Source organism: Chionomys nivalis, chromosome 3 (assembly GCF_950005125.1).
Source record: "Chionomys nivalis chromosome 3, mChiNiv1.1, whole genome shotgun sequence".
In the NCBI taxonomy this organism is placed as follows: Eukaryota; Metazoa; Chordata; class Mammalia; order Rodentia; family Cricetidae; genus Chionomys; species Chionomys nivalis.
The window spans coordinates 110,657,241-110,778,814 of NC_080088.1; the positions used below are offsets into that span (position 1 = coordinate 110,657,241).

A 121,574-nucleotide genomic window follows, 5' to 3' on the forward strand; every position below is an offset into this window, starting at 1 on the left:
AGCTCCAGGAGAACGGACGCCTTCTTCTGGCTTCCTCGGGCACTGGCAACACACACACACACACCACACACACACACACAATCTTAACAAAAAGAATAAATGATTCCAATAATATTTTTTTAAACACTGGGTATTGAATTAGGGCTTTGGGAATGTGAGGGGCGTCTCCACCATTGATGGATAAACCCGGCCTAACAAAGAACTTCTTTGATTTACAGTCTCATTCTGCCCTGCCTGGGCTACAGCTCACTGTGTAGACAAGGTCAGTCCCAAATTTTTATCAGTCCTTCCTCTTCTGCCTCCTGAATGCTGGGATTACACGTATGAGCTACCATGCCTGACTGAATAACTGTTTTTATTTAAAAGTATTTTATGTATATGGGTAGGTTTGTTGTTGTTTTTGCTGTTTTTCCAGACAGGGTTTCTCTGTGTAACAGTTCTGGCTGTCCTGGAATTCACCAGTAGACCAGGCTGGCCTTGAACTCACTGATAGCCGCCTGTCTCTGACTCTCAAATGTTGGGATTAAAGATGAGCTCCACCACCACCCAACATGAAAGGCTGTTTTACCTGCAAGTATATTTGTGTACCGTGTGCATGCCTGGTGCCCACGGAGGCCAGAAGAAGGCACTGGATTCCCCTGGAACTGGAGTCAAAGATGGTTATGAGCTGCCATGTGGGAGTTGGGAATCAAACCCAGGTCCTCTGAAAGAGCAGCCAGTGCTCTTAACCACTGAGCCATTTCTCTAACCCATGAATAACTCTTTTTCATTTTAAAAAAATAGTTAAAGATATGTTGATTCTAAAGGTGACAGAGAATGTCTTACCTACTTTGCATGTGTGATTTGAAATTCAGTAGTAAACGTTTCTTCAAGGCTCAAAAAAAAATAGTTTCTTTTTCAGACAGTGATTTTCTATAAGGTCAAAACTGGCTTTGAATTTGTGACTCTCTCATCTCAGCCTCCTAAGCGCTAAGTGACAAGTGTGTGCCATCTCGCTGTGTTCCAACAATTAGCCACCCTCCTTACTCCCATTACTTGAGAAATGGAAGACGCCATCACTAAATAACTCTTGAGCTGGCTTTGGTTCTAGAGCTAGAAGTCATGAAGACACAGGTGAGAATCCAGGGACAGGAGCAAGCATCGTAGCACGGAATCTTTGCCCGCACACCTACACAGCGCTGATCGGAGCCATCCCCCGTTCACTGGCGTGGATGTGCGTCAGGAATGCCCACAGATGGATCGCGCTGCGGATTTCACAGTGACTCTGTGCCTACACATGGCCTCCCAGAAATTCCCTGCAGGGCAATGACCCTCAGCCCCCGCTAAGCCACTTCTTCCTCGGTGGTTGTACTCTTCAACTCTGGGCTTCGAAATTTCCTCTCATTAAGCCAACAAGCACTTTCCAAGAAGAAAGAGATGCCCAAGATGCATGTGCCTTCCTGTGTGGTATGTGTGTGTATCTCTGTGTGTGTAAGCACGTGTATGGCTGTGACTCAAGCCTCTGCCTGCCTTGAGGGTAACCTCAGCACTTCCTCCCAGCCCCGCTTTCCCCGAGCGTGGCTGGCAGCACTTTGAAAGTGTTTTCTGGAGAAAAGCTGAGCAATGGTTTCGCCATGGGCGGGCCTGTGATCTCCCTCATGCTGGCCCTTTATATACTGCCTGGTGGCCATGGCGAACACATCAAGCTCCAGAGGCCACAAGCGAAGCAGGCTTTACTCACTCTCTGGCCGTCACCATGACCTTCCGCACAGGTACCAGCCGTTCTGGCTCTCAGGGGAATGAGACAGGAACAGCTACACCAGGCAGAGCTGACCCATGACCCTCACGGCATCCCTCTCTTTCTCCAGGACCGACGAAGCCTGCCTGGGTGCTGCTCTGCTGTATGGGAACCTGGCTGGCCACCTGCGGTCCATCCTTTGGTGCACCTACAACAAACACTGCACCTACAGCAGACATGATAAAAACTATACTTAAATACTTGGAACTTGAATCTAAGGAACTGTATGAAGACTATGTAAGTACCCTTGAGATGTCTCTTCCAGACCACTTCTTTAAATGCCTTATTTTGCTATCCAGAATGGCTATTCTTTCCCGATGTGAAACCTCCTACGGCAGCCAGGGTGGGATGGGAAAGAACCAGACAGGCTGCTGTGGGGATGCTTCTGAGGGGGTCAATGCACTAACAGAGAAGGCAGAGGCAGACTAGTCCAGGGACCCAGACACCAGCCACTTCCCCCAGACGACAGGATGTGTGCCCTGCTCACAGCCTTCCTTCCTTATCTCACATCTACCTGGCTCACCGTCCCACCGACAGCATTCTTGCTGGAAGCACAGCTTCAGAGATGGGCCAGCTCGAGTCAGGAATCCCCTGCCCAGCAGCAAAAGACGTCCTGGGGGAGTAAATTGAGAAAATCCTCCCTTGGGTGGCTGGTGCCTCTGGCTAGTTCATAGCAGTTAACTAACTAGGTAACTATCTGTGCGTGCTGTTGGAACTTGCTGGAAGGCAGATGCTGGCAGGAGAATGGCACAAGGCCCAGTAGGTGTGAATACCACACTTACTCCAAACCTCTCGATAGCTTCAGGTAAACAATGCCCAGTCAGGAAATGGCATTGATATTAGCACTGACCTTGTCGTCCACCCTGGCAATGAAGCTTTGTCCTTGGCTTAAATAGACTCAAAGGTAGAGGTGCTGAGCCAGGTGAGGCTGCTGTGGTCTTAGCAATTTGGTTTTACCCAAAAGCTCTCAGTTTTGAGGAAGAGGGAGGGTAAGGACGGACTTTGAGTCCCTCATTTGTTTGAGAAACTCCCTAGCTTCTCAGAGGCTTGTGCAGGCCACATAAACCGTCCTCCACGGCACCGGTGGCCTTCATACAGAGGCATGAAGAGGAGGGAGCTGCGTGGAAACTCAGATAAGCCCCCTTTGTCCTTTGCCTCGGCCTCTGAGCATCTAAGCGCAGGTTGCAGAAGGCTGGGTGGCTTCAGCTAGGTAGGTAGGAGCATTAACATGGCCGACCTGGGTGGGTGTGCCATGTCTTCCAGCTCATAAACCAGCCGTGCCTTAGACTCCTGCAGACCCGAGCCTCACAGGGATGCTGTGCCAATGAGCTGATGTCTGAGTCAGGCTCGACACAGAGGAAGCCTGCAAACAGGCTGCTCAGATCTCTGGGCCATCACAAACCTGATTCTCACACTATTTCAAACCTTTCCCTCTCTCTACAGAAGAAAAACAGCTCGGGCGAGGTGCCAATCGACGAGTCCCTCCAGCTGCCCTGCTTCACCCTGGGCTGCGAAGCGTCCACCAACATCTCCACCATCGAGGCCTACCTGGAGGAGGTCAGAAGGCTGAGCGAGAACAGAATAGACACCTCCAGAGTCACAAAACGACTCAGCGATATCACATGCTCCGACGTCAGGTGTTCCAATTCATCGAAACCGAGCGTCTCTGGGCCTGAAAAATTCTATGAGCGTAAAAGCTTCAAACTGACTGTTTTGAAACAGTTCTCAGACTGCATGGAAAAACTGGAGGCTAAGGACAGGATATGCTGAGTGAGGGGGCAGAGCTCTAGGGGAGCCGTTCCTATCCTCAGAGGGCTGGACTTGCGCCACAAGAATTAACTTGAAAGAGGTAGTGCCATTGTGACAAGCCTTGTTATTTATGATATTTTTATTCTGTCCACTGAAACCTTATTCTTCCACCCTTGCAGGGGCTGGAAGCGGCAGCTATAACAGCTATATTTATTTATTGGTATTTATGTACTGAGTTGCTCCCGCTCCTAGGAGGAGCCCTCAGGGTCTATTTAATAAATTATATCGACATGATCTCATCATCTGGTTTGGAGTTTGTGATGGCCTTGGAATCAGAGGGTGGGAATCCAGACTGGACGGTGTTGCTGAATGGGAATGTTCTGGAAATAGCTAGTGTTCTGTCATTTCCCTGCACTAGACAGACAGACATTCATCCCAGCAGCAGCAGGCATCCGCTAAACATTTTCTTCAGTCCAGGTCATAAGCATGACCAACATCCTTTTGGTATATAAGATGGGAAACTGAGTCAGGGAGTCATTTAGTCACTTGCTCAGGGCTGCACAGCTGCTTATAGTACAACCCAGATTCCAGGCTGTACTTCACTGTCCTTCTGGGTAGTGGCTGGGTCTCAAGGGCACTCAACGTCATGCCCGGTACAGGGCGGTAACTCGGTGTCCCCTGCAGAATTCCCTCTGCATTCCCGGTACAGGGCGGTAACTCGGTGTCCCCTGCAGAATTCCCTCAGCATTCCCGGTACAGAGCGGTAACTCGGTGTCCCCTGCAGAATTCCCTCAGCATTCCCGGTACAGAGCGGTAACTCGGTGTCCCCTGCAGAATTCCCTCTGCATTCCCAGGTCTTCACCTGTCCACCACTTCAGTAGGGACAGCCAACATGAAGCTTTGCTGCTTGAGTAGAAGCTGATAAGGTCCTAAGTGGGCATCTGGATCGGGGGTGGGGGTGTCTCAAAATGTCTAGGAACCTTCAGCAGCAACAGCATCGAGCATCAGGTTGGAAACACAAAGCCTTGATCCCATCTGCTTGCTTGCACGGTCTAAGCCATCTAGTTTTGCTTGTTGCAAAGCCAGGTATGGAGTCCAGGGCCTGAGTATGTTAGTGCTTGAGCACACGATAAACTATCAGCCCTGCAGTCCTCCCGAGCATTCATTTTCATAGGTGCTCAACCAAAACCCACTAATCTTGAGTCAGCCAGGACTTTTATTGTCTGCTTGGGAAATCGGAGGCCCAAAGGAAGAGATGTGATGTATCCAAGGACACACAGAGGGAACTTGTGGTCAGGATTCTGAGCTGTGTAGCTAGGAGTTAGACTCCCCATCCTTTTTCTCTTTCTGGTTTTTCAAGACAGGGTTGCTCCATGTAGCCCTGGCTGTCCTAGAACTTGCTCTGTAGACCAGGTCTGTAGACCAGGCTGGCCTTGAACTCATAGAGATCTGACTGCCTCTGCCTCTCAGGGCTGGAACTAAAGGAGTGTGCCACCACCTCCCGGTTAGATTTCCCATTCTTGCTCTAATGGGTATCTCTACTCTGATCTCATACTACGCTTACGCATGGTCAAGCACACTGACCACAGTCCAAATGGCTCAATGGCCACACCCTCCCCCACTGGACAACACAGATGCAGAACGTTCCCATCAGCTTAGCGACTTTGATGGAACAGCCCCGCTCTCGGAGGGCTGCATTTGATTGACACATTTGATTGACAGATGATAAGTCCCAGAGACAAGAACCAAAGGGATTTCTCTGGAGTAGAGAAGCTGGTTCCAAAGGTTGGGGTCAAATGGCCAGGGAGGTGGTGCACCTGAGCCTCCTTTACTGGCATGTGTGATGGAGCTGGGGATCGGCTGTGTGCGGCCGATGCCCTCATGAGAAAGCCCCCACTCTGCTTGAGGACTGCTTTGATAATCTGAGATATGTTTTGGGGGGCAAGGAGAGCATACTACCTGGAAATGTGAAGCCTTCTCAGTAATCATGACTGAAGGGCCAGACTTTGTTCAAGGAGGCCATGACGCAGATGCAGAGCGGTCGAGGTAGTGGGAAACCAATCCTCACAGGAAGAGATGGGAACCGCAGGGGGCCAGTACCTAGGAGCAGGAAGGCTAAGGTCTCAGTGGCTGCATTGCCCCAGATTTAGGTGATGACAAGCAATGAGCTCATAGAGATTCTGAGGGCCACTGCCTGTCCCTGCCTAGTGTCTTTAACTTCTTGCTCCACGGGAGTCAGCCAGAAGAGGGACTGAGCTAGGGTCTCTCAGCCTGTCTCTTGTCACTGAGAGCCCACAGTTCCAGAGATGACTCAGCCCCAGGCTGGGGGACTCCACAGCAGTTTTCTGATTAAAGCTATGGTGTTGGGCTGGGGAGATGACTCAGGGGATAAAGAGCTCACTGTGGAAGCACGAGGACCTGAGTTCAAATCCCCAGAACTCAGGGAAAGCCAAAGTGGTAGTACATGCTTGTAATTCCAGCACACCTATGATGGCTGTACGGTCACGGGCCAGCTAGTCTAGCATACAACAGTTCTGAATGAGAGACCTTGTCTCAAATGAGGTAGAAGGCTAGTATTAACATCCGGGGTCATTACACACATGCATACACGTTCACATACAATGTATACATCACACATAGAAACATTAAAAAAAAAAAACACACTTAGTGGTCCTCGTAGGGAGAAGATACCTTATGACATGTCTGCTTCTCCTCTCTAGTTCCCGGTCTGACTAGACATGAGATGACTCAGCAGGTAAAGCACTTGTTACACAGGTCTTAGGACCCGAGTTTGATCCCAGGAGTTTGGGTAAAAGCCTGATGTGGTGGCACACATCTGTGATCCCAGCACTCCTATAGCAAATGAAAGTTGGAGACAGGAGAGCCGCACCAACGATCATGGGTCAGCCAGCACAACATGCCAAAGAGAGGAAACAGGAGAGGATCATGGGTCAGCACAGAGCAGAAACAGGAGGACTTGCCTCAAACCCAGGTGGAAGGCAAGTCTGACCTGTGAACATTGTCCTCTGACTTCTATACAATCGCTGCAGCAAGCAAGCGTCTGCATTGGCACACATATACCACACACACACACACACACACACCCCTACTCCTCTGCCTAACAATAGACTTGATACGTCCACTTTATGGCCTGCTCCATGAGGTGGAGCATCCCAAACTTCAGGGAGCACAGCCTGTGTGCAGTTGTAAGGACCCAGAGGTGTCCTTGTGTACCCCAATGCTCTACCCTGAGGGTCATGCTGAAAAGCTCAACTTGCCCAGAAGCTGCAATCTTCCTGACAGACTCCTGAGTGCTGGGATTACAGGCACATGGCAGGCATGGCTAAGTCTCTGTTCTTGCCACTGTCCCAAAATCCTTCATGTGTTTTGATCTAAGTACGTAGCTGGTGCTATTTGGTGTGTTTAAACAAAAACCTAATTCCTGGATTTGATACCTGGAGATCCTGCTTTGATGGGTCTAGGTAGGTCTCTGTAATACATACGAACATATTTATTGATCTATAATCGACATAGTTAAATTGTTAAGTGTGCATGAGTCTTCAGAACTGGGCACTCATCAATACGTGCACTGGTGCTCCTCCTGACTACTGTCATCAGGTGGTACAACACACAATTCGTGTGTGCAGGGGCTGACACAGATGTCAACAAGCCTACTGTGTTACCACATAAAAGTACCGCACCGGGCCTGAGACCGAGCTCAGTGGCGGAGCACTCACCTGTGTATGTACAAGAACCTTGGCTCCGTCTTCAACACCCAAACCAAAAGCAGGTACAGCACCTAAAATCAGGCACAGTGAATGGTACTTAAGTCATCTTTGTTTGCAGTTACTATGCGTGTTCACTTCCCATTGCTGTGGCAAAACACCGGAGCCAATCAACTTAAAAGGGAGAAAGGCCCCTGGGGACCTGCTGGTGGTCAGCGGCTGCGGCGGGAGGGGTCATTGCTCATCAGCGCTGTAGCCGTTTGTGGTTGTCGGTGCTTCAGTCCTAGCTTCACACCCATGCTTGTGCAAGCAACACTAGCTAAACTCAGTCTTTCCCTGTCTTTCTGTACACACACAGAGACACGGACACAGACACACAGACACAGACATTCACAGACACACACACACAGACACACAGATGTGCAGATACACACAGACTCACACAGACATGCATGACACACACAGACACACACAGACATGCAGACACACACAGACACACACAGACACACACACACAGACACACACAGACATGCAGATACACACAGACATGCAGACACACAAGACACACACACAGACATGCAGACACACACAGACTCACACAGACATGCACAACACACACAGACATGCACAACACACACAGAGACATGCAGACACACACAGACACACACAGACATGCAGACACACACAGACATGCAGACACACACAGACACACACAGACATGCAGACACACACAGACACACACAGACATGCAGACACACACAGACACACACAGACACACAAGACATACACACACAGTATGAAAGTAGGAGGGGATTTGTTGAGAAGACATTCAGAGGACATTAGAGGGGGACACGAGAAGGTAATGGGCAGGAGCAAGCTATATTATAAACATGTACTTAAAAATATTATCATCAGGACCTGGGAAGATGGAAAGATGGCTGAGTAGTTCAGGGCACTTGCTGCCTTTGCAGAGGTCCTGGGTTCAATTCCCAGAACCTGTGACTCCAGTTCTAGGGATTTCTAACCTTTGTAAGCAGTAGGTTCACATGTGGCATACATACATACAAACCAGCAAAACACTCATATGCATAAAATAAAATCAATAAATCTCAGAATAAAAGAATGTCATCAGATAGCATCTGAAGCCCATACCTGGGTTTTTCCCACTTCACTGTGGAGAACTGTGGTGGTTTGAGCGGGAATGGCCCCCATAGGCTCACATGAATGAAGCCCACCCAGGCTCACATGTATGAATGCCCCCCAGGCTCACATGTATGAAGCCCCCCCAGGCTCACATGTATGAAGCTCCCATAGGCTCACATGTATGAAGCCCCCCCAGGCTCACATGTATGAAGCCCCCCAGGCTCACATGTAGGAAGCCCCCCAGGCTCACATGTATGAAGCCCCCAGGCTCACATGTATGAAGGTCCCCACGGGCTCACATGTATGAATGGCCCCCACAGGCTCACATGTATGAAGGCCCCCACAGGCTCACATGTATGAAGGCCCCCACAGGCTCACATGTATGAAGGCTTGTTTCCCAGTCGGTGGGACATGTGGTCTTGTTGGCAGAGGTGTGTCCCTGGGGGTGGGCTTTGAGGTTTCAAAAGTCCACAGGTCCCTCTCCCTTCGCCTGCACCTGTCGGGTCAGAAGAGCTCTCGGTTCTAGCACACGCCTGCCTGCCACCATGCTGCCCACTAAAATGGTCGTAGACTATGCTCTGAAACTGTAAGCAATCCCCCATTCACCAGTTAAATGCTTGCCTTGGTCATGGCGCCTTTTCACATAAATAGAACAGAAACCAAGGAACCCACCTCCCCAAAGTCCCCGCCCATGTAGGTGGCAAATGACCCGGTTATTAGTTTCTTTTAAAAGCTTTCGTCACATTTATTCATTTACTTATGTGTGTGTGTGGTATTTAAGTACGCATGTAGAAGCGAGAGAAATTTTCCCAAGTCAGTTCTCTCCTTCCAACATAAGGGCCCCAGACACGGAACTCAGGTGAGGAGGCTTGGTAGCAAAGGTTATACCCAGAGTCATCTCAGCGGCTCCGGGACCTTCTTCATTGTGTAACAATAGAAGTTCCAGTAGCTGCTTCCATATGGAGATTGGACTCAGGATAACCTGAATCTATGCTCCCAGGCAGGGGCCACGTCTGTTGGCTCTCGGAAGAAAGGAGAAGGGAAAAGGGAACAGTATCGGAGATTGTGTGCAGAGTCACTTGGTCCCATTGCCTTTGTCTGATCATCATAGCAGAACCATGGGGTGGAGGAAACCTGTTCACCCATGGTGAGTCTAGAAGGCAAGGAGAAGAGGGGCTGGACTCCCAGGGATCGAGGGATGACCCCAGTGACCTAGCTTTCTTCTTCTAGGCCCTGCTTATTAAACATTCCACCACTTCCATGTTGTCCCATAGGCTGGTGACCAGATCCCAATGATAGTACTATACTATAGTATACAATGCTACACAATACTATACCACATTATACAGTACAATACTGTGCCATACAATACCATATTGTACTATATAATAATGTACTTACTGTACTGTATTACACTATATTATATTATACTGTGCAGTACTATCCTATGCTATATAATACTGTGCTATATCATATAATACTATACTATACAATATTATATTGTACTATACAATAATATACTATACTATATGGTACTCTACTATGCTATATTATTCTATACTGTACAGTACTATACTCTGCTATAAAATACTATACTACATTATACAATACAATACTATACCATACAATATCACATTGTATTATACAATAGTATACTCTACTCTAGTACACTATATTATACTGTACTGTACAGTACTATATTCTGCTATATATATAAAATACTCTACTATATACTGTGCTATCTATAGTGGTTTGAATGAGAATGGCTACCACAGGCTCATGTATTTAAATGCTTCTTTCCTAGCTTGTGGAACTATTTGGGAAGGATCAGAAGGTGTGGCCTTGTTGAGGAGGTTCACTGAGGGTGGACTTTGAAGCTTGAATAGCCCATACCATTCTGAATTACTTTTCTCTTTCTCTCTGCCTGTGCTTGTGGAACAGATGTGAGGTCTCAGCTACTACTCCAGCGTTGTGCCTGTCTGCCTACTGCCATCTTCCTGCCATGATGGACACAGACTCTAATTCTCTAAAACTGCGAGTTCCCAAATTAAATGCTTTCTTTCCTAAGTTGGCTTGGTCACGGTGTTTGATTACAGCAATAGAAAAGTAGCTAAGACATTATACTACGCAAGTATACCACACAATACAATACTATCCTGCCCTATACACATTGTTGTTGGGGGGTGGGGTTAGTAAGCGTCGAAGCAACCCTGGCTCTGGCCTAGAATTGCCTATGTAGACCAGGCTGGCCTGGAACTTGCAAGTGATCCTCCTGCCTCTGCCTTGAGAGTGCTGGGAGGAGAGACAGGATCAGCACATCTAGGTGTTTGGTTTTTCAGTGATGGACTTTGGTGGGGAACCTCTACCACTGAGCTACACTCCCAACCCTACATATCTTTCAGCGTTATCTTAGCGTGTACCACTCCTGCTAGTGCAAAACCCAACAGAATGGTGTGCTGTGTCGTGGTGGCAGTGCATCCTGTACCCCACGTTTCCCATCTGTTGAGCTAAGCCTAGAGATTGGGCCGTTCCTCCAGGTTTGTCCAAGTGTACCCTGTGGTGTCCACACATGAACAGAGACCCTCGGAAAGTAGCCGTGTCCTGAACCGGTGAAACCCTGCGTGCTCGCCAAGTCAGGCAACCACACCACCATCGAGTCCCAAAGGAAACTCCCTGGCTGCCACATTAGCAGTCCCTCCCAAGACCCCTCTGCTCTTGATCCCTCATAAGCACTGTTCGCTCTGCCTACCCGGATTTGCCCTTCTAGACTGTCCTCCTAGATGACATCATACGCTGTGTGCCCGTGAGCCTGGCTCCTGTCACACAACGTCATTTTTCGGGGTTCGTTGATCATGGAACAGGCATCAGTACATCTACTGCCACTTGCTTGAGTCCTGACTGACCTGTGTCAGCAGACAGCTTGGCAGCTGCTGTTCCTCTGTGGTCTAGAAGCTTTCAGACTGGGATTGGGACTTTTGATACAAGCCCTGAGGCCTGATGCAGTTGGCCCACTACTGTGGTGGCATTTGTCTTGAACGCCTAATTTCCCCCTACAGATTCCAAGAAACAAGAAAAGTGTAGAAAAAGATAGGAGAGATTAGATAGCAATTCACTCTAAATAAAGACCACCTGCCACAACCCTATGCAAGAGGGAAAGCTCAGTCATATTCGCCTTCTCTAGAGGCAGTGACATTGGATAGAACCAACCGCAGATGCTGAGCATGAGAAACCCTAAGCTAACTGGAACCCAACTAGAAAAAAACCTCTCAAGCACCTAGAATGTCTTTGGGTCATGATCAACCAAAACCTAGAAAGAGGCTGAAGAATTAACAAGCAGACTTTGGCATTTTGTGGGAAACTAAATATCCCAAACATCTTTCATAGTGTGGCTTTGTACTCAAAACCATATCCAATCATGACTAAAGAGTCAAGTGCTGCTAGGTGCCAGCAACCCCAAGGCAGAGGCAGGCACAACTCCAGGCGTTCCAGGCCAGCCTGGTCTACAAATTGAGTTCCAGGCCAGCCAGAACTATCAGTGAAACCATTTCTCAAAAATAAACAAACAAAAAACAAAAAAGAAATTCATGCACCACAGACGACGACGAAGAAGAAGAAGAAGAAGAGGAGGAGGAGGAGGAGGAGGAAGAAGAGGAAGAGCAACTAAACAATCAGAGTTACAGAGAAGCAACAGATAATAAAGCTTTGATTGCTGTATTCTGGGGGAGTCTCTGGGGGCAAAGCACGAGCTTGTCCACTTTATAAAGGAAGTTGGGGAGACACAGAGCTGTGAGGGAAAGATAAAAGCAAAAGAAATGAACACTAGGCCAGATCTGCCCAATTTGGCCTTGAATTTATAGGCTTACGTGATTTCCCTGCCTCAGACTCCTAAGCAGTTGGAGAATAGGTGCCTACCACAGCGGTAGGAAGAAAGATTTGATTTTATCCAGGTGCATGCCGTGTGTATGTGTGTGTCTGTGTGAGCTTATGCCATATACAAGCTGGTGCCCATGGAGGCCAGAAGAGGACACTGGGTCCCTTGGAGCTGGAATTACAGGTGTTTACAGTTGTGGGATATGGGTGCTAGGAGCCAAATCCAGGCCCTGTGGAAGAGTAACAAGGGCTCTTGCCCTGCTGAGCCATCTCCAACACCAAGACAAGGAGTTTTGAATGAGTCGGGCGGTGGTGGCGCACACCTTTAATCCCAGCACTTGGGAGGCAGAGGCAGGCGGATCTCTGTGAGTTTGAGACCAGCCTGGTCTACAAGAGCTAGTTCCAGGACAGGCTCCAAAACCACAGAGAAACCCTGTCTCGAAAAACCAAAAAAAAAAAAGGAGTTTTGAATGATGTAACTTCCTTATTCTAGAGGATAAAGAAAAGTGAGGAAAAGCAAAAAGGAATTAGAAGATTCAGTAGGCAAGAGAGAGGAAGGAGAGGGTCAGGGGGGGAGAAAAGGACAGAGGAGAGAAAAGAGAAAAGCTCAGACGCCCTCAGAACCACAAGCGCGCAGAAAACCAAATGTCAAACAATAAATCAAACAGCCAGTAAATGCGAAACTGCGCCCAGGCTTACCCGAGACTGGAAGGCGAACAGGAGGCGTGCCTTTCTGTCACTCAAGGTGCTTCTAAAGTGACGTGGAGACAAAAGTCCCAAGAGCCATCTCCAGAAGCGACACCAGTCTCCAGGAAGGACTCTGACCCTGACACCCTATCCTAACCTGGTCACAAAACAGACAAGGCGCGCACACTAGCATTCACACCCGCGTGAGGGATCACACTGACACCAGCCCTGGCCACAGGAGGGAAGGGGCCGAAAGTGGGGCGGGGCTGGGAGCCCTGGAGAGTTATGTGACCCCAGGGGCGGTTCAGATCGTAGCTAAAGGAGAAGGAAGGAGCACAGGGGAGTTGGAGGCAGCTCTTGGCCACTGGAGCTGGTTTAAGAAGGTTTTTTTCTTTTTTTCTTAAAGACAGGTCACATAGGTTGTCTCAGATTTCCTGTGCTAAAGCTGACCTTGAACTCCTGATCCTCTTGCCTCCACTGTACTGGGACTATAGATATGGGTGCCTCCCTCCCATGCATGGCTTCTACTGATACAGTTTAACTAAGCTGCTGCAGAAAAAAACCAAGGGCTTTTTGTTGGTTATCAGAGGGGTCCCTGTCTCCAGAGGATGAGCCAGTTCAGTCCCTGCTACACTGCCACTGTCTGGGTGGGGCTATGTGTTCCAGAGGTTCTCAGCCATCAGAGGCGCTCAGCTGATCACACTTCCCAGGAAGGGTTGGGAGAGCACATTTTCACAGCCACCATGCAACCCAAACAGGAAAAAAAATAGGCTCTTCTTCATGTGATGGAAGGATGAGCCTTCATAGCCCTTCTCACACGATATCTGCCACAGGTAAAATACCAGGCTAATGGGTAAAAGCAGCTTCTAAAGCCCCAAGACAAAGTCTCTAGCTCAGGCTGCCCTGGAAACCACTATGTAGCCCAGGCTGGCCTTAAACAGGAAGTACTCTTCCTGCCTCCATGTCCAAAGGGCTGGAATATAGGCGTGACACACCATGCCCAGGTCAAAACATGGTGGCACACACCTGTAATCCTAGCACTGGGGTGGTGGAGGCAGACGGATCGTAAGTTTAATGGCCAGCCTGTGCTACATGGAGTTGGAGAACAGCCTCGGCAACAAGAGACCCTAACTGAAAATAACTAAACACTAAATAATGCTCTCTCTCTGAGCTGGAGCCACTCGTGTCTGTGTGGATCCGTCTCACAGGAGAGCAGAAAGCAACAAAGAAGGACATCTTTGGGGCGGAGAGTCGTTTCCTTTGCCTGATTATCCAGCTTGCAGATTTTTAAAAATATTTATTTATTTATTTATTTATTTATTTATTATGTATACAATATTCTGTCTGTGTATGCCTGCAGGCCATAAGAGGGCACCAGACCTCATTACAGATGGTTGTGAACCACCATGTGGTTGCCGGGAATTGAACTCAGGACCTTTGGAAGAGCAGGCAATGCTCTTAACCGCTGAGCCATCTCTCCAGCCCCCAACTTGCAGATTTTTAAAAAGTATCTGTATCATTATTATTATTATTATTATTATTATTATTATTATTATTATGTGTGACTGATGCGTACACATGTACCACAGTGTGCATGTGGAGGCCAGGGGACAACTTTGTGAAGTCATTTGTCTCCTCTTCTCTATGGTTCTGGGGATTGGATTTGGATTGGATTTGGATCATCAGAATTACCTCTGTCTGTTGAACCTCCTCTCCAGTCCTGTCGGCAACCATTTTGAGGCAGTGTCTTACTATGGAGGCTGACCTTGGATTCAGGGCAACCCTCCTGAAAACCCGTATCACAGGCGTGAGCCACCACACCTTAGAAAGATTAATAAATATGATTTCAAATTTTAAAGTGAAATAGTTAAAAGGAGATGAAAGCGGACCTGGGGAACATTACCAGCGAAGGTGAAGAATAACGTTCCTGACCCCACTGCCTCTCGCCCCAGCAGTGGGTTAGGAGCATGCGAGATCTCCGCGATGAGCCGGTCTGAGCCAGTCGGCTGTCCACAGTCCTCTTCTGCTCCCTGGGTCTCGCAGCTGCTGCTTGTTAGGGGGTGACTCCTTGTGCAACCGATGTAGAGCCTGACCAGTGTCTGTTGCTTCTCTCAGCCCTTTAATGGATTATCCAAACGACAGGCCTTTATAATGAGAACTCAGTCTCGACTTCATCAAGTGGTTTATGCAGGGCCCCGAGTTGTTCGCAGCAGATACTCGGGCTTGCTCTGGCTTAACATTTATTATGCAATCTTAGAGAGAGTACTCTTATTTTTCTGCTTTTTAAATAATTTTATTTTTATTTTATGTGCACTGGTGTTTCATCTGCATGTATGTCTGTGTGAAGGTGTCGGATCCCCTGGAACTGGAGTCACAGACAGTTGTGAGCTGCCATGTGGCTGCTGGGAATTGAACCCGGGTCCCCTGGAAGAACAGCCAGTGTTCTTAACTGCCAAGCCATCTCTCCAGCCCCTTACTCTTATTTTTCTAAAAACGGCATTTAGGGCCGGACGGTGGTGGCGCACGCCTTTAATTCCAGCACTTGGGAGGCCTGGTCTACAAGAGCTAGTTCTAGGACAGGCTCCAAAACCACAGAGAAACCCTGTCTCAGAAAAAGAAAAACAAAAACAAAAACAAAAAAACAGCATTTAGGGCCGAGTGGTATCACATGTTTGTAATTCTATGTAATTCTAGTACTTAGGCCCTAAGGCAGGAAGGCAGTGAGTTCAAGGCCATCCTGGACTATATAGTAAGCCAGGGATATAGAGTGAGACCTAGTCTCTAAATTGAAAACAGAAAAGCAACTTAGCTGTGAGGTCTATTTGAGCACAATTCCTGGGTCTAGCATTCTAGAGAGGCCACAGTGGGGGCTTGAGGTCCTGGTCACCCCACACCCATAGTCGAGAGCACAGAGAGGATGAAGGTCTACACGCATGCACTGGTGCACGCATGCACTGGTGGTGCAGCTTTCTGCTCTCTACCGTCCAGGGCTCAGAACCGGGGACGTGAGCTGCATACTTCCCAAGGGCCTGCCGCTAGTGATTAAGCCAATCCGTAATATAATCCCCTTCCCAGACGCACCTGCAGGCCAGCCTGACCTAGACAGTCTCTCAGAAGTCTCTTCCCCGGAGACTACAGGACCTGTCAAGTCAGCAGTTAAACACCGCCGCAGCCGTACGCACAGCTGTCGTGTACGCACCACTGCAGCCGTGCACATAGCTGTCGTGTGCACACCACTGCAGCCGTGCACACAGCTGTCGTGTGCACACCACTGCAGCCGTGCACGCAGCTGTCGTGTACACACCACTGCAGCCACATCCACAGCCGACGTGATCTAATTCCAGAACGCCGTTCACCAAGGTGGCAGTTCTCTCTGTGCCGTCTCTCTCCAGTCCCTGGCAGTCACCCATCTGTGTCCATCTGTGGATCTGTCTACTCTGGTCATTTCACTGACACGCAGTGTGTGGGGACTTGTGCCTGGCCTCCTCTGTTTGGCCGATGCTTTCAAGTTCCATGTTGAATCACGTGTCAGTGTTCATCCCTCTTGACAGAGTGACATTCCCTGATGTGAACAGATCACATTCAGCTTGATATATTCAACAGTTCCACATTTGACCGTGATGTAGATACAAACATCTCATAAAAGTATGATAGGATCCCTGTTGTGTGTGTGTGCGTACGCGTGCGTGCCCGAGCAGGAGCCACGGCACACCTGTGGAGGTCAGAGGACAACTTTGGGTGTCAGTCAGACCCTTTACTTTGACAGGGTCTCTCTGTGTTGGTCGCGTTTGCCAGACTAGCTTGAGCGCACAGGAATTCCACTGTCTCCGCTCCCGCTCCCTGGAGGAATGCTAGCACTACAGGGAGGTACTACTGAAGGCGATGTCATCTTTGTTTAAATTTTTTTCTGTGTATGGGTGTTTTGTCTGTTTATCTGCGCACCACTGTGTATCTGGTGTCCACAGAAATCAGAAGAGGGCATTGGATTCCTCAGAACTGTAGTTTTTGATGGTTGTAAACCACCATGTGGTTGCTGGGAACTGAACCCAGAAGCCTGTGCTCTTAACTGCTGAGCCATCTCTCCCTGCATCTGGTCTTTTCCTTGGATTCCGGGGATTTGAACTCATGTCTTTATTCTTGCATAGCATTTTGCTGTGGAAGCACTGCTTATTTCCCACAATGCACTGTTTCACATTCCTGTTGTCTACTCACTGAGTCATATTCTCTGTTCTTGTTTTATTTTCCTCCCAGTACTGTGGACCTTACACATGCTAGACAACTGCTCTGCCACTGAAATTACACACACACACATACACGCACATGAATGCACACACATACACACATGCACACACGCACACACACGCATGCATGCATGCACACACATATACATACACATGCATACATGTACACAGACATACACGCATGCACGTGCACACACATACACACATGCACACACACACACACACAGCTCCCCAGCTCTTTTATTTCTTTATCATGTTTTTAGTTTTATTTGTGACAGGGTCTCAGGTGGCCCAGGCAGGCTTGGAACTTGGATTCTTACTCAAGTTCTAGGCAAAGTGTAGTTTTATAAATAATGTATTGTTTTGTTTTGTTTTTTGAGACAGGGCCTTATGTAGCCTTGGCTGGCCTTGAACTTGCTGTGATTACAAGTTCTCTTCTGTAATCCTTCTGCTTCTGCCCTCAAGTACTGGGCTAACAAGTAGGAGCCATGACACCTAGCTTAAACTGTTTTAAAATTGGGTTTAAACCCTGTTCTTTTTCAAGATGGTTTCGGTTATTCTTGGTTCCCTGCCTTACAGATGGCTGTTAGGACTGACTTGTCTGTTTCTGTAGAAAGATGGAGTCTGATGAGGACTGCACTGAGTCTACAGCTCAGCTTACAGCAGGGGCAAGTCTTCCAAACCACGAGCACAGAATGCCTTGAGGCAGGGTCGTTGGGTAGAAACGTAGCTCAGGCTAGCCCCAAACTCATGATTCCCCTGCTTCACTCAACCATTCATGTTCTGAGATAATTTCTTAAACATTTTTTAATTGAAAAATTCATAGCCAGACATAGTCACACACCCCTTTAATTCTAGTACTCAGGAAACAGAGGCAGGTGGATCTCTGAGTTCGAGGCCAGTCTGACCTACAGAGTGAGTTCCAGGACAGAAAGAGTTACCCAGATAAGCCCTGCCTCAAAAGGAAAACAAACAAAACAAAGAGAAATTCATACAAAATAAAGTTAGCGATAGTAAAGCCCATGATCTGGTGGCGTTTGGCACACAAAGTTGTGTAATAACCACTACCAACAGATTCTGAAACATGTCACCTCCCGCTGCCCCCGGAGACGTGCACTGTCTCTTTGGATGTATGTATGCCACCCCGGACCCTCATCTGTATGTAACCGTACCATACGTGACCTTCCATGTCAGGTTTGTATGGGGTATTATGGTACACACCTATATTGTACTGCATAGAAACGGCTAATTTCTTTTTATTATTAGTCATACTTCCCAACAGTATTGTAAAAATTGTTTGAGACAGAGTCTCACTGTGTAGCCCAGGCTGACCTCAAAATCACAGAGATCCACCCGTGTCTGGCTCCTCAGTGTAGGGACTAAAGGCATGTGCCAAGTCTGTTGTAAAATTTTCAGTGTAGCCAGGCAGTGGTGGTGCACACCTTTAATCCCAGCACTTGGGAGGCAGAGACAGGCAGACATCTGTGAGTTCAAGGCCAGCCTGGTCTACAGAGCGAGTTTCAAGACAAACTCCAAAGCTACAGAGAAACCCTGTCTTGAAAAAAAATATATTGAAAAGAAAAAAATTTCAGTTTAATTATCTTAGTTATTTAATATCAGTCTTGAATTATCTTAGTTAAATTTATTTCTTAGGAGTTTTTTTCTTTTGGCTTTTTTGAGATAGGGTTTCTCTGTCCTGGAACTAACTCTCTCTGTAGACCAGGTTGGCCTCAAACTCACAGAGATCCACCTACCTCTGCTTCCCGGGAGCTGGGATTAAAGTGTATGCCCCCACTGCTTGGCAGAATTTTGTTCTTGATGGTGTATTACATAAGATTGTTTTATTAATGTGTGTTCATGGCATGCGTGTGCACATGCCAGTACCACGGTGTGTGTGTGGAGGTCAGAGGGCACCTTTGCAGGCTGTGTACTCTCCTCGCACCTTTATGTGGGTTCTGGGAATTGAATTCCGGTCATTAGGTTTACATGGCAAGTGCCTTTACGCACTAAACCATCTCTCTAGCCCCAGGATATTAATTTCATCTGCAGGCTATTTATTGGTACACATGAATGCTGCTTTGTGCGCTAATCTTGCTCTCTGCACCCATCTTGAACTCATGTATTGGCTCCAATACACTTTTTGGATTTCTCTATGTATAACATCATGCCATCTACACAGCTTTGTTGCTTACAGGCATACCGTGCTCAACACACCCGGTTTCATGTTTCGCAGAAGCTAAACAGGATTCTCATTAGCACTTAGAACAAGAAATGGTTTTATGTCTTCCTTTCTGAACTCGAATACCTTGTATTCTGCTTTCTTGCCTAACTGCCCCAGAGAGAAGCTCCAGGACAATACTGAATAGAGGTGGCACAAAGTGGCATCCCAATCTTGTTCCTGCTCCTAGAGGAGACTTTGTCTGCCACTACTCGATACACTAGCTGTAGACATTTCACAGATAAACTTTGTCAAACTGAAGTTGTTCTCTGTGTTCTTCATTTGCCAGACGTTCTTACAAGGGAAGCCTCGGCTTTCATGTTCCAAATGAGACAGCATCTCTGTTCCGTAGACCCTGAAGACAAAGTGGACTGTTGGAACGTCCAGCAGAGGAACCAGCACACACCTGCTGCAGTTCAGGGGAATCCCTGACTGGGCACTACAGCCAGACACACCCCGGACCACAGTTCAGATCAGCATTTGGTGCTGGGTGTTACATAAGCATCTCTAAGCCTCAATTTCCTTATCTCTACAGAGGGAGTAATAATAGTACCTATTTCACAGGCTGCTGCGTTGTGCTAACAGGTAGTGGTAGATGCGATTTAAATCACGACCTTACCAAGGACTCTGGGTGTAGAAGCTGTATGCATGACAGATGTCAGATAACACGAGATGTGGTCTTTGTCCTCAAGCCACAGCAGTGACGTGAAAGTGGCACCGAGGGCTACATTACCAAGTGAGGGTAGCATGTGACGCGAACGCCGGTGGGAGTTCAAAGGCCAAGGAGGCCCGAGTCAGGCCAGGGCCGACCATGGAGGAAGAGAGCAGGCGACGCTGGCAAGGGTGAGGACCCATCGGGATGCATGGGCACTCCTCTGCCTGGGCCGTGGAACCGGAAGGCGGTGGGAGACAGAGCTTGTTATGGTGAATGACAAAGTAGGGCTTTGGGCTTTGTTCTGGAAGAATGGTGGAAGGATCTGTGCTTATTTTGGAGAACTTACTGATGTTGAGAATGTGAGACATAAAGAAAGAATCAAGGTAGAGCCTCAAGCTTGGCTCAAGGCGGAAGGAGGTGGTGGCGCCAAGGCGCCCTGCACTGGGGAGGCTGGAAGTTACAGAAAGGTTGATGAGAAAGAGAGAGCTGAGAAACTCATGAAAGGAATGAGTCAGGGACAAAGGAGATAAATGCCAAAGTCGGAGGAGGTAAGGGACAAGAAAAACCCTGGGGTGGGCAAACCCCCAAAATCTAAGATGTTAAGTTATTACGATTTGGCAACCATTGCTTCCTTTGCCATTCACTCCATCCCCGCAGGCTTTGCCTGAGAGATCCCTCCGCAGCCTGACTTTGCTTGGCTCCTGGCCCAGATGCTAAAACACTCCTGGTCTTACATCCTCTCAGCTCCTGCAGGATCTCAGAGACCCGTATCACTTGGGATTGAAGTCGATTTTGTTTGATCTCCAGTAAAGTGGATCTCCCCACATGCAGCTCAAATCTAGGCTTCGGGGTATAGCTATTGACCGAAGGGGACCAGACTAGAGGAGCAGATGTTGCTATACTACGCAGGGACAGAAGGGAAGATGCTGGCGGCTTCTAAGTGTCCCAGTGAAAGCCAGGCACACCCTCACTAATGGGTGACTTGGGGCTGCTCGGTTGAGTGCGTGGCAGGGTGCCAGTCTCTGCTGGCTCAGACCCTGCCCCCGCTACAACTGTAATGGAACCAAACAGCCCAGGAGCTGTACCCAATCAGACTCGATAAAGAGATTAGGCAGCCTGCAGTACCATACCCATTCAGGCAGGAAAGTAAACTCTTATCTTAGAAAGCTCTTCCCTTTTCTAAATAAGGGTTGTCTAGCTAATGATTCGGTGAAGGAGAAATCTGATTAATTACAACACTCCATTCTCCAGGGTTTTTATTTACTGTAACCTCTCAGGAGCTTCTAAATGACTTAACGGGTATTAATGCACTTATGGAAATGTGGGGGATTTGAGGGAATTTTTGTTAGTTTGCCTGTTTAAGACAAGGTCTTACATAGAGCCCTGGCTGGCCTGAACTCAGAGATCTGCTTGCCTTGGCCTCCCAAGTGCTGAGAGTAAAGTAAGCCACCACGCTTCACTAATTAAAAATGCTATCAACAGTTGAAATCCATATGTTATCTGGGTTTGCTTCAAAATAATGAGAATTAGGGCAAGGAAGGTAGAAAGGAAACTGGCCCTGGGCTGACCACTGCAGACGGTGACGGCCATTAGGACCCCTAATGACATTAGGTGTTTATCACACTATTATCAACTACTGTGTGTGTTTGGGAAGCCTTATCTAAAACGACTTGTTCATGGCCTGGGTGGTGGTGGCACACGTCTTTAATCCCAGCAATTGGGAGGCAGAGGCAGGTGGATCTCTGTGAGTTCAAGACTGTCCTAATCTACATAGTAAATTACAGGATAGCCGGAGCTACATAGTGAGATCCTGTCTTGGGAGACAGAGAGAGAAAAAAAAAGGTATGTTCACTAAATGCTAGGTCCTCCACAAAACTATGTTCTGACTTGACCTAAACAACAACAACAAAAGCTACCAACACCCAAGAAGCTCAACTGCAGTCTGCAGAATCAAAAGTCCAAAGAAGCCAAGCACAGGGCCTCAGGTTTGGCTCCGCACTTGGGAGGCCACGGCATGAGGATATGTGCTGGATGGAGTACAGCCTGAGCTGGATAGGGAAGCCCTTTCCCAAAGTGTCAAGGGTTGTGAATGCAGCTCAGTGGCAGAGCATTTGTCTACCATGCTCAAGGCTGTTTGATCACCAGTGCTGTGGGGAAGAGTTTGTATCAAAATGATATTTAATTTTATTTTTATGCAAATAACCTAAATTGCTCAAGTTAAAAAATTTTTAAAATCCTGGGATTGAAGAGAAGTTTCCGAGATTAACAGCATTGGGTACTCTTCTGGAGGACCTGGGTTCGATTCCCAGCAACCACATGGTGACTCACAAGCATCTGTAACTCCAGATCCAGGGCTCCTTGGCCACCAGGCATGTAGGCAGTACATACAAATACACCTATACACATAAAATAGAAACTTTTTAAGCATTGATTTATTATTCAGTGTGTACGGGTGGTTTTCCTACGTTCATGCACATGCTTGGTGCCCTCAGAGGTTGTGAAGTCACGTGAGTGCTGGGCACCAAACCCAGGTCCTCTGCAAGAGCAAACATTCTTTACCACTGTGCCAACTCTCCAGCTCAAATAATCAATTTTTAAAACTGTCTTAAAATTTCCTATGTAATCATAGTTGATATCCTCTTCAGCCTGGCACTTGTTCTTGCTAACTGCAGACCCCTCCTGGAATTCTTACTCGTAAGTCTTTCTTCTTTCGCCGTTTCTGGGAATGGCAGTTGGGGTGGCCAGTGAGTAAGCCTGGACTGAGTTCATCCACAGGTTACCTAGCTCCCTGTATGCTCACTGTGTGCTTGGTGCCACAGGAAACAAGAGTCTCGGTCCTTAGGGGCCATGAAGCTCACAGGGAAGAAAAACTGAATGATCTTGACCCTTCAGTATTCTGAGGAAAACAGGGCCAGCTGAACTGGAGGGAGAACTGTCGCTGGTCTCCTGATTAAACTACTTTCAAGGAAAGACCTGGAGGGAAAAAAAATGGAGGTAGCTGGAAAAGGGAATTAAAATGGAGAAAGGGTTTGGGTGTGGGCAACTTGCCTGGGGGAACCTTGAAGACTAAACGTTACCAACTGACACACTGTGTGTGTGCAGGGAAGGACAAAAAACAAAGGCGGGGCTGCAGAGGCAAGCCGGCGTCAGGCGGGTGAGATAGGGAGGGCTTGCATTGGGTGAGCAGCCTCACTTGGAAAGCTGCACAGTGACGTGACCAGACCTGGGTCTCTGAAAGTCCCTCTGCAAGGTGGAGACAGACAAAGAATGGAGTATACATTGTGTCAGCTAGGAAATGACATCACCAGGCACAGTGCTGACAGGAGGCTGGAACAAAGCAGATGGACTTGGAATTAAGAAGGTGACCTGACAAGTCTGGTGTTGAAGGATGAAGGGGAGAAGACAAGGATATCAAGGGTGATGTTTCAGATTTGGGCTCGGCAACTGGCAGAGAAGGAAGCCATTTGTAAGACAGATGACCTTTTAGCTGTGGCCTCCTAAGAGTCCCATGAATTTGTGAACTGTTCAGAGGTATATATGACTTGAAGTCTGACCACAGCAGGAGCTCAATACACACTGGGCACTGGGCTCTGACCAAACTCCTCAGTCTGCTCCAGTCCCGAGCGCTTTAACTGCTGCTATCGGCTCTCCGGTTCACCCAAACTTGACCTTCTCCAAATTCTGCCTCTTGTAGCATTTTCCAAAACCCCAGAGATGCATAGAGATGGATTCAAAACTTTGAGAAGATCAGAGCAGATAGCTCTCAGTTAGCGTAGTGGAAGCCAAGGTCCTTTAAGCTATCAAGCTGTGAACCACTTACCTTTCTCTGAAGGAACTCCAGTTCCCTTGGTTTGTGCCCTGAATTTGTTTTCTTGGAGGCGTGGCGTTTTGAGAAGATAAGAGTGCATATTAGCTCAGAGAGTTTCAGGTAAAGAGATTTAGATCTAGGCCGTTACCTCATGAAAAAAGCCAGTAGTTCCCATAGAGGCTGGCTCTTGTTAGCCACTCTGTACATGTGCGGAGTCAGGGTGAGGTGAGCAACTAGGGAAGATGGTGTGAAGAAAAGAAAGCTTCCAATTTAGAGATGATCAGAACCTTCTCAGCCCTGGTCAATATTTCAGTATTCTGTCTAGGGTGCTGGGTCAACACTTAGCAAAGGAAGCTACTGGGACCCTTCCTAAAGTGCAGGCCATGTTAACAGTAATGTACATTATGGGCATAGAGCTCCATGAGTTACCAGACCATTGGGTGCGAGAGCTTGTAGGTAGCACCCAGCATGTCCAGTGTCCGTCAGCAGTTCTCTCTGCATGCGGGCTTCTAGGACTACCATCTTCACGGACGCACCTCCAGAATCCTCCTGCCCACCCACTCCATATACCTCCACTCCTGGTTGCAGAGAGCCAGTCAGCCAGGACATCACACGGCTCCGACCTCCTTATTTCATCCCTCCCACTGCTCGATGGGCAGCACTGAAAGTCACACAGAACAAGCTTTCCAAAAAAAATAAGTTTATTTATTGTCTTAGATGCAAATATAGTTTTAAAACTGCATTGTAGTGTTGGGTACAGCTGGTGGAAACGTGCCTGTCAACAGCAGGGCATCAAGAGGACCAGCTCAGGAGAGCAGTCCCAAGGATCTCTGGTTTAAGTGAAGCCCACCCTAACCCAGGAGTAGCTGCCTCCTCAAAGGAGCCCTACACCACCACCAAACCACACGACAGACACTCAGCCTGTGCACAGAAGCTGAAACCTCAAGGACTTGAAGGAGAACATGCTGCTTCAGCTGGGGCATTACAGAGCAGGCAAACAAGCCTGCTCTCCCTCTACAGGATGAAGATCCAGGTGACCAGGTACCTGGGGTGGGATACTGGATTCTCCTAGGAGAGACACAGACTAGTTGAGGCCACGAGACCTTTTAACCTGCAGGATGTAAACTAGGAAATGTCAGTGTCTCCCTCCCTTCCGCAATCTCAGTTCTTGAGAATGCCAGATCAGAAATCCCAAAGGAATTCCAAATTCACTATGCCCAGGGTTATAATTGTGGAACCAAAATTGGCAGAAAGATATAGGTGAATTTTGCTAAATAACTGGAAAGGAATCTCACAAAAATAAAATTCCACAAAGTAAGCACACATGCACACACACACAGGCTTGAGCAAGTGCGCGTGCATACACACGTTATCATTCATTATGGAAAGTTCCCTTTTCTTCCCAGAAGGTTGAGTCTGGCAAGCTCTGACAGCAGTCAGTCCTATCTAGTAAACAGGGAGGCCCGTTCCTCAGAAAGCTGGTAGCTGACCTGTTCTCGCCCACATCTGAAGAGGCACAGGGTGGGGCTGTTTTCTAAGGCTGCTCTCACACTACTGCTGTCTCCCACCAGCTGCCCATGGGTCTTAAGATCACAACACCTAGCCGGACAGTGGGGGCACGTGCCTTTTAAACCCAGCACTTTCGAGGCAAAGGCACGTGGATCTCTGTGAATTCAAGGCCAGTCTGGTCTATAGAGTAAGTTTCAGGACAGGCTCCAAAGCTACACAGAGAAACCCTCCCTGGAAAACCAAAAAACAAACAACAAAAATCTCAAAACCTGTTAAGTAGATCCTAGGCAAGGTGTGTGCTAGAGGAACATACTTCACATATGCCTGAGCTTCATGCTCTTCCACTGCAACCTAACTTTCCCTTTCCTTCCAGACATGCGCAGACCCAGAAACAGGTCCTCTGAAACACTACAAAGCATCAAGGAACTGAGCTCAAAATTGCACTTCTTGGCAACACTGGCACTCTAGGTGACTATTCCTGTATCACTGACCACACACCTTGCCAGCACACACCCAGGATCTCTCAGAACGCCTCAGGTAGTAGGGCTGAGAGCCTTGAGGAGCCAGGTTAGAAGGAACAGAAAGGGAGCAGAGCAGTGGTGGTGCATGCCTTTAATTCCAGCACTCGGGAGGCAGAGGCAGGTGGATCTCCGTGAGTTTGAGGCCAGCCTGGTCTACAAGAGCTAGTTCCAGAACAGGCTCCAAAGCTACAGAGAAACCCTGTCTCAGAAAAAAAAAAAAAAAAAGGAACAGAAAGGGATCTCTGACAGTGTAGAAGGAAGACAAGAGTAAGTGAACGGAGGCGAGGCTGAGCCGAGGCCAGGTGATCCAGCAGGCAGTCACAGTGCCATCTGCCACTGGACTATACCAGCAAACAGATGCCATGTCCTCTAGGAATCTACAGGGATGTCACTCTTCACCAGGGCATAGATCTGAGGACAGATCTCTAAAGTATGTATGTTGGGCGGGGGGACTATTGGGAGGTAACAGGTCCTGAGCACACGAGCACACTGACAACATCCAGGGTTCATGGTTGGGTCACATGAGAATCCGTGCTAGCTGATCACTTCCAGCATCCTTTACAAGACCCAGTATATCAACACCAAGTTCTGAAGCTGCAGTGTTTCCTTTGTGCTGTGCGAAGCCACTACAGCATGGCTAGCCTCTCCCGAGGGTGACAACTGGTGCATAACCTTCTGCTAACTTTGAGGAAGCCCTTTAGCCAGAGCTACCCTGCCTCTGCAGGACCCACTCATAGTGAAAGAACAGACAGAACATGCGCTGATGGCTTGTGAAGATTTCACAGAAACCCTTGCAGAGATTTCCCAGGTGGCTTTGTGGGTTATCCTTTTAGGCTGATATTCTTAGTCTCCAAAGCGGCAACATTCTGAAGTTTCTACCACGTGAGCGGGGACAGGAATGGGAGTGAAAGAACTGTAAACAAGCCCTGGTCCAACAGTGTGGCCAGCACCCAGGGAGACCCCGAGCACAGGGGCCTTGGTGTCCAGGACAGCAGTCAAAGCTAGGACCCTCTGATTGGCCAGGTTCATCAGGCAAGATTTCAAAACAAGAAAATCTCTAAGGTAGAATCATTCCTGGAGACTTTAAAGCATTGTGACCTCACAGCCACGGCCTAAGTGAGCACCAAGAAAAGGAAAATGGAGTCACTAAAAAAAAAAAATGCACCTAATAAAGTCTACCAGGACACACACACACACGCACACGCACGTATGCATGTATGTGCACGCGCGCGCGCGCACACACACACTCTCATTCTCCTCTCTCACCCCAGTTTTACACAATCTAACAGCCTTAAACGTCTGATGAAACAGGATGAGATTAACTCAGCAAAATGGTGGAGAGGTAGGCAAGAGAAGCAAAAGGCCAATCTTATACCCACAGAGTTTTAAACACAAGGTTACTCCCCAGCAAGGGCAGAGAGAACCTGGAGTCCATGGTGTGGCCCATGTCACGTGGCATGGGAGGAGGAAGGGCTGGGCTTCTCAAGGCCCTCACAGCAGCGGTTTAGTTTTTCCTTCTACCACAGTGGCCTGCATCTTCTGAAGAATGATTTCACCTTATTTTTGGGAAAGGAAGGGGTACTCGGTGGAAACTCCAAGGCTCAGCCCATGTGCCTTGTGCTCATCCTCCAACCTGTAAACATGCTTTTTGGGGTCGGCTGAGGAGGGCCACCATGCTATTCCCAAACAGGACAGAAATTGGACAATGAAGCAAGCATGTGGTCAGGGGCTCATAGCATCAACAGTGGCACAGCCAGCAGCCCCTACCCTTTCTTTGTTCTCCACCTATTTAGTCCAGGGCAGGCCTCGGGCATCAGCAGGAGCTTTCGATGAATCAGAACTTCAGGGGACATGCTGGGCTCCCCTCTTCACAGGCAGCATGGTGAGGAGGGGCGAGGACAGAGTTCAAAAGAAAGCCTGCTGCCTGCTCTAGGTGTCACAGCAGGGGAAAAAAGCACATTCTTCCCGGAGGTGCCCTTGACTGGGCTCCCTGAGAGCTGGAGAGAGTACCTCACCGCCTGCGGCATCTCAGAGACAGCAAGGAGAAGGATGAGGGTCAAGTGCCCTCTCCCCCAACCTTTCCCTGTCTCTACCAACTGTAACACGCACACTAGGGCACTTGAACCTTCAGACACACATCACCCTCCAAGCTTCACTGGTTCAAATCTGAGCACAGCTCTTTACCATCTAGCCTGGAGACAGCTTCACTGGCTGACTCCTTGGCATCCTGCCTGTCCGCTGTTTCTTCCTCCTCACACAAGGTTGGTCAGACTTCTTTAGTAGGATGACATCTTTGGTCTGAGAACTGTCCTGGTTTGGAGTTCCCAGCTAAATGTCAGATAAAATGACCAGGATGACAGCAGCATCATGGAGTGTGACCTTTCGAATGCTAGAACCAAAGGGGATAGTCCCTGGAGTGTACTTGCCTCCTCCATAATTGCAGAGTACAAGTGGGCAGAAACAGGCACGGAAGGGCCTCAGCTGGGAGGCAAGGCCAAGGCTCTAGGCCTGGCAATGTTGGAAATGTCATGGTGACCATGATGCCAGGTAGGACTGAGACATAATAGATATGACACTTCTTGGAGGGTCTCTGAGTGCACTGCCTGCACCGCTGTCCTGTCCAGTTGGTCTCTATTCCCATTACTCTCCATGTGTGCTCAGGGGCTGGTGGAGATTTCCCCTTCAATAGGATACACCAGGGAGGAGGCACATTCCTTTTTGCAGAGGTCAGAGTGGTAGCCCAGAGGGTCAGGTGCTGCCCCGCAGGAGATGAAGAGGAAGAGTCACGGCTGCTACAGAGGTCCAAAGTGTGCAGGGTTGCCAGAGGAGCACAAGTGGATAATGTGGCGGGGCCAAGTCTCTAAGTCTCAAGAAAGGAATCCTGAGGACCCTGGGTGATCCCACCTGCAGGACTAGGCTTTGTCTCTTGTCTTGCACTTGCTAGCCCTGGACCCCAGTAGGCCACCAGGAGGGCAGGAGCAGAACAGCTGATGTTTCCCTTTGTCTGGGCCTCCCAAACGCAGGGGAGACTGTGATTGAGTCACTGAGTGAGAGGGCACAGCTAGGTTCCCAAGATGGGATACTGCTGTGGGCAGGCCCCAGCCTGCTTCAGACCTGAGCACAGCATCGTCCTGATAGATGCAGTGAGCCCCAGGAGTCAAGGGCAGCCCTGAGGCCGTGCATCAGGAAGGGTACAGGGGGGTCTTCAGGCATCTCATGCAGCCACATGCCAACTAACCTTAGGATTCCCCCAATCTCTTGCCAATCCTGGAAACAGCCTCTGATGCCTGCTCTGGCAGCTGGGATGGGTCTGTCAGGATGGAGGTGGTGGTGCTCAGCTGCCGGAGGGTACTCAGCACCACTGCAAGAGAGAGGAGGCACAAGACTCAGAATGACAGGATGCAAACTTCACACACGCAACCCTATTTAGTGATTCCCAAGCATTAAGGATGATGGCCAGAGTTCAACTATGGGGAGAACGACGGGGGCCCCATTCTGAGACCCAATCTCACATCCTGCCTATGGAGCAGGAGCAGCTGCTCCTGCTGCCAGAGTGTTGTTCTTGTTCTAATACTGAACTTCTGTAACTTTAATATATGGTTGTAGTTTTAAAACTAAATAAGAAATTAAGTAAGAAAGCACAAAATTTACCTAAAACAGAGTCTGGCAAATAACAAATATTCAATAAATGTAAGTTGGATGTGATTGACTGCAGGCCTGCTGAGAGGAGCTCAGGGACCCAGGCTGGCTCCTAGAGCTTTTCTGGTTCTAGGATCCCTTCAATGTTGTCCTCATGCCTCTGGCCTGGCTGGCCTGGCTTTGTGCAGTAGAGTTTAAACTCTTCTAGCATTGCCCACATAAGGGTTCTTCTCCCTTCTGAACCAGCACGAAGTACCAAACTCTGGTATTCCAGACTCACTTGGCCTGAGGACAGGCAAAGAACAGTGCTGGTCCAGCCAGGAGAGTGCTGTCCGGTGAAACTCGTCCAAGCTGCTGGTAGACACCATTCCCTTGAAAGACTCGAACAGTGGCTGGATGATCATGCTGAACTACAGGACTGAGTTAAGGAAAAGGTGAGCACTGGGGAGGGCTAAGGAGACACAGATAAAGAAGGCTTACCTGCTGACCTCCCTCAGAAATGGCAAATAATTACCTACAGAAAACTGATCAGAGAGAGGAAGGGCCAGGTCAGTTATTGCCAGGCAAGGTGTGCCCACCATGAGATTCAATGGTTTGCTCTTACTATGACTGACCTTTGAGGAGACAGAAGACAGTTTCTTTGGCCTGGTACAGGGGTAAACAATGCGGTGAACATGAGACCATAGGTTAGCCAGTTACAGGAGACAGTTGTGTGGAAAGAGAGGAGACACGACAGGAACATGAGAGGCACACAACACAACACTCAAAAGCAAAGTGTCTGTCTGAAGCTGGAGCCTGACATTTGTGTTGTGCACAGCCTGCAAGTTCCCCACTTCCTGCAGAGCTCCCAAAGGATTACAGGATGGGCCCAGTAGAGATAGAAATGTTTTTCTTGAATTCTGATGTCTACAGTACCCACCTTAGCCTAAAAATGAGGAATGTAGCATTTCACTGAAGCACTTCTGACACATTTCATATGTGACCAGGCTCTGCTAATGGCAGAATAAGACAGCAAAGCAAGTTGGGAAGAGGCGTGCTGTCAGCCATCTCAAGTCAGGCTCTTAGGCTCCCTGATGCAGTCCTGACCTACACAGTGCATGTGAAGCCTTGGGTCTCACTCTCAATACGAATAAAAGTAGTGCAAATACACAGGCATGGTGGCACACTTAAGAGGAAGAGGATACTGTACAACAAAGCAAGTCCTAGACCAGCCTACACTATAAGTGAAACAGTCTCAAAAACAAACAAACAAACAAAATATAAACAAACTTAGCTTCTGAAGTGCAGGACACACACACACACGCACACACACACACAACCTTCGCCACGCTTTCCTTCTTTCCATACAGCTGTGTTTGCAGGGACTGTCCTATGTCGCATAAGTGGACCATGTTCAAAGCAGGGCTGTTGGGAAACAGATGGGCAGCAACCATCCTGTAAAGCAATGCTGCCACCTCGAAGGCTGAGATCAGAGCAGCCTTGGCCAGAAGACAGGTCCTGGCACCTGGGTGGACATGCTTTATTGTGGTACTCAAGACCAGGGGACACAAAGGCAGAGGAAAATCTGAGGGAACAGGCTTCAAACCCTACCTATAGCTACTTGGAGAGCTGGGGCAGGAGGATTGTTTGAGCTCAAGAGTTCAAGACTACCCTGGGCACCAAAGACTCTTCTCTCAAAAAACAAAACAAAGAACTATACGGTTTAGCAGGTAAGAGCGTGTACTGCTCTTGCAAAGGACTCTAGTTCAGCTCCCAGGGATTGTGTCAAGAGGCTCACAACAGCCTATGACTCCAGCTCCAATGGATCCAATACCCTCTTTGGACTCTGCAGGTACTTGCACTCAACACACACACTCGCACATGCACACACATACACACTCACACATAATTAAAAAAATAATAATTAAAAACCCCCACAAATAAGAAGAGAAGAAGAAACAAACCACACCACCGCATGAGGGTCTGGTCTCTCAGTAACTCAGTAAGCCCTGGTTTCTTTCCAATGTCACAGCAGGTAGGGCTCACCCTCTCTGTCACTGGCTGTCAGAAGGGTCCTCTCCTTCTCACCTTGCTGTCTCTTCAGTTATCAAGCTGCTTTTGTTTGCCAAAGTTTGGAGAGTAAAGCAGGCCAACTACCTCCCTGCCCCTTCCTGCAAAGCCTCTTGGATGTGGTCTCTCCAGCCCTGAGGGCCGGTCCAGAGTCTCTCTCCCTGAGATAGAAAATAGCATTGCTAGTCCTGAACTCTGACAACTGTGAGATTCTTTCTCCAAGGAGTGCCTGAGAGCACTGCCCACTGTTTCACTGTGCTGTCTGGGGAAGGGAAGAGCAAGGAAAACCCAAGGATACAATCCAGAATTTCCAATTCTGCAGGATCCTACTTTTCACATATTCATCAAACATGTCTTTCATGTGGTCAGACTGGCGGCAGTTGACAGGGACTCCTGTGGCAGGTAGCAGCTGTTGGCAGGAGCTGAAACAACAGTAGTCAGGGGATGCTTTGGGGTAGGTGACTGTAGAGGAGGACCCTGGGGGACCAGACAGGCAGGACACAGCCAGATACAGGCAGAGGCCTGTGGGAGGAGGACAAGAAGCTAAACTGCTGCAATACAGGCAGCAAAGGCCATAAAGGGTCCCCTCTGTTTTTGAGACATGGAAATGCATGGGGTGGAGCACTCGAATGGAACCTCACATGATGGTGGTGTTGAGCTCCTCAATTTCTTCCCGAAGCCTCCGGGCCTCCTCTTGCATCTGCATCCGCTCCTGCTGCAGCTTGGTGATGTACTCCATGGTCTTCTGCAGTGTGATGGCATGGCTAGTCTGTAGAGGACAGGTGGCTCAGGGGAGCAGTACTTAGCTGGCCAGTGGCACACAGGAAAGATGCCCTATCATGCCACCAGGACACTCTCAAGCAACTTACCTGCTTGGAATTATTGGAGATCAAACTGTTCAGGGTGTTAAAGCCCATCCTGATATTGAAACGCCTTTTCTGTTCAGCTGAGATGTGCTTCTGCCGGTTCTATTGGAGAATCAACTGGTCACTGAGACATAGGCCAGGCCTTGTTCCTCCTTACTGCACAACATAATGCTGAGAGGCTAGAGAGAGACTAGTGTCTCGGGGCACATGACGAGCCAGGCCAGAAAACTATGCAGAAGGAGAGGCAAATGGCTAAGAAGCTCTAAGAGGAGTCATCACGGAGCAGGCAGGACTCATGGGCTAGAAAGCAGTATGTGCTCTGGCCCCTGGCAGCCAGACTGACTGCTTTTCTACAACCTAGTGCCTACAATCCTGCTTCCTCCCTGCAACTGGTGTGGCCAAGGTTGCATGCACCCTTACCATGCCATAAGAACTTGCTGTTGGTTTTTGGGCCCAGAGTGCCCACCCAGAGCTCTGAATAGGCCCTAATCGCCATGGGCTTGTGGTGGGATGGGAAATGGTCGGAATTAATTTAATCTTAGTGGTTCTGGGTTTGCAACACCAGCTAGATCTGTGGCTCTCCTTTCCTGATGCTTTCTTCCGCCCCATCCTACCAAGGCAATCAAGGCTCAAGAGAAATAAGCAGTACCTTTAATGCAGCCACATTTTTGGGGTCTGTAGATTTCCCTGAGCAGTTGTTCTGGGGAGACTGAGGACTGGGACTTTGTTCTGATGGGCATGGAGAGGCTTGTCCTGAGTTGGGGCAGTCACGGCCTGAGGGGGGAAAAAATCTCTTAACAGGAAAACACTTGAGAAGGGAACTGGAAAAATAAGAAGTGAGGGTTCCCTGTCCTGTCCTCATGGCAGTCCTCACCAACCAGAGGGATTCCCTGCAAGCCCTTAGGCTTGGAAGTCCTTCTATGGCTACCCCAGAGAAAATATTGAAGAAACCCTTGCCCATATCCCAAAGGGGATTTCTTGGTTCCAAAGCAACCCATGAGGTAGGCAAGTTAGATGTGGGATATGGCATGAATGCTACCCCATCCTAGGTGTCCGCAATTGCTCAAAGGAGGAACTGAACTGCTAACCCAATCCTTAAAATGCCACCTCAAGGTAGCCGAGGGCCCATATAGGTTTGTAAGGCTCTTAACCCATGTGCTCAGTGCACTGGAGTCTGCTTTATTTCTGTTCTTTAAATTCTACATAGATATTTCCTTACTCTTTCTCTCACCCACTCTGAAAATGTTAAATGAAAAGTACCACCACTTTTTGACCCTCGCGGAATATAGCAGAGTACTACTGTGACCCACTTGGGCTCACGTCCCTGGAAGCCATTTCCTAGGTCCCTTCACTTTATTCTAACAAACGCTGTCAGTTAATTTATTTTCTCCTAGATGACCAGGTTTCGCTTCAGTGCACAGTTCTAAATGTTGCATTCTGCGGTTCCCTTTCCTGGATAATCTGAGACACTTGACTCCTGTCTCTTGAGTCTGTATCTTTCCAGACTGAAGAGTCCCATTCTTCAAAACGTGCCCTTGGACAAGTCCACCCCTCTCAGCTGGAAACCCCTCTGTATCATGTCTTCCCAGGTAAGATGCTCAGATGCAACCATGGTTTCAGCAAAAAGGAGGCATTAAGGTGCAGCACAGAGACGGACTGCTTGCCTGGGATGTGCACAGATATTCTCGTTCCTTTCCCAGGTATGGCACCAGAAGGAACCCAATACTGATGTCACAGGACCTCTAGTCCCTACTTCTGACTCTCCAAGTCACCAGGCAAAACCAGTCCTGTTCTGACTGCCCCGAGCTGTATGATATGAAAATGACCGCAGATCTGCAGTGGTTTAGAAACTAGGAGAGGTGGTGTGGTGACGAGCCTGCTGCTGGTTCACAGCTACAGCAGTCCCAGGCTCAAGTTTTCCAGATTGCTGACAAGAATCTTCAGTCCCTTTCTGGATGGGACTGGCAGCTCTGAGCCAGGCCTTCTGAGCGCGGTTTCCTGAATGTGCTAGCTGTCCCTGCTGGGACACAACTGCCGCCCCTTGTGCCTGCTCTGCTGGTATGGCTACACTACTCTGATGCCCAGTAAGCATTTCCCCAGCCTGTGCAGACTGAAGGTTCTGTAGGCCAGGCTTGATTATGGAGCCTGTGAATGGCCTCCCCATCAGGAGCAAGCTGCTTATTTCCTCCATGAAGCCCAAAGCACCCCACTCAGGAAAATACTTACTAGAGCCTGTGGCAGGGACCTGGGGACTACCCCCATGCAGTGGGACCTGCTCGCCCTTCACCAGAGAGTCTTGCACTGTACTTGGAGAGAAGAGCCGAGAGACAGGGGTAGGCTGGCTACTTGTACTGTGGCTGAGGAACTCTGTGACTCCAGAAGCCTGTAGAGACCCATGAGGGAGGTCATGTACCACTGCTGCAGAGCAGTTACATTGGCTGAAAGCCACTCTAGGTGAGGACGCTAGAGGCCTGCCTAGGCCAGATTTCCTTACCCTGGTGATAGCAGCAGAAGCAATGACCACATTGGATGGGGACACAGTAGATGCCAGAATCCCTTCTCTCTTCAGAGGGGCTGATGTCATGATCACTTTTTGTGGTTGGCCTGAGAAGGCAGCTGTAGGGAGGAAGAGAGCTGAAAGTGAGGGTCTGATCCTATAGAGACTGAGCTACTACGAACAAAACTGCTGAGCTGCAGACGGCCAGGGAAACCAGGGCATCAAGGCATCTGAGTTATTTTTTACCTTCTACTTGAGTCCTACTATATTCCCTAAAAAGAGATAGATGCCCATGACTATGTATTCTCAAACCACGTTTTCAAGTCTAATTCTTATTTTTATTTCCTTTAGATTTTAAATTATATTTTATTCATTTGGTGTGATGTGTATATGTGTGCAGGTATGAAAGTGTCATGGTACCTGTGTGGAACTCAGAGGACACTTATGGAAACTGATTCTCACCTTCCACCATGTGGATCCTGGAGATCAGACTCAGGTTGTCAGGCTTAGCAGCAAATGTCTTTTCTTACTGAGCCATCTTACCAGCCCAATTTTAGTTTCTTTAAATAAGGTCTCATTATATAGCCTTGGCTGGCCTGGGACTTACTATGTAACTCAGACTGGCCTCAAGTCCAAAATCTTCTTGCCTCAACCTCTCAAATGTTGGGTTTACAGGCACTTGTCACGACACCCAGATAACACTACACTAATGTTTAAACATATAGAATAAAGAGAGAGCGCACATATGAACTACCATATTGCTCTGTTCCATTTAAATGTGGAGGGAGGTGTCACAAACGTAAAGTCTTTGAGGAAGGAAAACATGACTCCTTGGCAGGCTATAACCCTAATCCAACTCACCTGGAGCAATGCAGGCATTCTTCAATACCAAGGACACAGGCTCAGGTTTGGGAGCAGGCACTATTTTGGGGGGTTGCTTGGGTCTCACTCCAGTCAAGGACACAGGCTTGGGGTGTATAAAAGTTAAATGAGGCTGGGGAGCGCCCACAACTGGTGGCTGGGGTACAGGTGATAATGCCAGACCACAAGGGGATGATGAAGGGGCTGGGTGGTGTGCTGTGATAACAAGACCCTGGCTCTGGCTGAAGGTGGTAGCAGAAGCATCATGGGTAAGAGTAGTAGAGGCTGTGTGGGTAATTACAGGGGTTGATTTGCTGACTCCAGCAAACTTCTGAGGCTGCAGGAAAGCTGGTGGAGTTGAAGGGCTCAGAGTAGAGGCAGGAGGGGAGACTAAGGGCAATGCAGCTGGGACAGGTGCTGGGGCAGGGCCAGGGCCAGGGGAAAGTAAGGTCATAGTTAAGACAGGGAGGAAGGGCTGTGGGACACTCAGTGGTGGCTCAGAGGGACCAAAGTCTGCGGGTTGAATAAATGGATCCACAGTCTGGGAGGTGTGTTCACAACCCTGCCCATCTGAGGGATTCGGGGAGGGGGCTGCAGAAGATTCAAGGAGGCTACTGGGCAGGCTCACAGTAGGAAGAGCTGTATTTGGCAAGATGTTCCCCTGAGGAAGAAAGAAACACGAAGAAACAAAGATACGATTGGATAATTAACTTTCACCGTTTAGCACTACATAACACAGAGACTAACTGTGGACATGGAGATGAAGGGACCAAGGGACAAAAGTGCTATCTCTCATGCCCAACACATCGATCTGCTGGAGAAACAGATCTGTGTTCCCTGGGTGTCAGCAGGGGTCTTGTTTCCATTAGGATCTAATGATAACACAGAGCTCAGACAAAGCTGGACGGAAGCCTAGGGATATCTGGTTTCCAGAGTCTGGTCCAGGTCTGCCCTCAGTCTCTGCCATCTTTTGTTACACAGTAGAAGCAGCCTAGACCACAGCTGCTCAGGGGCTCCCCCCAGGACAGCTTCAAGTATCAACTTCCAGTCAGGCTAGCTCTTCCTGAGTAGAAAAGCCACGAGGAATCACCTGTGCAGATCTCAAGTCTCTACAGAAGAAACGATTATCTGAGCTGGGTGGGGAAGGTGCCAGATTACCGGATGACTAACTGAATACATCACCAACTTGAGAGCTCCCCAGGGCAGAGAACTATGCCTTGCTTAGCTCTGTAGCCCTAACACCTGTAATTATCTTTAATTAATTGCTACATAAAAATAAAAACCATATACTTTTTTATTGTTGTTGTTGTTGTTTTCGAGAAAGGGTTTCTCTGTGTGTTGCTTTGGGTGTCCTGTAACTCTGTAAACTAGGCTGGCTTCGAACTCACAGAGATCCACCTGCCTCTGCCTCCCAAGTGCTGGGATTAACGGTGTGCACCACCACCCTCCAGTTTACACAATATATTTGTATTAGTCATCCATGCTTTTTCTTCTATAACTAATCTTGTTGTGGAAAAGAGCTGGCTGGGGACTGGAGAGATGGTTCAAGGGTTAAAAAACACTAGTTAGTCTTCAAGAGGACCCAGGTTCAATTCCCAGAACCCACATGACAGCTCACAACTGTAACTCTAGTTCCAGGGACCTGATATCTTCACACAGGCATACATGCAAGCAAAACACCAATGAAAATGAGAGAGAGAGAGAGAGAGAGAGAGAGAGAGAGAGAGAGAGAGAGAGAGAGAATAAAGAAAAGAGCTAGCTGGACAAAGATTACGTGGGGCCTTAGGAAAATGACTTTGTTGGTACAGTCTCCCACCTTGTGGGGAGCTAAGGATATTTTCAAAGAGGGTTCCATAATTTCTTTGCATATTCACATGCATTCAGTACTGGATCCAGCAATGGTCCCAGCGTGTTGTCAATTTATGGTCACAGCATTACCCAGCTCTGGCTGTAAAGTCTGATGATAGCCCTATATCTGCCACGCCTGCTCCCCCAGCTTCTCTACCTGAGAAGGTGGGCTGCTGGGATCTGGGGCAGGTATAGACGGAGGTGTAGGCAGCATGGAGCCAAAAATGGATCGGCTGGAAGAGAAGAGATCTGAAAAAGAACATGGGAGTCTTTAAGTCCATGAGCTTACCATTTTCTGGAATTATGACACATAAACAGGGGCCTGACTCCCACCCTACCCCTCCTAAAGATAATTTTTCCTATAGACAGACGATTCTGGTTGAACCATTTGGAATACCAAGTGTTTCGGGCCTGGAGAACGGCAGAGCTCAAGGAGCTGACCGAACCGCAGGAACTTTACTGGGAAGTGGCTGTGTCACAGCGCTCTCTGCTGTCTACATAAGGAACTGCCCACAGTCAAGGCCCAGGCGATGCTCCCAGCAGGAATAAAACACTAACACCCTCTCTGAGAATACCAACTCCCTTCAAATGTCCAGAAAGCTTTTCCAGGCTTTGCAGTTACTATCAGAAAAAAATTCAGTTTTGAAAAATTCCAAGCCTTTCCTTTACACCTGTTTTCAACTGTCCTCTCTACAAAAGGGGCACCAGTCTGATATGGGAGGGACAAGAGCTACTCTCACCCTGGAAAGGCTCAAAGGTGTCCATGAAGTCCAGGTTGGGTTGCAAAGGGATCAGGCCTGGCTGGATCATGTCTGCATTTCCCAAATGTGCTGCAAGAATTACAAGTTAGAGAAGGGAATGATTTTTACCTCAAATAAGGTCAAAGGAAAATAAACAATTAGTTCTAGAACCTTCTAAGAACTGTAGGAAGTTGACTGAGATTTCTACATTCTTAGGGGTTTGTGGCCATTCTTAGATAGCTATGTCCTCTTTACCCTCAGGAGACAGAAAAGACAGGCAGTACTGGGATCACCATGAAGCTAGGCGCACCCACTCTACATCCCCACAGCCCTCTGGCCCTGCTCTCACTGTCCATCTGTGGCTCTGCCCTGAGGACCTACAAGACTGATGGTCTCCAGGTGGGATGTCATGAGTGTAGTACTCTCCAGACACTTCCTGCATTACAAGAACAGTATCAGAAACACAGATGGGGTCAGATCAGAGCCTGCTGATTTCTCACCGTGGGACTAAAAGAACAGTGGTCATCCCTGTAAGGCTCCATTTCTAGTCTCTTCCCATGCAACTGCACAGGACCCCAGACAAGACGCTTGGGCAATCCTTCTCTTTTCCCTTGCGTTGCCTAAATAAGGGCCAAGCAACAGCTCAGAGGTGCCCTGATTAAAGCCTGGCCTAGAGGAATCTTCACAGAGAAGGAATCCAGTTGTCCAAGGACAGAGACTAGTTACCTATTTCCCGTGGGTTGGGCCAGGCCACCGGTTGGTGTGAAGAAAGTGTGGAGAAGAGGGTGTCACTGAATTCTGACATGAGCATATCTGTGTCCAGCAGTGAGTCCTCCTCCATGGGGACTGGGGTTTTCCAGCCATCTCCATGTTTATGCCAATAGAGCATGTCATCATCCTAGCCAACAGGGGAAAAAGACTCAAAGCAGTTGGATTTATTATCCTCAGTCCTGGCATGCTGCATGCTTCCTAAGAGGCAAAGGCTATTCCCTTAGCCTACCCAGCAGAGAGTGTGCCTGTTTTCTTGGCCACCTGCAGGACCTCCACGTGAGAAGGAGCTGTTCCCTAGTCTGGCCTTCTACTACAGGACTCTCTTGGGGCACAGAAGTCATTGCTGCATCTTGACAAGATGCAGGGCTCTCAAGCTCACTTACCTGGGCCAGACTAGAGAGGTCCTCATCCTTGTGTTGTTGTAGCTGTGGGCAAAGGGAGCAAGATGAGGCAGCCACCAAGAACCCTGTAACATCCCAACTTGCCCTCCTTACATGTGAGTGAACTATATGGGAAGCGAGTTGGGAATGGGATTCTATTGGCCATCATTCCCTGAATATGGGCCCAAAGAAGAAAATAACCCTATTCATGACTGAGGAAACCATAGTCACTGTTTGGTGTTGAGTACAATATTCCCACATCATGCTCCGTGACTGTGGGGTAGCTGTAGAGTCTAGGGCCTCAGACTACATTCTGAATACAGTTCCACCTCTTGCCTACCCAGCCCCAACCCTGCCCCCAGAGCTTCCAGAGCATGTTCTTTTGAGAGCCCTTGCCAATATCTACCCTTTTCTTGAAGTAGGTTCTCCACTTGTGATATTCCCGGATCACAATCTCAATGCGACTTTTCCAGTATTTGCCCTCTGTGGTGATGGCCTATAACCGAGAGGCCAAAATGAAAATCAGGTCTTGTATGATGATCAGATCTCAGCCCATGACCACCCAGTACCCATTACTGAAGTGGCCTCAGAAGGTTCTCCTGGTCAGAAGGCTTTACTCACTGGCACACCTCTTCTCTTCTGAGCTACAACTTGAACTCAGGCTAAAAATGTATCTTTGCTTCAACACCCATGACTCTGCACCGGGTACAGGGTAATCACACAGCACTCAGAGGAGGCAGAGAGCATTCCTCCTTGCCTGAGGATGCTAAGGAAACTCACACATGGCCCACCAATACCCTCGGAGAGTGAAAATCAGGGCTGGTGAGATGGTTCAGTGGGTAAAGGCACCTGCTGTCAAGGCTGATGACCTGAATTCAATCCTTGGGATCCACATGATGAAAAGTAAGTTGTCCTCGGACCTCTACACAAATGCTGTGACACACACACACACACACACACACACACACAAATAAATAAATCTAATTTAAAGTTTTTAAATTAGTTTTTGCTGCAGGAGGTATATCTCAATGGTTAAACACTTGCCTGTCATGTAAGAGGCCCTGGATTCTATCCTTAGTACCAAAATAATAAAACAAAATATATATAAAAAGCCACTTTTTCTTCAACCTCTTTTCATCCCCTATCTTAAGGTTTTCTTTGTTTGTTTGTTTGTCATCCCCCCAAAGATAGGGTCTCATGTAGCTCAGGCTGGCCTCAAACTCCTTGTATATCAAGAATGACCTTAAAATTCTGATTTCCCTGCCTCTACCTCTCACATGCTGGAATTGCAGGCTTCTGACACCACGTTCAGTCTATGTGGTACTGGAGATGGCAGTCAGGGCTCGGTGCATGCTAGGAGAGTACTGCCCCAGCTGGGCTGCACCTGCAGTGGGAGCTGAAGGACACTGAGTTCTCTCTGACATTTCTGGAGAGGTGGTTTTGCTTGTGGTACTAGGGATGACCCAGAGCATGAGTATGTGCCTTCATGAGTCAGCTTTCCCTGAGTAACCCTCAGAAGAAAGCAGAGAATGAAGCCCTATAAGGTCAGTCTGTCTAAGGATAGAATCTTCTGGAGGCCACTGCTCCTTCTCAAGGTCATGTCAACTACTAGCACAGCACAGGCTCCTCTATTCCCTGTGGTTTCTCCTGTAGAATTTGGTCCTTTGGTGGGTTGTTTCTCGAGAAATGAAGGCAGGCTTCCTTTCCCACACCCTCTGCTCAGCCACTTGCTGGGTGAGTACCTCTGGCCGGCGGTGCTCGTCAACATCAACAGAGCCGTCTAGCGGAGTGACAAAGTGGCACACAGGATTCTTGCGTTTCTCCAAGTCTGGTTGGGGAGAAGAGAGACGTTGTAACTACACCAAGACTGCTGAAGGAGCTCTACCCAAACTACTACACACTGGAGAAATGCAGAGCTCTGAGAACTGAAAGTATGCAGGCCCAAGGCAAAGGATGTCAGTAATATCTAAGAAATGAAGCTGCTCGTCCATACAAGGCAGCTAGTGAGTAGGAAAGTCCAGCCTGCTCCTCAAACCCACATCCTCCCATCCTCAAGCTAGGCCAGGAATAAGGGCTATACAGTGGCATTCATATCTTCTTAACCTGCTAGAAACAGAAACTGCTTTTTGGCTCTTCAGGTGTCACCTTTTGGCTACATTCTCCCAACTCTCCTGAAAAGAACCCCGCATACACTACACACTATGGTCAGGGTCTCATATGTCTGTTCCTCCAGACTCTGGGCTCTGTTGGCTGACTCTGCCTGATGGCTGGTGAATGTCCTGGTTCCTGGGATCTATTATCACTTAGTTTCCTATCACAGACTGCTAAGGAAATATTTTACTGCAAACGTCTTTTAAGAGCAGGCTCTAGATCCGAGGTACTCAGGCCTCCAAGATGCAGAGTTCTGATCCCACAGAATTAAGGCCCTTGTGGCATAGCACATCCACTGCCAGGCTGGCAACACACTTACACTGCATGTACCATGCCCGCCAGATGGCGTTGTTGAGACGGATCTTGTCCCGCCACTGGAGCTTCAGGCCCTTGAAGTTTTTCCACTTTGGAGACACTAATTTCCCACTGGAAAGCAAGACAAAGAGGGGAGAGTCAGTAGGTCTTCAGAAGTAAAAGTGAGACCCAATCATTCCAGACTCAAGAACCCTTGGTTGATCCATTACAGGAGAAGCCTGACCGAACACAGTCACTCCAGGATTTCTTTAGAGTATACGGGGAGAGTGGGGCATGACAATATTCAGGCTTAGAGGACATGCTGCAATGGTGATCAGACGTGGATATTTTGGGCTCTTGCTTACCCTTAAAGTTTCTCATAATTAAACATTTAAAAGGCACATTACTAGGTGTGTTGGCATACGTCTTTAATCCCAATACTCAGGAAATGGAGGCAGAGGACTGTAAATTCAAAGACAGCCTAGACTAACATCGATTGACTACGGAAACCAGGTAGTCTTCACCAGGTCTTGGCCCACTTCCTTTGTTCTCAGTCACCACTGGCCCATCTCAAGCCATCTGAGGTGATTCTTCTCAGCTGCTCGGAGGTGGCTACTGGTACAGCACCTGGGAAACTGAACTACTATGATGGCTGTGCCACCAGAGAGCTCATGTTGCCGGTTATTAGCCTGTTCTGTGAGTGCTTTCAACTTACCGTACAGAACTTTTTTAAATTTATTTTTAAATTTGTGTGTGTGAGAAACAGAGAGATTTATATGTGGGTACCCACGGAGGCCAGAAGAGGGCTTTAGATCTTCTGGAACTGTAGTTATAGGTTGCTGTGAGTTTCCTGATATGGGTGCTGGGAACGGAACTTGGGTCTTCTGAAAGAGCATCATGTGCTCTTAACCACTGAGTCATCTCCCCAGTAACTAATTCTAGAAGAATTTCGAGGCATACTCTTACAATTAAAGATAGCACTAGGGGCTGGAGAGATGGCTCAGTGGTTAAGAGCATTGCCTGCTCTTCCAAAGGTCCTGAGTTCAATTCCCAGCAACCACATGGTGGCTCACAACCATCTGTAATGAGGTCTGGTGTCCTCTTCTGGCTTGCAGACATACACACAGACAGAATATTGTATAAATAAAAAAATAAAGTAAAGATAGCACTAATAGGGGCTTTGAGACCAGTCTTGAGATGTCCACCCCTCTTTGCTCTGTGTTTGACACACGAGCCTTCCTCTTTAAAGAACTCTTCCTATGGCCCGGCTCCACCTTCAGATACTGCTTTAACACCATCTGCTTTGGGCCAGGGTTGGCCTCTCCAAGGCAGCTCCTTCTGAGGGCTTGAGACAGTAAGGCACTATTTTTACTTCATATGGGTGTTGAGGAGCATCTCTCTGATGGCAGGTTACAGCCCTGTTCCTTCTTCAAACTTACTCAGAAAGAACACATGAGTAGCAGAGATGTGCCCAGTTATGGAAGCTCACGTATTTAAAGAGGGGTCTGAGCAAGACATTAAGTAAACCTGGAAGCTTGATATACAAGGAAAGCTTCCTGCTGAATGCCTGGCAGAACTTTTCATTGCCTTCTACCACACCTTCAGGGCTCAGGCTTTGGATAATGTCAGATGAAAGTTGTGGCCCTGGAGCTCAAAGATAGCTCAGCCATGAAAGAGTAATAGCTGCTGTTCCTGCAGAGGACCAGTGTTAAGTTTACAGGACCCACATGGTGGCTTACAACAGCCTATTACTCCAGTTTCAGGGGATTGGATGGCCTCTCTTTGGCTTCCATGAACACCAGACATACAATGCATTTATAAATATACACATAATATACATTAGAAATAAATATTTTTGATAAAAAGAAAAGAGAACTGTGACCCACCCCTAGAAAATGTCACAGCGGGGCTGGAGAGATGGCTCAGAGGTTAAGAGCATTGCCTGCTCTTCCAAAGATCCTGAGTTCAATTCCCAGCAACCACATGGTGGCTCACAACCATCTGGTGCCCTCTTCTGGCCAGCAGGCATACACACAGACAGAATATTGTATACATAATAAATAAATAAATATTTTTTTTTAAAAAAAAGAAATTTTTAAAAAAAAAAAGAAAAGAAAATGTCACAGCACATCCTCTTTCTCCTTTTCCTTCTTTTCTTCTTCTTTTTTTTTTTTTTTTTTTTTTGGTTTTTCGAGACAGGGTTTCTCTGTGTAGCCCGGCTGTTCTGAAACTCACTCTGTAGACCAGGTTGGCCTCAGAGGTCCACCTGCCTCTGCCTCCTAAGTGCTGGGATTAAGGGTGTGCACCACCACTATCCAGGGAGCACATTTTCTTAGTATCTGGGAGACACAATGACAGCAGTCCCTCCCAAAGGGTCAGGAGCTTCTGAAGAGTCTCTCTGCTTCCTCTTCTTCCAGCTGCCACTCCAAAGGCATGTCTAAGCCACCCCTGGGACTGATCAGTTCCATCTGTGACGTGAAGGCCATAGCTGAGCCTTACAGGTCTGGAGGCTTCACTGCCTCTGGCCCATTGCTGCACATCTATGTTGGCAAAGAGGTGTTCTAGTGCTTCTGTTTGCTGGGTAAAAATCACAAAAACACACTTCCTCCACAGTATTTTTAAGAATATTTGGATGAGGGTGTGTCTGCACATGTAAACATGGGGATGCATGTAAAAGAGGGAGACTCTTTGTGCTTACTTCAGTCTTAGGAACACAGGACACCCGAGGAAGGCGGCCCTACTACACATGGAAGCAGCTACAGAGCCATGGGCTTTCCATTTACTCAGCCAACAAGTGTTAAACACCTACTCTGTGAGTAAAGACCTACGGACTGAGGAAGGATGCAGGTGAGGAACAGGCCCATGCCATCTCAGTCCTGTGTGAAAGAAGAGCAATGCAAGGGCTAAAACCTAAGCTAAGGCCAAGAAAAAGAAGTGCATCGCTGTTCCCGCTGGCTCGTGACTTTGCTGATGTAACACAAATGGACCTAGGCAGAGATGGAAGATCCTTGTGGGGCCAGTGCAGACAAGACTGCAGGCAGAGGACACGAGTTATTAGCTCAACAAAGTAATCCTCCTTCCCAGCCTGTGCGAGGTCTTCCAGCGATTCCAGGCCTGGCTGGCATGCAGTTCTATTATGCAAATAAATTAAGGAGCTAAACGAAAAGCTCCTTTGCTATATGTGAAACTCCTTCCTGGTGAAGCCTAGGATCCCAGGCTTGTGCCATGTGCTCAGCTGTACCAGAATCTGACTGAGTACTAACTACTTCAGAGTCGTTTGCAAAAGAGCTGGGATGGAACCATGGACCCAGGAAGAAACAGATGCTAGGGCCTTGTCAATATCCGTGCGGAGTTAACCACAGAGCTGACCTATGCCAACCACCGAGCTGACCTATGCCAATCTTACCTCTGCTGTATACCTAAGAAAAAGAGGGCCAGTGTGCTATGACAGCCTCTTCTCCACCAGACTACACAGCACCTTCAAGGAGGTATCATGATGGGAGTAGAAGATATATAGAGAAAGATATTGAACTATAGACAGTGTGAGGGTTTCTTGGTTCTTCCCCACTGCTTGCTGAGACACTTCTCTTGTTCAGGATACTTATGGCAAACACAGTAAAACTTCAGCAGGAACACTACCTTCACTGAAAATTTCTGTAATATCTCTACACCCAGCAGATGGCGGTATAGACACATAAAGAAACTAGTCAAAAACCTGCCTGGTCCACACAGCTACATAATATTGAAGGTTACAAAAAGTGAAGAAAGTAGGGGAATATAGCCCAGTGGTAGAAGTACTATAAATTTCTGTCAGTTTCTTTCCTACTGGGCTCTTTGGCACCTCACAGAAGGAAGAGGAGCTTTTATACAAGAGTCCTTTTCATAACACAAGTCTTGTTTTCCACAAAACTAGGAAAAGCTGCTTTAAAAGACTCCACAAGGCAGCTGCAGGTCAGTCACCCTCTGAGAGAACACCAAAAGCAGGGCACCCAGAACTCTCTCTGATTAGACTTCTGTTTCCCACGCTCACCTATATCTTTCAGATAGTCCAAGCATAAGCCTTCCTTAAAAACATAATCAGAAATACTAAAGAAAATAAATAAGATCCTCTCCCTAGTATCTGGAAGCTTCTTCCAGCCCATACTTCTGAACTTTGTCCTTGTGTCACAGTCATGATTCCAAGGAACTCGCACCAGGTACTTAGCCCCGCCCCCCCAACCTATGAAAGGGCCCGGTCTAGCTCTGATTCTTCTTGGGACTGCGGGCCCAGTGCAGGCATGGAGGTGCTTTCTTCATACACTCTGCCGTGCCCCGTTCCTAGATGGAGGGTTCCTGACACAAAAGAAGTTCATATGACAACAAAGGCCCGTCTTAAACTTCTGTTGTACAGAACTAGCAAACCATGAATTCTTCAAAGGTCTGGCAAGAGACTGCTTTAGAATGAAAATTAAAGTGCACGCCTCAAAAAGAAGGCACTAAATAATCAAGAAAACAGGGAGGGTGAGAGTGGGTCATGGATTCTGCTTGCCGAGGTAGAATTAGACACTGACTCTTGCTCAAGCCTTCTCTCCAAAAGGAAGCAAGCAGAGGGAGTACAGGCTACCAATTATAGTTCTGGGTCCATTCATCTGTTCAACCAAATTCCATTACTTTACTCTTCCTGATGTTTCCAGGAGCACTACCCACTGGTAAAACACCCCAACCCTGCCTCACTCACTGGAGTGGGCATCACTAGCATAAAAGGAACCAGGCAGAGATGGTCAGGTTTGACCTCTCCTTTCCTGCCCATACTCACCCTGCTTGGTTACTGGACAAAAAACAAAACACATAACCAACTAACCAACTAACCAACCAACCAACCAACCAACCAACCAACAAACCAGCTGGTAACTGGCTTACAATCCACTCCCAGTGTGACTAGCAATGAAGGGAATACTTTAACCATCATCTGGTAGCTCATTTTATTTATTCACTAGTTTTTTTCTTTGAAGCCTGCAGGATTAAGTACAAGTCTGAATACTCAATATGAGATTTCCAGTTCCTGTCTTTTCCTATTTTCCTGAAAATCAATGGGCAGGCTTCACTAATACACATGCTGCTCTGGAGAAGCTGGGCACTTCCAGAGGAAAAGTCCTGCAGAATTTGATACTTGACTCAGCCCCAGGAATGAGTTATTTGCCTATTCTGCCTGTTACCCTAAGAGGGTGCACCACCACCACCCGGCTTAGTTAGGGTTTCTAATGCTGTGAGACACTATGGCCACAGCAACTCTTACAAAGGAAAACATTTAACTGGACTGAACCTCTGAACTGTAAGCTTAGGTGGGTCTCTGTGTATCCCCAGTTAAATTCATAGGCTTCACAACACGCATGTGAGTGGAATCACACTTTCTGCTCTGTCATGAGTATCCTATCTAGGATGACAAATGTTTGTTTACATCTCCCAGGAAAAGCCACACAACATATGCCAGACTGCATTCTGTTTATCCATTCACCTGCTAATAAATGGCTATCTCAATAGCTTTGAGATGCTGTAACAGTGCTGCCAGAAACAGACAAAGCTACGAGGTGTCTCCCCAGAAGATTCAAGTGTTGAAGTTCTGCTGCCCAATGTAGCATGGTCAGAGCTGGGGCTTTGGGGCAAGTGACTGGATCTTGAGAACTCTCTCAATAACTGGATTAATCCATTGATAAATAGTTAGAATCTGATGGCATTGTTTGGAGTTGATGAAAATTAAGAGGGAGAGCTGGGCGGTGGTGGCGCACGCCTTTAATACCAGCACTCAGGAGGCAGAGGCAGCAGATCTCTGTGAGTACAAGGCCTGCCTGGTCTACAGAGCGAGTTCCAGGTCTACAGAGCGAGCTCCAAAGCAACACAGAGCGAGCTCCAAAGCAACACAGGGGAATCCTGCCTTGAAAAACCAAAAAAATAAAAATAAAAATAAAATTAAGAGGTAATGTCTAGGTGTCTAGGAGGCTGGAGAGATGGTTCAGAGGTTAAGAGCTCTTGTTGTGGTTCCCAACACGCACATGATGGCTCACAATCATTTGTAACTCCAGTTCCAAGGGGTCTGATGCCTTTTCTGGACTTCAAGGGCACCAGGCACACATGTACATAGACGTACACGCACACAAAACATCCATACACATAAAATTTTAAAATGAGGAATTCCCAGACCAGTGTTCTCAGCCTTCCTAATGCTGTGGTCCTCTAATACAGCTCCTCATGCTGTAGTGACCCCACACATAAAATTATTTCATTGCTACTTCATAACTGTAATTGTGCTACTGATATGAATCATAATGTAAGTAGCTATGTTTCCTAATGGTCTTAGGGGACCCCCTAGGGTAAAAGGGTGGTTCGATCTCCGAAGGGGTCAGGACACACAGGTTGATAGTCACTGGCCTAGATGAAGGAAAGTGGTCTGGAGAAACATCCCAGAAATACCCTGCCCCTAGTCTCTTTCTGTCTCTCTGTACCCTGGCCACCATGAGATGAATTTTCTCCCACCATGTCCTTCCAAATCCTTGGAAAACCTGTACCAAGATAAATCCTAGCTAACAGCCTTTCCAAACCAGTCCAGGACAGGGAAGAGGGGTCTAATCATTGAGCTGCCATTGAGGGTAATTATGGGCAAAAACAACTGAGTCTTTTTAAAGCTGACAACTGTCTATTTATATTTTATATGTACACTCCTTTAAGCCAAAATCTCCCCTGCAGGAATTAATTCTGCAAATCCATTTAACCATGGGCACAAAGCCATAAATAAAGGGATATTAAATTGTAGGAAGAGGATGAGAATGAAGTATATGTTCAATAAAAGAGATTAATTAAAATACAAGTATATGTACATAGTTGAACATTCTAAGGTAATCTAAAAAACATAAGTATGTTGACATATAATGCTGATAGGCAAAAATCTATAGGGGACATTGTTAAATGAAAACAAAACCAGCAATGAATTGTAGTATAGCTTCCTTTTTTTTTTTTTTTTAAAAAAAAAACATGCTGGGTATTGACTTAGGACCTTATGCAGGTGCAATTTCAGTGAACTACACTGTGGCTTCATTTGTTTTTGTTTTTAAGATTTATTTATGTGTATGCCTGTGAATGTGTGTGTGCGTGTGCAAGCATGGGCACACACACATGCACGCGCGCGCGCACACACCCACACACACACACAGTGCCTGCAAAGGCTAGAAGAATAGATAGAAGAGGGAGTCAGATTCCTTGGTGATGCCTCTAGTGAGTGTTGAGAACTGAACTCAGGTCTGCTAGAAGAGATCAGGTCCTCTGTAAGAGCAGCAAACACTCTTAACCACTGAGCCATCTCTCTAGGTCTCCATATACATACAAAGAGAGAGGGTAAAAATTAATTATAGGAATGAGCAAGAAACCTTGCACTAAGGAAATTCTCAGGAATTTGTAGCGAGCTGCATGAAGCCACACCTGATGGCAATGTAGAGAGCTGCGTGGAGTCGCACCTGATGGTGCTGGCTCCCGCCCTCCGCGATCCCAAAAGCGAGTGCTCTCTGTGATAATCAACTCCTATGGCTAAAGCCTGACTTATGCTATTATCACGCAATGGCTGTCAGCTGCTTGCGTATGCGTGGACCTATGGGCAGTGCCCACCTGGCAATCTGAGGTTGGCGGCCCAGGCCTACTTAAGGGCTGGGAGAGAGAGAAGGAGAGAAAGGGAAAAGATTGCTGTGAATAAAGTCCTGGAATAAACTGCAGTAAGAAGAGCTCTGGTGGTCGCGTCATCCTTGCTGGACAAGGGGGGCCGCGACAGTTGGTGGCCCGTACGGGGACAAGACAAGTGGTGCCGCGTACGGGGATCCTCCAAACCTCTCTCCGTGGAGCCCAGAACTTGCTGCAGTCAGGGGGTGCACCAGATAATCCTCAGGTAAAGACTGGGGATCCGCGAAAAAAGCGGGTTTTCCGCTCTCGCCGGTAGAAGGGAGAGTGGGGGTAATAGGGCTGCGACTATAGCAGACGGATCAAAGTGAGAGCCACAACCAAAGTGGACGATTTAAAGTAAAAATAAAAGAATGGGATTTTAGAATGGGCGCTTCGACATCACACCTGATTTTTCTGGCTCTTAACGAGCTGTTAAGGAGCCAGATTTTTGACTGAATGTGACATAATTGCTCCTTGGTTTGCCGTCTCTGGCAATCTTAATGTGTCATCCTGGGACAAGCTTGGTAGAGATCTGAATTTTGCTGTGGAACAAGGTACACTAAGGAAGGGAGTTAGATTCATGTGGTTTGAATTACCGAGACCTCCTGAGTTTGCAGTGGAGTGTGAGCAGCTGCGGCTCCAAAGCCAAGGAGCTCCAGGCGGCTCCAAGACCAAGCGGAGCTGAGGGTCTGCAAACCTGCAAACACCCAGGACCTGCCTTGAGGACCAACAAGGCCAGAACGCTAGGCCACTCCCACATAGAAGTGCAGCACAACCAGGGCTGTTCTGTGCTGCCCCACCTCCACCTTCCAGCTCGGTGGGGAGGTAGAGTCTCCGCCTCTCTCAGTCGCTGCCGTGACCTGCGTCCAAGCGAGGCTGAAAATGGCAGTAAAAATGCAACGTCCCCGCTCAGCAGGAAGTAGCCAGACAGATTGACAACGCCCAAATTCCCTAAAATGTGTAAGTGGGGACCTTTCAATGGTTGCAGAGCAGCAAGCCTGCTTTCCTGAGTTCCGCTCCACTCCATGCACCAGTCTGGACCCAGAACAAAAGCAACTGGGGCAGAAAGGTAGCTGGAGCAGAGTTTTGCTAGGTGGCTGTGGTGGAAGGCACATTGCCTCAGCAGTCGGTGCCTAGCCTGGCGGATGCCACAGCAGTGCTAAGAGTATCAGCAAACGCAACAAGTGCTGGAGCTGAGACAAGCTGGAGCACAGACCCCACAGGGCAGCCCGAGAACGCAGCGTAGCCGCGGGGCAAGGAAAAGGCAATGGCAGTTTTAGGCTCTGCACACCGCTGAAGAGTCTGCAACAGAGCGAATTTAAATCAAGAGACTGCCCTATTGTAAGAGCAGGTACCTGTGTGTACTGTTTTAGCCAAAGGGTTGGTAGAATACCATAGCCCAAATGGGAGGTTGGGTCTAATGGTGATTGGGAACCCTACTGCTGGCAATCTCAACACCTGTTGTCATGGGCATTTATCTTTAAATCCTGTGTAAGATCAGACAACTCATGAGAATGCAGCATATGGTCACTTAGCAGAAGCAGGATCAGCTGAGCTGCTAGGGAAGCCAAAGAGGTGCACGAGGGAGGTGTCTTCCATGCACTCAGCTGACAATGAATGTGCCACGGTATGGCAGCTGGGGTATGTTAAGAGAGGCAAGTCCATACCCTAGTCTGTCAGACATTTCTATCCATCCAGGGCTGTGTGTGACCAGCATTCAGTATGAAAGATTAACCCATGCAGCTAATCTGTCTAAAGAATTGTCTAGATATCTTTTAGGTAATTGGTCTGGTGAATTCAAAAACAACTGGAAAAGCTGCAGATGACGATTGCGACTGCAGATTCCACATGCATGGATACCAGCCTGGCAGAAGGACTATCCTCCTGGATCACTCCATGGATCATCTGAAGGAGTGGGCGGGAGTAGGAGCCCTAACAGGCTTAATGGTGCTTGCCTCCCTGGTATGCCTGTGGTGCATCTGTCACATAAGGGTTTCACAGCATTGCAATGCAGTTATGATCATTCAGGCCTTCACGGTCATTGAAGCAGGACAGTCTCCCCAAGTTTGGCTATCTTAAAAGAGATAGAAGCGAGCACGGGATGCGAGGCTTGCGCACTGCACTTGAGGTAAGCATACATCAACCTCAAGAAGAGCAAGTCTGATTGCATGTGGGTTGGTGTCTAACTCCCACCTCTGTAAAAGGACACCGGACAGGTCTAGTGTTCTCTGGGTGGATGACACCTGGACAGACACTAGTACATGTTCCATTTTTAACAGAGATCAGACCTCTACTCTTGCCTGTAGCTTTACAAAACAAAAAGGGGGAACTGTAGCGAGCTGCATGAAGCCACACCTGATGGCAATGTAGAGAGCTGCGTGGAGTCGCACCTGATGGTGCTGGCTCCCGCCCTCCGCGATCCCAAAAGCGAGTGCTCTCTGTGATAATCAACTCCTATGGCTAAAGCCTGACTTATGCTATTATCACGCAATGGCTGTCAGCTGCTTGCGTATGCGTGGACCTATGGGCAGTGCCCACCTGGCAATCTGGGGTTGGTTGCCCATGCCTACTTAAGGGCTGGGAGGTTTTGCCTGAGAAGGAGAGAGGAGAAAGGGAGAGAGAGATTTTACAATTGTCAAAAGGTCCTGAATAAAACTGCAGTGAGAAGAGCTCCGGTGTGTCGTGCGTCCTCCTTGCTGGCCGAGGTGGGCGCGACAGGAATTCACAAGAATGACTCTAGCTAAGACCCTAAGCACTAATGGAGAGGGTGCCTGAACTGGCCTTCCCCTGTAATCATACTGATGACTACCTTAATTGTCATAGGACCTTCATCCAGCAACTGATGGAAGCAGATGCAGAGATCCACAGCTAAGGACTGAGCAGAGCTCCCAGAGTCTAGTTCAAGAAAGTGAGGAGTGATAACATGAGCAAAGGGTCCTGACCATAATGAGGAAACCCACAAAAACAGCTCACCTGAGCTAGTGAGACCTCACTATCTCTGGATTGATAGCAGGGGAACCTGCATAGGACCAAACTAAGCCCTCTGAATGTGGGTGACAGTTGTGTGGCTTGGTAGTCTGTGTGGCCACTGGCAGAGGGACCAGGATTTATCCCTAGTGCTTGAATTGGCATTTTGGAGCCCTTTTTTTTTTTTTTTTGGAGGAATATCTTGCACAGCCTAGATATATGGGGGAGGACCTCAATCCTGCCTGAAAGTGATGTGTCAGACTTTGTTGACTCCTCTTGGGAAGCCTTATCCTCTCTGAGTGGTGGATGGGCGGCTGGGGTAGGGGGGATGTGGGAGAAACGGGAGGAGGGGAGGGAGTGGGAACTGGGATTGGTATGTAAAATGAGAAACAATTGTTTTTTAAAAAAATGCACTCGGGAAGCAGAGGCAGGTGGATCTCTGTGAGTTCGAGACCAGCCTGGTCTACAGAGCTAGTTCCAGGACAGACTCCAAAGCCACAGAGAAACCCTGTCTCGAAAAACCAAAAAAAAAAAAAAACAAAAAAAAAAAACATAGGAATGCATTATTTTTTTAGAACAAGGATAAAAGTTCAGGCACAGTCTACCTTATAGGCCTTCTAGTTAATCACAGAAGGCATTTAGCCACACACAGAGACAGAAACTTGTGAATGAGTCAATTCTGTCACAAACCCAGATGGGCAAATGTGGTTATTAAACTCTGCCTAAGGAGTGAGTTGAGGGATAATGTTCCACCTGTCTCTCCTCCAGTACTCCAACTTTTTGTCTTCAAAGAGTCATTTCTGTTGGCTTGTCCTGGATCTGGGCTTGATCCAGAGGCTATTGGAGCCAAAACTAACAGGCTGCAGAGGGACAAAGGCTCATTGAGGAGCCAGGACAGAGGGACAAGTTACCATGAGTACAAAGCAAGAATCCCCCTGGCACCTTGTCAATACCTGCCCAGCAGAGGCACCTCCCATAGAAGCCAGGGAGATTTTCAGAACCAACCTGTGTGTCTCAAACTCATCATCCTTGGGGCCACTCGGAATCTTACTTTTAAAAATGAAGAGCAAGTGCTGTGGAGAAGTTGGCTTTGAGGACTGAGGCAGCAGGGCAGGAACACAGGCCTTAGGTCCTCATCCAGACCTGTCCTACTTCAAGGGTGAGAGTACACAGGTGTGCTGGAACACAAGCTCAAATGTACCAAAATATTTATGAGGGTTTATGTCTGTCCTTAAGTAGAAAGAGCAGGAAATAAGCATTTCCATAAACACAAAAATATGGCAACCTGAGTAAAAATTAGACAACGTGTGCCCGTGTAATGGCATGATCTCACGTCTCTTCATCCTGTCATTGTAGTGGCACGTAGTCTTGACATCCACATGGAGACAGACTACCCGGGACTCAGACCACTCCTAAGCAAATGCAGAGAGCCGAGTGGCTTGAGGAGCAGGTAATATGGCCAGTGGTAGAGTTTGTGCCTAGAAAGCAGTGACCCATTTCTAAAGAAATCACGTGAGCTGCCCGCCCGCCTTCTACAAAATGGTGACTATCCACTGAGTGGGAGCACTAGGTGGATCATAAGCAGGTGTGGGGATCTGGGTTTGGCACAGTGTAAGGACTGTTCCTGGTTCTGGGGGCATTACATTCTGGCCCTTATTAGACTCACAGCTCAGCACCACTTAAAGTCACAGTCAAATGAGCATGTCTTCAGCATGTATAAGTCTCTAGGTTCAGTTCCTAGTAAGATGGTTGAGGGAGGTTTATGTGCCAATAAATTTGAACCTTGAACTCTGGGTTCTGGACAGAAACAGTCTTTGAGGGGAGGGCTCAATTTGGACCATTTGTTAAAGAATTTAATAATCTCTGGAAGACTGGGTGAGGCGAGAGTTCCTGTAAACCAAGCACCAGGAGTTCAAGCAGGAAGGTTATGAGTTTGTGGCCAGCATAGGCCACATAAAGCAAATAGCAAGCCATACAGGTACATAGCAAGACCCTGTCTCAAAACAAAACAATAAAAAACAAAAAACCTCACCTTGAGGTTTGTAAAAGCTGGCTCAGCAGATAAAGATGTTTGCTGGCACTAAGGACCTGAGTTTCATCTCTGGGACTGACATAGTAGAAGAGAACTGAATCCTGAAGAGCTGTCCTCTGACCTCGACTTCTGTCACGGCACAACACATACTCCACCCCATACTCATAATAAATAACGTTATTTAAAAGATCTTAAAAACCCACTTGTGTATTTAGCTGTGTATCTGTATCTGTTTCATTTATAGCCTTTTCAGGCCCTCTATCTTTTTTCTTTTCTTTTTTTTTTTTTTTTTTTTTTTTGTTTTTTCGAGACAGGGTTTCTCTGTGGTTTTGGAGCCAGTCCTGGAACTAGCTCTTGTAGACCAGGTTGGTCTCGAACTCACAGAGATCCGCCTGCCTCTGCCTCCCAAGTGCTGGGATTAAAGGCGTGCGCCACCACCGCCCAGCCTCTTTTTTGTTCTTTTGTTGTTATTGTTGTTTTATTTTTTGAGGCAGGGTTGAAGCACGATTAATAAAAACTCAGGGTCAGAAATTGGGGTGAACCTGAAGATCCAAAAAACAAAACAGCCAGTCACGGGCTTTTATCTTGATCTCGTCTGAGATGGCGATCCTGCCTCCAGGAATCTCAGAATGAGACTGTGCTGAGAGCTGTTTCCTCCCACTTTATAATCCTCTCTAGGACTGGGATTAAAGGCGTGTACTACAATCATTAAAGGCATGCAGCGCCCAGTTTCTATGGCAACTAGTGCGGCTACTGGGATTAAAGGTGTGTGTTACCATAACCTGGTCTGACCAGTGGGACGGTTTCACTCTCAGATCTTCAGGCAGTCTTTATTAAACTACAGTTGAAATGCCACTACACAGGGTTTCTCGGTAGCTTTGGTGCCTGTCCTAGAACTCACTCTTGTAGACCAGGCTGTCCTCGAACAAACAGAGATCCACCTGCCTCTGCCTCCTAAGTGTTGGAATTAAAGGCATGTGCCACCACTGACCAGCTCCTCTGTCTTTTTTGTAATAGGATGAAGTAACACGTTTGTTTGTGTGTGTGTGAGTCATCCTGCCAGCCCTACTGTCTTGTTCAGTTTTCCACCATCCACTGAGATGTTAGTCTTTTTTCTATTTGTAAAATTATAGTAACAATTACCATTTGTGAAGCTTCTGTGAATGTTCCAGCTAGTTTTCCTTCCCCCTTCCCTCCTCTTTTATTCTGAGCTGGCAATTTAACCAAGCCTTCATACACAGTAGGAAAATTGGTCCCATTGAGCTACACACCCTTCCCTGGTTTCTGACTGTCTTCTATTTTCAAAGCTGTCTTAAATGTTACAATCTGTGGAGGGAGATCAACTGTTCCACTTCTTTTATTGCTTCCCTCCCTGCTCACCTGCCCCAGTCAGAGATTTACTTGTTCAGTTTTTACACTTGCTATCTTGATAGCCCTCTTATTATTTATTTTATTTTTTCCCATTTTTTTCTTTTTTGGTCTTTCTAGACAGGTTTCTCTGTGTAGCTCTGACTGTCCCGGAACTCACAGAGAGTTTGAAGCTGGCCTCAGACTCACAGAGATCCTCCTGCCTCTGCCTCCTGAGTGCTGGGATTAAAAGTAAGTGCCACCACTGCCCAGCTCTTTTTGATTTTTTTTTAAATAAAATATTATTGTGTGTATGCATGGCATTATGCTAGAGGTCAAGAACCTTGGACTCGGTTCTCTCCTGCAGTTCTGTGAGTTCCAGGAGTGAGTGTGAGGTCACTAGGCTTGGGCGGTGACACCTTCATCCACGGAGCCACCCTGCTGGGCCACAGATTAGTTTCACTTTTATCTCTTTTAAAAACTTTTCAATTTTGTTAATTTTTTAGACTACTAATCGAATGAAGTGTCAAACAACAGTGAATGTTGTAAGGAAGACACATGAAACTGGACAACTTTACCACCTAGAAATAACACTGCTCAAATTTTAGAGAGAAGTGAGACATGGTAAAAGAGCTCTAATGTACTTGGGCAGGAGGATCGACCTAAATTCAAAGATAGCCTGGGCTATAGTGAGTTCTAGAAAAGTCTGAGACATAGCAAGATCCAGCTAAAAAATAAAAATCTTGTGTAATAAAGAAGATTGGGCTTTTGGGTAGTGAATTCCAGGCCCTTGGAATGATCTGGTTGATGTGAGGGTTGTGTTTGCCTGAGGCTTCAGCCACAAGACTATATAGATGACTTGCTATAGAGGCTGCGGAGCGAGGACTATCAATCAGTTCCAGACTCCAGAGGAACAAGTAACTGAAGGTATTGGTCACATGGCTGGAGGGGCTGGAGGTAAAAGGTCAACAGTGGTGGTGATGCTGTCCCAGGAAAAACTGTTCTTAGATGACTCTGGGTTCTACTCTGCTTTGAACAGGGTCATTACTACTGATTATGACTAGCCTGGAATTCCTACCACAGCTTCCCAACTGTCTGATAATAATCTGAATCCTTTCCCCAGCAACAAACTGTAACAACAGTAATTCACACAGCTTTAGTGGTACAATACCTGCTTAGCATGTGTGTAGGAAAGGGAGGGAGAAGGGAGAAAGGGAGGATCTGAAGTTATTTGGCTATAATTGGGTTATACTTTCTTTGTTTGTTTTTGTTTTTCAGACAGGGTTTCTCTGTGTAACCCTGGTCATCCTGGAACTCACTCTGTAGCCCAGGCTGGCCTCGAACTCACAGAGATCCTTCTGCCTCTACCTCCCCAGTGCTGGGATTAAAGGTGAGTGCCACCTGTCTGGGTTATATTTATTGTACACAGCACCAAGCGTTGTAAGGATACTTTCATGTCCACATACAATGTACGTTGAACATGCTCCTCCCACAACCTGACCCTCCGCTGTCACATCCTCTCCATCCTCGTTAGTCCCCTCTGTCTCCTAGACAGCTTTGCTTCCTTCTCCAGGTTATATATACATGTTTGGTTTTCTAAAACCTTTTTCATGTATGCACTTGACATTTCTGATCACTTACTTTCAAATTATTTTAAAATAAAATATAAAAACAAAGTGTTAGTAAGTGAAACCAACAAAACAAAAATCACCTGGTCAAAGTGAAGTACTGTCCATTTTATTGTGTTCAGTACAGCCCACGTAGATAAGGCAACCTCCACCCTCCTGGGAACAGTAAGGTTGAACAACAGGTACAAGTGGGTTGGTTCTATGTATTCAGTACTGTGAGTGACTTCTCCACTGTGGGAAAAGTTAAGATTTTAGGTAAGAATGAAAACTTCTACCCATGGGCTGGAGAGATGGCTCAGAGGCTAAGAGCACTGACTACTCTTCTAGAGGTCCTGAGTTCAAGTCCCAGCAGCCACACGGTGGCTCACAACCATCTATGAGATCTGGTGCCCTCTTCTGGCCTGCAGGTGTACATGCAGACAGAACACTGTATACATAATAAGTAAAATCTTTTTTTTTTTTAAAAAAGGATTTATTTAGAAAGGAAGGAAGGAAGGAAGGAAGGAAGGAAGGAAGGAAGGAAGGAAGACAGACTTCTACCCAGTGCCAGACACCTGGCTCACAGAGGCAGTGAGTCCAGGACAGAGCATACTGCAGAGAGAAGGTTCTAGAAAGTAGCTATGAAAATAACAGCAGAAGTCATGTATGGAGACTGTGACAGCTGTTCTTGGTTGTCAACTCAACTATATTTGCAATTAACTAAAACCCAAGTGGCTGGATACGCCTGTGAGGGTTTTTTGTTCTTATTTTGTTTTGTTTTCCCTTAATTAAATCATTCTAAGTGGGAAGACCAACTATTAATCTGGGCCACATCTTCTGCTGGCAGCCTGTAAAAGGACATGGAAGAAGGAAGCTTGCTCTCTCTCTGGCAAGTCCATTCTTTCACTGGCATTAGAGGCTACTTCTTCATGATTTTGGCATATACTGAAGATGAGCTGGGCACTGAATCATTATTGAATTCTTGGACCTCCCACTGGTAGAAAGCCATTGTTGGACTAGCTGGACTACAGTCTGTAAGCCATTTTAGTACTATTCACCTGCAAGTTCCGTTCCTCTAGAGGACCACAACAAATACAAAATATTTTTGAGCTCCTATGAAGCTAACACACCTTTGCCATCATTTGTCATTTCAGAGGGCTGCCAGTTCCATAACCTACTTAGCAGTCAGGGAAATCTGAAGCTGACTGATCAGTCTCAAGGATTAAGTAACACTCCCCAGGTAGCCAAGACCTATAAATAGCCTTCTAGTGGCTTTTCTCATTTTAGACAAGAAAGAATTCAATTTGCTTTCCAGCCTTAAGAGTCTAGAAGTGTGCACTCCAGAGAGAGATGCTAGATGTAAGAAACACAAAAGAAGCCAGGCAGTGGTGGAGCACATCTTTAATCCCAGCACTTGGGAGGCAGAGACAGGCGGATCTCTGTGAGTTTGAGACCAGCCTGGTCTACAAGAGCTAGTTCCAGGACAGGCTCCAAAGTTACAGAGAAACCCTATCTCGGAGAAAAAAAAAAAGAAACACAAAAAGGCCAAACATGGTGGTATACTCTGTGATCTTAGTACTCAGAAAGCAGAGGCAAAGACACAAGTTCAAGGCCAGTATTGTCTACTTAGAAGGTTGCAGGACAGCCCAAGTTACATGGCAAGAAGTCTTCAAAAACAAACAACAAAAAACACCTCACAAACAAGATGTGCCCAAAGTAGGGGTGGCTGGGTAGATTCCACCAGCTAACATTAAATAAAAAATAACACCCTAACCACAGTCTTTGACTATCTCTGAGGAGAGCAGTTCAGCAAAGCAAACAACCATAACAACCTCCTCATACTGCCTTCTTCATACAATCCAAAATTCCAATAAAATCTGTCCTTACTAGTCAGGCATAGTGGCACAAACGTGTAATCCCAGGTCTTGGGAGGTAGAGGCAGGAGGATGAGGTGTTCAAGGCCATCCTGGGCTATATGCAACTGTCTTAAAATGTCACCTCCCCCCACCAAATCAGTCCTCTATAGCATGTTACAGATGGCTTCCCTTCCATATGCTTCTAAGAATTGGCTGCCATTCTAAACTTCTTCCTTTTCAACAAATCCTAAACAGCAGTTAGGAGGTAAGCTGAGGTCCAGTATAATCATCATATCCCAATTATAACCTGAGCCCTATGGATAGTATTAACCATGATAGGTATTTCCCACCTTAATAGCTAATGCAAACACATAAGAAACGTTTATTTTTGGAGATGGTATCTCACTGAACCTGGAGTTCATCAATTCAGCTAGACTGGCTGGCCATAGAATTCTGGCCTCCTGTCTCTGCACTGGGAAGGCAGTGATTTTTATGTGAGTCCTGTGGGTATGAAGTCACATTCTCATGATTGTCCACAAAGCATGTCACCAACTAAGCCATCTCCTCATCTGCTCACTTAGATAAGACAGGGTCTCGGTATGCAGTATGCAGGCGTGGCTAAACTAAAATTTGTTGTGTAGAGACCAGGTTGGTATCAAACTTACAGTGATCCTCTTGCCTCTGCCTTTCAGGGTCTGAGAATACTGGCATAAGCCATTAAGTCTAACTTTAAGTGAAGCTTATGGCTGAGGTTTCTGTAGCTATTTGGCTTAAGGGCAATAGCTCTCCCTCACTCTACAGAAAAGCTTATCTGACAACTCAAAAATCACAATCCCAGCTGGGCGGTGGTAGCGGACGCCTTTAATCCCAGCACTCGGGAGGCAGAGGCAGGCGGATCTCTGTGAGTTCGAGACCAGCCTGGTCTACAGAGCTAGTTCCAGGACAGGCTCCAAAACCACAGAGAAACCCTGTCTCGAAAAACCAAAAAAAAAAAAAAAAAAAAAAAAATCACAATCCCAAACCTGACAGGGACCTGATCTAGTCCACTGAGCCTGTCCTGAAAACCCACCTCACCTATCAGCAGAACCGCAGTCAGGACAGCCTTCACTCATGGAAACACAGAGTACCTCCTAAGAAGCATCAAGAAGCAGTTTTTCTAATCTGAAGACATTTCAGCAACAAGCTGATATCTGTGGCCAGAGGATAGAGGGAGGGGCTTCAGGCAGCTCTAGGATCTGGGCACACAGGTAACCTTTTTGAATTTCGCTTTAATTGAGATTGTGAGAGCCAGATTTCACAGATGTCAATGGTTAGAGCAAGCAGGCTGTTCCATCTGGAACACACTAGTGTCTCAGAGCAAGGATTATTCACTCAGGTGACACTACTTGTGACCTGCGGAACTGTTAAGACAATTAAAAGGCATTTGAGCCACTGTAGCCAACGCAGAAAAGGAATGATCACAGGACGTCTTTCTTGTTTATCGAAGCATTTCCATACCACCAAAGAAGAAAAGCAACAGGGTGACAAAGCTTCACAGCTCTTTGACAGGATCTGAAGGTGAGGGTTTCCTAGCAATGTACCCCCAACACCAGCACTATCCTAGCTCCTGTGGCAAGAAAACATCAGACAGGTGGTCCTCTTGCAGGGTACCTTTTACTGCCCTTTCCCATGTGTGTGGTTTTGTTGTTTTGAGCATGTCTATCATACAGACATTGTCTGGTGATGTGACCGGATAGTAGCGTCTTTAAATTATTACAGAAAAAAAATATTATCTCCCAGCCATCTCCACACAAATAAATCGAAGTAATTCAAGATAGTAATCAAGGTTTGTACACTTGACTCAGAGTTTCTAAGTCCTTCTAAGTTAATTAGCCCTATTTTACATTCAGCTTAACAAGTTGTGCAAACCAACAGAATAAGAATAACTAGACAGAGAGAAAGCTGAGAACTCACTGCAGTGGAGAGACAGGCATCTGAAAGCCAGGCGCTGGGATGTGACTTAGGGTAGAGTGGCCACTTACGTTTGACGACATGTGTAAAACCCCAACTCCTGAAGAGTCCAGGAGCACTGCACATAGAAGCACATACATCTTAACAGTGGAAATTATTAGAAATTATGCTACTAAGGGGCTGGGGAGACAGCTCCATTATAAAGTACTGGCCACACATACATGAAGACGTAAGTTTGGATGCCCAATACCCACATAAAATCACCATTGTGATGGTACATGCCTAAAATCCCAGCTCAGGAGCAGAGCTCACTCAACCAGTGACCTCTAGGTTCAATGAGAGACCGTTTCAAAAAATACAGAGGGTCTGAGACATGGCTCAATAGTGAGAAGCACTCACCACACAAGCATGACAACCTGAACTTGATCCCTGGAACCCAGGGTGGAAGAACCAACTCTCACAAGGGGCTTTCTCACCTGCACATGTGCGCCTCTGCTCACAAACACAAATCACATGAACACATGTTATAATAATTACATTTAAATTTTAATAAAAAATAAGGTATAGAGCAATTGAGAGGCACCCATGTCAACCCCATGTTTCCACACATGGGTGTGGATATATAAACATGGACACACAAATATACTTCCCACTCACAGACAAGAAAAAAATAATACAGGAAAGAATATTCATAAATATGTTTCTAAATACTCAGTTTTACTAGGAAAACACCCATAATTCTAGCACCTGGAAGGTAGAAGAAGAATCAGTTAAGATAATCCTTAGCAGTTAGGTGGTGGTGGCACATAACTTTAATACCAGCATTTGAGGCAGGCAGAGCTCTGTGAGTTCAAGACCAGCCTGGTCTACAAAGTACACAGAGAAAACCTCTGGGGGAGGGAGGACCAAAAAGATAATTCTCAGCTACATTAGATCCTGTCTCAGAAAAACAAAACACAGAGGCTGAGGGGTGTAGCCCAGTGGGAAGAGTACCTGCCTAGCATGTGTGAGATACTGGGCTCTATTTTCAGCACCACAACATTTTAAAATAATAACTTGTCGCCTTTAATCCCAGCACTTGGGAGGCAGAGGCAGGCGGATCTCTGTGAGTTCGAGACCAGCCTGGTCTACAAGAGCTAGTTCCAGGACAGGCTCCAGAACCACAGAGAAACCCTGTCTCGAAAAACCAAAAAAAAAAAAAAATAAAAAAAAATAACTTGTAAGACTGTTGAAATGGTGCAGCGGATGAAGGTGCTCGCACCCCTCCCCCCATACACACACTGTGGCATGCACTGGTACATACACAAAAATAATAAACTGGTTTTCAGAAATAAATTATACTATACTCAATGTTGAAGAAAGCAGTGAAGATTATTGTGCATGAGAGATTTCCATGTCTCATTACAAATGGTTCAAAACGTTTCATTGTGGGTTGGAGTGTAGCTCAAACAGTAGAGTACTGGTCTAACATGCATGGAGTTCTAAGTTTGACCCCCACCCCCATCCCAGGCATGGTGGTAAACACCTATAATCCCAGCACTTGGCAGGCAGAGACAGGAAGGCCATAAATTCAAAATCATCTTCAGTCTCACAGTTAAGTTCAAGATCAGCCTGGGATATATGAGACCCTGCCTCAAAAAGCAAAATTAGTCAGGCATAGTGGCAGAGTCAGGAGGATCTCTGTGAGTTTGAGACCAGACTGGTTTTAAATAGTGAGTTCCAGGTCAGCCAAAGGAAAACATCGTGAGACCGTGTCTCAAAAACAGTAAAGTAAAAATAAACTTAAAAGTGCACCAGGAGGGGCTGGAGAGATGGCTCAGAGGTTAAGAGCGCTGGCTGCTCTTCCAAAGGTCCTGAGTTCAATTCCCAGCAACACATGGTGGCTCACAACCATCTGTAATGAGATCTGTCGCCCTCTTCTGGCATGTAGGCATATATGGAGGCAGAATGTTGTATACATAAAATAAATAAAATAAATAAATAAATCTTTTTTTTTTTTTTTAAAGTACACCAGGCATGTCTGTAACCCCAAAATTGGGGAAATGGAGGAAAAGGACCAAAGAATTTGAAGTGGTCCTGGGTTTGTGAGAACCAAATTCAAAAATGAAAAACAAACAAAAAGGGATAATTTTAATTAAAGAAATAAAACACAGGGCTGGAGAGATGGCTCAGTGGTTAAGAGCACTGACTGCTCTTCCAGAGGACCTGAATTCAATTCCCAGCAACCACATGGCAGCTCACAACCATCTGTAATAAGATCTGGTCCCCTCTTCTGGCATGCAAGGATACATGCAGACAGAACACTATATACATAATAAATAAATAAATCTTTTTTAAAAAAAGAAAAGGAATAAACAACACTAATCTAAAACTGGCTGTGGTTTAAAGAGAATGCCTTTCCATAGGCTCTTACGTTTGAATGCTTGGTCCCTAGTTGGTGGACTATTTAGGAAGGTTAGGAGGTGTGGCCTTTTTGGGGGTTTCAAAAGCCCAAGTCAGAACCTCCAGTGATGACCCCTGCCCCTGCCTACAGATCAGCTACTTCTCCAGCACCTGCCTGCCATCATGCTCTGTGCTGTGATGACAATGGACTAGGCCTCTGAAACTGTTAGCACACCCTCAAATGCCTTCCTTTCTAAGAGCTGCCATGGTTAGCATTACCCTCACAGCAACAGAACAGTGACTAAGACATGGGACAAGCACTCTTACCCACTGAGCCATCTTTCTGGTCCTTGTAAACATATTTTAATAATAACCCAGTTTTAATTCCACAAAGTCAAAGCACTGACCTAAGAAAAACCTTTTTTTCTTAGTGGCAGCTGTTTTGAGACAAAATTTCATGTATCCCAGGCCAGCCTCAAACTTGCTATGTAGTGGAAGATGACTTTGAATTCCTGATTCTCCTTCTATCTCTCAAATCCTGGGATTATAGATGAGTCACCCCACTGAGCATTGTCTAACTTCTTTATTCTTATCTTTATTTTTATTTGTTGTTGTTTATCTGAGTAGCCATGATCCGTCAGAGATCAGCCTGCCTCTGTCTTCTGAGTACTGGGATTAAAGGTGTGTACCACCACTATCTGGCAACTTCTTTATTTTAAGATGGAGATGAGCTATGGCCTCAAACTCCTGAGCTACTAAGCCTCGGACTCCTGCCACGACCTCCCCTACCAGCTGGGGCCTACGGCATGTTCCAACACACCTAGGTTGTAATCTATCTTTAAGATTTTCCCTCCCAGCACTTGGGAGGCAGAGGCAGGCGGATCTCTGTGAGTTCGAGACCAGCCTGGTCTACAGAGCTAGTTCCAGGACAGGCTCCAAAGCCACAGAGAAACCCTGTCTCGAAAAACCAAAAAAAAAAAAAAAAAAAAAAAAAAAAAAGATTTTCCCATGTCCCTCAAGTCAAAGTATGAAAATGATTCTGAAAACTGTCTCTGAATAACAGGTAGGCTTGTGGAGAAAGTCCTTTACATCCCCTTACATCTAGCTCTGCTGTCATGTACTCTACGCCCACTTTTGGGGATTTGGGGAGCCTTAAAAAAAACTTTTAATTTGGTCGAGACAAAAGTAGTTGATACAATTTTTTACCACAATGCACTTTTTCCTTCTTAGCTGTTCAGAAGTCAGTGTGTAACCATACTGCATTTGAAGAGCAATTAATTCTAACATACCAAGAACATCTCAACCTGGTCACTACCAATACTGCCCTAGGAGGCCACCTCCACCCAGTAGAGTTCTTGATGTTCTCCTCCTCTGGGGCTGGGAGTCAGATCTGAGATATGAAACTGCACTGAGGAGTGGCAGTGAGAAAATGCACTCTCAAGTTAGCGCAGGGGCCAAATGAGGCTCTAAGGTTCACTCTTTGCCTTTTGGGAGTTCAGCCAGAGGAATTCCTGGCTTTTGTTGGTTATCTCTGTAGCATGTACACAAGATAGGGACAGGCATCAGGCCAAAAAGCTGGTTGGGAGGTCAGTGGTGGCAGTGGCACCAACTGTGCCAGAGCAAGTGGTCCTTGCATGAAGCAGGCCAGTGCCAAGTAAGGCCAAGGCCACCATCAGGCAGCATGATTCCTGGAAACTTGATGTTTCGGGGGCATTAATAAGCAGCCTGGGCTACTGCCCAGCCCAGCCAAGGTGCAGGACAGGACTGGGATGACCATGGGACCAGCCACAGCTGTCTGCTCTAAGAGGGCAAAGGAAATGGTGCTCCCCATATGGGACTGGTAGTCCTCCTTCCTCCAGGCCTCCCCCAAGAAGAGCAGTGGTGGAGGTAGAAAAAAAGAAGCTAGTTTCAGGGCAACAGAGCGATTCAAACCAAACCAACTGGCACTTGATTCAAAACAATGGTGGCTTTGTCAGGAGATTGCAACAGCCAACAAGAGCTGGTTGAAAAACCTGCCCTCCCCTCCTAATTTCTAGCCTCTAGTCCCCCGTGACTTTGAGACATCATGCTAAAAAAGAGGAAAACAAATTATGCATATAAACCACCATTAGCAACCCACAGGAGGAGCATCCAGCTGCCCTTTGCAGATGACACATCACCACAGCCAGCTGTTATGCTCTATCTTCTACCTCAGAAGCCCTTCTCAGGCTCCCAGGACTGTTTAAATCTGACTTGCCGATAATCTTAGCCAAGAGGAACAAAAGTCTGAAACATTATAGTCTCCACAGTGCTGCCACCTATGTTAGGAGCACTTGGGAGGGAAGCACAGTCAAGATCTTGATGTGGGCTCTCAGTTTGGGGTGCTGCTCTCATCACTATAAGGCCCTAAAAGCTCTGCCTTGGGATTTGTTAAGACACGAAACAGAAGAACATTCCCCCTGGAGTCAGGAAGCAGATTATAGTATTTCTCACACCACACCCTGTGCTGCTCCCTGTGTTCTCTCTCTACCAATGAGATTGTACTTCACATACACCTAGAGTACCAAAGGAGCCAGCAGCGGGCACAACAAAGATAAGCACAGACTAATCTAGGAAAATGCAGGTGGCCATACATGGGCCACACCTGCTCCATTGCAATCTACAGGTCTCTGGTAGCTGGAGGAGGCTGTGCATTGCACAGGTAAGCCCCACCTGCCTGTCTGCACTCAGACTGTGCAAGGACAACATCAAGGACAACATACAGCTGACTTGATAAGTGTGTTCTTTGCTTTAGTGAAGGCAGATTTTCCTGTTGCATAGCTTCCTATCAGGGTTTGCCTCCCCACCTCCCCTTTTTCTTTCTTTTTCACTCTGTAGTCTTTGACTGGCCTGGAGCTTGCTGTATAGACCAGGCTGGCCTTGAACTCCCAGAGATCTGTCTGCCTCCAGAGTGCTGGGGTTAAAAGTGTGCAGTACTGGATTTCAACAGTGGGCACTGGGGATAGAGCTCAGGGGTAGATTGTGCCCTTGGCATGTATGAAGCCCTAGATTTGACCATTAGCATCACAAACAACACACACACTCAAAATTAAAAGGTAACAGGAGCATGTCCAGTAGACAAGAGCCACTCTAAGAGAGCAATCACTGAGCCCTCAGCAAGAAGTCAGAAGAACAGCAGAACATGAACACCTGGGCTCCGCTCCTTTCCCCTAGTCCCCACCTCAATTCAGGGCAAGCCAGACAACCGAAGTCTGCTCAGCAGGCCTTCTGTTCAGCATGTCCCTCAGAGTGCTGTGGGTAGAAACTCCTTAAGCAGCTCTAAAGATGGCTGACAAAAGCCAGGCAGTGGTGGCGCACACCTTTAATTCCAGCACTTGGGAGGCAGAGGCTGGCAGATCTCTGCAAGTTCGAGGCCACCCTAGTTTACAACAGTTAGTTCCAGGACAGGCTCCAAAGCTACAGTGAAACCCTGTCTCGAAAAACCAAAAAGAGGAAAAAAAGAAAAAAAAAAAGGTGGCTGACAAAGCTGGAGACCAGTCAGGACTACTCCTGACAAAGTGTTTAAAGAGTGTTTCAGAATTCAGTCAGCTCTTCCTTTCCTGAATCAGCCAGAGTGCAGCCTCTGTATGACTGCACTCTTCATCAAGCCCTTGCCCTACTCCCTGCCTCTAGACCAATAAAAGGTCAATGGATAATACTCAGAGCCAAAGATATTACTTCCAGTGTCTCTGGGGTCTGTCAGCCGTCAAGTCACAACAGGGACATGAAAGCTGCTGACAGTCACTGTCCCCAACCCCTCTGCCAACTACAGAGACATACATGAAAACACGAGCCGGGCGGTGGTGGCCCACACCTCTAATTCCAGCACTCGGGAGGCAGAGGCAGAAGGATCTCTGTGAGTTCGAGGCCAGCCTGGTTTACAAGAGCGAGTTCCAGGACAGGCTCCAAAGCTACAAAGAAACCCTGTCTTGAAAAAAAAAAAAGAAAGAAAGAAAAGACGAGAAGCTTTCAAATAAGCAACCTAGGGCACAGAAGAGGCACTGTTCAGCTGTGCAACTGAAACCACCAACCCCCCCCCCCCCGTGCCTGCCCAAATGAGTATAGGGTCAGGTGACAAGGTAAGGGTGCCTAGTGTAGTGATACAGGATACTGCCAAAATGTTCTCAGGGTAAAGGGTCCTATCAGTAAGGAAGGGGAGGCAGAGGGACATTTCAGAGAATGGAGCCAATTCGGAATATGTGACAGGAATGAACAGAATAGGACATAGCTCATAATTCTGGCATTAAGGAGAAAGAGGCAGAAGGATCAAGGTCATACTTGGCTACATAGTAAGTTCAAGGCCAGCCTGGGCTACGTGATATCCTTTCTCAGAAACCAAAATTAAACAAATCAGCAGGGGCCCGGGGCTCTACAAAAAAATTATCATGAAAATATTCCCGAGGGTCAACAGAGAGATTAAATAAATAATAACACATCCCACAATGAGATCCTACCGAGCCACTGAAAACACTGCTGATGAGCATTTGGGGACTTGGGGAGGTATTCAGCAGCTGCTAAGAGGAAAAAGAGTTCACACTCAGCACGCCAAAAACAATTTAAAAACAAGGTGGAGAAGGATAACTACCGGGGAGCCGAGAGGGTACCGATTCTCAGCTTTCCTTTTATCTACAGCCATAGTTTCTAAATTTTCTATAGTAAAATAAAAGTGGAGTTTAAAAGAAAAAGGTAGGTTTTTAAAATTTTTTCGTCTATTCATTTTATCTACTCACTTACATGCCACAGCAAGCATCAGAAGACAACCTGGGAATTCGTTCTCCCACCATGTAGGTCCCAGGAATAAAACTCAGCTCATCAGCCTTGGCAGCAAGCATATTTATCCACTGAGCCATCTCTTAAAGTTAAAATTTTCAAAAATTATAATGGTTGGATTGACAGATCACACCTAAAAATCTTTTTTTTTTTTTGGTTTTTCGAGACAGGGTTTCTCTGTGGTTTTGGAGCCTGTCCTGGAACTAGCTCTTGTAGACCAGGCTGGTCTTGAACTCACAGAGATCCGCCTGCCTCTGCCTCCCAAGTGCTGGGATTAAAGGCGTGCGCCACCACCGCCCGGCCACACCTAAAAATCTTAAAGAGGAGGATGAGGCAGGAGGATTGGCACAAGTTTAAGACAGACATAAACCACACAGTGAGTTTCAGAGCTACAATGTTAAGACTTTGTCTCACTAAAAATAAAAATAAAAAATGGAATACTATGGACACAGAAATGATGATGAGTTAAGTCTAGAAAGAGACCTAAAAATGGAGTCGAACTCCAAAGTAAGCGTCTAAGCTGAGAAAAACTACCCAGCACTCAGCAAACATGTCTCAGCAGAGAAAGCACTACCTCTCTGGTGAAAAGATTCTACTTTCATCTTCTCAGAAGTAATGGCACTTATAAATCATAAAGCTATCTGCCAACATCATTATAAAGCAGATCAAAGAGATGAAAAAAAGAAAACAGCTGGAAAGCCTAAGGAGCTTACCCCAGGTGAGCTGCACAAGCGAACAGTGCAGTGTAGTCAGTCAGATACATGTTGAGGGACCTGTCGGGACTCTGAGAGGGTGTACCACTGCGGTATAAGCCACCCCAAACATAAGTGCCTAGACAGACAGACAGGCAGTCACACACACACGACCAGCACATGTACAATAATAAAATATGTGGGTTGAGAACTAAGCAGGACACCAATACAGCCTAACTTATAAGTTATAGCTGTTTCAGCTGTGACAAAGGCAATCCAAATCTGACCACCCCACTCTAGTCACTGATGGCAATAAGACTGAGTGACAATGTAAAACCAAAATCAATCTAGAACCCAAGAATTTGATAAAAAGGGCTGAACCTTCCATCTTTAGGGCTTCAGCACCTCCTAACACAGTGTAATAATGGTCTTTAAGAAGCGTGCATATCTTTGGGGTTCACTAGACAGTCTCAGATTTATTATCAGGAGATTATGACCTTGTGACTTCAAACAGAACAAGAAGGTACATAAAACAGTAAGGACCCCTCTAGAATGGCCCTTGGGCCAAAGCCAAATGGCAGCAAACAACACACTATCCTTATCAGTTAGGTCTAACCTAGATTCAATCTAGGTTAAATTCAGTCTCCCCCAGCCCCAAGTGCCTAATATCTAATAACTAAGCTTAAACCCTAAATTACAAACAAAATCAAAAGTTAAAAGTAGAGTCCTCATAAAAGTCTAGATTTCTGGGTCGGGGAATCCTACAGGGTTCAGATTACCCTACAGGTAGTCCAGTGACATAGCACAATATTGAAAGGAAAAAAAATCCAGATTTATTCTTCCAACTCTTCAGATATGCCAGATGTCACACTGAGCTCATACTCCCAGGCCAAGACTCTAGATCATAGCCGTCCCCACCACCTTCTGCTGCCGTCTCGTCACTGAGGCCGAGTCCACTGCGGCTTACATATTTCCCTAATAAATATTTCCCTGTAACTAAGACTTCCAAAAGAGGGCAAGAAAAATACCAGAGGGCTTCTTGTCTCAGAAACGCCTGTTTTATGTCCTGGCCCTTGCTGCCATTCAAGTTTGTAACTTCTGACCCAGATTAACAATATTAAGAGAAAAGTCATAAAGGGATAATTTTTGCAGACAGTAATTTGGCAAGCTCCTGTGCAAGACGCAGAAATCAATTCCCATGTCTCTGTTTTAGGGGAAGCCTCAGACAAGGTCACTTCCCAACTATTTCTGTACTTACCGCATATACAAAAAACAGAATAATGGGATTTCTGGTTACTGACATACTGAGGACATCTAGTCCTGCACGTTCCAAATAAGATTTCATATAGATAATATTAGATATGCAGAAATATCTGAATTGTTTTCTTTTTCTTTCTTAATGGCCAAGCATATCGCAGCACCTGTAAGGCAGGAGGATGCTCATGAGTTCAATGTGAGATCCTGTCTCAAAACAACAAAAGAGGGCTAGGGATATAGCTTAGTGGTGCAGTGCTAATGAGGCCCTGGGTTTTATCCTAGCACCACAAAGACAAAGTAAATCAACGCACTTGGAGGGCTGAGGTAGAAGTTTCACTCTGAGTTTGAGGCTAGCCTGGGTTACAGAGTGAGTTCTAGATCAACCTGGGCTTAAAGTTGATACCCAGTCTCAAAAACAAAAACAAGATAGCTAGAGGGACTCCAACGGTAAAGGCACTTGCCATGCAGACCTATGACTTAAATTCAATTTCTGGAAAGAAAAAACTGACTCCATAAAGTCTTCCTCTGACCTCACATGTGACCTACAATATGCACATGCGTGCACACGGGTGGGAGTGCATGTGCACAACCACAAAATAAAAAAAATAAAGGTGGACAACAATGAAAATGATAACAAATAAGCTAAAAAATCAGCATCCTCCAGAACACCTCTTACGTCTATTCCCAGTGGGCTTCTGCTCTAGTACTTCAGAAGTAAGTACCAGTTTTTTCTTTCACTTTGTGAGGGCTTCATGTAGCACAGGCTGCCCTGAACATTCTACGTGGTTTAGGATCCTCCAGAGTACACGCATTATAGGCCCGTGCTATCACACCTGATTCACAAGTACTGATCTCCTTTAGCCCATTTAGAACTTCATGTAAATGGAATTGGATACTCTTCTGAGTTATGGCGTTATTTTGTGTCAAATACTTAAAGCTTTTTTTTTTTTTTTTTTTTTTTTGGTTTTTCGAGACAGGGTTTCTCTGTGGTTTTGGAGCCTGTCCTGGAACTAGCTCTTGTAGACCAGGCTGGTCTCGAACTCACAGAGATCCGCCTACCTCTGCCTCCCGAGTGCTGGGATTAAAGGCGTGCGCCACCACCGCCCGGCTGCTTTTTTTTTTTTTAAGGCAGGTTCTCATGATCCCAGGCTGATCCCAAACTTGCTATGTAGTCAAGGATGGCCTTAAACTTCGGATCCTTCTGCCTCCATTCCCTGAGCACTAGGATTAGACACTTGCCCCATGTCCAGCGTACACATCAGGAGAGTGAACCTGATGGAGGAAGGTCATTGGCTAATAAAGAAACTGCCTTGGCCCATTTGATTGGCCAGCCTTTAGGTGGGTGGAGTAAACAGAACAGAATGCTGGGAGGAAGAGGAAGTGAGCTCAGATGCAGGGCAGCTCCTCTCAGGGGCAGACACAATGAAGCTCCGACCCAGGATGGACATAGGCTAGAATCTTCCCGGTAGGCGCACGTTGGGGTGCTACACAGATTATTAGAAATGGGCTAAATTAATACGTGAGAATTAGCCAAGAAGAGGCTAGATATAATGGGCCAAGCAGTATTTAAAAGAATACAGTTTCCGTGTAATTATTTCGGGGAAAGCTAGCTGGGTGGCGGGAAGCCATGCGGGAGGGGCGGCCAGAACACAGCCCACTGCAGCTCCCACTACAGAATGGCGCCCAGACATGGGGCACTGAATCTACAGAAAGCCTGAGAAAGCTTGGGAAAGAATAGAGTAAAGCATGCTTTCTTGGTAGCAGCAATTTCTTAGGTCTGCTCTGCTTGCTAGAGGCAAGCAAGCACTCTCATCTAAGAGAGGCTTCCTGACTCAGCTTTAGCTGCAAAACCCTCAGCTCTTTTAAGAGGTCCTGCCACGAAACACTTAAAACAGTGTTGGTGAAAAGCTGAAGGCATGCTTTTCGGTTTTCAGCCGTAGCAGGAAAAAAAAACTGTGCCGTTTAAAAATGCCAGCTTTCTGGGCCTTCTAGCCAGGGCAAACTCTGACTGTTTGAGGCAGGAGGGCCGACTACAGAGAGAGGACTTGAGTGTTGTCTGTGGACATAATGCTGCAGCTTGCTTGTTGGCAGGGACCTTGAAACGCCACAGAGTTGTGGTGATAAACATGGCTACAGCCGCCATGAGGCTGGAAAGCTAAGGAATGGGCTGGATCTAGCTGGCAAAGCCACAGCTTTAATCCTACCCATATTGCCTAGTAATTTAAAGGCTCATGTGGTCAGAAAGAGAGAGAGATACAGTAAAGAGAGATTCAAAAACAAAACAAAACCAAAAAAAAACCTTTAAATGATTTACAGTGTGTTAAAAATATATGCAGGCTAAAAGTTAAATTTCTTAAAGTAAAAAAATAAAAAACAAAAAAAAAAAAGAAAAGGAAGAAAGAGTAGTTGGGTGTGGTAGTACACACCTTAAATCCCAACATTTGGGAGGCAGAGGGAGATTGACCTCTGTGACTTCAAGGTGTGGTAGCACATGCCTTTAATCCCATACACACCTTTAATCCCAATGCCTGGGAGGCAGAGACAGTTGGATCTCTGAGAGTTCAAGGACAGCCTGGTCTACAGAGTTATTCCAGGACAAAGATATACAGAAAACCTGTCTCAAAGAGCAAAAACTAAAAGTAAAAATAAACAAAATAGAGGTTAAAATAAAGCGCACAAAGATGGAAAATACACAGAGAATTTTGATACTGTATGCTATTATGCTCTGTTTGAATTGTTTGAATGCTGAGGAAGGAGCAACAGCTGCTAAAAGATATTTGTTTATAAATGCTACTGAACTAATCCAACATAGATATTTTGAAAATACCTTGACTTCAGAATTTGGATCTAAGGATATGATACTTTGGAAAAGAGTTTCTTCTTTTGTTTTCACAGACGATGACACCCTGCGGATTGTTTCTATCCCAATACGGTATGATAGACCACGCCCTCCTGAAAGGTTGCTGTGAACACCTTCAAAAAACCACTGCACTCAACTGCTGACTGAGATGAATCTAGCACACAGGTTATACCATGAAAGACCTAAATAACAGCACCCCCATTCAGCAGGAAGCAGTTTGGAGAGAAATAACTCCGTCTATATTCCCAAATATTGTTTATAAATGTTCTTTTACATTTAAAGGGGGATATGATAGAGGTATGAATAATTTGCATTAGTATAGATTTTGCTTTATTGATAGAGATTTAAGGTTAATTTTGTTATATGTATATGTATTTCTGATCTTGATTAAGGTATTGTGATTGTGTAGTTCACTTAAAATGTAATGTATATAGGTTGTTAATGGATAATCATTAATAATAATCAAGTTTATAGTCATGTTAGATTTTCTAGATGCACATAGATATATTTTAGATAGACATTCTTCATATCTTTCAAAGACTACAGAATATGGCATTATTGTTTTAATAACTTAGGGTTTTTCATGACAATGAGACATGTCTGCTCCTGGCAGCACCAATCTACTTCAAGAGGAAGATGGGCATTGAAGAGGTTCCTTATGGAGTTGGTTAGCCATTTGGGCAAGAAACTGCTCTTGCCTGGACTGCTGCATAAATTGGACACAGAGAACCCACAGAGAGAGGACTGCTGAACTTGCCTAAAGGTGAGATGATCTTTCGGGGTTCCTGATTCATGAAAGAGTCTGCAATACATTTTGCAGGACACAGAAGATAGTGACTGAACTGCCTTTGAAATTTCCTGCTTCATGGAAATGTCTCTGGATACTATGGGCCTTTAGGCCGAAGATGGATGCCCCAACGGTACAGAGGAACTTTGGGTGACTGTCCAGGCAGCAAGATGTCTCTGTGATTTCTAGAGTTTTGTAAGTTGCTTACTTCTCATTTACTTAGGTAATAATATATCCTTCTGGAGTCTTTGATGGAGTTGAAGAATAGATAGATATAGTTTTCCATTGTTATTATAAAAGATAAAATAGATGTAAATATTGTAACTGTAATTCTTGCTTTATAACTGTTTTGTTATATGCAATTTTGCTATGTTAAAGTTAAAGCCTTCCTTTTTTTGTTTAAACGAAAAAGGGGAAATGATGGAGGAAGGTCATTGGCTAATAAAGAAACTGCCTTGGCCCATTTGATTGGCCAGCCTTTAGGTGGGTGGAGTAAACAGAACAGAATGCTGGGAGGAAGAGGAAGTGAGCTCAGATGCAGGGCAGCTCCTCTCAGGGGCAGACGCGATGAAGCTCCGACCCAGGATGGACATAGGCTAGAATCTTCCCGGTAAGCGCACCTTGGGGTGCTACACAGATTATCAGAAATGGGCTAAATTAATACGTGAAAATTAGCCAAGAAGAGGCTAGATATAATGGGCCAAGCAGTATTTAAAAGAATACAGTTTCCGTGTAATTATTTCGGGGAAAGCTAGCTGGGTGGTGGGAAGCCATGCGGGAGCCGGGGCGGCTGGAATGCAGCCCACCGCAGCTCCCACTACATGAACCCATGGGCTTAATGAATGGCAGGATAAGCACTCTACCAATTGAGCTAAAACCCAGTCCCTTAAACTCGCCTTATTTGGCAGGTTTCTTAATTCAAGCATGTTGGAACCAGGCAGTGGTGGTGCATGCTTTTAATCCCAGCACTCGGGAGGTAGAGGCAGGTGGATCTCTGTGAGTTCGAGGCCAGCCTGGTCTATAAGAGCTAGTTCCAGGATAGGCTCCAAAGCTACAGAGAAACCTTGTCTCAAAAACAAACAAACAAACAAACAAAAAAAAAAATCAGGCATGTTGTTCCACATAGTAGTTACCTCTTATTTTTATAAATGTATTTATTTAATTTTTAATTCATTTTATTTTATGTGGAGAGGTGTTTTGCTTGCATGTATGTACCTGCACTGTGTGTGTATGCCTCATGCCTATGAAGACCAGAAAGGGTACCAGATCTCCTGGAACAGAAGGCTGTGAGCTACCAGGTCATGCTGGGAATTAAACCCAGGTCTCTTGGCAGAGCTGTTAGTGTTCTTAACCACTGAGCCATCTCTCCAGTCCTACTTCTTCTTTATGTCTGTACACCACCATATGTGTGCAGGTGCCTCAAGAGGCCAAAAGACGGTATCAGATCTCCTGGAACTGGAGTTATGGGCAGTTGTAAGCTGCCATGTAGGTGCTAGGTCCTCTGGAAGCATAGCTAGTGTTCAACCACTGAGCAATTCTCCTCCCCTACTTTCTTTTTGGTTGGCTGGTTGTTGGTTGGTTTGGTTTTTTGAAAGAGTTTCTCTGTGTACTCCTGGTTATACTGAAACTCGCTCTGTCAACCAAGATGGCCTCAAACTCAGAGATCTGTCTGTCTCCTGAGTGCTGAAATTAAAGGCGTGTACCACCACCACCTGGCTTTTTGTTTTGTTTTTCAATAGTTTTTATTTTTTTATTATTGGATGTAATCTGTTCCTAGGACAGTAACACTCAAAAACTATATCTGTGGAAGAAAACTCAGTGTGGTAACCATGACTCTAATCTATCTTAGTCATTTTTCTCTCTGAACATCATGACCTAAAGGAACCAAGTAGGAAGTCCCTACCCAGGGTCACACTGACCTCAGGCTTCTAGTCCCATGTCATTTCACATGATATTTTAGATTTACCCTATGTCTTAGTTTTTATTATTATTATTATTACTGTGAAGATGTACCATGACCATGGCAACTCTTGTAAGGAAAACATTTAATTGAGGTGAGTCGCTTACAGTTTCAGAGGTTCAGTCCATTATCATCATGGTGGGGAGCATGGCAGCATGTAGGCAGGCATGGCTAAGAGTCCTATATCAACTGACTGTTACACTGAGCAAAAGAGACTTCAAAGCTTGAGCGAAAGAGACATCAAAGCCCTCCCTCATGGTGACACACTTCCTCCAGCAAGGCCACACCTCCTAACAGTGCTACTCCTTTTGGAGGCCATTTTCTTTAAAACTATCACACCCTGTAAGAAAGTTCCTACCTGATTCCATAAGAGAATCATGTTACAGTATATGGAAAAGTCAATGTCCAAATAACAAAATACTTCCAAGTCCCCTTAAAAATGTTTGTTGAGAGCTAGGGAGATGGTTCATTTGGTAAGGTGCCTGCCACACAAAACATGAGGAGTTGTGTTTGATTCCTAGAACCCATACAAAAAGGCTGGGCAAGGGCACCACACAGCTATAATCATAGTATTGGGGAAGTGGTAACAAGAACTCTGGTGCTCACCGGCCAGCTTGTCTATCCAAATCAGCAAATTTTAGGTTCAGAGAAATACCCTTTCTCAAAAAAATATGGTAGAGAGCAATAAAGGCACACACTTGACATCAGTCTCTGATTTCCACCCTGCATGTGCACAAACACAAAATAAAATTTAAAAACACAATGTGTGTTGTGTGAGCTGCGGGATGCATTCCTGTCAGCCAGCTCCCGGCCACCTGGCTAGCTTATGCCCCAAAGTAACAACACACAAACTGTATTCTTTTAAACACTGCTTGGCCCATTAGCTCTAGCCCTTACTGGCTAATTCTCATATCCCGATCAACCCATCTCTAATAATCTGTGTAACACCAGTCTTACCGGGAAAGATTCAGCATGTCTGACCTGGCGGCTTGCTTCATCGCGTCTGCCCTGGAGAGCAGAAGTATGGTGTCTTAGCTCACTTCCTCTTCCTCCCAGAATTCTGTTCTGTTTACTCCACACACCTGTGTTCTAACCTATGAAGCCAAGCAGTTTCTTTATTAATTAACCAATGACCTTCCCACATCAAATGTGTCTGTAGCCAGGTGTGGTGGCACATGCCTTTAATCTCAGCACAAAGTGGGCAGAGGATCTCTGAGAGTTTGAGGCCAGCCCAGTCTAGATAATGAATTCTAGGCTAGCCAGAGCTGCATAGTTGAGACTCCATCTGTCTAACAATAATAACAACATAGAAGTCTATCATCAGGCTTATATCTACAACCCCAGTACTTAGGAGGCTAAGTCAGGAGGAATATTGCAAGTTTGAGCCAGTCTGGTTCATACAGTGAAACACTGTTTCAGAGAGAGAGAGAAGTATGTCCACGAATAAATAAACAAAAAGTAGTATATATTGGACAGAGAGATGGCTTAGCAGTTAAAAGCACTAGCTATTCTTCCAGGAGACCCAGGTTCAATTCCTACTACCCACATGGTGGCTAACAAACCCCTGTAACTCCAGTTCCAAGGGATCCAATGTTCTCTTCTGACCTCCTCAGGTACTAGATATACATGTACATGCATGCAGTAGGGGTGTCACTAGCTTGTATACCAAGTTCAGTCCCCAATACCACATTGGAGCTGAGTGTAACGCTACATGCTTATAATGCCAGCACTCAGGAGGCTGAGGTAGGATTGACATCACTCAGCTCAGGCTATTAGAAGACTGTCTAAAAAGACAAATCTGATCTCTTGTTCTCAGAATATTCTTCAACAGAGAGTGCCACAAAAATATCCAAGGTTTTCTCTCTCTAATTCAGAGTCCCCCAATCCTTTGTTTGTACCAGTCACCTGACTCCCTCTGTCATCTCCGAGTTAGTATCTTCACTGTCATCCAAACAGGATCTTTTTTTTTTTTGGGTTTTTCGAGACAGGGTTTCTCTGTGGTTTTGGAGCCTGTCCTGGAACTAGCTCTTGTAGACCAGGCTGGTCTCGAACTCACAGAGATCCGCCTGCCTCTGCCTCCTGAGTGTTGGGATTAAAATCTACAAAGTGAATTCCAGGACAGTCAGGGCTACATAAAGAAATCCTGTCTTTAAGAAAAGAAAAGAGAAAGAAAAGAGAAAGAAAGAAGGAAGGAAGGAAGGAAGGAAGGAAGGAAGGAAGGAAAGAAAGAAAGAAAGAAAGAAAGAAAGAAAGAAAGAAAGAAAGAAAGAAAGAAAGAAAGAAAGAAAAAAGAGAGGCACAGCAGAGAGGAGGATTATCATGAGTTTGAGAGAAGCCTGGGCTACAATGTGAACCCCTGTCTCATAAATCAAGGTGAAAATATATGACTATCAATATAAATACACAGAGCTCAGGAGACAAAACAGAGCAGCATAGCCGAAAGAACAAACACAAGTTCTCAGACTGGGCAGGATCAGAATTCAGTGTGATTGTGAGGCCCACTACTCTGATGGCTCCTGGCAATCCCTTCTCTGGGAAGCAGCCAACACACACCCTAGGAACCAAGGTCCACAACACAGGGTACTGATCACCTGAAAAGTCAATTCATTCCTTCCCTCCCTTGTTCTCCCATGTCCAGTTCATCAGCAAGTCCAAAGCCATCTTGAATCCACACCATCCAAATGCGTCTGAGAAGAGAGTTCAACAGCTTCAAGAGGGATGCTGGCTAGTTGTGATGACACACACCTTTAATCCCAGCATTGGGAGGCAGAGACAGGTGGATCTCTGTAGATCTCAGCCTGGTCTATGTAGTGTGTCTCAAGGACAGCCAAGGCTATGTTGAGAGAGACCCTGTCCAAAAAATAAGTGGGGGGGGGGGAATGCTCATTTCAACTCTGGCTTCTAGTTCCCTAAGAGTAATCACCAGCAGACGAGCCACAATGAAGGTAAATCAGTATTCCTAATTCAGTTAGAATAATGTCCTCATTCCCACTATAAATCACAAATCCTCTTGATTCTTCAAGTTCACCTCTTTCTCTGTCTATGCGCAACATCTAGTTCTGCTGGTCTTTCTAATGCTGAAATGTGCCATGCTCACTCCACCTTGGGACTCTTCTACCATCCACGCCTGGCTTTTATTTTCCACTCAGGTTATAGGTTAACTTGAAATGTCACCTCCTCAGAACACTTCTCTGAGCAGTTCAAAGTATCTACCCACCTTCCCAGCCCCGTTATACTATCTTTTGTTTTGTTTCTTCATTGCAACTCAAAGACAAAATCAAATTTGCTACTGACTTCTGTCAAAAAGTAAGTTTCGTGTACCTCAAAAGCCTGACTTGTACCCTGTGACACAAGGTGACCTCGTGAATACATGTTAGGAAATGAGCACTTGATTTGGCAGCAGACAAACCAAAATCACAGCTAGATTCCAACTCTGTGGCTGAAGAGATTCTACTTAGTGAGAGAGCCACTTAGCCTCCCTCCTTGCCTCCTCAAACATTGAGACTGGAGACTATGGGGTTAATATCATAAGGCTGAAGAGCTCTAATAGTAACAGGAAGTTCAGCAAACTCAAGGATGCAGAGGCTCCTGTAGTAGAGGACAAGAGAAAAGAAAGAGGGGAGCACTGGCGGACAGCAGGAGTGAGACTGTCAAGGAAAGTCACTTTTTTGCTGTTTTTTTTGTTTTGTTTTGTTTTTCCAGACTGGTTTTTCCTGTGTAACTCTGGCTGTCCTGGAACTCTCTCTATAGAGAGGCTAGCCTTGAACTCAGAGATCCGCCTGCCTCTGCCTCTCACGTGCTGGTATTAAAGGCTTGCACCACCACTGACCAGCTGGAAAGTCCCTTCTAGATGGAACAGTAAAGAAGGCTCTCATCCCAGCACTTGGGAGGCAGAGGCAGGTGAATCTCTGTGAGTTCGAGACCAGCCTGGTCTACAAGAGCTAGTTCCAGGACAGGCTCCAAAAAACCACAGAGAAACCCTGTCTCAAAAAACCAAAAAAAAAAAAAAAAAAAAAAAAAAAAAGAAGGTTCTCTCTGCTGAGAATAAGGTCACCTGGCTCTAGCTCCAGTCTCCATAGACCTCTGGTAGTACAGAAGGTGCCAGATTGGAGAGGAATAAATAGAACCCTTCCTGAGGTTGGCATCAGAGAGCTTGTGACCCAAATTAGCTCAACCTGAAACACAAACCTTTGTGGCCTGAATTCTAACCATGCAAAGAAGTTCCAACAAAAGACAGATCACCACAAACACTGGTTGCCTGAACAGCAGATTTTATACTCACTAAGTAATTTGATTCCGGAGAAGGAATAATCTGAATCTTTCATGGGCTATTATAGGAATCCTACAAACAAGTCAAATCCATTAGTGTATGGGTGGCCCATGCTAGTAATACCAGTACTTGGGACATAGAAACAGGAGGATTAGTAGCCAATGCCTTTAGTCCCAGCACTCAGGAGACAGAGGCAGTGGATAGCTGTGTGTTTGAGGCCAGCCTGGCCTACAGAGTCAAACTCTGTCTGGAAAAAAAAAAAAAAAAAAGAGTTCAAAGTCAGATGGTGAGATGCTCAGTTCTTGGTTTTTGTTTGTTTGTTTGGGTTTTTAGTTTTTGAGGCAGAGTTTCTCTGTGTTGCTTTGGAGCCTACCCTGGAACTAGCTCTTGTAGATCAGGCTGGCCTCAAACTCAGAGATCTGCCTGCCTCTGCCTCCCGAGTACTGGGCTTAAAGAAGTGCACCACCACTGCCTGGCTAAGATGCTCAGTTATTAAGAGCACTTGTTCTTTCAGAGAATCATTCCCATTCCCAGCACCCACATGGCAACTCATTCACAGCTACTTTTAAGAAATCTGACACACTCTTCTGATCTACATGGGCACCAGGCATGACATAGTGCACAGACATACACACACATAAACAAATTTAAAAGAAGAAAAAATTTAAAGTCAAGATATAAATTTTAAAAAGAGGTAAAGGTAGGCTGGAGAGATGCTTCAATGGGTAAATGAGGATCCCCATAAAGCTGGACACAAGAGTCGACATCTGTAATCTCAGCACTTCTATAGCAAGATATGAGGCAATAATGGGCAAATCCCTAGCAGCTTGAGAGTCAGGTAGCCTAGCATATTTAGTGGCAGATAAGAGACCCTGTCCCAAACAAAGTGGAAGACAAGAACCAACACCAAGGGAGGGCTACCTCCACATGCTCTGAGTGTGCACACATGTGTACATACACACACACACTCTAAGACACACAATTAGGACTATATGAGACCCTGTCTCAAAAACATTATGAAACAAAAATCTCAAACTAAAGCTAGACATAGTGGTTTGGATTTATAATACCACTTATCTGGAAAGCTGAGACAGGAGATCGGTTTGGGCAACTTAGTGAGACTCTCTCTCAAAATAAAAGAAAAAAACGTTGGAGATATTTCTCAGAGGGAGAGTACTTAGGCCAGAGTGCATTAAGCCCTAAGTTCAATGCCCAGTACCCAAACAAAAACGTTAAATTGACTTTCAACAACACCCTCTTACAGAATTATACCAGGCAGAGAACAAGGCCGCAGTACACTTTACAGGCATTTCCTTTAGCAGGGCTCTCCTGTCTCTAGAGCCCCCTGAACCAAGGCCAATCCATTCAGCATAACTTTCATTCCATGGCGGGCTGCATGCTCTTTTGTGGAGGAAGAAGGTTTGAAAATATTCTTACCAAGCTCAAAGAGAGGTTAAGAGCTTAGAAACATTTTCTCAAGAAACAGGTCAGGCTGAGCACTGCACAACTGTAGTATCTACACTTGAGAGGCTAAGACAAGAGGATAGTGAGTTCAGTGAAAAGCTGTCAGTAGGAAAGAAGAAAACCAGGTGTTAGGAAGGTGGCTTAACAGTGAGAGTATATGAGCACTTGCACAGCAAGCATGGCGAGCTCAGAGCCAGCACCCACATAGAGAAGCTGGGTGGAGCTGTGCGCACACTCAACCCCTGCTCTGCGAAGTGCGGAGCCTCCAGTTCAGCTCCAAGTTCCTGAGAGACTCTTTCTAAGGGAATAAGAGTGACAGAGCAAAACACCTCACATCCTTCCCTGGCCTCCCACACCCTGAACATACACATCTACACATACTGAGACACTTCAAAAAACACAGAAAGAAAAATAAAGCTGGGCACTGTGGTGCATCCCTGTAATCCCAGCACTCAGGAGGAAGAGGCAGGTGAACCTCTGTGCAGTGAGTTCCAGGACAGCCAGGGCCATGTAGAAAAAGCCTGCCCACCCTCCCGACACCCCACAAAAAAAAAAAAAAAGAAAAGAAAAAGAAAAAGAAAAGAAACTTTTGAAACTATTATGCATTAGTTTCCTATTGGTGCTATAACTTAGAGATACAGAAATAAATTTATTATTTCATAATCCTCAAAGTCAAATATCAAATTTAGGTCTCACGGAGCTAAAACCCAAGATCCAGCAAGCCTGTATCCTTTTAAAACACTAGGAGAGATGCCGCTTCCTGCGGCCTGCTGTTTTAAGGCTATGAACATTCCTTAGCTCACAGTCTCCTTCTTCCTCTTCTTCGAAGTTAGCTGCATCAAGATGAGTCTTTTCCTACTGTAATCTCTCCAGCTCTCTCTCTCTCACTTGTTAAGGACCCCTGTGATTACACTGGGCCCACTCAGATGATCTTGGCTGATCAGCAAACGTATTCCATCTGCAGCCTAAAATCCTCCTTACTGTGTAACAACATATTCATAGGATTTGTAAACTGGGACATAATTATCCTTTTGTGTTGCTACACTTGTTTACTTAGTGTGTGTGTGTGTGTGTGTGTGTGTGTGTGTGTGTGTGTCAGAGAAAAACTTACTGGAGTTGGTTCTTTCTTCTTCTGGGAGTCTGTTCGCCCTTTCTACCACGTGGGTTGTCAGGTTTGGTGGTAAATGCCTTTATCCACCAAGCTGTCTCATCAGTTTCAACACAGACATCTTCAAGGGTACTGTTAACCTGCCTATCACACTGTCCAAGTGGGCAACACTACAAATGTCCCCCAGCAAAGGTTCAACCCTACTGTTTCACTCCACACCAACATTCCCTAAAGCACTAATCCAAAGAACTGAAAGAAAGATAAGCAAGACTCAACAAAGGCAAGTTTATAAAGTTGGTTCCAGATTCTGGAGAATCCCTTCTCAATTCAATATACATTTCTTTTTTTTTTTTTAATTATTTATTTATTATGTGTACAACATTCTGCTTCCATGTATGCCCACACACCAGAAGAGGGCACCAGATCTCAGTACAGATGGTTGTGAGCCACCATGTGATTGCTGGGAATTGAACTCAGGACCTCTGGAAGAGCAGTCAGTGCTCCTAACCTCTGAGCCATCTCTCCAGCCCCAACATACATTTCTTTTTTTTTTTAATATTTATTTATTTATTTATTTATTTATTTATTTATTTATTTATTATGTATACAATATTCTGTCTGTGTGTATGCCTGAAGGCCAGAAGAGGGCACCAGACCTCATTACAGATGGTTGTGAGCCACCATGTGGTTGCTGGGAATTGAACACAGGACCTTTGGAAGAGCAGGCAGTGCTCTTAACCTCTGAGCCATCTCTCCAGCCCCCAACATACATTTCTTAATCACACATTCTGTGTTAGAGGTACTATTAGCCTCCACAGGAAACTCAAAGGTGAAAACAGCAGGTTAGTCAGGACCACATAATCATACACACGGCTAAATCAAATAAGGTGGTGGTTTTCCAAAGTATATGAGGTTCACTGACTTGAGGAAGGCTCAGACTGAAGGAAATACAGTTTTTACCCAATAAGGATAGGATTCTAAGTAGTCCAAGACACCCACCTTCCCATCTGGGAGGCCCCAGGTGCCTTACAGCAACAGAATAACTTCATTTCCTCCACCATAGAATTCTAGGCTTCTATAAGTGGATGAATGGGGGGACTTTTCAGTTCAAGAGACTTTTCCTGGTCTGGGGGTGTAGTAAAGTAATCATCTACAATGCATAAGATCCTTCAAATGAGGGCGCACAAGATGGTTCAGTGGGTAAAAGTGCTTGCTGCCAAGCCTGAGAAACTGAGTCCAGTCTCCAGGCCCCACATGGTGGAAGGAGAGAACCTACTGCTACGAGTTGTCCTCTGTCATTTGTAACTGTAGGGAGAAAGAGCAGGGATAGGCACATCCTAGAGATCACTGAGCAGTCAGCCTGGCCGATGATCTGAGTTCAGCCAGAAACCATATCTCAAAAAACAAGGTGGGTATGGGGAGGAATTTAAAAAATAAAAAGGTAGAGGTCAACAGAAGAAGATAATGGACACTAACCTCTGACCTCTGCATGCCTACACACACGTGTACATGTGTACCTACATGCACACACACACACAAGTGCTACATATACATGTGTACATACACACATTTTTTTTTGAGAGGGTTTCTCTGTGTAACAGCCCAAGTTGTCCTGAAACTAGTTTTGTAGACAATGCTGGTCTCAAACTCGCAGAGATCTGCCTGCCTATTCCCTTCCAGGTGCTGGAATTAAAGGCGTGCACCACCGCTGCCTGGCATCATAAACACAAATTTAATCCTGAACTTCTAGGTCCAAATTTATTTATTTATTTATTTATTTATTTATTTACTTACTTACTTACTTACTTATTTTTGAGACAAAGTCTCCTGGCAGCCAGGTTGCCCTGAAGTTACTATATAGCTGTAGATGACCTTGAACTTCCCTTTTCCAAGAGGGCTGGGTCTACAGGCATCTACCACCACACCACTCATTTGTGCCAAATGAGCTACAGTCTCAACTTTCTTTTCCAATTCTATTAACCCTTCCTCACCCTTCTACTGGGCTGGCAATTAATCAGTAGACACTACTTAAAATAGAAATCTCTTCCTAGACTAAGAGGAACATAGTCTTCTCTTAGGGAAGAGAATTCATTATTTCTGATAATTAACACTGGGGAAAAGGGATAAGCACTGAGTCTAAGATCAGCAAAACCATCCACACACTGGCTCTGGACACAGACACATACACACTTGACCTGTATGCCTCCCAATACTGCCCTTAAATCAGATTAATTGTTATCACATCTTTTACATCTATCCTACAGGGCAGTTACAACTAACTGTGCCTGTTCCCTCATCCCTGGTTTCTGAGCTATTTCAAATTATTGTCTCTGTAGCCAACGCCAGTGCACACTCTGTAATACTAAGCACACTGTCTAACGATTATAGACTAAGAAAAAGAAAGAGAAGAAAAACAGCTTATCAGTGATATGGGAGCAAAACTGTAAAACTAAGTCATTTCTATAAATGATTCCTATTATCATGCGTATCATAAGACTTCTCTAAAGCCAGGTGGTGGTGTCGCACGCCTTTAATCCCAGCACTCGGGAGGCAGAGGCAGGCGGATCTCCATGAGTTCGAGGCCAGCCTGGTCTACAAGAGCTAGCTCCAGAACAGGCTTGATAAGCTACAGCAAAACCCTGTCTTGAAAAACCAAAATTAATTAATTAATTAAAAAAAGATTTCTCTAGCCGGGCGGTGGTGGCGCATGCCTTTAATCCCAGCACTCGGGAGGCAGAGGCAGGAGGATCTCTGTGAGTTCGAGACCAGCCTGGTCTACAAGAACTTGTTCTAGGACAGGCTTCAAAACCACAGAGAAACCCTGTCTCGAAAAACCAAAAAAAAAAAAAAAAAAGATTTCTCTAGAACAGTGGTACTCCACCTTCTTAATACTGAGACACCGTAATACAGTTCCTTGTGTTGTTGTGACCCTCAACCATAAATTATTTCATTGGTCCTTCATAACTGTAATTTAGCTACTATTATGAATTGTAAGTATCTGATATGCAGGACCCACAAGTTGAGAACCACTGCTCTAGTGGGACGTGTAGCTCAGATGATAGAGTACTTGCCTAGTATTTACATCCAGGCACAAAGCCCTGGGTTTGATCTCTAGTACCACATGAAAAAAAACAAAGAAACAGGTATGGTAGCACAAAACTGTAATCTCAGCATTCTGAGGGAGGCAAAAGGATCAGACATTCAAGACTGGGGTTGGAGAGATGGCTCTGGAGATAAGGTGTTTGGAGTGCAATTGCGAGGACCTGGGTTTGCTCTCCAGGACCCAAGTAAAGTGAAACATTCTGTAACAATCCCAGTACTCCTACAGTGGGGTCAGGAAAATCTCTAGTAGCTTAAAAGCCAGCTAGTCTAGTGTACTCAATGGCAAACAAGAAATTCTGACTTACCCAAGATAGAAAGCCAGGTATAGACATCAGAAGTTGTCCTCTGACTTCCATACAGGAACCATGGAGCAAGTGCAACATAAGTCAACAAGTACACAAAACACTTGCATGTATACATACACATACACACACAGAAGAAAGAAAAAAGAAATGATAGTTCCTTTTTTCTCCTCAGCTACATGAGTTCAAGACCAGTCTGGTATATATGAGACCTTGCCTCAAAGAGAAAAGAAAAGATTTCTCTACTGGACACCTAAAATTTGTAGGACATTGTGGGCTAAGTCTTTAGTTCTTGCTATTCCTCAAGTCTGGCATAGCTTCCCACCTGGGCAATGAACAATTACCACACAGGGCACACACATGGGCGCTACTTCCTGAAAACATAGCCTAGACTCTAACAGTTCCTAATTTAAAAATCTCGAGGGCTGGCAAGATGGCTCAGAGGGGTAACAAAACTCTGACAATATGGTAGAGAGAAAGAACTCAGAAGAACTCAGCTCTTGAGCTGTTGTTATCTGACACACACACACACAGACACTGTTTTAAAACACACACAAACATGCCGGGCGGTGGTGGCGCACGCCTTTAATTCCAGCACTGGGGAGGCAGAGGCAGGCAGATCTCTGTGAGTTCAAGACCAGCCTGGTCTACAAGAGCTAGTTCCAGGACAGGCTCCAAAACCACAGAGAAACCCTGTCTCGAAAAACCAAAAAAAAAAAAAAAACCCACACACAAACATAAAATAAATGTTTAAAAAGAAAAATGTCTCTTCAAATAGCCACTTAAATAGTCACTTGCCAAAAATACCTATTACTTATGCCTAAATACAAGAAAAGTCATTTCTAGTCCAGCAAAGTGGCTTTGCAGATAAAAGTGCTTGCTGCCAAGCCTGACAATCTGAGTTTGATATCTGGGATCTCATATAATGGAAGTAGAAAAGTTATTATAAGTTGACCTCTGATCCCAACATACACACTAAATAAATAAACATAATATTTTTTTTTCAAAAGACCACTGGCTACCCTTTAATCTATACCAAAAGAAGGTAATAAAGAGAGAAGTGAAACCAAAACCAACCACAAAAACACACACACAAAATGTATTCAGAATCTCTATGGGGGGATGGGGCGTACATGCACACGGCAAGCCTTAAAATGTTAAAAGGTAGGTAGGAACCATGAAATAGGTTCTCAAGTGTGCAGCTCCACTATAGGGACCTTGGATAGATCCAGCCAAATCAAGAATGCTTCTATGTAGTATTTGTTAGGCAGGCCCTTGAAAGCTTCACTGAAAGACTCCAATTAGACACATTGTTTTCTTTAGTTTATAGATGAGAAACTTGGGTCTTGTTAGATGTCTGGGTGGTGTTTGTTTGGAGCTAGGGTTGCCCCAACAGCCGGGGCTAACCATGAACTCACCAAGCTCCTGTCTTAAGTAGCCTTCCATATGCTGTGACTGACATTATGTACCAGCAGTCTAGCTCAACCATCAGTTGACTGAGGATAGTGTTAAAATTCTACACTGTCCATCCTTTACATCCAATTTTATAAGCTTCCTTTTGCCTGTAATTTGCCAGGTACCAGACCCAGTCACAGACACTATCACAGTTAATCCTCATCTCTACCCTGCAGGGAAGTTTTATCCACTTCATTCTAGAGCAATGACAGGATGGCTTAGAAAAGGTAAGCCAGGCTGCTCTCCCCTGCCAAACCATCACACGTCTGCCTTGAAGAAAGGCAACTTCTTTCCCTCCAAGATGTCCCAGAAACTGAGCACATGTTTTAGAACTAAATGAAGATGCTTATCCACAGAGCTACTTACCAGAGTGGGAAAGACATGGGTTTTTAAAAGACTATCCCTGAGGAAACTGGAATCCCATTTTATGACCATTTATCAAGCAGACCAATGAACATATTCACAGTCCCCAGTACCCCCAAACCTACTACATTGCCAGAGTCTGGACAAACGGTTCAGCTACCTCTGTAATCTCAGCACTAGGGAGGCTGAGGCAGAAGGATTTCAGTACATTTCAGGCCAGCTTGACCTACAAAACAAATCCAAGTTCATCTCCAAAGGGGGAAAAGAAAGCCTTTGCTTGATACTGCTCATGAGTCCTAGACCACCTCTCAGGATTGGGTAAAAAATAACAACTTCCCCTGTACTTGGTTCCTCCTCCAAAAAGCTGTTGAGCCTCATCTGGAAACAGCTGGGAGGGAGCAGTTAACAGGAAACCAAACCAAACAAAAAGCACAGAGTGTACTAGAGAGTTAGACAGTAGAACCAAGAGCCCACAGAACAGACTGGAAGCTGGAGTTAGGAAGAACCTACCTAGGCCAGAAACAGTCACATAGAAGACCCAGCTGCTCTTCCTCCCAGGCCAAGCAGAAGAAACCTGGACATGAGGTGAAGGCTCTAACCCTATGTGAGAGCAAGCCAAAGCACTGACCTGGGTCTGCTTTCCTCCCCCACTGGGAGCTTACTGCTCTGAAAGCAGCTGGTGGCCCTGACAGGTAAACTGAATGCAGAAACCCAGCTTTCTCTAGTTTCTCAGTTAATCTGTACCAAATGTCCACACTGCCAATTAAACTCAGTGAAGGCCACACCAGCCTCGATCATGCTCACTGACACCAATAGCATATCTTCATAGGAAGTTACGAGCAGGTGCCCATCCAGGAACCTTTGATGGTAAACCTGGCTAGGTACTAGGTAGGCATGAGGAATACTAGGCAGGACATGAGGAACAACAAAAGCAAGTAAGCCCATGAGGCTGGGAGATACCATAGGGCAAGGTAAGCTTCTTGCACCAAACTAGTAATACATTTTGCAATCAAGAAAATTAACTTAGTAATGGCCAGGTGCCAAAATATTTCTAAAGAAATGGGAGGTAGGTAGGATTACTCTGTTGGTGTTATTTAATAATCCTTTAGGTTATCCACATAGAGCACAAAAGGAAAAGGCTTATTTTTCCTTTGGCAGAGCTTTCTAAGAGAGACCTTTCTAGCCCAAGCCTCCAAAGGCTCAAGCAGCTTTCTCTCCCTAGACATGAAGTTTATATTAAAGTAAAAAAAGGAAGATTATGTTCTCTTAATAAAACACATTGCTGTCTTTTGCCTCTAGTTGTGTTTGAGAAGTTTTTCTTAAAGAACAGCTTATGCTGTAATCTAATTGAGTCTGATACCAACATAAGTGCTCAAAATAAGAGACCGAGGATGCGCAGGACTGCAATTTCACTGTCATCTGTTTATTTGAAAACAGACTATCTTCACAGGCTCAGTGCCAGCTCGAACTGGCAAGATCTAAGAATCGGAGCAAAGTCTGACCACCGAGCCATGTGAGGGTGACAGAAGGAAGAGCTATGCTATAGGAATAAGCTAGCAGGGAAACCTCCACATGAGGAAATGGGGGTGAGGTGCATCTCAGAAACATAACAAAGGAATGAGTTGACTAACCATTTATTCCAGAGGGGAAAATGCCATCCAGAGCCAACTATCTAGTATTTTAACTTCAGGCAATTGAGTAACGCTTTTAATTTGGATTTATCAGGGCTCATTATCTACCTCCCTGGGGGGTGGGGGAGAAGTGGGAGGGTTGCTTGAACCCAGGAATTTAAGATCAGCCTCCCAAAGCATGACCAGTCTCAAAAACCCAAGCAATAATAATAAAAACCATAAAATGGGGCTGGAGAGATGGCTCAGTGGCTAAGAGCACTGAGGACCTGAGTTCAATTCCCAGCACCCACACAGCAGCTCACAACCGTCTGTACCTCCTCTCCCAGGGGCTCCAACACCCTCACACAGACAAAACAATGTACATAGGATAAAAACAAATTATTTTTAAAAATAAAACTGAAACAGGACTGGCAGTGGCAGCACAGGCCTGTAATCCCAGCCCTTGGGAGGCTAAAGCAAGAGGATTACTGCAAGGTCGAGGCCAGTCTAGGTTATACAGTGAGTTTCTGGATACACAAAAAGGACTAGGAAGATTCCTACTCTTCAGTCCACAGTCGCTAGAGTCACCTGGGAAACGTTTCCTATGCTGCCAGCTGTGCAGGACTCAAAGCCTAGTGCAGTTTCTAAAGCAAGAGGCTCAAACAACAGGATCCCCACAGAAGCTACTACACACTGGGCAGCTCAGACACTAGCAGGAGCTCCGAGAAGGCCTGCGGCTGAGGCAGAAAAACTACCTGATGTGAATGCCTAACAGACACACTGGGCAAGAGGGAGAGGGTGGAAAGAAAGGCTAACCTCCCAGGGAAGGCCTTTCTGTGACTCTGAAGAAAGGGTTCTCTGCCCCCGTCTCAGGACAGAATCTCGGATGTCAACCTTACAAACGGACATGTCACACATACGTCGTTTTAGGACCAAACAAAAATCCTCTAGCTAGACCTGGGCATGGGAGGCATGCTTGTGATCCCAGAACTTGGCAAGTGGAGTCAGGAAGGTCAAGAGGGGTTCAAGGCCAGCCTCTACTACAAGAGCAAGTTTGAGAGGCTCCTGAGCTACAATTACACCCTGACTCCGAAAGAAAAATAGAAAAACCTTCCAACTTGCCAGGGAAATAGACTACACCTTGAAGGGGGGGGCAGGGGGAGGTGGGGGCGGGCAGCTGGACTCCACAAGTCCTCAGTGCATCAAGGAGCCCTGCCTCGGAGCTTCCCAGCCACTGAGAGGTGAAGGAAGCCAGGCTGCAGATGCCGGGACCAGCAGGAAAAGTCACTAACACTTCAGGAGTGCCTACTACCCACTGCACGCCCCACCTATCTCAGTCCACCCCTGGCACAGCCCTCTGGAGGTCGATACCACCGGCACCCCTCTTTAGAAACGAGGAAACAGGCTCCAGGGCGTTACACAATCGTTAGATAGTGCAGCCAGCGCCCTAGCCACCCTGGACAGGTGATCTTAACCGTTGGGTGGTGCTGGGAACACACAAAGCAGCGGAGGGAAGGGGTCCACGGAGCCAGGCGAAACAACACGCAAACCGGAGCTACACGTAGTTCTTGTCCGAAACCGGACCCACGGGCACCAGGGGAGGGGGGCCTGGATGGGGGAACACGAAGCCGGAAGAACCCAGGCACTGCTGGCAGAACTACAGGCAAGAACCCTGGCGCCTCTCCTAACTGTGGAGACCCCAGACCCACAAATCCTCCTAGAAGCAGCCCCCAAAGAGAAAATGTGAAGCCAAATGCCCCCGATGGTTTTGTCAAAGAGAAGGGAGTAAAGATGGGAGGGGGGCGCCTCGGCCAGGTCCGGGAGTGGGGTTGGGGGCGACACCGGGTCCTTACCTGTAGGCCAGGGTCATGCACTCGAAGAGCTTGGTGAGCGAAGCATCAATGGACAGATGGCAGGAGCTGGTCTTGCCGAAACTATAGGTCTGGCACGTCTGCTTGTTGACCGTGTCGAAATCATAGCCCTTCTTGGGCGGGTGCTCGCGGTGCGGAGAGGACACCATAAAGTGGCCGCTGTGGATGATCTGCTGTCGGCGGGGAGGCTCTTCGCGGCCCGGGCCGGGCCGGGGTGGCAGCGGCGCGGTGCTCGCGTGGGCCCGGGCTGAGGTGGCCACGCCGGAGGGGGGCGGCGGAGACGGCTCGTCTGTGTCCGAGTCGTCGTCGTCCTCCGGCACCTGAGGCTTGAGCAGCACCGAGCGGCCCCGACTGCGGGGCCGCCGCGGCGAACACATGAAAACGTCGGCAGCCATGAAGAGAACCTGGTCCGGGGCATCCCCCGGGAGCCGGGACGACGTGGAGCGAAGAGGCTGAGGGGACTGAGAGGCCGCCGGCCGGGCCCGGCCCTCGCGCAGACTGCCCGGGAACGAGCGGCCAGAGGGGGGTGGGGGCGCCCGCCTCCTCGTGATGTCACATCTTGTCTCAGCCAATCGGATGCCTGCGTCTAACTCTTAAAGGCGCAGGGGAACCTTTCCTTAGCTAGGAGGACAAAAAAAAAAAAAAAAAAAAAAGCCGGAGGCCAAGCCTCCATGCCCCGCCCGCCCCTGGCTGTCCTCTTTCCCCCTCCGGGCTGACCGGGGAGCCGGGGGACCAGAAAGCCAGGCCTCGCCCCTCCCAGTGTCCCGGTTCAGGGAGGTATTGGCTCTTTCTCCAACGAAGTCTGGCCCCAGCCCCTGCCCCGCCTCCGCCACGCCCGGAGCTCGGGAATCGCCCTGAGGCCTCACTGCGGGCGAGGAGGGCACTCCACGTGGTGGGTAGGGGTGGAGCTCCCCCCCCCCCCCCCCGGTCTTCTTTCGCCCTCCGTACCCGGAACTGAGCCCTCAAAAGCCTTCCTGGTCTTGTGGAGCGTCAAGACTACCGTTCCCATTTTGTTGATGCGAAGATTGAGTCGCCTGAACTCTAAGGGATGCTCCTAAGGGACGTCTGAGGGATGTTCCGACGAGACCGACCAGGAGCGTGGCTCATGGAGTCCTCCCATCCTTCGGGGCGGAAACTGGCTCTCCGGGATTAAGGCTTGTCCCCTGGGCATCACCACTCCTGTAGAATACAGTCCTGCTCCAGCAGGGGCCCAGCTGTCTGCCTCCAGACCCAGCAACTTCAGCTACAAATCAAAATACTTCGCTATTGTTTGGAAGTTTGGCCCAGGGACCAAATTCCAAAAGGGGAAGTTGTGAGCTTTCTTCACTGCAATTCCTATGCCCCAGAAAGTTATATCAACCTAAAAATAGCAATGAGCCAGTCATGGTAACGCATGCGCATGCTTGCAATCCCAACAGGAGGGAAGCAGAGGCCCGAGGATAAGAAGTTCCCGAAATCCTTGGTTAGCTTAGACTGCAGAAGACCCTGCCTCAAAAAATAAAATAATTATTTTTTAATAAAGAAGTCCAGTGAGATGACTCAGCAGGTAAAGGCACTTGATGCCAAGTCTGACCCTAGTTCCAGCCCGGGACCCACATGATAGAAAAGGACTCCAGCAAACTCCTCTGACTGCCATATTGTGGCATCCGTGCCTCCCACAATAAATAAATAAATGATTTTTTTTTTTTGAGACAGGGTCCCTATGTAGTCCTTATGTGGACCAGGCTGGCCTTTAAACTTAAAAATCCTCCAGCCTCTGCCTCACGAAAGTTTTTTTTTTTTTTTAATAAAAAATAGGGCCTGTAATCCTAGCACTTAGGAGGATTAATCCAAATTCAAGGACAAGATCCAGGACAGCCAGGACTACATAGAGAGACACCCACCTTTAAAAAAGTGAAAGCTGTGTGACGTGATGGTGCACACCTTGAACCCCAGCAGTCAGGAAGCAGAGGCAGGTAGATCTCTGAGTTCGAGGCCAGACTGGTCTACAGAATGAGTTCTAGGACAGCCAGAAACAAACAGAGAAATTGTGTCAAAAAAAAAAAAAAAAAGTGGAAGGGAAGCTGGGAGATTATAAGAGAGAAGAGAACGGGGTGTCTTTTTTTATATAACAGGGAAGCTACATTGATGTAATCTCCATGGCCTAAACAAGACTTACAAAATGGCAGCACCAGTTAACATCCCAACATGGACGGAGGAGATCTCACAAGACCCCTCTCCTAAATTAAGAGCTACAGGCTATGAATGGTTGCTGAGAGAGGGCAAATCAGTCTTCTCCAGGAAGAAGATAGAACAACACTACATGGACTCAGCAGGCTATTTTTATATGTGCACATGTGTGTCCAGCACGTTTAAAAATAATAATTAAAGAAGAGATCATGTTTCAGAGGGAGGGGCTGGAGGGGGAGGGGAATGCAACAGATGCAAATACCGTACTCAGGTGTGAAGCTGTATCTAAAAGTGTAAAAAAAAAAAAAAAAAAAAAAAAAAACAGCATCACAGTGGTGCCTGCCTTTAGTCCCAGCACTTGGGAGGCAGAGACACGTAGATCCATGTGAGTTCAAGACCAGCCTGGTCTATAGAGTGAGTTCCAGGACAGCTAGGGCTATACAGAGAAGCCCTATCTCAAAAAATAAAAAAATAAAATAAAATAAAAATTAAAAAAAAATACCCATAGGCATAAAATTTGGGGGCTGGAGAAGTTGTTCAGTGGTTAAGAGCCCTGGCTGTTCTTCCAAAGGTTCTGCATTCAATTCCCAGCAGCCACAAAGTAATTCACAACCATGTATAATGGGACCCAATGACCTCTTCTGGCCTGCAGGCATTCGTGCAGACAGAGCCCTTAGAAAGGAAGGAAGGGAGGGAGGAAGAGAGGGAGGGAGAAGGGGGAGGAAGGAAGGAAGTAAAAAAGAAAGGAAGGGAAGGAGGGAGGAAGAAGCAAAAGACAAAAACAAAATCCTGGAAACAGTAATGGGGTTATGGCTGGCACAGGTAGTTCCCTGGCTACTAGGAACACTGAGGCAAGAGTGCAGACTAGCCTAGGTGCCAGGTAGAGTGGCACACGCCTTTAATTCCAGCACTTGAGAAGCAGAGGCAGGCACATCTCTTTGGAGTTTGGGGCCAGCCTGGTGTATATAGTGAATTTTAGGATAGCCAGAGCTACATAGTGAGACCCTGTCTCAATAAATAAATAAAGGATTCAATGTTTTTGTTTGTTTGTTTGTTGTGTTTGTTTGCTTTTGAGACAGGGTTTCTCTTTGTAGCCCTGGCTGTCCTGGTACTTGCTTTGTAGACCAGGCTGGCTTCGAATTCAGAGATCCTCCTGCCTCTGCCTCCCAAGGGCTGGGATGAAAAGTGTGTGCCACCACCGCCCGGCCGACTCAGTGTTTCTGTATAGCCCAAGTCTCTCAGGGTATTTATAGCTGGGATGAACACTGTGACCAAAACAGCTTGTGGAGGGGAGAGTTTATTTCAGCTTACAGTTTCACAGTCCATCACTAAGGCAGGAACTCACACAGGGCAGGAACCTGAAGGCGGGGGCTGTCACAGAGGCCCTGGAGAAGTGCTGTTACCGGCTTGTTCTCTCCAGGCTTGCTCAGTGCTGCTTATAACACTCAGGACCACCCACCCAGGGATGGCACCACCCACAGTGAGCTGGACCATCCCCCATCATTTGTCAATCAAAAAAATGCACCACAGGCCCCTCTAGCAGGAGCATTTTCATAGTTGAGGCTCTCTCTTCCAAAATGACTCTAGTCCGTGCCAAGTTGACATAAAATTAGCCCACACACCAGGCTAGTCTTGAACTCCTGGTAAACAGATGATCCTCCTGCCTCAGCATCTTAGCAGGTGGAGATTAGCTATGCCAGTCATGTTAGTTTGCTTGTTTTGTTTTACATTTCTAAAAATAATTTCATACATAAGTCCACAGGCACATACTCATGTGCCCATACCCACACGCAGACACACACATGCACACAATTAAACACAATATGGACAAAGCTTTAAGGAAGGGGGTATCCTAAGGACACGTGTGCAAGGGATCCTGCGTCATCACAGGCATCACTGCTGCTTTGAGGGAGGGGAAAAAAGAAGAAAAGCATCAACTCCTCATTTTGGCGCATCAGACAACTAAGAGCAAGATGAAAGCCTAGCGTCTCTGCCTCCATTAGTTCCGTGTCTCCTTGACTCTGCCGAGGCACGCTAATCTCTCAAGAGGTGTTGGTCTACCTAGCCTTCCTCTTCAAGGCCGAAGACACAAAAATAAGTCATTTTCCTTCCTAAATGGCAGTGACCTTGGGTTCCAGAACAAAGCCTCCAAGGGCAGCATCTTCCCTGTACTGACGCCATCCACTCCAAACCATCGAAATAGTGTAGGATGGGGAGGCTCCACCCAGGAGTGGTCTTCTTACTGGTCCCCGCTGGTGTTGGCAGTTGTAACATCGTCTTCTGACCTCCTGACAGAACCGAACTGAGACAGATGCTCAAGCCACACTTTGCATGGGACTATTTAATTAGGCCAGAGCTTTTGCCCCCGCTCCAACTATTCTATCTAAAGCTCAGATATGGGTTACAGAGATGGCTCCACAGTTTAAAACACTTGTCTTGCAGAGGGTCCGGGTTTGATTCCCAGCACCCACACAGTGGCTCATGACTACCCCTGACATGTCAGTGTTAAACCATAATCTTTCTGCTGGGCAGTGGTGGCTCACACCTTAAATCTCAACACTCAGGAGGCAGAGGCAGTCAGATCTCTGAATCTGAAGCCAGCCTGGTCTACAGATCAAGTTCCAGGACAGACAGAGAGACCCTGTCTCATAAATAGATAATAAATAAATAAATAAACAAGCAAACAAACAAATAAATACAACATAAAAACACAACTTTTCTTTTTTAATAATTTATTTATCTTTATTTTATATGCATTGGTATTTTGCCTGCATGTATGTCTGTGTGAGGGTGTCAGATTTTAAAGTTGCAGTTGTTAATTACCATGTGGGTGCTGGGAATTGAACTCAGGTCCTCTGGAAGAGCAGTCAGTGCTTTTAACCTCTGAGCCATCTCTCCAGCCCCACAACTTTTCTTTTATTGTTCCCAAGATCATATGTTGACATCACAGTATAAAACACAATACAACCTTAAAAGTCACACTCTTTAGGAGTTTAATAATTGATTTGGGCAGCACTTGGGAGGAAGCAGCAGGCAGATCTCTGTGAGTTCAAGGCCAACCTGGTCTACAGAGCAAGTTCTAGGACAGGCTCCAAAGCCACAGAGAAACCCTATCTCAAAAAAACAAAAAACAAAACAAAAAAAAATGTTTAATAATTGGTTGATAAGTCCAAATTTTCTGTGCAAGCCCCAAAGTCTCCAAGCTGTGGGCTGCTGTTAAAAAACAAACCAAAACTAAACTAAATATTTTCTTATTCCAATAGGACAAGAACACAGTTACCATCACATCAAAACAAAACCAAAACTACGACAGTATAAAAATGTCAGTGTCTGACATTTGGGCCTGATGATCCTCAGTGCTCCAGAAGGCTTGGCCAGTCCCCCTGCTCCAGCTCTGCTGAGGATGGCAGCTCGTCTCCTAGGCGCAGGCTGGCTCCGCTGTGTCAGGTCCAAAGGAAACTCCATTTCCCCAAATTCTGGGAACTAGGCAAAAGCCAGCCTTGCTCTGGAACTTGTGAAGCTGGATTCTCTCTACCGAAAGCAGCCATCTTCCTTATCATTGGCTGAAGGGACAAATAGCATCTGTGGTGCCTATTAGCACATACACACCGCCCCCTCAGCCGCCTCAGCATCACAAGTACCTGTTACACATCTCAGGCCCTCACATCCTCAGCTCTTCTCCAGGACTCAGACTCTGCTGCCCCAACTACCCATGTTGCTCTCACCCTCTTTGTCCTCTTTCTCCCATCTCTCCCTCTCTAGCTGTCTTGCTCTCCCTGTCCTCTGCCCCGTCTTCTCTCACGGCAGGTCCAGTCTGCTGGTCGTGTTCCGTCCACTACTTTGTCTCCCTGCTCTGGAGCCTTCCAGATGCCTCTAGATGTTCTCCCTCATATCTGCAATAACGAGCTTCTCCTCAAGCACACGTGGAGCCATCATGTCGTCAGGTTATATGCCGCTGTCATTGGTGTCATTCCACAATCCTGACATCTCCAGTATCCCGAGGTCTCCACTAAGACAGAGACTTTTCCTTCACCAATGGCTTCTTCACGGCCTCTCCAACCATGACACATGGTGCCAAGCCTCACTTCCTCTCCTCGACCCCTTCATGAACTTCAGCTTCCTTGCTGCCAAAGCCATTATTATGATTTGAAAGACCCTGCCAGTTTGAGATGCAGCGTTGGTCCCTCTGGTCCACAGCTTCTGTGTTTGGAACTTCAAGAAACACTTCACAGATTTCACCCCCGTGAGGCTGGTCTTCTTTAATTACAAGTTGATTTTTCAAGCCCCAGCAAACCTGTATCCATTGCTCCAGTAAAACAAAAAACCTCATAATCTCACAGATTCTTAAAAATATCACACGAACAGTTCCGATCGAGTCTTTGCTTCCTTCTGAAACTTCACAAGCCAGGCCTCTATCCGTCCCCATTTCTCTGAACATTACCCCACTTCCCACAGTAGCTCACTAACCTCTGAGCTCTCAGCGACCTTTCCAGTCTAAAACTCCAAAACCTCCACCTTCCTCTCACGAAACAGTCCAGGCAGAAAGCCACAAGGTTAGGTCCAGCACAGCAATGCTCCATGTTCTCTGCTCTGGTTTCTGTTCCAGCTCCTGTTGCTGTGAGAAAGCAGCTTGGGGAGGAAAGGGCTTATTTGGCTTAATGATTACTTACAGTCTTTCATCAGGGAATGCTGAGGCACAAGCCAGAAGGCAGAGGCTGAAACAGAGGCAATGCAGGGACAGCGCTTACTGGCTTGCTTCCCCTGGCTTTGTTTGTTTGTTTGTTTTTGCTTTTGTTTTTGAGACAGGGTTTCTCTGTGTAGTCCTGGCTGTTCTGGAACCCTTTCTGTAGACCAGGCTGGCCTCAAACTCACAGAGATCATCCACCTGCCTCGACACCTGAGTGCTGGGACTAAAGGGATATGTCACTGCTGCCCCACTCAGATACCTTTCTAATACAGCCCAGGTCTGCAAGCCTAGGGATGATGCCTCCCACTGTGGGCTGGATCTTCCAACTTCAGTTAGCAGTTCAGAAAATGCCCTACAGACATTCCCACAGGCAATCTGATAGAGACAATTCCTCAACAGACATTCCTTCTTTACAAGTGTATGGAGATGACAACCAAGATTAGCTATTACAAGCAGGGAACTTTCTTAACTGCTGAGCTGTTTCTCCAGCTCCTCATTTTGTTTTTTCAAGACAGGGATTTGGTGCTGGAAAGAAAGACGGTTCAGCAACTAAGAGCACTGGCTGCTCTACTAAAGGGTCTGGGTTCAGCTCCGGGCACCCACACAGTGGTTCACAGCTGTCTGTAACTCCAGTTCCAGGAGCTCTGGTATCCTCTTCTGAACTCCACAGATAAAAAGCACACATGTAGTACACATGGGGTATACATGCAGACAAAACATTCAAACACATAAAACAAAAGAAACAAATCTGTAAAAAAACAAAAAGGGTCTCGTGTAAAGCAGGCTGGTCTTGAACTTCTGACCTCCCTCCAGTTCTGGAGTGCTGGGGTTACAGGTACCAGCTTGTATATGCTTTGCAGCAGCTTTTTTTTTTTTTAAATATTTATTTATTTATTATGTATACAATATTCTGTCTGTGTGTATGCCTGAAGGCCAGAAGAGGGCACCAGACCTCATTACAGATGGCTGTGAGCCATCATGTGGTTGCTGGGAATTGAACTCAAGACCTTTGGCAGAGCAGGCAATGCTCTTAACCGCTGAGCCATCTCTCCAGCCCCTGCAGCAGCTTTCTAAACTTAACACCATCAGGTCCAAAGGAAACCCCATTTCCCCAAATTCCAAACAGCAGAAGGTACAGATTAGCTCTCCAAAGCTCACGCTGGCCTCCAGGTTCCCTCAGTACCACAAGTACCAGTTACCGATTTCACAGTCATGTAGCATCCTAGCCCTTCTCACCTCCCCTTCTTCCCTAAACTCCCCCAGCTCATGGACTTCTCTCCCCCAGCTTCTCCTCCTTATAACCCTGCTATGCTCTCTCTGTCTCCCTCCACCTCACCGCTCTCATTTGGTCTCCCCATCTCTCTCTATGCCTCTCCCTCTCTCCATGTTTCCCCTTCTCTTTCTCTCCCTATGTTCCTTTATCATCCCCCCCTCCCCCACTCTGCTCCTGTTTTTCTCATGGCCGGGTCCAGTCTCCCTCCCTCTTTCCATGTCCCCCTTCTCTCTCTCTCCCCTCATGTTCCTCTACCCCCCCCCCATCTACACTGCTCCTGTTTTCTCATGGCCAGGGCCAGTCTTTGGGCCATGTCCAGTCCATTTTTTCTCTGTCTTTCCAGATGCTTCTGTCTGTTCTCTCTCTTATATCTACAATAAAAACCTTCCCTTTAACCTTAGATACCATGGCATGATCACATCATCTGTCAGTTTTTATAAGAGTGATGAGGTACAACTTCATTCCCCCCACCCGTTTTCTTTTTGTTTGTTTGTTTTTGAGACAGGGTCTCACTAATCACCTTGACTGACTGACCCAGAACTCACTATGTAGACTAGGCTGCACTCAGACTTACAGAAATCCGCCTGCCTCTGCCTCCCACGCTCCCATGTGCTGGGATTCTTTAATCACACTTGGCCTCTTTTCTTGCATTGATCCTTTTTGTGAGATGAGTCTTGCTATGTAGCCCAAGCTGACCTGGGAACTCAATATTTCTTTTTTTTATGTTTATTTATTTTATTTTATGTGCATTGGTGTTTTGATTTCATGTATGTCTGTGTAAGTGTGTCAGATCCCCTGGAACTGGAGTTACAGGCAGGTGTAAGCCACCATGTGGGTGCTGGGAATTGAACCCGGGTCCTCTGGAAGAGCAGCCAGTGCCCTTAACCCCTGAGTCATCTCTCCAGCCCTGGAACTCATTCCTCACCAGGCTGTTCCCACACTAGCCCCAAACTCACAGAGATCCCCCAGGCCTATGTACCACATGCAGCTACATTACTTTGTATTTGGACTTTTCTTTGGGCCATCAACAAGTTTCCAAATAAAGATATGGAATCTTATTATTAATTATGAGTGCTCAGCCTTAGCTTAGGCTTGTCCCACTAGCTCTTTTAACTTAACCTGTTTCTGTTCATCTATGTTTTGTCTTGGGGCTTTTTACCTTTCTTTCAATCTGTATGTCCTATTTTCCTGCTTCCTCTGTGTCTGTCTGTCTGGCCCCTGGTGTTTCCTTTCTTCTTCCTTTGAGTCTAAATTCCTCCCCCTACTTACTCCCTCTATCTGGGAATTCTGCCTATACCTCTTCCCTCACTATTGGCTGTTCGGTTTTTTATTAGATCACTCAGGTGCCTTATGCAGGCAAGGTAAAACAGGAACACATCTTTACAAAGTTAAACAAATGCAACATATCTTTGCACAGTTAAACATCCTGCAACATTATTTGATAAGTGTGGGGATATGGTTCAGTGGTAGAGAGCATTACACAAAGTCCTAGGTTCAATCCCCAATACAAATACATACATACGTACAATACTCAGCCTGGCATTTATCTGCAATCCTAGTACTCAGGAGGTTAAGGATTGCCATGTGTTTGTGGTCAGCCCAGGCGACATAGTTACTTCCAAAACCAGCTTGGTCTACAGAGATCCTACACCCGGCATCGTGGTGGCATATGTATGTCATCATGACACTTGGGAGACAGAGGCAGGAGGATTAGGAATTCAAGGCCATGGTATGAGATAGTGTCTCAACAACAAACAAAAGGAAAGGCTTATCTGGACTCATGGTTTGAAGGGATACAGTCCTTCATGGCGGGAAGGTCTAATTGGGGAGCATGAGGAAGGTCACGTTGCCTCTGAAGTCAGCAAACAACGATACTCAATTCATTTCTTTTTTTCTCTTGTTCAGTCTGGGTCCTCGGTCATGAGACAGTGCCACCCACATTCAGAATGGTTCTCTTGCCTTCACCTCTCACAGATAGCCAGAGGTGTGTGCTTCTAGAAGATTCCAAATTTAGTTAGGTTGGCAGTGAAGACTGACTGTCACACCCCATTCCTAGTCTCTTGCTTTCTTCTCTCCTTGGTGTCTCCAATTCCAAAGCCCCCTTGGGAACATGAGAGAAGACTGGCCACCTCCTCCTGGGAATTGCCCTTTGTTCCTCTACCTTGTGAAATTCACCTTTCTTCTTTTTCTCTCTTTAAACATTGTTTATTCTAATGCATGTGTGGGTGTGCGAGTGCCCAGGCACCTGCATGGGGATTGGGGGAGAACTTGGAGTCATTTCTCTCCTTCCAACAGGCGGGGTCTGGGGACTGAGCTCAGTTTGACAGACTTAGGTGACTACAAGTGCCTTAACCCACTGAACTGTCTTGAGGACCCAAACTGCCTTTCTTCTTTTCTTCTCTCTCTCTCTCTCTCTCTCTCTCTCTCTCTCTCTCTCTCTCTCTCTCTCTCTCTTTCTTTTAAGATTTACTTAGGGGAGGGGGGAGGGGGAGTGTGGGAGCAGGAGGGAAATGGGAGGAGGGGAGGAAGTGGAAATTTTTGCTTTTTTTTTGTTTCTTTTTTTTAACATTTATTTATTTATTATGTATACAATATTCTGTCTGTGTATGCCTGCAGGCCAGAAGAGGGCACCAGACCCCATTAAAGATGGTTGTGAGCCACCATGTGGTTGCTGGGAATTGAACTCAGGACCTTTGGAAGAGCAGGCAGTGCTCTTAACCTCCGAGCCATCTCTCCAGCCCCCGGAAGTGGAAATTTTGAATGGTATTATTTATAAAGCAATAAAAAAAATAAAAAAGAAGACTGGAACAAGGGGAAAGAAAGATTTACTTAGTTATTTTTGTGTCTATATGGGTATGTGCACACAAGTGCATATGTCCTGTCCACAAAGGCCCTGGCACTAGCGTTACAAAGTTTGTGAACTGCCATGTAGGTGCTGGAAATTGAATCCAGGTCCTCTGCAAGAGCAGCCAGGGCTCTAATCCTCTTGGAGACATGACTCCAGCCCCCTCCCCTCCTTTTTTTTTTTTTTTTTTCCTGTTTTTGTTTTGTTCTCACTATTTAGTCCTGATTCCCTGGAACTTGCTATGAAGACTCACAGAGATTCACCTACTTCTGCCTCCCAAGGGCTGGGATTAAAAGCATGGGCCACTATACCCAGCCAGTAAATGCTCTTAACTGCTGAGCTGACTCTCTGGCCCTTTCTGTGGGCTATTTTAGGTGAATTTTGTGGTACCAAATCATTATTTTTATAGACAGATGTTGGATTAATTCAGCATCACTTATTGGGTGTTCACAATCAGTGCCAACACTCCCAGCATTCTCCAGGTTCCTGGTTTTTAGGGGACTTTCTGATCCTTCATCTGCTGGATGAACCCCTATAACCTAACAACCAGGGGGCTCCTTGCAGTTCTTTATGGGCAGAGGATTTGTTTATGGTTCTTTACCTCTCTCTCTTCCTGAAATCTCCATAGCAAACCGTGAAAGGGCAGAGGTCGCCTTGTGGTCTGGCAGCATCCCTTCAAAAACAAACAAGCGAAGAAACTGAAAGGCAGTCTTTGCCTCTAGGGACCACTCGGAGAAAGAGTTCAGGACCGGTGCATCCGCTGCGCGTGCCTGGGCAGCCAGGGCCTGAGGCAGGTCGGATACACTAAGCCAAACAGGATCCCCTGCACCTCAGGTGTCACCTCTGACCAGAGAGACACTGGCACCTTTGCAAGCCAGCTCCTAATCTTAGGAGGACCCAGGAGAAGTCTGTGGTGGAGTACCCTCAAGAATTTACATAGCTTCCCATCTCCTCATTTTCTGTGTCCTCACACAAGACTAGGGGGGCTGGGGTAAGAGCAAATGTCACTCGAGTCTCAGATAAGGAAATAGAAGCATAGGTGGGTGAAGACACAGATGCCTGTGGGTTTGGGCTTGTGTTTTTCTTTCTAGTTTTATAAAAAATGAATATCCAGGGCTGGAGAGACGGCTCAACAGTTAAGAACGTGTCTCAACAGAGGGCCTGGGTTCTGGTCCCAGCACCCACAAAGCAGCTAACAACAGCCTGTAACTCCCGTCCCAGAGTATCTAAGCCCTCTCCGGCCTCTGTGGGCACCAGGTAGGCACACGGTACACATACGTAGGAGCAGACAAAATACTCACACACATAAAATAAAAATGTTATTTTGAAACAGGGTTTTATGCATCTGAGACTGACCTCCAGCTTGCTGCACAACTGAAGAAGACTTTGCCCTCCTGATTATCCCGCCTTCTCTTGCACGTGCCGGGATTGTAGGTTATGAGAAAGAGTCTTCAAGGCTTTTATCCCAGCACTCGGGAGCCAGAGGCAGGCAGACCTTCGTGAATTTGAGGCCTGCCTGGTCTACAGAGAGAGTTCCAGGACAGCTAGGGTTGTTACATAGAGAAACCCTGTCTCGGGGTGGGAGTGGGGAATGTCTTCATTACAAATTTAAAATCTTGGGAAGCCCTGATCCCATCTGCATAATTCATCAATATGAACAACACTTCAAGTTTGTTTCAAAAGATCCAAATGAAAGCGAGTTGCTGTCCACGGCCATCAGTCCCCACTCCAGAGAGGCTGTGAGCCACCGAACAACCACACAGCAGGGCTATCAGTCATTGCACCTCCTGGAAATTAAAGCTTATTTTTTTTTTCCCAGACAGGGTTTCTCTGTGTAGCTCTGGCAGTCCTGAAACTCGCTCTTGTAGACCAGGCTGACCTCAAACTCGGAAATCCGACTGCCTCTGCCTCCCGAGTGCTGGGATTAAAGGCGTGCGCCACCACCACCCGACTCTTTTTTTTTTTTTTTTTTTTTGGGACAGGGTTTCTCCGTGGCTTTTTTGGTTCCTGACCTGGAACTAGCTCTTCTAGACTAGGCTGGCCTAGAACTCACGGAGATCCGCCGGCCTCTGCCTCCCGAGTGCTGGGATTAAAGGCGTGTGCCACCACCGCCCGGCCTCCAACTCAATTCTTTGTTTTTTTTTTTTTTTTTTTTTTTTTGGTTTTTCGAGACAGGGTTTCTCTGTGGCTTTGGAGCCTGTCCTGGAACTAGCTCTTGTAGACCAGGCTGGTCTCGAACTCACAGAGATCCGCTGGCCTCTGCCTCCTGAGTGCTGGGATTAAAGGCGTGTGCCACCACCGCCCAGCCTCCAACTCAATTCTTACATTGAGTCAGAAGGATAAGGTTTTCCCTAGGGAGAGCTCCTAGTGGGTTTTCCACACACTCAAGTTCAGTGACACTGAGTCCTCTGTCTCATTGGCCTTTTAAAGTTGTGCCTATTTCCCTCACTCTCTTTTATGACCACACTGATTAAAAATTTTCTTTGAAGATAGCGTGATACTGAGACACATAGTCAGTCAAGTCTAACTGCACCAGGTCATACACGATTGAAGTTTCAATGCAAACAGCTGATAGGGGTTCATGACCCTGACTACAAAAAGTTAGAGTAGAAAGGAATTCAAGTCCTGGTCAACGAAAGGGACAGGGGACAGGGCAGGCATAGGAAGAATCCACTGGCTGAGGTCGTAGGTTACTCACTGTGGGTACTCATTCTACTGTGACCCAGCAGACTTCAAAACAGGCTATAAATCCATCAGCAAGGCACTGAAATGACATAAAATAGAAGACCTCTAACACACCAGGGCTCTTCACGTGGCTGCAAACCTCAGCCCAAGGGCTCACAGGAAGCAGGAAATCCTTGTTTTTATTTTTCTTGCGACAAGATCTTCTATAGACCAGGCTGGCCTCCAACTTTTGATGTAGTCAAGTAGGACCATGATTTCTTAATCCTCTTGCCTCAGCTTCCCCCACTGCTGGGATTATAGGCATATTCCACTACTCCCAACTTGTATATTATTATTATTTTCAACTACAATGTTTCTACAGGAGAATGTGGTTTGCCTAAGGGCTAGCAAACTTCTGTAATGGGTCAGCGGATATTTTCAGCATTGCAAATCAGAGTCTGCTGTGATGACTGAGCCCCACAACTATACGGTGAAAGCAGGCAGGCAGGGGAATGAGTATGGCTATGGTCCAGTCAAACTGTATTTACAAAAAAGAGGGGGTCGGCTGGATTTCCTAGCTTTTATCTAGTAGATGACAGGCCAGATTTCAATGTCTCCTTACTGAGCCCCTGTAGAGGCCGGTTCAGTTATGTCCCTGGCCTCGGTTTCCCTTGCTGTATAGTGGAGCAGCTGAGTCTCTATCCTAAACTGTCATTGAAGGTTGCAAAGAGGTCAGATGAACTCATCGCTGAGGGCTTCCTAAGGGAGAACCGAGCAGCGTGAGGGCCTCTTGAGGTTCACTGATGCAAAGCAGATTGTTTTCCTCCAAGGTCTGGAGAGAGAAAGGCTTGTCTTCAAGCCAAATCACATCCGTGGGTACCGGTATTCCAGGGAGTATCCCAGGCCTCACCTTGCTTCCTGGGGGCCTGGTAAGCAAATGAAGATCAGATTGCGGCAGCAGAAGACAGGGCCTCCAGTGGGCTGTTCTGACGATCTCTTTGAGGGCTTGCTTTCCTGAGCCCAGTGCTTAGGGCTGGGATGTTATCTGACCTGAGTCTTGTGTAGTCTGGTGTTTCTACTTTGCTCAGCCCTGGAACCTTCTTTTCTTGCTTCCTGGAAGCTACATTTATCCCACAAGGGCTGGCTCAGGCTATGCACTGGGGGAGGGACACTGGCTGAGCAAGCCCAACATCAGGCATCCTGGAAGCTGTCCTCTGACCCCCATACCGGTTATGGCATGTGTACCTCCCTCCCCTCACAAAATAAATGTAATTTAGTTTTTAAAAATTAGCAGCAGACATACCTAACAGAGTGGTGGTGGCACACCCCTTTTTTTCTGCTCTCAGGAGGCAGATTCAGGGCTGATCTCTGGGAGTTGGAGGCCAGCCTGGTCTACAGAGCGAGTTCCAGGACAGCCTCCAAAGCTACATAGAGAAACCCTGTCTCGAAACCCACCCTCCCCCCAAAAAAGAAAAACAAAAGAAAACCCAATTAGTAGCAGCTCTCTCATTTTCCCCGTTTTACTAATGAGAAAGCTTAAGAGACTCGCCTGAGGGAGTTCACACAGCACCGGAGTGTGGAAGCATCTAGAAGAGGCTGTATATATGGCTCAAATTAGGATCTGCTATTCTGTTTATATTCTTGTCCCCAGCTGTGAAACTTCCAAGTCCTTGTCACACGGGAGCTCTAAACGGGGTTTGATTTAGAGCAGGGGCAGACAGTCCCTCCGTTGTCTTGGCTTGGAGACTTAGCAGAGTCGGAGGGCTTGGTCAAGACTGGAGTCATCAAAGAGGCACTCTGAGCCCGGGAATGAAGACTCACACAAACTGGCCTTACCCTTCCAGGGCATTTATTGGATTATAGAACCAACAGGCTGGAGAGAGGCAACTGGGGTTCTCTCCCAAATGCTGAGCTAAGGAAGGGCAACCTCAGTCTCTCAACAACGTTATGTTGGCTTCAGTCAAATTTAACAACCTGTACCCTGGCTCCAGTAGCCGTCATTGCACCAGTCAGTGCTCAGGAAATTCCTAGGGCTGGCTCTCATTGGATCTCTCTAGGTTTATGCATCCATCCCTTAACCAATAGTTGTAGTCTAGAGGAGGGATTATGTCAACTGGACAGCCCAGGCAAACCATTAGAAAGACAGTGACGAAGAGCGACCCCTAGTGGGCGCACGGAGGAATGCAACTGGACAAGGTGTTGAGCCCTGAAGTTAAACTTGGCCTGTAGAATCTACAACCCGCCCCCAGATCTACCACTGACCTCCATATGACACTGTCGGCTAACTTGAACTTTTTTCTTTTTGGTCTGCCTTCCTCAGCCACTAACCCCTCCCTGCTATTATGTAGCTGCCATATTGGCTGTTTTCAGCTCACTCGGGAATACACAAGACATTCTTAACAATGTCCCAGTTCCCTTCTGCCCTGCCTCCACTGCTGGTGTAGCCTTTTTCAGTCCATGCTGTTTAGTGGCAACACTGGCCCTTCTCAAGCAGAGCCTGGACTCAGAAACCACCACCAACTCCTTCCAGTTAACAGGGGAAAGTGGGGGTTTAGTTCCCTCCCTGGGGTTCCTCCATTCTCCTGCCTTCAGAACACACACACCCCCTTGACCCAGACTGGACAGCTTTCTTAGGACTCTGGCTCGCTGTTCTGCCGAGGGCAAGTCATAGCTGCTTAGTGCCCGACACACAGATGGGGCTCAACAAAAGCCGGCTCTGTGCATGACTTCTCGATAAGGGGGGCATCAGGGAGAGCAGCTCCAGAGCCAAGAAGAAAGTGAAGCAGAACAGAGACAGGGACTGGGGAGGAGAGAGGGCAAGATTCTCGTGGTGGCGCACGCCTTTAATCCCAGCACTCGGGAGGCAGAGGCAGGTGGATCTCTGCGAGTTCGAGACCAGCCTGGTCTACAAGAGCTAGTTCCAGGACAGGCTCCAAAACCACAGAGAAACCCTGTCTCGAAAAAGCAAAAAAAGATTCTCAGAGAGAGCATGGGAGTGACGTGGATCCAAGGAGAGCGAGCAGGCCAAGAACAAGGCTTGGTGCACATTCAAGTGCACCAGCTGTGCCAGTGGATTCTGCTTTCTCCCCTCCCTCGCCCCCTCCCTCTCACCCCCTCCCCCGTTAAGTAAACAAAGTCCCTGTGATTTGTGTTTTGTACAGTTGAACCTTCCCTAGTGGGAGTTGATTTAGCTGAGCAACCAGTTCTGGTAAGAACCTGGGTACACGGCGAAGAGGACTGGAGTGGGAAGGACAAGCAGTTCGTTAGCTACAAGGAGAAAACATTCATCTTCCCAGACCTCTTGGACAAACTTCCTACGCTCACCACCCGGGAGCAGAGCCAAGTTTCGGCTGGAAGAAGTGAGATTGCACAGGCCGGAAAAAGCCCATGAGGGACTGCCGGGAACAAGCCAGGCGGTTCTGTTTTGGGCCTGACCACCAGTGACCAGAAGCCCAGGTACAATCAAGACGAGGCTGCAATTGTGTCCCCACCATAATCCGGTGAGTCTCTCCTATAGGCTAGCTCCCCTACAGTGGAGGAAGCAGCAGTAATCTCCAGGAGGGAACACAGATCTGGAAGGAGGGGCAAGTTTTGTTGTTTTTCGAGACAGGCTTTCTCTGTGTAGCTTTGGAGCCTGTCCTGAAACTCACTCTGTAGACCAGGCTGGCCTCAACCTCACAGAGTGCCTCTGCCTCCTCAATGTTGGGATTAACGGCAAGTGCCACTCCCAGCCGGCTGGGATTTTTTTTTTCTTTTCTTTTTTTTTTTTAGATTTATTTATTTATTATGTATACAGTACTCTGCCTACATATATCCTATAGGCCAGTAGAGGGCACTAGATCTTATTACAGATGGTTGTGAGCCACCATGTGGTTGCTGGGAATTGAACTCAGGACCTCTGGAAGAGCAGTCAGTGCTCTTAACCTCTGAGCCACCTCTCCAGCTCCCCCCCTTTTTTTTAGCCAGGCATGGTGGTACATATACCTATGTACAGACCTCTAACCCTAACACTTCAGAGGCCGAGACAGGAGGATCACAACTTCTAAACCAATTTAGGCTACATAGCAAGACCCTACTTTAAAGCAAAAACAAGACCTGAAGTGTGGGGACCCCCTTGCAATCCAAAGGGAACAGTCCAAGGCTAGTCCTGGCTGGAGAGTGAATGAACCCTTGTCTTAAAAATCCTAAAGCAAAACAAAATGAACCCCAAAACAAAAAAGCAAAAACCAGGAGAACTCCCCCCCCCCCCGAGAAAACAGCGTATTTACAATGCTGAAGACTCAAATTTTTTTTTTTGGGGGGGGGTCTTTAGCCCAGGCTGACTCAAACACAATGTGTAACTGAGGATGACCTTGAACTTCTGATCCTCCTGCGTGTTCTAGAATTACAGGGTTGTACCAATCCTGTTTATATGGTACTGAGAATCAAATCCAGGGCTTCAAGCTTGTTAGGCAAGCACTCTATAAACCAAGACCTTTGATTTTTTAAAATTACATTTATTGTGCGCATCTGTGCAGATATACATGTGCCATGGTGGGTGTGTGAAGGTCAGAGGACAGCCATGGCAGTCAGTTCTTTCCTTCTACCATGTGGGGGCCTGGAAATCAAACTCAGCTCACTAGGGCCTTTTCCTGTAAGTCAGAGGTTCTCAATGTGTCGGTCGTGACCCCTGTGGGGTCAGTGGAACAACCCATTTCACAGGGTTCGTCTAAGACCATCGGAAAACACATTTACATTAGATTCATAACAGTAGCAAAATTAGTTATGAAGTAGTAATGAAAATAAGTTATTTATTTATTTTTTCCAGACAGGGTTTCTCTGTGTAGCCCCAGCTGTCTTGGAACTCACTTATATAGACCAGGCAGGCCTTGAACTCAGAGATCCACCTGCCTCTGCCTCCCAAGCACTGTGACAAATAAGGTGTGTGCCGCCATCACTATCTGACTAACAACGAAACTCATTTTACGGCTGGGGGGTCACCACAACCTGAGGAACTGTATTAAAGGGTTGCAGCGTTAGGGATTTGAGAGTCACAGGGCTAAGTCATCTCATCAGCACCCCCAGCTGCTGTCCACCCTTTGAAGATTTACTCACTTTTCAGATTTATGGGTATCAATGTTTTACCTGCAAATATGTACATGCATGCTTGGTACCTACAGAGGCCAGGAGTGTGTTGGGTCCCGTGGAACTAGAGTCATAGATGGCTGTGAGCTGCTCTGTGGGTACAAGGACCAGAACCACAGTCCTGCGCAAGGATAGCAAAAGCCGCTGACTAGCTCTCCAGCTGCCCCTCCCCTTGGGTTTTTCGACACAGGATTTCTTTATAGCTTTGGTGCCTGTCCTGGAACTCACGCTGTAGACCAGGCTGGCCTCAAACTCAGATATCTGCCTGCCTCTGCCTTAAAGGTATGGTCAAAGCTGGCTTTGATTCTTCTTCCTCACCCTCTTCAGTATTTGCTTACCAGAATTGCTGCCATGACAGAATCTGTTTTTTCTCTTTTGGTGTCCTGTATCCCAGGCTCACCTGGTACTTGCTATGTAGATAGGAAAACCTCAAACTTCTTTTTGTTGTTTTAGTTTTTTTGTTTTTCGAGACAGGGTTTCTCTGTGAAACAGTTCTGGCTATCCTGGAACTCTCTGTAGACCAGGCTGGCCTCAAACTCTCAGAGATCCTCCTGCCTCTGCCTCCCAGGTGCTGGGATTACAGGTGTGCGCCACCACCACCTGGCTAAACCTTGAGTTTCTAAACCCTCCAGCTCCCTTTCCTGGTGTGACCATGCTGTTTTACCTGGTGCTGAGGACTGAACCCGGAAGGTAGGGTCTGCTATGTAGCCCTGGCTAGCTTGCTATTTGCTAAGTAGTCCAGGCCTTGAACTCTCAGCAATCACCCTGCCTCAGCCTGCCCAGTCCTGGCTCCCAGGTACATAGATTGGAGCTCTACCTGGCTGCATAAACTGGACAAGGTACACCCTGCTGTCTACTCTGGTGCACAAGGTGATTGACAACACACACCCACAAAAAGGAGTGTCTAGTGGCTGGCCTGGCACCCACCTGGTGTTTAATAATGGCAGCTATCATAACTCTGGCTGGCAGCAGAGTCTCCTACAAGGAATGTTCCAGACTTGTGCAGAGGCATCCAGAGCAGGCATCCATCCTCTTTATCCACCTGATTTTATTCTTTATTATAATAGGTTAAGCCATGGAACTCATGATCTGATTTTGTTTTTTATTTTCTGAAATGAAACCATTGTACATTGTACAAACAATATCTACTGATGGAATAAATAAGTGAAAAATCATACTGCTGTACAACACACCAAAAAAAATTGTAAGAGAGGAAAAAAAAGGTAACAGTGAAAAAAAGGTCTTTATCTCTAACCAGGTCCTCGGCGATAACTAACATTCCAAACCATGACACCGTCTGATGGGCAGTCACCACCCTCTAGGAACCGGTCAATAGCCTTCCGGGTTGTGGGTGTAAGTGCCAGCACTTTGTGGAATGTGTAGCCGCCATTCCCCCACCTTCAAGTTTTGGGGGATGTTTGCCCTGGGAGCCCTTTAGGCCATGGGGCCTGATGTCCACGGAAGGCATTTGCTTAGGATCCCCAGCCCCTGGCTCGGCCAGATGAAAGGTCTTAGATTCTGTGGCGGGGATGAGGGCGGGGGTTCGGGGATGGGGACCATCGGCTCTGGAGAGGACCGTGGCGGGGAAGGAAGCACATTGATTTTGCAGTCTGACCGCTCCGCGTGGAAGGCTTTCCTGGCCAGCGTGCAGTGCAAGGCTGCTGGCTCTTTGCCTGGCGTGGCCGTCGGGGGCACCCGAATGGTCCCCATCAACAGCCCATTCCTACCTTCAGGCACTTCAGAGAAAAACTAATACAGCCTCGGTACCGTGGACCTCGTCGTTGTCTTCATCCTCAACTGCGTCAACTCCTCTTGACTGTCCGGAGAGGCTGCAGTGGACAGAAGAGGTGCAGGTGGCCCTGGCCGCCCTGCTGGCTCCATGGATGCATGTGCTGGGCTCTCCTTCAGTTGTGTGTGTTGTAACCGCTTGTTTCCCAGAAAAAGAAATAAATATCCAAATTCATCTTTCACCAAAATGGAGTTTTGCTGCAAAAGAAAAATGTTGCCCTAGCTCTAGAATCTGGAGGTAAAGCCGCCTTGACCTTGAGATATGTTGGAGGTCGTGCATCTGGATGCTTTCCAGCAAAGACACAGAACACAGTTCTTCATAGAACTGACTGCCTGAGGGGCAAAATTGCTAAGTACAAGAATTTTTTTTTTTTAAGACAGAAACATTTTAGCATTGCTAACTTCAACATTAAGATTTCAAAGTTTTTTTTTTCCCTTATTTCAGGAGATATTTTTGCATGAGGTATTTAAAATTCAGGAACATTTTGATTCTTCGTGAGTATAGGAAATAGACAGCTCCCTTGAAAACAGAAAAAGAAATTGGAGCTTTCCTCCCCTCAGAAACTCTTAGAAAACGGAGCCTGGCAGACACTTCTCATGATGATTGGGAGAAAGATCCACACGTCACAAGGTGGTACCTGAATATGCACCAATTAGCAAACAAAACAAAAAAACAAAACAAAAACAAACACCCCGCTCCCCCCACCCCAACATACAACTCGTAGGGAGTCAGTGCTCCAGTGCAGTAAGAAAGCGCGGGGGGAAGCCGTCAGGTCTGAGGGGTCCGTGGAGGAATTAAGAGCAAACCAGGCCTCAGAACTCAACAGTTGGGCAGCTCGTCCAAGGCGTGTCTCCACTGAGTGAGAGAAAGCTGTCTCGGTGCAATTGAGGGCAGGGGAAGAGGGAGCCTCCGTGGCTCCTTTCTGGGGTCGTGTGCAAATCTTCCCAGTTCCTCGGTGCCTTGGTTCTGGCCTTTGAGGCCCATTTGTTAAGGTCCGCTCCCCAGTGGAGGCTGACAGCTCATGCTGGGAACGAGACTCCATCCACCTGTTGCCTCTGAGAGTCAGAACATGATGCCAGGAGCATCTTGCCTGGGATCTGGGGTGTGGGAGGACAGGGGACAGGGACGAAGGGCATCAGGTTTCCATGGATTTGAAATCCAAGCAATGTCCTGTGGGAGAGTTCAGCACCAACTATTCCTGCTGCCTGCTCCCAACCTCCCCAGCCCTGTACGATCCTAAGGAGACAAGCTCGCAGTCAGCCATTCTGTCCTCGGAGGGCCTGGAGAAAGCAGTGCCAGTGGTGGCCGGAGTGGGGGAGATAGGGTGGAAGTGCCAGAAGAATCTAAAGGCTTTGCATGTCAATCCGGGCTACTGTGGCTTGTAAACCCCTAGCCTCCATGGCTCCAGGTGAGGGTGTGTCCTGAACCAAGGAGGCCAGCCCTTGGGAAGCCAGGCTGACACTTATAGCCCTAGGGGCCCTGGGAGTTGGGGCTGGCTCCAGGTAGGGTGCAGGGTGTGCCCAAACACTGCCCACCTGAACCAGGAGCCACTGAAGGTGCCTGATCTCCTGTTCTCTACCCCGCCTGCTCTGAAGCAGTCTCGGGGCAGGGAGGAGAGAGACAGGAAGGGGGCAGCAGCCAACCAAAATGAATGGGCACTTTGCCAGGAGAGATGCAAAAACCAGGAAGCATGCCAGAGGTAACCTCTAGGGTACAAGGCACAAAAAAAGAAAGCAGAAGGAATTGGTTGAAGAGTGAAAAAGCCCCTATGAAAAGCAAATTCCTGACTGGTACCACCCTCAAATAGCTTATATCATTAAATAGAGAAGTGGGGGCAGGGGATACAGCAGCAACACAAATGTAATCTTGGCTTCCGAGACAGTGTGCAGACACTCCTGAGCTGTCGGCCCACTTCCCAAGGACAGTCACTTGAAGGTTCGAGTGTTTCGCTTCACAGCAGAGCTCGCCAGCATCTGAGAAGTTCCACCGTTCTAGGTTTTTCTTGGATTTGCACTTAGTAAACTTGAAACGTTAGTTCTGTTCGTGCCCAAGAGGAATCGCTTGGGCAGCGTTCTAGAATTAAGCCTGCTGATGTACCTGCCATGAAACATGGACCAAAGGGTTCCACTGGGCGTCTACATCTCTTCAGAGTTCTGTTGAGAACATTCCAGCTTCATCTTTTTAGAGGGTGGCACTCCTTCCAAATCCTTCGGGGGAAGAAGAGAAGGGACTGGGGTCAGTATAAGCAGGGAGAGCAGTTAGGATACAGGTGGGACAGCAGACTGGCTCCAGAGGGAAGAGAGAGAAAACTACTTAGCTCTGCCAACCTCATGAGCTCTACCTGGGGGGAGGGGAGGTTCCAGACACACGGCAAACTTGAAATCCAAATGCTTTGGACAGCGTGTGAAACCCACCTACTCTATGACCACTGTTACTCTGAACCGCGACACGGGTTGTTTCCTCTGTATTTTTAGCCCCTGGCCTTTGATTCCACAAAGCCTAGACCATGTTTCCCTTGTGACTAGTCTTCCTGTCTGTAACCATGGAGGTAAGCACCTAAGCGGAAGGCTCTGCGGTGTGGACTGTTGTCCCTCAGGTACAGGCACCCAGCTTGCTGCAAATGCTGAGCTCATGCTGAGTGGACATATGGACATTATTCTGGGGAAAGGGGTCCATCCTTGTCACTGAATTCTCCAGAAGTCTTATGACACCCCAAAAGGTATTCACTCACCAGCTGTCACCTCTGGTCTCTCAGATCTCAGCCATCACCCGAGACCAAACTGCAGACAGTATCCATGCTAACTGCGCTCCCTGGCCTCTGTGATGTCTTCATGTTACCACAGGCGTGGAATAAAGCCTATGCCTGGACAGCCCCCTCTTTCCACTCATCCCACCCCTCGAAGCCTGTACTCTCCTGAGTTCATGGCTCTCAAACTTCAGGTACAGGAGACTCCTCTCAATCTAAAGAGAGCCCAAGTCACTCAGGCTCCTCTCATGCTTCTCTGCATCAACCCATGCCATCTGTCCTGCATCTGTCTATAAAACTTCTCTGCCTGAGCTACCCTAGTCCTGGAACAGGGCTTGGTCTGTAGCATAGGTTGTGTTAACTGTGTCAAAGAGGCGCCAGTTTGGGCATCAGAACCAAAACAGAAGGCTGAGTGAGCGTTCTCTGAGGACTCCGGACAAGGCTTGGCATCAGGGAAGCGGGTTCTCTTCCTCACTACCTTGGAATTTAATTTTTTATTAAATTCATTCTTTATATGTACTGGGCATGCACATGGACATGTGTGCATGTAACAACATGTGCAGAGAGGTCAGAGAATAGCTTGAGGGAGTCATTTTTCTCTTTCCACTACATGGGTCCTAGATTTTGAACTTAGGTCATCAGGCCTGGCGCAGTGCCTTGATCAGTGGCGTCATCTTGCTGCTCACCCTCCACCTTCTTTGAGACAGGATGTCACTATGCAGTCCTAGTTGGCTGGGAACCCAATATCTAGACTAGACTAGTATTGAACTCACAGCCATCAGCCTGCCTCTGCCTCCCAAGTGCTGGGATTAAAGGCGTGCGCCACCACACCTGACTTCCTGGTTTGCTTTTTAAAGGGAGACACAGATATAAGAAGACAGAGTGGGCAAAGGAGCTGCCAGGGCTGCTGGGTCCTGTCTGTAGGAGCAGCCTTCTGCTGAGCGGAGGATCTAGCAGGGTGAGTCAGCTCGGGCTGCTCCACATCAAGACAGAGACGAGGAAAGTCTCTGGGCTCTCAGGAAGAACAATAGACTCAGGCCAGCAAAAAGGGGTCGTCCTGGCCCCAGAGCGAGGAACATTTTCTTCTTTCCCCTTTTTTTATGATGGGACACGCTAGGCAAGTACTCTACCACTGAGTTACACACAGCTGATGCTTCTTCTGAATCTAACATCTTTTTAAAAATTCTACTTTTAAATTGATTTATTTTGTGTGTATGAATGCACGCATGTAAGAACACCATGTGCCTTTGTCAGATCCCCTAGAACTGGAGATAGACGGTCGTGAGCTCCTATGTGGGTGCTGGCAACGGTACCTGGGTCCTCTGCAAACAGTAAGTGCTCTTAACCCCTGAGCTGTATCTCCAGCCCCTCGTCTGTCAACACACCACAGTGGCCCTGGAGGATGACATCTGTGTGCCTACACTGGGCTCTGGCTGGGTATCTTACCCATATTTTCTCATCTAATCTCCATTGGCGGCTGACAGATTGAGGCTTGGCAAAGGCAGACGCCCAGGGGCTCGGTGATAGAGCTGTGGATAGCAGCTGAGGCGTCACACATGATCAGCAGGTGCTGTGCCGCTGAGCTACAGACCCAGCTCCCCCCTCCCACATCCTGCTATACTTGAGACAACCTCCTCTCTAGGTCTAATACCTTCTTACAGCTCCAGCAGCACCTTTTCAACATGGTGAGCATAGTACCTCCTAGAGATCTGGGCCTATTCTAGGTGGTGAGGACACAGGGCAGGCCAGACAGAGACATGGGCTCTCATTAAGTCTTCCAGGCTGGCTTTGAACAGCTCCTGCCTCAACTTCCCAAGTAGCTGGGATTACTGGCTTGCACCTCCCTACCCAGCAGATTGGAGCTGGATTTGAACCTGGATGAGACTCCATTCTATCTGCCTCCTGCCCCTGGGTCTTATTTTTGCACTGAACAATTCAAGAGATGTTTATGTTCAGTTACAACACAGAAGGGGATCTGAGCAGGGGGCGGGATCAGAAGCAAAATTCCAAAGAAGAACCTATCTGGCCTTCAGGTTTCTGAGATGGAATCTTCCTTAACCTTAAAGGACATGGGGTCACTGGGATGAGGTGGTACTTTCATGGACCCAAAAAATACCGTTACCAAGCTGAGACTAGAACACGAGTGTGCGTGCTCTACCCCAGAGGCTTCCTAGGCAGGACCACGAGTCCCTCCTAGCACGGTGGCCCCAGGTGACAGAGGCTAACACATTCAGCCGCTGCCCAGTGGACAAGCAGTGTTCCAGCTGTCCGACAGTGAAGCAGCTCGACTTTAGTGGACCACGGAGAAGCCTAGCTCCGCCCCACGAGGCTGACTGCGGACGGATACCTGAGAGACTGCCGAAGTTTCTGCTGCCAACCCCGACTCTGCAGATGGCTGCCGTTCCGCTTTTTCTGAGCTGTTGATTGAGTTTTCCATCGAAGACTGTGAATTCTGCTCATCAGAAGCATCTGAGCAAAGAGCAAGACGACAGAAGCTGTTTTCAGACGCATGAGAAGCAGTACCAGATGCGCCAAATACTAAAAATACCCGGATCTGGGTAGTTTTGTGGCTGAGAACTTCCAGAGTTAGATGGGCTAAAACTTGGGAAGTTTTTCGTTTATCAGGTAGCAAGGCAGTTATCAATAGCCAGGCCACGGGGGGCCCTGTGGGTCTCCAACCCTCCTTCCATGCACACCTACCCTGCCTGAAGGACTACTTTGTACGCAATGCTCCCAGAGTCTGGTGCCCTCTGCTGGGCACGAGGCACCATAGCAACCATCTCCTGGCTCCCACAGAGACTTCAGCAGGCTTTTGTGTTTTTCGAAGGGTTATTTCTCTTTTTCGTGGATGGGTGCTGTGCCTGCACTTATGCCTGTGCACCTCATATGTGCCCATTGCCTGCAGTGGCCAGGGAGGAACATCTAATCCCCTGGAACTGGAGTTACAGATGGTTCTGAGCCACCAAGGAACCAAACCAGGGTTCTCTGCAAGAGCAGCACCTACTCTTAATCACTGAGCCATCTTCCTAGCCTCTAATCTTAAAAAAAAAAAAGCAACAAAATCCCACATTTGTTTATTTACTGTATGTGCTTACTTGCCACAGAGAGCGTGCGGCGGTCAAAGAACAACCCGATTGAGTCTGTTCTCTCCTACCGTGTGAGTTCTGGTGACTGAGCTCAAGTTGGCAGGCTCGGGGACAAGCACCTTCACCTGCTGAGCCATCTTGCCGCCCCCTAGACCAGCCCCTGAATCTCTAAGTAGTTAGAATAACCTTGCACTTCTGTCCTATGGACTCCACCTCCTGAATGCTGGGACCCACAAGTGTGCACTGCCATAGTTTATTCAGTTCCGAGGATCAAACCCAGTGCTTCCTGAAGGCTTGCTTCCTGAAGGCTTGGCCAAGTGAGGACCCCACCAACTGAACTAAATCCCTAGCCTAAAATTCCTCTTCATAATTAAGGTAATTTCTCTGGTGACCAAAGTAATGACTAGCTGTAAAAATCCGATCTCGCTGGGAGCCTTCACTCCTTCACTCACTTCGAATGCTCCTGTAGCACCCGTGCCACTACAAGACACAAGCCAGGAACTAAACTGGAGACTTAAAAACACACACACACAGAGACGGAGACATGGGTCACTCTTGATACAAGAGTACCCCGCTTTATTGTGCTCAGAGGCAGCTTACATAGGGACCCTTTGCCTGCTGGAGTGAACTGAGCAAAACACCTGTGCCCACAGCTGCTCTGAGCACGAGACCTTGATGGCAGGGGCGTGGGTTCTGATGAGGTCTGCAGCTGAAAGATCCCAAGAGCTGGGTGTGGCTAAGGATCCCTATATAAGCTGCCCCTGAGCACAATAAAGTGTGGCATTCTTTTTTTTAAAAAAATATTTATTTATTAATTATGTATACAATATTCTATCTGTGTGTATGCCTGCAGGCCAGAAGAGGGAACCAGACCTCATTACAGATGGTTGTGAGCCACCATGTGGTTGCTGGGAATTGAACTCAGGACCTTTGGAAGAGCAGGCAATGCTCTTAACCTCTGAGCCACTTCTCCAGCCCAAAGTGTGGTACTCTTGTATCAAGAGCGACCCATGTCTTACCCCCCACCCCTGTGTCTCTCTGTTTTTAAGTCTCCAGCTTCATTCCCTGCTCACGGACTGTCTTGTAGCGGCACGGGCGGTACAAGACCATTTGGCTTTTTACAACTAACCATTGAGAAAAGAGAAAAAAAAAGTTAAAATCAACTGTGCCGGGCAGTGGTGGTACATGCCTCTATATTCTGGAATAAGGAAGGAGGGTCTGCAGAATCCCGCCTGAGCCTGAGCTGCTCACACAGGGCCACAACGACAGATCACCCTGACTTTATCAATTTAGATTTTACTTATTTATTTATTTTGGTTTTTGAGACAGGGTTTCCCTGTACCAGCCCTAGCTGTCCTGGAACTAGCTCTTGTAGATCAGGCTGGCTTCGAACTTGCAGAGATTCGCCTGCCTCTGCCTCCTGAGTGCTGGGATTAAAGGCGAGTGCCATCACTGCCTGGCCCTTAAATTTAGTGGGAGGGGGCATGTGCACCTCAATGAGGGCATCGGCAAAGGCTACAGGTGGTGGATTCCTGAGAACCAGAGTTATAAGAGTTGTAAACTGCCCAACATGGGTGCTGGGAATCGAACTCAGATCACCGTCAACTGCTGAGCCATATCTCCAGCCCTCACCCTGGTTTTATGCCTTATGTCTTCTTTGCCTCCAAATATTTTTGAGACAGCATGTCTTCTTCTTTCCTCCTCCTTCTTCAAATTTTTTCGAGATACCATTTCTCTGTGTATCCCTGGCTGTCCTGGATCTTAGTCTGTAGAACAGGCTGTCCTCAACCTAACAGAGATCCATCCGTTTCTGCCTCCTGAGTGCTGGGGTTAAAGGCGTGTGCCACCATCATCCAGCTTCTCCCTGGTTTTAAAAAGCCTACTAAGCAACCACGGCTTATTTCCTGAGGCAGAGGAATAACAAAGAGCAAAATCTAAACATGAACTGTGCCCACAGTACTTAGATATTCTTTTAGTTCATGTTTGGATTTTGCAGCTGCCTCGAGTCTGAGGCAGCTGGGGGTGCAGACAGCTACCATGCAGGGTGGGTAGGAGCTCCAGGCCCTACTGGCACTCTGTTCCTATCCAGACTAGCAGCTCGTCTTTCCATGGCTGGCCAGAGTTCCTGTGCTGGGCTTCCTTACAGCCACGGGGGTGGGCGGGGGCGCACTCCACTTACAACTTGGGATGCAGAGGGATGAAGTTTAGAGACAGATCTAAGTTCAAAAACTGCCATTGCCGCTGGTGAATCATGGGATCCTGTCTAAGATCCCTGCCTCCCCTATAATAAATACAAGGTTGACAATAGCCACCCTGGCCAGTGGCATAAGGCTGTGTAAAAAACTAGCATTTGGAAGGCTGAGACAGGGCAAGCAAGAATTCAAGGCTAATCTGGGCTCCGTAGTGACAACCTATCTCAAAAACATGCCCTCCCCAACTGCAAATTAACTCTAGGTGGAAGTAACTGGTGGATTATCTAGGACACAGACTCAAACTCTCCGTAAACCTGGAGGTTCTTTCAGAGTTTAGAATCGTCCACTTATTTATTATATATGCTGGCCTAGAACTCACTGCACAACTCAGGCTGGCTCCACCTGTGGTCTCTTGAACGTTGTGACTATAGGCCCAGGCCTGAACGTCTGGCTTAGATTTGCCTTGAAAATCCACATTAACGGCAGTTCCTCAAAAACTTAAACACACGACTCAGAAATTCTATTTTCAAAAGAACTAAAACCAGAGACTCACAAAGTATTGACTATGAATGCCACAGTGGCACCATTCCCAAAGATGACAGCAACAGTGGGGACGGCCAAACAGAGAAACAAAACGTGGTTTTCCTTACAGGGGAAGGCCAGGGAGACGGCCGGGGGCAGGAGGTAAAGGTGCTAGTCACACACAAGCCTAAAAATCCAGATTTGCTCCCCAGAATCCACGTAAAACCAGGGTGTAGCAGCACATGTCTGTAAACCAGCACTCCTGTGACACAGAGAGATGGGAAGTGGAGACAGGAGACTAGTCGACTCCGAAGGGCAAGGCCAGCTGGCCTGGATTATATAGCACAGCAGCCACAGAGACAGGGCGGAATGCAAGATGCTTCACGTTCTTTACGTAAAGTGTCCACTCTCACCAGCACACGCATGCAGCAAACTGGTCATTATGAGCAAGGCATGGGAGGGAATATGCAGGACGTGCAGTTTCTTTGTGGACTGAGGAGACAGAATATTCTAGACACTGGTGAACTGTTTTTCACTTAGAAATGGTTCAGTTTGGGGGCTGGAGAGATGGCTCAGCAGTTAAGAGCACTGGCTACTCTTCCAGAGGTCCTGAGTTCAATTCCCAGCAACCACATGATGGCTCAAAAGCATCTGTAATGTGATCTGGCACCCTCTTCTGGCCTGCAGAGAGAACACTATATATACGCATAATAAATAAATAAATCTTTAAAAAAATGGTTCAGTTTGCTGGGTGGTGGTAGCTCAGGC

The 121,574-nt window shown here is 46.9% G+C and overlaps 3 protein-coding genes across 4 annotated transcripts in view; 1 reads left to right on the top strand and 2 right to left on the bottom strand.

Moving 5' to 3' along the window:
* Nucleotides 1-1,735: 1,735 nt before the first annotated feature.
* Il31 (interleukin 31) lies at nucleotides 1,736-3,547 on the top strand. Its single transcript, XM_057764743.1, has 3 exons — nucleotides 1,736-1,751; nucleotides 1,848-2,014; nucleotides 3,221-3,547. Exons 1-3 carry the CDS (start codon nucleotides 1,736-1,738, stop codon nucleotides 3,545-3,547), a joined length of 510 nt encoding a protein of 169 aa, XP_057620726.1.
* Nucleotides 3,548-8,778: 5,231 nt separating this feature from the next.
* Nucleotides 8,779-92,221, bottom strand: Mlxip (MLX interacting protein). 2 transcript variants are annotated; one of them, XM_057764396.1, is made up of 18 exons: nucleotides 91,692-92,221; nucleotides 42,025-42,131; nucleotides 41,297-41,382; nucleotides 39,961-40,050; nucleotides 39,558-39,599; nucleotides 39,130-39,301; nucleotides 38,404-38,493; nucleotides 37,821-37,912; nucleotides 35,816-36,476; nucleotides 34,952-35,073; nucleotides 34,684-34,840; nucleotides 33,107-33,231; nucleotides 32,461-32,559; nucleotides 32,233-32,360; nucleotides 31,890-32,013; nucleotides 29,823-29,952; nucleotides 29,142-29,264; nucleotides 8,779-8,890 (listed from the first exon to the last, which is right to left on the bottom strand). In XM_057764396.1, exons 1-17 carry the CDS (start codon nucleotides 92,102-92,104, stop codon nucleotides 29,143-29,145), a joined length of 2,760 nt encoding a protein of 919 aa, XP_057620379.1. In that variant the 5' UTR covers nucleotides 92,105-92,221; the 3' UTR covers nucleotides 8,779-8,890; nucleotide 29,142. The 2 variants fall into 2 exon arrangements, with proteins under 2 accessions (XP_057620379.1, XP_057620378.1); XM_057764395.1 differs by lacking the exon at nucleotides 8,779-8,890 and having other exon boundaries at nucleotides 24,554-29,264.
* A 19,281-nt stretch (nucleotides 92,222-111,502) lies between these two features.
* Nucleotides 111,503-121,574, bottom strand: part of Bcl7a (BAF chromatin remodeling complex subunit BCL7A) — a 34,644-nt gene continuing 24,572 nt past the window's right edge. Inside the window, exons 5-6 of the mRNA XM_057764924.1 lie at nucleotides 117,354-117,475; nucleotides 111,503-114,467 (exon numbers count right to left, since the gene is read on the bottom strand). Coding sequence (XP_057620907.1) covers nucleotides 114,396-114,467; nucleotides 117,354-117,475 — 194 coding nt within the window. The 3' untranslated portion in view covers nucleotides 111,503-114,395. The remainder of the gene's footprint in view (nucleotides 114,468-117,353; nucleotides 117,476-121,574) is intronic.

Coding starts and splice junctions, on each gene's coding strand:
- Mlxip (XM_057764396.1), bottom strand. CDS start 92,104: ATGGCTGCCGACGTTTTCATGTGTTCGCCGCGGCGGCCCCGCAGTCGG. Junction 33,232..34,683: donor GGTCCCTGCCACAGGCTCTA/GTAAGTATTTTC, acceptor TTCCCCCCTCAG/GCCGTGACTGCCCCAACTCA. Junction 32,560..33,106: donor AAAATGTGGCTGCATTAAAG/GTACTGCTTATT, acceptor ATTCTCCAATAG/AACCGGCAGAAGCACATCTC.
- Il31 (XM_057764743.1), top strand. Junction 2,015..3,220: donor AGGAACTGTATGAAGACTAT/GTAAGTACCCTT, acceptor CTCTCTCTACAG/AAGAAAAACAGCTCGGGCGA.